General features: G+C 37.8%; 13 protein-coding genes across 15 annotated transcripts in view; 2 read left to right on the top strand and 11 right to left on the bottom strand.

Moving 5' to 3' along the window:
• Positions 1-15,860: 15,860 nt before the first annotated feature.
• Positions 15,861-17,597, top strand: LOC114821774 (subtilisin-like protease SBT3). The gene is made up of 3 exons (XM_070814713.1): positions 15,861-16,458; positions 16,543-16,842; positions 16,945-17,597. Exons 1-3 carry the CDS (start codon positions 15,861-15,863, stop codon positions 17,595-17,597), a joined length of 1,551 nt encoding a protein of 516 aa, XP_070670814.1.
• Positions 17,598-20,106: 2,509 nt separating this feature from the next.
• LOC103455954 (probable serine/threonine-protein kinase At1g01540) lies at positions 20,107-23,543 on the bottom strand. The gene is made up of 7 exons (XM_008395566.4): positions 22,603-23,543; positions 22,239-22,343; positions 21,933-22,055; positions 21,684-21,854; positions 21,478-21,607; positions 21,188-21,397; positions 20,107-20,537 (listed from the first exon to the last, which is right to left on the bottom strand). Exons 1-7 carry the CDS (start codon positions 23,292-23,294, stop codon positions 20,382-20,384), a joined length of 1,587 nt encoding a protein of 528 aa, XP_008393788.2. The 5' UTR covers positions 23,295-23,543; the 3' UTR covers positions 20,107-20,381.
• A 2,675-nt stretch (positions 23,544-26,218) lies between these two features.
• Positions 26,219-27,873, bottom strand: LOC103431300 (transcription factor bHLH95). The gene is given in 4 exon segments (XM_008369440.4): positions 26,219-26,615; positions 26,744-27,160; positions 27,560-27,789; positions 27,792-27,873. Coding segments are annotated over 4 exon segments (828 nt in total). The 3' UTR covers positions 26,219-26,516.
• A 1,900-nt stretch (positions 27,874-29,773) lies between these two features.
• Positions 29,774-32,677, bottom strand: LOC103431299 (transcription factor SPATULA-like). 2 transcript variants are annotated; one of them, XM_008369437.4, is made up of 6 exons: positions 32,040-32,677; positions 31,749-31,850; positions 31,590-31,655; positions 31,372-31,437; positions 30,190-30,504; positions 29,774-30,111 (listed from the first exon to the last, which is right to left on the bottom strand). In XM_008369437.4, exons 1-6 carry the CDS (start codon positions 32,448-32,450, stop codon positions 30,028-30,030), a joined length of 1,044 nt encoding a protein of 347 aa, XP_008367659.1. In that variant the 5' UTR covers positions 32,451-32,677; the 3' UTR covers positions 29,774-30,027. The 2 variants fall into 2 exon arrangements, with proteins under 2 accessions (XP_008367659.1, XP_008367660.1); XM_008369438.3 differs by having other exon boundaries at positions 31,749-31,847; positions 32,040-32,646.
• A 2,413-nt stretch (positions 32,678-35,090) lies between these two features.
• LOC103431298 (probable E3 ubiquitin-protein ligase RHG1A) lies at positions 35,091-40,068 on the bottom strand. 2 transcript variants are annotated; one of them, XM_070813323.1, is made up of 6 exons: positions 39,720-40,068; positions 36,678-38,504; positions 36,220-36,273; positions 35,855-35,953; positions 35,611-35,748; positions 35,091-35,530 (listed from the first exon to the last, which is right to left on the bottom strand). In XM_070813323.1, exons 2-6 carry the CDS (start codon positions 38,412-38,414, stop codon positions 35,399-35,401), a joined length of 2,160 nt encoding a protein of 719 aa, XP_070669424.1. In that variant the 5' UTR covers positions 38,415-38,504; positions 39,720-40,068; the 3' UTR covers positions 35,091-35,398. The 2 variants fall into 2 exon arrangements, with proteins under 2 accessions (XP_070669424.1, XP_028949458.2); XM_029093625.2 differs by having other exon boundaries at positions 36,220-36,270; positions 39,720-40,034.
• Positions 40,069-46,983: 6,915 nt separating this feature from the next.
• LOC103400158 (NAC domain-containing protein JA2-like) lies at positions 46,984-49,987 on the bottom strand. The gene is made up of 4 exons (XM_070813508.1): positions 49,348-49,987; positions 48,503-48,790; positions 47,402-47,794; positions 46,984-47,318 (listed from the first exon to the last, which is right to left on the bottom strand). The coding sequence occupies exons 1-3, from the start codon at positions 49,786-49,788 to the stop codon at positions 47,678-47,680; spliced, it is 846 nt and encodes a 281-aa protein (XP_070669609.1). The 5' UTR covers positions 49,789-49,987; the 3' UTR covers positions 46,984-47,318; positions 47,402-47,677.
• Positions 49,988-51,355: 1,368 nt separating this feature from the next.
• LOC103455952 (uncharacterized acetyltransferase At3g50280-like) lies at positions 51,356-53,093 on the bottom strand. The gene is made up of 2 exons (XM_070813507.1): positions 52,126-53,093; positions 51,356-51,998 (listed from the first exon to the last, which is right to left on the bottom strand). Exons 1-2 carry the CDS (start codon positions 53,025-53,027, stop codon positions 51,521-51,523), a joined length of 1,380 nt encoding a protein of 459 aa, XP_070669608.1. The 5' UTR covers positions 53,028-53,093; the 3' UTR covers positions 51,356-51,520.
• A 1,039-nt stretch (positions 53,094-54,132) lies between these two features.
• On the bottom strand, positions 54,133-56,362 carry LOC103415436 (uncharacterized acetyltransferase At3g50280-like). The gene is made up of 2 exons (XM_070813506.1): positions 55,114-56,362; positions 54,133-55,005 (listed from the first exon to the last, which is right to left on the bottom strand). Exons 1-2 carry the CDS (start codon positions 56,097-56,099, stop codon positions 54,528-54,530), a joined length of 1,464 nt encoding a protein of 487 aa, XP_070669607.1. The 5' UTR covers positions 56,100-56,362; the 3' UTR covers positions 54,133-54,527.
• Positions 56,363-56,711: 349 nt separating this feature from the next.
• Positions 56,712-60,328, bottom strand: LOC103415435 (polyadenylate-binding protein 2-like). Its single transcript, XM_008353770.4, has 9 exons — positions 59,695-60,328; positions 59,184-59,302; positions 58,421-59,077; positions 58,259-58,336; positions 58,074-58,163; positions 57,828-57,968; positions 57,557-57,733; positions 57,267-57,464; positions 56,712-57,160 (listed from the first exon to the last, which is right to left on the bottom strand). The coding sequence occupies exons 1-9, from the start codon at positions 59,954-59,956 to the stop codon at positions 56,933-56,935; spliced, it is 1,950 nt and encodes a 649-aa protein (XP_008351992.2). The 5' UTR covers positions 59,957-60,328; the 3' UTR covers positions 56,712-56,932.
• Positions 60,329-63,665: 3,337 nt separating this feature from the next.
• LOC103415434 (WUSCHEL-related homeobox 4-like) lies at positions 63,666-65,370 on the bottom strand. The gene is made up of 3 exons (XM_008353769.4): positions 65,039-65,370; positions 64,500-64,766; positions 63,666-64,275 (listed from the first exon to the last, which is right to left on the bottom strand). Exons 1-3 carry the CDS (start codon positions 65,288-65,290, stop codon positions 64,078-64,080), a joined length of 717 nt encoding a protein of 238 aa, XP_008351991.1. The 5' UTR covers positions 65,291-65,370; the 3' UTR covers positions 63,666-64,077.
• A 19,255-nt stretch (positions 65,371-84,625) lies between these two features.
• On the bottom strand, positions 84,626-85,108 carry LOC103455948 (ethylene-responsive transcription factor ERF011-like). The gene has a single exon (NM_001301117.1). It carries the CDS (start codon positions 85,106-85,108, stop codon positions 84,626-84,628), a length of 483 nt encoding a protein of 160 aa, NP_001288046.1.
• A 5,866-nt stretch (positions 85,109-90,974) lies between these two features.
• Positions 90,975-92,959, bottom strand: LOC103400157 (uncharacterized). The gene is given in 2 exon segments (XM_008338833.4): positions 90,975-91,919; positions 91,922-92,959. Coding segments are annotated over 2 exon segments (1,407 nt in total). The 5' UTR covers positions 92,793-92,959; the 3' UTR covers positions 90,975-91,383.
• Positions 92,960-101,994: 9,035 nt separating this feature from the next.
• LOC103455946 (uncharacterized) overlaps positions 101,995-104,432 on the top strand; it is a 2,908-nt gene continuing 470 nt past the window's right edge. Inside the window, exons 1-2 of the mRNA XM_008395559.4 lie at positions 101,995-103,209; positions 103,985-104,432. The exon at positions 103,985-104,432 is cut by the window's right edge and continues 470 nt beyond it. Of these exons, the coding sequence (XP_008393781.2) occupies positions 102,273-103,209; positions 103,985-104,432 (1,385 nt within the window). The 5' untranslated portion in view covers positions 101,995-102,272. The remainder of the gene's footprint in view (positions 103,210-103,984) is intronic.

The raw sequence follows: 104,432 nt of genomic DNA, 5'->3' as shown, positions 1-104,432 counted from the left end.
TGGGAGCTACAAGCTTCACGTGCTCAACTTTGGCAGAGAACTTTGGCAAAGTTATCTGTGGTACCCATGAGCTATTGTTGCGTGTGGGAAGTGGGTGATTGAACAGTAAGATTCATGTGTTTTCTACTTCCCCAGAAGTCTTTGACAGAATGCCCATAATTTCCGCAAAGCTGAGTGTGCGTGTGACAGGTGCTGACAAGGCTGGAAAAGTAGGTGCCTCTTCGATTTCTGAGATCGGCCCTCGTGGTCTCTAGGGAGCCCAGCTTTTGAGAAAGCGAGCGCCTCTTCGATTTCTGAGATCGGCCTTCGTGGTCTTTGAGCAGCCCAACTTTTGAGAAAGCAAACGGCTCTTCGATTTCTGAGATTAACCCTCGTGATCTCTAAGCAGCCCAACTTTTGAGAAAGCAAACGCCTCTTCGATTTCTGAGCAGGCGCCTCTTTGATTTCTGAAGCTCCGTCGAGTGCAGATTTTTATAGAGGCTGGCATTAAGTTCCAAAGCACACTTGAATCTCCACCAGTAGAAGCTTCATTCTTGCACTTCTAATATCTTGATTTGTCCGACCTCTTCTCTCTTCAACACCTTTGAAAATGTCTGGCCCCTCCGACCGTCGTTTTGACTTGAACCTTGTTGAAGAGGCAGCCCCGCCTTCTCCAGACAACATATGGCGCCCATCCTTCGTCTCCCCAACTGGTCCTCTTACCGTTGGGGATTCCGTGATGAAGAATGATATGACCGCTACGGTGGTGGCTAGGAACCTTCTCACTCCCAAAGATAACAGACTACTTTCCAAACGGTCTGATGAGTTAGCTGTTAAGGATTCGCTGGCTCTCAGTGTTCAGTGTGCAGGTTCTGTGTCTAATATGGCCCAACGCCTATTTGCTCGAACCCGCCAAGTTGAATCATTGGCGGCTGAAGTGATGAGTCTCAAACAGGAGATTAGAGGGCTCAAGCATGAGAATAAACAGTTGCACCGGCTCGCACATGACTATGCTACAAACATGAAGAGGAAGCTTGACCAGATGAAGGAAACTGATGGTCAGGTTTTACTTGATCATCAGAGATTTGTGGGTTTGTTCCAAAGGCATTTATTGCCTTCGTCTTCTGGGGCTGTACCGCGTAATGAAGCTCCAAATGATCAACCTCTGATGCCTCCTCCTCCTAGGGTTCTGTCCAGTACTGAGGCTCCAAATGATCCCCCTCCGGTGCCTTCTCTTTCTGGGGCTCTACCGACTGCTGAGACTTCTCCTAAGCAACCTTTGTGAAGGCTCCCTCTTGTGTGTTTATTTTGACTCATGTATATGTACATATTTGTAGCTTATCGGGGATATCAATAAATAAGCTTTCCTTCATTTCAACGTATTGTGTTAAATACACCAAAGCCTTCTTCGCTAAGTTCTTTGAATTTTCTTTTGTTGAAGCTTGTATGTTGAAGCTTTCTGAGTGGAGCATGTAGGTTGGGGTAGTGTTCCCTTAATTTCCCGAGTGAGGAAAACTTCTTGGTTGGAGACTTGGAAAATCCAAGTCACTGAGTGGGATCGGCTATATGAATCTTAGAACGCCATTGTGCTCGATCCTGTGTCATGTCCTTCGTTAGATCCAAGTACTCTAAGTCTTTTCTTAGAGTCTCTTCCAAAGTTTTCCTAGGTCTTCCTCTACCCCTTCGGCCCTGAACCTCTGTCCCATAGTCGCATCTTCTAATCGGAGCGTCAGTAGGCCTTCTTTGCACATGTCCAAACCACCGTAACCGATTTTCTCTCATCTTTCCTTCAATTTCGGCTACTCCTACTTTACCCCGGATATCCTCATTCCTAATCTTATCCTTTCTCGTGTGCCCACACATCCAACGAAGCATCCTCATCTCCGCTACACCCATTTTGTGTACGTGTTGATGTTTCACCGCCCAACATTCTGTGCCATACAGCATCGCCGGCCTTATTGCCGTCCTATAAGATTTTCCCTTGAGCTTCAGTGGCATACGGCGGTCACACAACACGCCGGATGCACTCTTCCACTTCATCCATCCAGCTTGTATTCTATGGTTGAGATCTCCATCTAATTCTCCGTTCTTTTGCAAGATAGATCCTAGGTAACGAAAACGGTCGCTCTTTGGTATTTCTTGATCTCCGATCCTCACCCCTAACTCGTTTTGGCCTCCATTTGCACTGAACTTGCACTCCATATATTCTGTCTTTGATCGGCTTAGGCGAAGACCTTTAGATTCCAACACTTCTCTCCAAAGGTTAAGCTTTGCATTTACCCCTTCCTGAGTTTCATCTATCAACACTATATCGTCTGCGAAAAGCATACACCAAGGAATATCATCTTGAATATGTCCTGTTAACTCATCCATTACCAACGCAAAAAGGTAAGGACTTAAGGATGAGCCTTGATGTAATCCTACAGTTATGGGAAAGCTTTCGGTTTGTCCTTCATGAGTTCTTACGGCAGTCTTTGCTCCTTCATACATATCCTTTATAGCTTGGATATATGCTACTCGTACTCCTTTCTTCTCTAAAATCCTCCAAAGAATGTCTCTTGGGACCCTATCATACGCTTTTTCCAAATCTATAAAGACCATGTGTAAATCCTTTTTCCCATCTCTATATCTTTCCATCAATCTTCGTAAGAGATAGATTGCCTCCATGGTTGAGCGCCCTGGCATGAACCCGAATTGGTTGTCCGAAACCCGTGTCTCTTGCCTCAATCTATGCTCAATGACTCTCTCCCAGAGCTTCATTGTATGACTCATTAGCTTAATACCCCTATAGTTCATGCAATTTTGTACGTCGCCCTTATTCTTGTAGATAGGCACCAAAGTGCTCGTTCGCCACTCATTTGGCATCTTCTTCGTTTTCAAAATCCTATTGAAAAGGTCAGTGAGCCATGTTATACCTGTCTCTCCCAAAACTTTCCACACTTCAATTGGTATATCGTCTGGGCCTATTGCTTTTCTATGCTTCATCTTCTTCAAAGCTACAACCACTTCTTCCTTCCGGATTCGACGATAAAAGGAGTAGTTTCTACACTCTTCTGAGTTACTCAACTCCCCTAAAGAAGCACTCCTTTCATGTCCTTCATTGAAAAGATTATGAAAATAACCTCTCCATCTGTCTTTAACCGCGTTCTCTGTAGCAAGAACCTTTCCATCCTCATCCTTGATGCACCTCACTTGGTTTAGGTCCCTTGTCTTCTTTTCCCTTGCTCTAGCTAGTTTATAGATATCCAACTCTCCTTCTTTGGTATCTAGTCGTTTATACATATCGTCGTAAGCCGCTAACTTAGCTTCTCTGACAGCTTTCTTCGCCTCTTGCTTCGCTTTTCTATACCTTTCACCATTTTCATCGGTCCTCTCCTTGTATAAGGCTTTACAACATTCCTTCTTAGCCTTCACCTTTGTTTGTACCTCCTCATTCCACCACCAAGATTCCTTTTGGTGTGGGGCAAAGCCCTTGGACTCTCCTAATACCTCTTTTGCTACTTTTCGGATACAACTAGCCATGGAATCCCACATTTGGCTAGCTTCCCCCTCTCTATCCCACACACATTGGGTGATTACCTTCTCTTTGAAAATGGCTTGTTTTTCTTCTTTTAGATTCCACCATCTAGTTCTTGGGCACTTCCAAGTCTTGTTCTTTTGTCTTACTCTTTTGATATGTACATCCATCACCAACAAGCGATGTTGATTAGCCACGCTCTCTCCTGGTATAACTTTGCAATCCTTACAAGTTATACGATCCCCTTTCCTCATTAGAAGAAAATCTATTTGTGTTTTTGACGACCCACTCTTGTAGGTGATCACATGTTCTTCTCTCTTCTTAAAGAAGGTGTTGGCTAAGAAGAGATCATATGCCATTGCAAAATCCAAGATAGCTTCCCCATTCTCGTTTCTCTCCCCAAAACCATGGCCACCATGAAAACCTCCATAGTTGCCTGTCTCCCTGCCCACGTGTCCATTTAAATCTCCTCCTATAAATAACTTCTCCGTCTGAGCAATTCCTTGCACCAAGTCTCCAAGATCTTCCCAAAATTTCTCCTTCGAACTCGTATCCAACCCTACTTGAGGTGCGTACGCACTAATCACATTGATAAGTTCTTGTCCTATTACAATCTTGATTGCCATGATTCTATCTCCTACCCTCTTGATATCTACAACATCTTGTACCAAGGTCTTGTCCACGATGATGCCAACACCGTTTCTCGTTCTATTTGTGCCCGAATACCCAAGTTTAAACCCTGAGTTTTCTAGATCCTTTGCCTTACTACCAACCCACTTAGTTTCTTGTAGGCACATAATATTTATCCTTCTCCTCACCATAACTTCCACTACTTCCATAGATTTTCCCGTTAAGGTTCCTATATTCCACGTTCCTAAACGCATTTTGCTCTCTTGAACTCTACCCTTCTGTCCTAGCTTCTTCACCCTCCCCCGTCTAATAGGATCAAAGTACTTCTTTTGTGTGTCCCGGGTAAAGTTGATAGGAGCATATGCTCCCAAACAACTTTGAGTGGAGTCGTTCGAAAAGAAGTTTCTATGGCCCCCTTGCTCATTTAACACTGCATCCGGGTGCCGATGGAGATACAGCGACCCTTGCTCACTTATCACTGTGCTCGGGCCACACAGCGCGCCACTTACGGGTGACGCCCTAGCTTTAGCGCGATTTTGTTCTGGATTCATTTTCATAAGGATTCGACGTGATCATGGAGTGCCGGCTGTCGAAAGCGAAGAACAAAAGGGCCGGAAAGAAAGAAACAGAAAGAAGGTCCCTCTAATAACTTTCACATTAACACCAAAACCAGCAAAACTGCATAATTTGAGGGGTCCAAAGGTTTCATCATGCCCTTGTGCATACATATGACATCCTTTAGACAATCTCCAAAGAAAATGTCAAATTATAAGAGTCAAATTCCAATTGATGGTTGATGTGGCAATCTGAAGCTTTATGTCTGTTGGTACCACACATATTGGGTCTCAGACTTTGATACATTGGGCCTCATTACCCAGCCCATATGATTATGTAAAAAGAGGAGCCCCTTATTCTATAAAAGATGACTCCTCCCCCCCCTCACAAGGGAGACTCTAGGAACCCAACAGAGGGCAATACCCTCACATACACAACAACACTTTTTTCTCTGGGGGACTCCCCCTCATCCTTGTAATCCATACATAGAGTCAGAGAAATACAATCAGTGTAGACATCGCCCAAACATTGGGATGAACCACGATACATCTTGTGTAATTTAGATTCTTGCAAATTCACGGTCAGATTTACGTTGTTCCAAGACCTCCGGTTTTGTGCATCAACATTTAGCGCCGTCTGTGGGAAACGACACGAAAAGCTATGTCTGTTCTCTTTCATTTTTTTTCATCTCACCACCGTGACACCACAATATCCACCGTGAATCCGCAAAAATCGCGCAAACCATACACACCATAGCCGTCAGATCACTTTTGGGTCCAACCGCGAGCCTGAGAGGAAGAAGTGAACCTCATCGTACTGACGCCGTAGCCTTACGTCCGACCCTGAACTCCATTAGCAAAAAAAGCAAACATGGCTGACACTAAATCCAGGGATTAGTTTTCCCCACTCTCAACAGTAAGAAGTCCATGTTGTTGTCCCCACTATCAACATGGCTAACACCAAATCTCAGGGATTAGTTTGCCGCCAAAAAGCCCATGTTGTTGTCCTTGCCTGCTGCTGCAACCTGGGAAGACCCAGCCGTGCTCAATATCAGTCGCCAGATGGAAGCCCTCGAAGGCACATAGGCCGCCTACTGCACGTCCTCTGGGATGTCAGCCATATCCTCCATCCTGCTCCAGCTCGTCAACAGCGGGGAACACATCGTAGCCTCAAGAACCGTCTATAGAGGGACCCATGCCCTCATGTCTCATTTCTTCCCTAGGGCATGCAACATAACGACAACGTTTGTGACGTCAACGACATGGACATGGGGAGGAATGCTATTGAGGTCGGGAAGACCAAGGTACTCTATTTCGAAGGCATGTCGAACCCAACTCGCACCGTTGCCAACGTACCGGAGCTCAGCCGTATCAGCGGCCACGAGAAGGAGGTCACAGTTGTGGTGGACGACAACACGTTTTCTCCCATGGTGTTGTGTGTGGACCTGCAAGCCTGGTAAACTCAATGATGGATCTACACCAAGACTCTGGTCCAGTGCAAGACACTGCTCTCCGACAACAATCCATCGGAGAAGATAAGGACTCAATCTTCTACAAATTATCTCTGTTAATATCTTATTATTATTTTATATTATTTATTCCATATTTGCCCGGTGAAGATGCCTATTACATATTTTATATTATTTCTGTTGGATAAGCACTCCATCTTCTACATGATTGCTGACACTTCATGTACAAATTATTTCTATTTATTTAAATACTTTATTATTATTTTATATTATTTATTACATGATTGCTGACACTCCACGAAAACTTTCACTATTGCTAATGGAGTAATAAAGTTGAAAGTGGAGCTTACCGGGTATCTTTGCTTAAAATGAATACCTCCCAACTTTTGCTTTAAACCTTCCCCACAAACAGCATGATATCTTTACTTTCTCTTTTGTATTTTATTTGCTGAAAGTGGATGTGAGTCGGCAGTCGAAAATATACAGGCTAGTTCGCACGATGTCTTTATATCACACACACTAGGAACAACATTACAAGCTACATAATAGATGTTCACGCGCTGCTTAATTCTTTTATAATATCATTAGTCTTTGTATCTTATTAATGGTTTATCACATGACTATTTCCCATAACAGGTGACAAGTCTGACCAAATTGGATATCAACAACTTGAATAAAAATATAATATATATATATATATGTATATATATTATTCATCGCCTAGTGACACATATTTAACCCAAGTACATGCGCAATATTTATTTATGGTCTAGAATATTGTGACTGCCTTTAAACTATGTCACTTATACAACATGTGATTTATCAAACAACTGAATAAATCATTTATTTATGATTATATATATATATATATATATATATATATATATATATATATATATATACACATATATTTAGGCAATACCTAATATATATTGTTGATTTATGCAACATGTCATTTATCACACAACATAATAAATTATTTATTTATAGAAGGCACATAGTGCAATATTTTGCCTTGACAAACTTTGTCAATTTGATTTGTTCATTATACGGTCGTACTTATATTGTCATTTATTGTTAGGAATTATTGAGCAACTAGATCCACTGATCAACATTGTTGCTGATTAAAGAAGTCTACCAACTTATAGACTGATGAGCCACGTGCTCATGGTGATCTCTTGTCTGACCGGACACCTACTTGCTCGGACATTCGCTTATTGGGACACCTATGTGCCTGGACACAACTTGATGACCCTACATATAGCCCCGACTTAAAGACCTGACATGCGGACCCGATCTGCGGATCTGACACATAGACCCAATATGCGAACCCGACAAGCAGACTCAAGTCATGTTGAGAATCAACTCATATTGAGTGCATGTCGACATAAAGTAGATACTTGCAATGAGGAATACCACGAGCCGAGCCGTCTCGCAGCGAGCATAGCCTCTAACTGAGCCGCCTCACAACGAGCATCACCTCCAGCCGAACAAACGACTCTAGCCGAGCAGCCTCGCAACGAGCATCGCCTCCAGCCGAGCAGTCTCGTAACGCGTCATACCTCTAGCCGAGTATTTCTTTATGTTGAGCATTACCTTGGGTTGAGTATTGGTTCAAGACATCTAGCCACTTCAGCCCGTACATGGATTGGATTTGAAGTCTCCAGCCAAAAGACTCTCTTGATTGAAGACTTGGGGGACTACTGTTGGTACCACACATATTGGGCCTCAGACTTTGATACATTGGGCCTCATTACCCAGCTCATATGATTATGTAAAAAAAGGAGCCCCTTATTCTATAAAAGGGGACTCCTCCCCCCTCACAAGGGAGACTCTAGGAACCCAACAGAGGGCAATACCTTCACATACACAACAACACTCTCTTTCTCTAGGGGACTCCCCCTCATCTTTGTAATCCATACATACAGTCAGAGAAATACAATCAGTGTGGACGTGGCCCAAACATTGGGGTGAACCACGATACATCTTGTGTTATTTAGATTCTTGCAGATTCACGGTCGGATTTACGTTGTTCCAAGACCTCCGGTTTTGTGCATCAACAGATCGAACACGAAGTAAAAGTGAATGAATTATGCAAGATTAATATATGGAAGCACTAGGACATCAGGTTCCTCATTCTCAATCCCATCTAATCTTGTTATTCATATTAACATCAAATTATTCCCATGTTGCTAGCAATTATCCCTTGATTCGTCAATATTTCCTGTCAAAATATACTAACCATGTTTCTAACTATCTACACATGCTATGTCTAGCCACAGACATAGATAACCGAAACCCTTTACGCTCAATGGACAATTACACGATACTACACAAATCATAACCAGTATGTCTACTCAATTATGTAATTCATGGTAATTGTTATGAGAAGCAATCTATTAAACTCAACCTGTCAATCATAATTTAGTTCTTCACACAAATAATGGCCAGTTATTTGATAACGACGACGCACAATAACAATTACTCAATTACTCAACATGGAAAATATCTGAGATTAATATATAATAACGAGAATTATATGTTCATGATAAGAGTACACCCTAGTCCTAGCAAAAGAACTTAGTTCATGATCAAACTAATAACAAACATGGATGAATTCAACGACATGGGATAAATCCTAAACTCAAACTTTGTATTTGAGTGTGTATATGCGCTGGGAAAAACTTGGAGCCTCTCCCAAAAATCCTTGCGGTGCTAGGTTCTCCACCTTTCTTGCGGCACACCTTTTAGGCTCTCCAAAAACAAAACTCTCCTTATTCTCCCCCCATCTGCCTCTTAATACGGGGATTAAAAACCTTCTCATTCTTGGAAAAGTCCAACGCCACTTTTTATGAAGCCCAAATTGGATTTAATTTGATAAAGCCCAAATTCCAGCACAACTATCACATAACAGCAGTCCACTTCGTTATTCCTGCATACTTTCTTTATAATTCTTCTTAAAAAACCACACTTATCTCCGACTATTATTTCTACAAAACTCACACAAAACACATCAAACTTACCAATTTAATATAAAATCATGACCAAATAATAAGTAAAAGAGGTATAAAAAATGCATATAATATCACCCTAACAAATACCCCCAAACCTATCTTTTGCTAGTCCTCGAGCAAAACATAAAACAAAAATAAGAAACTAACTAAAACAAGTCTAACTAAGCCCACTTTCACTGGCGAAATGATTGCACTGAGCATGTGCAACAAGCCTTTAAACCCCTAGGTGTCCCTAGTAGGAGGAGTTGTGTCTTCTGAGGGTTTACCAGTTACGCTACCCACAAACGTTTTACTGAAAACCAAAGGTGTTACAGTTATCACTTCCATCAATTAATGAAAACCAATGCATGCCAATCACACTTCCAAAACTAAAGTTATGCCCTTATAAGTCAATGCATCACAATGAAAAGTATGTAGCCAACATCCCAAGCACTCAGGCTTAAAAACATCCACACTTGGTGTGTGTACAAATTCGCCTCGACCCTAAGCCTCACTAGATATCACTCAATTTTCTTACAGAACCTAGGCTTTCTCTCTTAACAAGCATATGTGATGATTTTATGCAAAATGAATCAATATATAATCACATATGATCTACATTGAAAAACAACCATTTCTAAAAATAGATCTCATGAAAGGAATCGAATACTGAAAACATAGGTATCAACCTTCACCAAATAAGCTAGACTTCCCCATAAATCCGTTAGGTCTTTGAAACGGTTGTAACGTAAGGCTAGGTATTTGGGTTAAGAAAGAAAGGATAAGGAAAAACAAGAACTTGAGAAACACCAAGACTTTTCGTATGTAGTTAGGTTGGCACCCCTTTGAACCTTGATGTACAATTTGTGGCGTCCAGGACTCATGTTATATGAATGGTACAATTTCTCTTCTTTTTTTTTTCTTTTTTTTTTTAAATAACTACAAGAAATAATAATAAGACACATGGTACCTGGGTACACGCCACTACTTTGATGTAGAACTCAACCTTGATTTCTTTTGGTATCACCTTGGTATCTCTCAAGCTATATGGTATGGCTAATATAAGGTAGAGTGGATAAGAATTTATGTGGGTGATGAAAGAAAAGGCTAAGTGTTTGGCTTCAATGAGGTTAATGGAGCACACAAAAGGGTAGGAAATAGGCCTTTAGTAGTGGAAAACATGCATGGCCTAACATTGTTTCTATAGTTCCGTCTAACCCTTTGGCAAAAATACCCAACATATATTAATGTTCTTTAGTACCCAATGCAAACTGATGTTAATAAGATCATAAAATTTAAAGAAAGAAATTGAAAAGTGTTTAAGAGTAGAAACAAATAAACCCTCTCAAGAAAAGCATAGGCTCAACAACTCACATGGGTAGTCTCCACTATTTCTCCACATCATCCAAACATGGACAGTTTGTCCACCAAAGTAGTTGAGACATGGCAAAATGAATGGTAAAAAGAATGTGAAGCACAAACCTTCTAGGCAACCCTTTAGCAAAGGAAGAAAAATTTAGCAAGACATATACATCGCCATTAATAGATTAAAGTGATAACCTTAACAACTTATGTTTCCAAGCTCTTATTGTTTCCAACAAATTCTAACACCCAATCCCAAAATTAATTCCCACTCATCCCTTAAAATTTAAAACACAATTCATCACATAAAGATGTATAAATAAAAGCATGGAAGAAAATGAGATAAGGGAATAGAATACACCTATTTTTGGGCATCATGGAAGAAGGAATGGCTTTAAAAATAATGAATTTCGAGCCAAAGTTGTTGCCGTCATCATAGGATAAAAATCTGCAAAAATAAGCAAAACCGACTTTTAGTGACAAAAAACATTCCCAGAAACCGTCTCTAAAAGTATGAAGCCTTTTGTGACAGAGAAAATCTTTGAAGATCGTCACTAAAGCTTTATTATGACAGAAAATCTGCATAAATTTTGCAGCAATTTTACATGTTTATTTTCACTTTTTGAGCTTCTAAACCTCCCAATTCACAATGTAGGTCGAATTTCTCCCCCAAACCTATTCCAAAACATCATATTAAATATTCTAAACATGTTGGCATCATCAAATTAACTTGAAAAACATCCAACATTAATTTAGGTAGCTAAGTTGATTATGACCAAAATATGAACTCAAAGTGCAATTTTGCAATTTCTTTGGCATATAACAACAAAACCACTCCAAACACGTTTGAAATGACAAACTAAATATGGTCAAATCATCATGTGGGTGAAGAAATCAATATTATTAAAAGTAAATTGTAGCAATGGTCCCTCAACTTTAATCAAATTGAAGAAATGATCCCTCAACTAAAAATTCATTACCATTGGTCCCTCAACTTATCAAAATATGTAGCTATAGTCATTTTCATCAATTTCGTCAAAATTTTGTCACAATAAATTATGTTGGAATAACAATTTATAAAATTAGGGTCCCTCAACTCATCAAAGTGTGTAATTATGGTCTTTTTCATCAACTATGTCAAAAATTTTGTCAAAACAAGTTATGTTGGAATGACGATTGCTACAATTGGGTTAAAGTTAAGAGACAATTTCTCCAGTTGAATTAAAGTTCAGAGACCAATGGTAATGAATTTTTAGTTGAGGGACCATAGCTGCACGTTTTGATGAGTTAAGGGACCAATGGTAATAGATTTTTAGTTGAGGGACCATTGCTCCAATTGAGTTAAAATTAAGGGACCATAGCTACAATTTACTCTATTATTAAACTTGGAACATAAAAACTTTAACTGTTGACCTTATAAACAAAAATTCAAATGAATCAACCAAACTAACAAAAAAACTAGTCTCTCCCCCAAAACCTAAACTACACATTGTCCTCAACGTAAAATCACAACAAAAAGATGCACAATGAGTAGTATGGGCAAGAAAGGAAGAAAATGCAAAACTAATTAACAAGGAAATGAACGACTGAACTTGGTTGGGCTGCCTCCCAACAAGCACTTAGTTTAAAATCCTCGGCCCAACTTGGCGTTGCAATCACTCGGGAGAAGCAAGGGTCACAACATTCGTGTTTCACTCAAAATTGGCACAAAGATACGGCTTCAACCGCTGTCCATTAACTTTGAATGTAGTATCCGTTGTATGATCACGAATTTCAATTGTTCCATACGGAAAAACTTGAATAACTGTAAAAAGACCAGACCATCATGTTCGCAACTTCCAAGGGAAGAGTTTCAACCGAGAATTAAACAAAAGAACTTGTTGGCCAATATAGAACTCACAATGAAGAATGTGTTGATCATGCCACTTTTTGGTACGTTCCTTGTTGATTTTAGCATTTTCATATGCATCATTCCGAAATTCTTCCATCTCATTCAATTGAAGAGCTTTTTTTTCTCCCGCTGCATCCATCTCAAAATTAAGCTTCTTCACTGCCCAAAAAGCTTTATGCTCCAATTCCACAGGTATATGACATAATTTTCCAAACACCAATCAATACGGAGACATGCCAATTGGAGTCTTGAATGCAGTCTGATATGCCCACAACGCATCATCCAACTTTGCAGCTCAATCTTTGCGTGAAAATCCTACAGTCTTCTCTAAAATCTACTTGATCTCTCGATTGGAAATATCAACATGCCCACTAGTTTGTGGGTGATAAGGTGTAGCAACCTTATGTGTGATTCCATATTTCGCCAAGAGAGCATTAAAGTGACGATTACAAAAGTGCTTGCCTCCATCACTAATAATCAAGTTTCTAAAAAACGCTAGGCACTAGTCGGGCGGCGGGCTAGCGCCTAGCGCCTAGGCGGATTTAGGTAAATTTCTTGTATATCTTGTAAATAAGTGCATATTGACACTTACAAAAAATTATACTTGTATGAAATTCATGGATAAGATAATAAAAGAATGATAAAATGCAAAAAGAGTATCCAACAAGTCCAAAATTTAAAAACACATTAAGCATATATGCCATATAACCATAGTGAGGAGTATTGTAAGATGACACATGTACAACAAGTTCACAATTTAAAACAACATAAAATGGAAAATAGAAGGAAAATAAGGAAATTTAGTAATGTAAGATACTTATCTTTAGTAATGTATAATTTGAGGATTTTTTTCTTGGTTAATTTTGTAACATTTACTTACCCCATATATATTAATCATAGTTGGACTTTGTTTTTAATTGGAAAAACAATTGGACCAGGTTTCCCTCATTAAAAATATAATTATTTTAGTCCTAAAAAACCACACACGTGGCAAAGTCAAACAAAAATTTCTCTTCCTACATAAATTTTCACTCTTCCCGTGAGCCCATGACACAAAAACCAAAAACCGTTATCTCTCCTCTCTCTCGCTCCCTCTCTTTTTCCAGAAATCTGTAGCAAGCAGCCATAGTTTCCGATGCATATGCAGATGCCAAATGCGGGGTGCGAGATGCGATGCAGGTGTTGGAAACTTGGAGTTGCAGATGCTACGAGAGTTCGAGGCGAGAGAGTTGCAGTCTTGTAAAGCCTTCGGTGGTGGCGAGAGTTGCAGAGCACCTTGTGCGACGGCAAGAATTTCAGACCGCCTAGAGCACCGCCTAGCGCCATCTAGACCGCCAGAGCGCCAAGCGGGTGCCTAGCGGCCGCCTAAGTCCCTATCGATTTTTTAAATGATTTTCCCCAAATCGCAGCAGGCTTCCACAACCGAACGCCTAGGCGCCGCCTTGAGCGTTTTTTAGAACACTGCTAATAATGGCGCACAAGGTGCCAAGGCGAGTGAAAATATGCTTCCAGAGAAAATGAAGAACAACCTTCGCATCATTAGTGGGTAAAGCAATTGCTTCAACCCATTTTGAAACATAATCCACAGCTACCAAGATGTACTAATTGCCATAAGATGATAGAAATGGTCCCATGAAGTCAATACCCCATACATCAAAAAGTTCAACTTCTAGAATATTATTCAACGGCATTTGATGTCTACTTGAGATATTTCCAACACATTGGCAGCGATCACGTGCAGAAACAAAAGTATGGGCATCCTTAAACAATGTAGGCCACCAAAAACCAGATTGTAGTACCTTTGGCAGGAGTCTTTGTAGCACCAAAATGACCACCACATGCTAGAGAATGGCAATGTCGCAAGATTTCCTTCATCTCGTCATTAGGAACACACCGTCTTATACATTGATCTGGACAATGCTTCCACAAATACGGCTCATCCCAATAATAATGTCTGACTAACGAAATGAATCTTTTCTTCTGTTGCCAAGTCAAATCAGGAGGCATGATATCTAAATAATTGACATAATCTGCATACCAATGAGTGACTGAAGATTTAATGGTAAAGAGTTGCTCGTCAGGGAATGTTTCAGAGATGGAAACTAAGTCATTATCACCTTCATGATGCACAATTCGAGAAAGATGATCTGCCACCACATTTTCAGACCCCTTTTTATCTCGTATCTCTAAATCAAACTCTTGTAGTAACAACACCTATCGAATCAACCGAGGCTTTACATCTTTCTTGGATAATAAATACTTCAAAGTTGAATGATCGGTGTAGACAATTACCTTTGAACCAATGAGATAAGAACATAATTTGTCTAAAGCAAAGATAACGGCTAGAAGATCTTTCTCGGTAGTGGCATAATTTAGTTGTGCGTCATTGAGAGTTCGACTAGCATAATAAATCACATGTAGGAGCTTGTCTCTCTGCTGACCCAAAACTGCTCCAATAGCATAGTCACTTGCATCACACATAATCTCAAAAGGTATATCCCAATCCGGTGCAACTATCACAGGGGTTGTCGTGAGCTTCATTTTCAACACATTGAACGCCTCAATACATGATGAATCGAATACAAACTCCGCGTCTTTAAGGAGCAAGTTACACAATAGTTTTGTAATTTTTGAGAAATCCTTAATAAAATGACGATAAAAACCAACATGACCAAGGAAACTTCGAACTCCTTTGATGGAAGTGGGTGGCGGTAACTTCGAAATTGTCTCAATTTTCGCCTTGTCTACTTCGATGCCTTCGACTGAAACTTTATGACCCAAAACAATCCCTTCTTTCACCATAAAGTAGCGTCCGTGGCTGAAGTAGTAAATCTCACGTTTTCATTGGAATCTCATTGTATAAAGTTTGTTCTCGCATGATTTCGCCAGTTTCCCTTGATGTCTTATGGTTGTAGTAAACCAAATTTCTTTTATCTTCTTATTACTGAAAATAGAGAACCTCAACTTGTAGTGTGTATTCTTTAATCATTCTCTTACTATAAGGCGAGAGAAGAGAGAAACGGTCATGTCGCTACACACTCTGTGATACGGTCATGTCGCTACACACTCTGTAATAGGTAAGTTTCTGTCGGTTTTGACATTAAGACGTGTATATTGGTTTTAAGAGACTTAGGTTAGAACTCCCAAGGATAGAACCAAAAAAAAAAAAAAAAAAAACAAAAACAAAAAAAACAGAAGGAAAATGCAGGCTATCAAGTCAGACAATGATGCCTGTCCAATCTCTCTTAAGTAGCATCGACATAAACCATTAGCCTTTTGTTTTATCTATTCAAGCCTTTTGTTTTGACATAGACAATATCGACCAGAAGTTTATTCTAAACTCGATCGGACCTTGAACATAACGTTTTGCGTTTAAACAAGGAAGGTCAACATCATTCGCTAATCAACAATGGTTCTTTTAAAGCTCGAAAATCGTCTATTATTTGCAAATCGATAACTAGAAAGATGGATTTGTCCAGCATGACCACACTTCTGTTGTTAACGCTGTTGCAGATCAACAATGCAGTATCGAATGTTGAGGAAATCCAGACGTACATCATTCACATGGATCATTCCCACAAACCCGAATCGTTCTTAACGCACGAAGCTTGGCACAAGTCCACCGTAAAGTCATTGTCGTCTTCGTCTCCTGCAGAAAACGGTGATGGCAGTGAAATGTTGCTGTACTCATACAGCCATGTCATGCATGGGTTCAGTGCAAGGCTCACTCCTTCTCAGCTGTCTAGATTGGAGAAATCCCCGGCTCATGTTGCCACGTATCCCGAGTTTTTTGGCAAGATGTTCACAACTCACGGCCCTAAGTTTCTTGGACTTAGGCAGAATCTCGGTTTATGGCCTAATGCCTCATTTGGCCAAGATGTGATCATAGGTATTCTTGATTCAGGAATTTGGCCAGAAAGTGAAAGTTTCGGCGATAAGGGAATGTCAGAGGTGCCATTAAGATGGAAAGGCGTGTGCGAGAATGGAACTGCATTTACCCCGTCTCTCTGCAACAAGAAGCTCATTGGTGCTCGATCTTTCAGCAAAGGGCACAAGGCTGCAGGTATACCGATTAGCAAAGAATATGACTAGGATTCACCCAGAGACTTCTCTGGTCACGCAACACACACATCATCGACAGCTGCAGGCAACCATGTGCTCAGCGCAAGTCATTTTGGATATGCAAAAGGCACGGCAAGAGGGGTGGCACCGCACTCACATGTTGCCATGTACAAGGTCTTGTGGGTGGCATATTCAAATAAGAGTGCAGCTAGTGATGTGCTTGCCTGGATGGATCAGGCAATTTCTGATGGTATTGATATCATGTCACTGTCTCTTGGCTTCGACTTCCTTCCTTACTACAATGATATCATTGCCATCGGTTCTCTTTCAGTAGTTGAGAAGGGAATTGTTGTCCTATGCGCTGCTGGGAATGATGGTCCTTCTCGTAACTCAACCTACAATGGAGCACCCTGAATCACGACAGTAGGAGCTGGCACACTTGATCGTACTTCCACTGCAACCTTGACTCTAGACAATGGATTCACAGTTGAAGGAGAATCATACTTCCCCAAAAGCGTTTACAGTGCTGATAAACCGTTGTACTACGGGAAAGACAGCGTGAGGAAATCAACATGCGATTTTGGGGCATTAGATCAGAAAGAAGTGGCTGAAAAAGTACTCTTCTGTGATAATCCCAGGGGAGGTGGCATTGATGGACAGCTGGAAGAGGTAAGAAACGCATTCACCATTCCTGCTTTAATTCTACCAATGGCAAAAGGCTATTTAATTAAAGAGTATGCAACAAGAGCCAATACAACTCAAGTTAAAACCCTTACCTTTGTAAACACCAATCTGGGGACAAAACCGGCATCGCAAGTGGCGTTTTTGTCTTCAAGAGGACCAGACCCCATCACCCCAAGAATTCTAAAACCCGACATAATTGCTCCCGGTGTTGATGTACTCGCTGCAGTTGCACCTAACAAGAGGTTCATGGAAGTAAACAACTATAATTTGGCGTCAGACTATCAACTAATATTAGGGACATCAATGGCAGCACCTCATGTTGCAGGAGCTGTAGCTCTCCTAAAGGCTGTTCACCACGAATGGAGCCCTGCTGCCATTCGATCAGCGATCATGACCACAGCATACAACCTCGACAACACTGGAAACACCATAAAAGTCTTGCTGCCACGCCTTTAGAGTTCGGTGCAGGCCATATCAACCCGAACAGAGCCATGAATCCTGGACTCGTCTATGACATGGATGTGCAGGACTATATCGAGTTTCTATGTGGCCTTGGATACACTACCAAGCAGATGAGCGCTGTTATCCGACGAAATCAATGGAGTTGCAGGCAACAACCTACTGAGCTAAACTACCCTTCTTTTATAGCCATCTTCAACGGCACAGACAACTCTCCGAAAGCAAAAAACTTCACTAGGGTTGTGACAAATGTGGGAGATGATGCATCAAGTTAATTTGCATATTTGGAGGTTCCTAAAGGAATGAAGATTGCAGTGGAACCTAGCACTCTATCATTCACTGGAAAGAATCAAGAACAAGGTTTCACGTTGAGAGTCGAGAATGATAGCAACGCTTCGAAGGTGACGTATGGCCATCTGAAATGGATTGATCAATATAATCACATAGTGTCTAGGGCTGGAAAAAAATCCCAAAAATCCCAAACCAAACCAAAAAAATCCCGATCCCAAACCAAAAAAATCCCAAACCAAAATTCCCGAAATTTTCGGGACGTAATCCCAAACCAAACCGAAAGTTTCGGTATGGGATTCGGTATTGCATTTCATTTTTTCGGTATTCCCATACCGAACCGAAAAAAAAAAATATATATATATATATAATTTTTTAATTATAAGAGAATTATTTCAACCGTTGATTATTTTGGATTTAATCTATGCCGTTGATTTGTTTTTAGGTCAGATCACATTTCAGTTCCTCCGTTCATTCGATCCCTCAAGAATCCAATCCTACGACCAATCCTATTCCTACCAGGCCTATTATCCCTACAATCACCCCCAACAATCCGACCACCAACAACAATACCAACAATACTACAATCCCACCACCACCACCCAGGATTACGCCACCGCCCACCACCACCAATACCATCAAGAACCCATTTCGATTCATCCTCCCGGGGTCCCACTTCCGCCCCAACAGCCACAAACGGCGGATCCTGACCCGACCCATTTGCAGAATGCGTATTACCCACATGGGGTTGCGGAGGATCAGAAGCAGCAGGTGGATTCGAGCTCGGGCTATGGTGGGTTGAATCCAGCGGCCGTGGCAGCGCTTTCGCAGCTCTCGCAGCTTACTGGGAACATCGAGGCGGCCCAGCGGACTGCTCAACCCCCGGTAAGTGGTTGGTTTTCTTATTTCTGGTTTCAATTTAGCATTTTTTGTTATTAGGCACTGGGAATTCTTGTTCTTATAATAATGCGATGCCTTTTCTCTTTATCAGTCCAGTCTTATGAATTTGATGTGTATAATCTACTTGTAGTTCGGGGCATGTTTTCGCATTTAATTTGATTTGTAGAGTGTGAACTTTGTTTTAAAACATGTTATATATTTTCTCGAATGTCTTCTTTCATTTGGTGAAATTCGGGTGGGGGTGAATTTATGGAACTTTTGGCTTTCGATATGAAGGTTATATCTTGACAAAATTCGTGCTATTTAGTTTTGACTGTAACTAGATAAGCAAAAGGAGTGGAACTTGAGTCACAGAAACTGAAGGTCATGTCTTCTTGACAAAATTCGTGCTATTTAGTTTTGGCTTTCGATATGAAGGTCATGTCTTCTTATTTGATTGAATCAAGTTAAGCCCATATGGGGCTGTTACATTCAGTGGGCACGGCCCAATATTAGGTTTTTGTCCAATTGGACCAATATTAGCTTTTTTTGTCCAAAAGCCCAAAAGCCCAAAATTATTTCGGGATTCCCGATTTGTCCCGAAATTATTTCGGGATTCCCGAAAATTGGGATTCCCGAAAATTTGGTTTGGGATCGGTATTGAAATTGAGATTCCCAAAAATTTCGGTATGGGAATCGGGACAAGAGTTTCGGTATGGGATCCCATACCGAACCACCCCTAATAGTGTCAAGTCCTGTAGTGGCCGTAAATTACTAGTTTCATACAGAGAAGTACAGCAATTACTATCAGAATTTCAGTGATGATCGGAAATGGGTTTCATGATCTTTTAGTAAGTAGCTGCATTTTTCTGGTTTACGCGACACGTCAACAGAGACCACAGATTGTCAGTCCAAAAGTGAAAGAAAAGAAAATCAAAACCATCAAAGCTTTTGGTGTGTGGGGGACCTAAAAGAACAAAAGAGCCGGAAAGAAAGAAACAGAAAGAAGGTCCCTCTAATAACTTTTACATTAACACCAAAACCAGCAACACTGCGTAATTTGAGGGGTCCAAAGGAATCATCATGCCCTTGTGCATGCATATGACATCCTTAGCTGTCAAACCTGATCGAATGCTGTCGGGCCCGAATGTTTCTAAGTAAACCCTAAACCTAGCACGAAACCCACTAATGCCGTTGATTACGCCTCTTAACTGAAATGTCCTAGTAAAACCGTTGGTCCTTTTCGTTCTTTTTCAGTCAAAGGATTCAACAATGAGAACTTACAGCTTACCTAACAGAGCGGAAAGACAGTCAAGGAACAAACTTTATACAATGAGACTTTAATAAAGACGCGAGATTTACTATTTCTGAAAACTGAATTACCATAACAAAGCCGGTGGAATGAAAAACCGTGTTCTGGTTATTCAGCTTACGTTGAGAGGAGGGAACAAAATGCTAGAGAATCCACCGAAGTGCAAGCTCATATTGACATGAATGGGGCTATACAGGGAAATAAATAACAGATAATTTAACTTCATCACCTAGACAGAGGCATAGGGCCAAAACGAGGTGCGTCAATTCACCTCACACATGAAACTGGTGGCTGGTGAGAGGCTAATGCTCTTCTTCAACTTCTTGCTTTCTCCATAACAACATGTTAGTTTGGGCACTACTCTCATACCCGCTACTATCACCTGATTCAATCACACGCTTGTCCATCCTTCCAGCATCACGTGGTGAACGTCCATGTTCTCTTCCAGCCCTGCGCTCCTGAAATTATTTGCACAAAAAAAATCATAGATGAGAAACTCAAATCCATGCAGGTAGAAGTAGATCTTTGTTTTACGTGCTTTCATGTTAAAAAACAAAAAAAACAAAAAGAAAAGGGATAGAAACCTCATTTGCCATAAGAAAACTTTTATATAGAAATTGCACCAATTTGCAGACAAAAAGTTCCCCTGAAACCTACACACTTATTAGTTCGTATTAATCTAGTGTAACAGAAGTTGCTTACATGCACAGTGCAATAAGTGACTGAGAAGTTCATGAAATACGCTAGGTTAAAAGTTTTCTTATCATCCACTAATATTAGCATTTAAGATGAAACAGAATAAATTTTTGGCAATTGTGATAACAAGATCTAGGGAACTCCAATTATTTATCTCCAAGATTTGCACATTAGACAAATTGAGAATGTATTACAACACCAGATCAAGGTAAAAGACATGCATCATGTGTTAGCAAATAATGTGAAATCTAAATATCACACCAATCCTTCATGATGTAGAATGCAAGTCTATGAAGACAAATAAGGAAACACGTAGAAAGCAGTTTCAAACAAGGTGTAGCATCATAAACCAGCTAGGAAACAGACATCCAGCTGGAAAGATTAATTAGGGGAAGAAATTAATGCAACTTACATCTCGGAAAGGGAACTCATCAGCCTCAAGCATATGTACCACATGCCCCATTTTAGGCCTCTTCTGAGCATTTGGGTCCACGCAACGCAATGCAACCAAAAGAGCACGCTTCAGTGCTCTGGAAGAAGGCTTCTCTGGTAACCTAGGATCCAAAACTCCCTCAGCGTTCCGATTTGTAACCATTGCTTTAAGCCACTCAACTAGATTCACCTGAAGTATGATCACCAAGCAGTACCAGTTATTCTGGTTGGAAGACAATGTATTATCAAGTGAAGATCATGAAAACAAACCTCTCCTGGAGCGCGGCTATAGTCCACTGGGTTTCTCCCAGAAATTATCTCCATTATGAGAATTCCGAAACTATACACATCACTTCTTTCATTCAACATACCAGTACTGGCATATTCTGGAGCTACATATCTACAAAGCAAAACCAAATGTGTGATTCAAGTGTGCAAGAACAAGGTCATAACTTACGTAGAGAGGTTAAACTCACCCGAATGTTCCCATCACTCGAGTTGTCACGTAACTCCTTTCTGAGCCAAGTAGCTTTGCTAAGCCAAAGTCGGATACTTTTGAATTCCACTGCTTATCAAGTAAGATGTTGCTAGACTTAATATCACGGTGAACGACCTTTGGCTCAAGCCCCTCATGCAAGTAAGTCAACCTACAATGTTGGCAGAGTTTATGTTAAGGTAAACCATGGAGAATCGAAATAACTAAGGTAATTTAATACAAGGAATACCCTTTCGCTGTCCCGAGTATTATATTCATACGACTCTCCCACACAAGAGGACTTGTAGGCCCAACATCACCATGAAGCCATTGTTCCAAATTTCCATTGTCAACATACTCATACACAAGCATTCTACAAAAACCCTACTGCATTAGCGCAATCATAAGGAAAGGATATTATAGTTAATCCAAAAAGAAGAAATAATCACAAAGATTCTTAACGAATTAGCCATCAAGGATTCAAGAGAAGGTCATGCATTAAACCAAAGATCAAAACTCGAAAGGATACACAATATAACAAATGAAGATAAATTACCTATGAGCTCCTTCAGCACAATAACCAAGCAACCTCACTAAATTCTTATGGCGAACACGGCCAATCGCTTCAACTTCGACCTTAAACTCCTTCTCGGCTTGTCCCCTGAACCAAGCAAAGTAAAATCTTCAAGCTTCCTCATGCCGAATTCCCCAATACAAAGTTCATGCAGCAGTTGGAACAAAAATATATATTTTCCCAAAATCCATGAAAATCTAACAAATTTAACTAACTCCACAAGATAAAGCTCTCAGATTTCCCAACTGGGTTCACTTTAAACATGATTATAATCTCAAACTGACCATAATTAGTACGATATTAAGCGCATATCAAAAATTAAATTTACAAAACCGTAACTACATACTTGTTATTAAGCAGATTTTTTACAGCAACAATCGTATTATCCTCCAAAACACCGCGGTAAACAATTCCATAGCCGCCTTCACCAATCACATTCTCGTCGGCAAACCCATTAGTGGAATCCTCAAGCTCTCTGAGAGTGTACCAATGGCCCCACCCCAAATGTGAAACCTCCGGCGCGGCGATCATTCCCTGGTCCCCAGACCGAACCTCGCCGCTGCCATGAGACGACCCGCCGCCGCCTTCCTTCTCCGGGTACGAAATCCGGTGGTCCTTCCCAATCTCAATGTGAATTCTCTGCCGGCCGCCGCTCCCAGCCGGGCTTTCGTGGTGATCGTCCTGCTGAAGAAGCAGGGGTTGGGGTCTGGCGCCGGAGGAGTCAGAGTCGGCAACCGGGTCGGGGTGACTCTGGTGGTTGGTGGGTTTCGGGTCGGGTTGCGATGGGTGGTTCCGGGCCTGGTCAATTCTGATTTCTTGGATCTCTTTGGAGACGTTTGGGATGGTGGAGAAGTTGTGGGTAAAGGTCTTGGCTTTTGAGGAGGCGCTGTTGCGGCGGGAAGTGAACCAGAGAGAGATGAGGAAGAGGACGAGAACAATGGCGGCTCCGACGCAAATTCCCAAAACTACCCACAAATGCAAACCGAAAATGGAGGTCCTCTTCGAGAGCTGGTCGTTCAGAAACGAGTAGCCCGACATTGTAGACTCTAATTCCACTCCTCCTCCTTCCTCACAGAAGAAGAAGAAGAAGAAAGCAGAGAAAGAAAGAGAGGAGACAGAGAGACTGTGGGGACTGTACAAATGGGGAAATTGAGAAACTGGGGTGGTGAGCTCAGCTCAGTGTGAATGGGGGATGAGAGAGAAAGTGAGGAGAGAGAAGCACGAATCAGATGATGAGAATGCTCCACAAGCTGCTGCTGCTGCTTCTACCATATGCTTGTTTTTTATGTATTTACAAGTGTAAAATGTTATATTTTATCTTTTTTTTATTAAGAAAACTAATGATAATAACTTGAAAACTTTGTGTTTTAAAGACAAAATAAATGGTAAAGTAAATAGTACTATGATTGACTTTTTAGTGTAAAATTATGTTTTTTCGTTAAAATGAATGGTACCAAAAACTTTTCGTTAAAGTTCCATTTTTTTTTATTTCGTCCAGTGCACACTCATTTAATTTGACTATAGATACTCTGCTCCTACACCATAGCAAAAATGTGGTAATAAATGTAGCTTGACACATTAACTATGCTTAATTATGAGAAAAATGCTAGAGTCAATTGTTTTTCGACGCTTAATTGTTGTGCACGTGATCCTGTGCATTACAATCTTCTTGCCTATTTGTGCACTCAGAATTATTTTTGTCTACTAAATATTCTTTGATTATTTAGTCTAAATGTTATTAAAAAAATAAAAAATTTGATCAAAGAAGAAGAAAGGTGTGCAGAATTCACTTCTCTCGAGTTAAATCACATGATCCATTACTTTTGTTAGGCTTGTCAATTTCTTTGAATTTCATTCCTACTAGTGTACTACTCGTATGAGATACTTAACACATTGGCTATATCATTGCACAACTGATACATACAATGTTAACTTGCACGAGGGTTATAATTTTCACACACATTTTTTTTTCTTATACACACTCCTTTAGTTTTATTGCTCTTAAATTGAACTATTAAAGTAAAAACAACGGTTAAGATTAACAAGGAGTGTGCATAGGATAAAAAACAATATGTTGAAGCCATTACCGTTTGCATTATTTACGGCTAGGACCAGTGATGCTTCTAATCTCATTTGCTCCTCTAACTTTGGTCTCTCATTGTAAATGTCGGTTGCTGATTTCGCGGGTAGTGTTCTCTTAGTATAAAAGTTTAAAAGACTATTCATATCAATTTTATTTTAGTTTTTGGTCATAGTGCTACACTTAGATGCACACACTCTCTTAACTTTGTCATTAATTAATACAATTTAATTCAATTAAAATATGATTACTTGGTTGTGGGCTATTGATTTTATTTCTTCATAGGATACGATGCTCACTACTTTTCTATTCAAATTTCAAATATTCCGATTAAGTTTAAGTGTGACAGTCAGAATTAGGTTCTTTATCATTAAATCTTTTAGTTGTTTTTTTATTATTTTCTTCCGATATCGTGGAATTTTGCGTATGACTCTTGTGGGATGCTTAATGACATTTTAATTGATCCTCAGATAGATTATAATTGTGATTAGGATTAGGATTAGGATTGCTCTTGTGGGATTTTGGGAAGGGGATTATTAAGAGGTAAATGGGCCGTTTTCAGTGGGCCCACAAAGAACTGGACACTTGTGTAGGTAGACTTCAAAACCAGCGAGGCCGTTGGCTGGCGAAAGCTCTTGCTCCTTGTGTTGTGCTATAGAATCTCTCATTTTCACACCAAACTTGACCATTACGATTTTTATCACGTGACATTTTTTAATATTCATGAAGGATAGTACTGTTTGCAAACTCATTTTCATCCTCACACACGTTTGTTAATTTTTTGTAATTGATCTTCTTCAATTCATTCAATCTGATGGTCAGGAACTAAGAAGAGTGTGTAAAGAGTAAAAATGAGTGTATGAATATGACTACCCTTCATCAATTATGTTTCTCAAGTTTTAAATCAATCATTGTCGTTCTCAATGTTTGCTTTTGTGCATCAATATGATCACCAACTGTTTTAATTCGTCAAAAAACTTATTAGTGTACTAACGCAGCACAATTTAGAGACAATTTTATACGGAGAGAGGTTAGATTATATAGACTTAAAGTAAATTATTGCCACGTTCTCTTTTTACATAACAATATTTTGAACTACTTTATTTATTATAAGAAAATTTAAATTTGAACACAAAGAAACTTGACACATTCTTCTAATCAATTGGCTTACATACGCATCTACGATTAAGAGCAAGCTATTTAAATCGAGTCACAATCAAAGCGTTTGCACAAAGGGTGGTTTTATGTCATACTCCGAGATCACTGTTAACACTTGCCAATATTTTACATGCTCCAATTAAGTTTAGTTTGGACGACAATAAGAAACACACTTTTTTTGGGTCACCTTTTTATGAACAAACCCATAAAACAAAAGAGTAAAAACAAAGAAAAGCAGACATGATAATGTGACTCGACAGTGTACTAGCCATGTGAATGGGGCATATCATCTCCTCAATGTCCTCATTGCCTCAAGGCATGAAACATATCTAGTACTAGTTTTAGATACGGTAAATAATCAGGTATGACACGAAAATAACATAAACACATAAAATTACAACATAAATGTTACGTCTAGTAAATATTGGCTTCATTACAATCTGCTGACTTAATCAAGTCGCAGAAGAGTTAAAAGCACTTTCAAACCACTAAACATTTTTTATATTTTCTAATAACATAGATAAGTACACGTGCTTATGGGTTTAAAAGCACTGAAATTTTTGGTGAAATGTTTGTTGATATTTAAGGAAGCACTTGAAAGTTTAGTAAAATTTATATTGTGTTTCTAATAAAGTGATTATGAACATAAATGTTTCAGTGTAGAAACACAGTCACTCCTAAACTAATGCTCCAAAAATAGTTGTAATTGTAACGGTAAAAAATAAGCGGAAAAAATCAGCCCAACCCAATTCAATTAGCTTCCAATATAGCACATTGGGCTTACTGGCCTAGAAAGTAGAAACACCAGCAAGATTCATCCAGAATTACTGAGCTAACTCAAGGAGAACTGAAGAAGTTGCAAGCAAAGATCAAAGGAAAAGCCCAATTTTACAGGCCACCAGTGGGCACATATAGTATCCACTCCACAAAACCTTTCCTAAAAGCACTTCAACTAAAAGCTCAATTTTCCTTGCTTCTTCTAGTTCTACTTCTATGGTAATCACGCTATCAAGTACATTTAATCAACATGACAAGAGCCACAAGTTCATTTCACCTGCTGCTAGTTTGAATATGTCCTCCACTGACAATGCCTCTGGAAAATTATCACAAGCTGCACCCGCCTGACCGGCACATAACGAAAAACAAGTTAAAAACAAAAAGCATAATTAGACAGCAGATTAACTAATTAAGTGATAATTTGGCCTCCTAATGAATGCTAAGTGATCATATGTATTCTTAGTCTACTTACATGAGCATGGATCATGTACATGCAACGATATCGATCCGAGGATACGTGAGCAGATACTACATCCAGCTTATGCTTCTCTAGTATGTAAAACATAGTAGTCAAGAGCCCTGGCTTTGGTGGTGAGCAAACGCTGATCTGAGCATCGTTGCCGCTCATGTTCATGACAAAGTTTGGGGAAAACCACGTCTGGAAGGAAGGCGGAAAAAGAGAAGCCGGCAATGCCAAGTTGTTTGATGTTGGTGGACCCTGATGAAAATGATCAGCCAAAAATGCTTCCCTTGTATCACAAGTTAACTCTGTGTTTGATGCTGTCAATGCAGAAAATTTGTCAAGCCCTTGTGTTTGTGTTGTTTGGAGAGTGTGCTCAAGGGATTTGATGTATCTTATTGCCTCATCAACAATGGTGGACTTATCTGCCTGCACATCATTGGAAAATAACAGCATATATTATCTTTTAACTTTTTTCGTTCTTAATATTGTAATCCATTCGGGATTTACTACCCAAATGATTATCGAATTTTTGCTAAACTGTTTAATCGAGTACAATGACGTTATAGGATTCATAGATCCGACCTCACTCAATGAGATAAAGCTTTGTTGTTGTATATATGGTTTGTTTTAGGTTACTCTCTTTAGGCACAAATCAAAATATATAGTTTGTGCACAAATACAAGTGATAATGTCAGCGATAAACACTTGAAAAACACCAAAAGTGTAATAACAGTCGGGTGCAATAACAATCGAGTCCATGCGGATTTTCCTTAGACGCTAAATTTTCGTGAAACATATTGAAATTGTAGTTTAATTAATTTATACCTTAGCAGGAAGCTGAGGAAGCAAAGCATGAAGGTTGGAGAACATACTCCTCATCTTCTTCCTTCTCTCCCTCTCAGTCCAAGTGTGCACCCCATGATCCGATTCATCGCCCCAGCCATCACGATCACGGTCACCAACCTTGCCACTGCTTTCTTTTATCACCACCTCTTTCTGCTCCATTGTATTGGTAGGTGTGGGGCCACTGGAGCTCACCTTTTCCCGCTTTAACAACCACCACCACTACAAGTTCTTGAATTGGAATTTGAGTTTGAATTGGCAAAAGCCCAGATAGGTTTTCTATCGAAGCAGGACATGGGTAATTTTGTATGAATAAAATATATTTTTTATATAGGGATTATATAGCATACAGGGGGGGAGAGAGAGAGGGAGAGAGAGAGAGAGGGATTTGGTTAAGAGCTTCAGTGGGACGTTTTCAGAAAGAGGAGGAAGGCGACGAAAGGTGGCGGGCTTTTGAATATATGACTGGAATAGACAACAAAATACAATCATGAGACGAATGCCGTTACTTGGCGTCCAAACAAAAAGCGCGTTTTCCATCCTTCGAAATCGACTTCTCCGGACCCTCCTATATTGCCTTTACTCTCACCCTCCTTCGCCCTTTTTTATTACCGAATCACCCCATCCCTCTTAGAATATTTGATTTAACGCAAGTAGTAGTACGTAAATCTTTGGTCACTAGCTGAACAAGAGAATGAGACTCTTAACAGGAAGAGGACGTACGTAGGTACATTAGTTAGAGTTGATGTGCTCTCTTTCATAAAAAATACTGATTTAAAGCAAAATTTGTCTTCAAACCATTAATGCAGTTCTTTGTTATTGTCGAAAACGTACTGATAATATGTATGTATGATTTGTCTAAGACAATGATATCGATATATTATTTATGACGTATTGGCAACAAATGCTTGCTCCGTAACCAATAAGCTCCAATTCTAAATTTTCGTTTTTCTTTTTAAGTAACGACTCGAACTTATAACCTCTTTAAACATTAAAAGAAATATATCATTAGACGAAGCATAATAAGAGAAACAATGATCAATTACGCCACCTTCTAAATTTGTGTTTGTCATACTACTGTCATTTCTGTTTGGCCCCAAAACAACCAAGAAGTGTATCGTGGATTCATGGCATGTTGGTAAATTGAAGTGAAGTTGGAGGACGAATAGATTGCGAAATGCATTTAACGGCCGTTATGATGTTTATCAAACGAAAAGAAACTTCTGACACCGAAATGGCGGCCAAAGCATCCCATCCTTTCCATACATATGACATTGTCTCGTTGCAGACAATGAGACGGACAGAGGAAACGTTTCTTCATCCCTGTAACGCTATCGGCTGCTCATCTCTCTTGTCCTCATTTCAATGGCATTCCTGCTAATACTTCAAAGCCACTGTACATAATTGAGATTTACTTTTGACACGACAATTTTACTATGCTCCGGTATAGAGTATACACAAAAATAAATGGAGTGCTAAATTTATGAGACAAAAATTTCGGTGCATACTCTATATCAGTGGCGAAACTAGAAAATTAGTTTATCGGAGGTACAACTAAGTAGTAGAGGATGTAAGACTTAATCCTCGTTGCATCTCAACAACAATGAGCGCATTGCCAAAAAAACAAATTTTTTCAGTTTTTTCGATTAAGCATTTCATTGAGCACTTTGCCGAACCCTCCATTGTATGCTTAGTGCACATCCCCTCCTTTTAGTGCCTCTTAATTGTATTTTATATCAATATTGTTATAGTCAATAAAACAAAGAGTTAAATCATATACTATAGGGTCGGGAGCTCTCTATATAAGACGTACAATTGGGAGGAAGGTGGGTTAATGAGCTTTTTATTATTTTGAGAGAGAATGACCAACTTTAAATTTTCTCAAAAACGGTGTCATTTTGTTAAAAACGTATAGGTCTTTACATGTTCATATTCTTCATGAGGTGTCATAACCAACTCTTATATCTGCCTCTTGGTGGTCATGGACGAGAATTGAGTGACAATTACATTGAAGAGATGTCGATGTTTAGTTTCTGTTGAACTCAATGTCTTACAAAAAAAAAAAAAATTGAAGAAAGATATTTTGGGTAATTTTGTCAAATCATTTCCAACCAAAAAAATTGAGAGGGGCCACGTCTGTGCATGCTAGAAAATGTTTGTTTCTTATCATGAAGGACAGCAATTGAGAGATTAATCTAAAGCTCGAAAAAACCATGGCTTTATAAATCGAGAATACCAAGACTGGTACAAGTATTTTTATATAAATACAAGCTAAGAAGCATCAACAGTAGAAATCCGACAATCGCGTCAACCTGTTACACTTAGCAAAATATTAAACATTTATAACCTAATCAAAGTACGTATGTGAAGAAGTCAGCAGTTTCGAAGACGATGATAGTCTCTTGGTTGGTTGAAGAAAAAGGAACGGTATGAGAAAACAGGCTGCAATCTCATACATCAACGTCCGATGAAGTGCTTTTCCCTGTTCGAATGGTATCTAATTTTGTTTGTGGTTCACTGTCACTGACGAGTTCCTTCACGGAGCAAGAAAATGATCTGCATTAGTTCTCGAAATTTTTGTATGTTACTTCCATAATTCATGCTAGAGTTACCTTAGAGGAGGAGGGGACGCTGTAGGGTCTGTAGTGAGCTTGAATCGATGGTTCAAAACCAAACGTGGCTTCTGAAGTTGCTACATTTGCAACCGAGGGTATGACCATTGGCGGATTTGATATCATGCATCCAGCGGATAAATTAAAAGCAGATAGCACTGAGTTCTCGTGAGTCCCGTAAAAAGGGTTTATTCCTTCGCCAGATTTTGGAAATTTATTACTTCCTTCTTCAAATATACGAGGCAACTGCATAGGCTGCATGACTCCTGGTAAACACATCGGATGCAAACTCAATCCATTTCTCATTGTTAACATCTGAAATAACCAGAAACAAAATGTATGTCAGCTTCAAAATGAAAAACAAGGTTCCTTCAGGTAGCGGCTTCATACACAAGACACAAACTATTTAGTTGTGAGTCATATAATGTCCCCCCAAAATAATGAATATGCAGTACACCCGAAATCTTTCCATGAAAACCCAATTTGAGTTAGATGTCAATTAACAAACTTTGCCCTCCATCGCAATTTGATGATTTGTCTAGAAACCAAAATTGCACATCAGAGGACGTAGATCTCACTAAGTTTGGCTCATGACAAGAGCAATACATAATATCAGACTGTTAATTCACTTTCAATAAATGCCCAGAGACAAAGAACACAGTATAACGCTACTTCATAAAGCACATAGTAAGACCGTAAGAGAAAAGCTGGTCTAGGCCATGGAAAAACATCATATTTCATATGACATCAGATCACGGATGAACGACAACCAAGTCACTACAGCTTTCAAGAGGCTGCCAAACTGGTACGTGTTTAATAGGTTCTTCAATTAATTATACCAATGCATACCACATGGGCATGTGATACAGGCTCCCTATCTACTCCTCTCAAAATTTTGTATGAAAATTTTCGATAATCCCAACACATGTAGCAACATTTCTATAATTTGTCATTGAGTTTAGTCAGGCTTGTTAAGCACGGAAAGAATCAGATTCGCATCTAGTTGCCGCTTCAAGCAGCAAGGCTAGCACTCAATAGAATCCACATTGAACTTGGACAACAGAATATCAAGTACATAGCTAAAGTCAAGATGACTGATCTAGTGATCTTCGAAAGGATTACAAAAGCAAATGCTCGTAAGTTATCAGGATTATATTCCGAAAACAGTGAAAACCATCTCACCTGTACTTGAAGCTGGAGCTGCTTCAAATATTCAATCACTTCATCCAGCATTGACGCCTTATCCGTCTAAAAAAAGCACAAGATCAAATACCGACTGTTACTATGTAGCTAATCTCGCCTAATCCTCTTCTATTTGTTAACCAAAAAAACAAAGACTAATACAATTATTTGAAAAAGAAAGCACAAAAAGGCTGTAGAAATTTTTGGATAAAGAGTACCTTGTTAGAATTCGGAATCAGGTTCTGCAAAGCTTTCATCTTTTCATTAATCCTACTCCTCCTTCTCTGTCCACCAATCAAAATTACAACCCACAAATCAAATTCACATTGTCACATACTCGAATCGAAAACCTTTACGCACAAGGAAAAAGATCGAACCTTTTCCGACATATTATGGACCTCAGCAGCTCTGCTCCTCTTTGATGAACTCCGCGGCAGTGCCGAGTTCAGTTGCGCATCCGCCGCCTCCTCGAGACCCTTCTAATTCCACCAACAAACCCCCCAAAGATTTCAAATTTCCACGCAATTATTGTTGAACAAACTGATACAAACAGAATTAACACAACAAAAATTCTATACTTTTCGTTTTGTTAAACTGATTTATTCAATTTTTCCACCTAATTTTCTCAGCAACCAAACAGAATTCAAAAAGTGAAAAATGGGAAGTACCTCACTGTCACAGCTATAACCGCCGAGATCATTCTCAGACGAAATCCTCCTCCCGTCAGACTCCATACCTTCTTTCACCTCCTCCGTGAAGTAGCCACCGGAATCGTAGAAATCGAAAGCGGACGACGAAGCCAACACACCAGCAGAGTTTGAATTTCCCCCCGCTACTCGCTGGTCCGTGCCAGACCGGTTCACCAATTGAGCAAACCGGCGATGATCCTCATGCCTGGCCTCCGGAATCAAGACCTCGGACGGCGTCGCCGCCTGGATTGGCGGCGGCACTGACGACTGCATGTAAGTGGGTTTAAAGGGCATGCAAGAAGAGGCGGAGGAGCCATGGCCGTGGATGAGCTGGCTTAGAATGTTCGAGATTTCTTCCGAGTCCGGCGCTGTTCCGTACAGATCCGCCATAGTTAAAAATTTGAAAACTTCAGAGGACGAGAAACAATTGAAACACTTTTACAGCCGTCAGAGCCGTCGCTGCTCAGCCGGAGACGGTGAGCCTCTCTAGTTCGTTGTTAGCATGGTTCCCAATTCTCCGTCGCTGCTCTGCCTCTCTCTCTCCTCTGTGTTTCTCTCTCTTCTTGTTCCGTGCTGTGATTCTGTCATTGGCATTTTCCATAAAACTCTTTTAAAAGAAGGTTTAAAGCCGTAAAGCTTGCAATTTGATTACTCTCCCGCGCTAATTGTCAAGTGCTCCGTCAGATGTTTACGTCATCATTCGCAGAAATTTCCCCTTATTTTATAAATTTGTAGACCTTCCCATTGTTTTATGTATATTGCAGACCCCCGCCCCTAGTTTTCTGTTATTTACCACAACGGGTCATAAGCTCAAATTTGTTGAGTTGTTTCACTTTAGTTTTCAAATTTTAAAATCTCAATTTAAAAGGATGACAGTGAGGCCTAATCACAAAAATTAAAGATCACATAGATGATTCATGTCTAGTATAGTGTTAGGTGTGAATTGACTTGTATGTCGGTCAATGTCACACCAACTTATAAGTTTCTGTAATTTTCAGTACTGACAACCTTTAACGACTGTGTTATTTGTCTTAAACCACAAGAAAGCATAGTTGCACAAAGAAGGGGTATAAAGAGTCCTAAATGGATCAATTTTCTTTTAAGCCGCCTATTAGTTGTCCAAATATGTAATCAAACTATATGAATAGCTCTTCAACTCTTTCCAAGTCGATGTTATTTTAAGTATGAAGCAAGTAGGACTAAACTTGATCAGTCAGATCTGGACGTTTTCTTTAGTTTTTTCGACGATATACCCCACATCTAAACGCTATTACCTCTGTAATTGAAGCCGCTACCTTGGGGCGCAAAATATTTGAAAGACCAAAGTGAAAAGACCCAAAAAAACTAAGGGGCCAAGTTTGCAATTAAACCCTAGAGATTGTACAAAAGAGTAAATGTGCATTGTTCAACGTCTGAAAAGGTTAAAGTCAAAACACATCATGCAGTCCAAACTCCTTCACCATCTAATCCAACCAAAAACGTCACCTTTGCCTGCAACTAGAATTTAATGAGGGGACACCAAAAGGTGCAATTCCCGAGGCTCCTCCTTTTTCAGTGGCGTGTTCTTGTGCTACCTAGGGTTTTGCCCAACACGCCCTAAAAAGTGACCTAAGAGAAACTCACAAGGAAAGAGGAAGGACGAAAATTCTAGGGCTCATCCCTCGTTTCTTGTTCTGCAATTTAATCGGATCCAAAGGTTCCCAACCACGATCAAACATCAAAATGATTATATTAACCTGTGGAGTTGTGAATGATATCAAAATCTTAATTCATGAACTTGATTACAGCTTTTACTTTTTCGAAATCTTGCTCTATTGATGTGAAATTCCTACGATGAGAAAAATACGTTGATTCAAACATATGTCAATTTAATCATAGACATGCTGATCGTTGCAAAGGTACCGACAAAGCCAACAAAGTTGGGAGGGAACCAACAACTAGCTCACCGCTAAACTTCCACTACACTTTGACCACATTAGGGCAAGTTTTTTTTTTTTTTTTTTTTTTTTTTTTTTGAGAACCCATTAGGGCAAGTTTGAGATTGATTCTAGAATTCTAGTAGGGTTAAAAGTGCTTTCTCACAACTAAAAGCGCTTCTAAATGGCAAAAAAATCTTTGAATCACTTCTTGGTCGTAAAAGAACTTCATGAAGCATCTAGTAATGTCACTTCCAAATACTTCATCAAGAAGCACTTGGTTTTCTTATAAAATTGCACTTGTTTACACTGAAAGCAGGTCTAGCAAAAGCACTAATGAGCATAAGTGATTTATACCCCAATAGCACATTTGGATTGCTACTAAAAATACTTTATAGCAAAGGCACTTATGCACATAAGTGGTTCCTACAAATAATGTCAAACAAGCCCTTAGTTATTAGCAAGTGTGACCCAAAAAGATGAGCCTAGTTAACTTTTTATGCAAAAATATCAAAATGGGAGCCCATTAATGGAAGGCTAAGATCCAATGCCTGATTTGGTACTGAGGTGCTTCTGAAAAAAACTGGTATAAAAAAAAGCTAGGAACTGTTTTTGTGTTTGGTAAACATTCAGCTTCAGTTTTTTTTCACAGTTTTGAGTGAAAAAAAACCAAAAACAAGAAACTGCAAAACCCAACTTTGAAAAACCAGCTTTTTTTCACATCTGTTTTACATAAAAGTCTACCAAACACTATAATACTATTTTTTTTTTCAAAAGCACTTTTACAAAAAAGTTTACCAAACACTCTGCTGCTTTATTTCACAGCTGCTTATTCTCACAGTACAACAAAAGCAACTTTTTTTCAAAGCACAACAATACCAAACCAGCCCTAAGATATGTCTGCATTGGCATAGTTCGAACAAAAAACCTTTGAACAATCCTATGCTGCAGCACCATGGAATTGCTAAGAAAAGAAAACCTAAACAGAAACAAAATCCTAGTACTGGTTCAGTTTTCTATCAAGCCCTCAGAGAAGGAATTCGAGATCACGAAATCTCTAGGTATAACGAAAAATCTGCAGCAAAAAAGGGAATCAAACCATAACAAAAACATAAAAGCCTAAGCATAATCATTCATTGATAAAGTGAAAAGTCAGTACCGGTTTTGCTTTTCCAACTTCGAAATGTGGTGCCTCCAATAAGAGGCCTGGTTTTAAATAAAATGAAAAATAATTAAGTAATTTGCCGCTCGGCGCTTGAAGCAGTGCTTTCGACCAACTTCAACTCGACTGCCACGGAAAGGTGAAGGATTGAGGCATTGGGATTCAGTGAGCCCATATGTAGGCAGACTGAGTCCATAAGCAACCCTCTTTACCTAACTTGAAGAAAAGCTAGCCTGCAAAAACATTTGACGTCGTCGACCTCATGCTGCCAAGGCTGTAGTTTTACAGATGGGGCACAAATTCTTGTGCATCAGCCATTGTTTTATGCACTCGCTGTGGAAATCATGTCCGCATTCGAGCGTTCCAAGATCTTCTCCACCATTGTATTCCTCCTGCATATAATGGTATAAATAAATCAAGCAACGCAAAAACATGAAAATGTTACACAGATTGAGCATTATGCAGTCGTTACCTGGCATACGCAGCACGGCTCTGTATCTGCCGGAGATCTTACTGCAACATACTTCTTATGTTTCAAGCGCTTTGATATGGTTTCTTCACTTAATCCAGTGTTCACGTTTCCAATACGCTCTTCCAGAGCCAATAATTCCTGCATTAATCAGAGGTTTATGTCTCAGTAATCTCATTTATACCAAGAAGGGTGCACACTGTTATGTATCTTATGGGAAAGCGGGAGGGTTGGGCAGATCAATTACCTCATAAGACATGTTATCAACATCAAGTCGCATGTCTCTATGTCTGTCGTGAATATCAGCCACCCCAAAAAGGACCGACTGATCAAGAATCATAACATCCTGACACAAAAGTACAGCCAAATGTCAGACCACAATTCAAAAAGAAAATTCTCACATCTGTTAACAGCCTTTTGTTATGATATTCTTGTACATGAAAACAGAAACATCGAGTCCCCAAATATACAAGCAAAAGACATATATGGCTTAAACTTCCAAAACCAGAATCCTGTGTCGAGAGTAAGGCATTTGTGCTATATCAAGACAGATTCTTTTTCAAAACTGTGATTACACTGCAGTGCTTCAATATAAGCAAATAAATTTCTAACCTCGAATCGCAAGCTCTCGCCCCTACGCATGAGACCCAGTACATTGCAAATCTGCTAAAAAGAGAGAAGAAAACTTCATAAAGTTTAGATGAATATCTTTTTTCCCATATCTAGCAAAATAATATAAACTTGGTAGTATTAGAGCAACAGATAACTTCAATAACACAAATTATGATGTTAATAGTTGGAGATGACGAAAACACATAAACAGATAGAAACATAATGATCAAAAGAACTGAAAAAATTATCTTCATGGTTGACTAAAAGGAAAAGGTGAGTGCATATCCCATACCATCGTGGTCATAATTATATCAGACATCTGATGGTATCACATCAATAGGTGATTAAGCACAAATGTGGGTTCTCCTAATATTCATCAGAATGCTTTAAATAATGGGATAAAAAAAAACATTCCGAAAGAAAATCCTCACAGCCAGAGAAAGAGTTCTACAACACACCTCAGATACGAGCCTGCTACTTCCTTCACCACCTGCAGCAGCCAAAGTCCGTAATGAATACGGAAGCCCAAGTCCACCATCACCATGTCTCTCCATCCAAGATGCTGACCTTGGGTGAGACTGATGATGACCCTGGTTACCTGTACCAGATGAACTCCCAACCTCTGGTGATGACGCAGGACCCGAACGCATAGGCAAATAATTAGTGCCCTGGCTCCCAGGCTCACTACCAGTAGCAGAAAATAATGATCGACGAACATATTCAGATAATCTTCGAGGAAATTGCGGATGAGAATTGTGAGGAGGAACCCACGTAGGTGCAGCTGCTGGATTAACACCTGAACTTGTGCCAGTCCGGGATGCTGAAGCAACATTTCCAGGAATACTTGCATTTCCACCAGGTAAATTTCTAGTAGATGCACCTGCAGGATGCCGAGCCGAATTTCTCAATTCAGTTGCTGGTACAAAAATAGGATGATCCAAAATGTGTCTCGCCATGCTTCTTGAGCTCCCTTCCTCAAGTGGTGGAGGCTGTGGAGCATCTCTGTCTCCAAAAACCACAGAATTTGATAAGCTGCTGGTTCTTGAGCTAGACCCTCCACTCCATCTCAATGATTGCACATTTTGCGGCAAAGCAGGAACATGGATGACAACTGGCGGGTTCTGTGAACTCGTATTATCTAGCGCTGGTGCTGGTCTCAAGTCCATATTATGATCAACTGGAAGAAGACTTGGTGAATGATGCGAAGAGGAAATACTAGAATGCCTAGCAGCCCTCCCCGTTGAGAACCTATTAGAGGGTATAGAATTTTGCTGATTTGAAGGATTTATTCTCACACGGAAGTTCCTATGAGTGCTTTCTGAGCTTCTTCCAGCATTTGAATCAGGAAGGCTGTCAGAAGCAAGTGCTCTCCCAACTACTCCAAGTCTTGAATTCCCCTGTTCTGATGGTGTAGATATGCTTAGGCTGCCACCTGCATTATAGTGAGCGGGAACAGAAGTCCTTCCACCACTGTCTGTATGCTGAAAGTAACTGCAACTTCCACTTAGAGAAGACTGTCCTATATTTCCCTCCATAGCCTTTCTTTTACAAGATACACGACGACCCTCCAATGAACTGCCCGATCTGCCATCATTCTCTCCCATTAAAAATCCAGCAGTTCCAGAAGGTAGTATAAAGGGATTAGAACTACTAGGAGGTCGAATTTGCTCATTTTCAGAAACATTATACTTGAATGTGTTAGGACATTCCATTACTTGACTATTATCACCACCATGACCCGCAAAAGCTGCATTCAAGTTCAGATTCTGTGGAATTGCATTGGAACTGGAACTTTGTGTAAAAATAGTATTCACATTGTTGCCCAGTGAAAGGTTATTAGTTGGTTCATAGCGTCGCTCCTCTAACCTTGAAGCAGCTTCTACACAAGGATCCACTGAAGAAGACCATCCAAGTTCTGGTTTCCGCTCATCACGACTAACCTCACTCTGTGAGTTGCTAGAACTAGGTTCACCCAGGCACCATCTACTCAAGTGTTGTCGCTCCTGTCCCATAGAATTCACAAACCCAACATTCACATCACCAGGTGATTGTACATAGTCCGGAATCCTTTCAGCAGGATTCCGTGTGCTATTCCAGCAAATTTGCTGATCTAGAGCAGCATCGTTTGATGCACTTCCATGGTCAAAATCTAGCATTTCAGGCAAGGAACCGATAGTACCCCTCTGCCCTTGCATTAGGGCTAATATGAAACTCCTTGTATAAGAAATTAAAGAACTTGAAGAAATCTTCAGTATAAATAAATCGTTATTTGTACTTTGGCAGACCTGACATAACAAAGTAGAAGAAAAGTTATAAGTTTGGAGACCTTTAAAGTAAGTAATAGGTACAAAATTGCTATAAAAGTAAAGAGCAATAATTTTTTCTTCTCTTTTATAGGTAAGAGAAGCACAAATCTTCTACACCAGTCAAAGAGTTCTCGGAAATGTATGTGTTCCGTGCGTGAAAAACTTGAATGCCTAACTGAAGGAAGAAGCTAGAGTGTGAGTTGCGTCGCCAGCTAGCAATGCCTTTTTTCATGTTATTTTTTTTAACCTCTCACTTAATGTTTAACTATAAGCTCCTGCGTAGGTGCAGGAGCAAAGTGGGTGAAAGTTGAATTGAAGACTAGAATCCGCATTTTCAATGGCACTAATACACCTACTTGACCAAATGGGAAGACACACACTAAGCTTCGACTAGTGATGAGGTAATGGCAAATCACCCGTGCTATCCTGGCCTGAAAGCAGGCATCGAACACCAAGATAAAACGCTCATTATCATGTTGCAGCAGTAAAGGAGTGAATGACTGAAAGTGCAGCTATATCAGGTAAAACAAGCATCCTTAAATTCAATCACAAGCTTTCCCACATATAACCCACATACCCGGCCAAACCTACTCCCACATCTAAAGCAAAGAATGATCGAAAAACTAAACCCGCTCCTGAAATACTTCTGAGGCAATCAAATTCACATAAATTTAGGCACCCACCAGCTGAAAAAATGAAACTTTTGACCACAACAACGTCATACAATCGAAAGGTGCAACCTTTCGAACACGCAACTGACCAAACACAGAGCACATAACGAATTATCATCAGTATAATCAGAGAATGACATATCAAACCCATTTACTGGTAAAATTTCGAGATCGGTTCACCCACTGACAAGGTCAAATGCGGATGGCCGAAAACCCAGCTGATATAAAAAGTGATTCACATAATCCAACAACAGACAACAAACTAGAACAAACAGAAATCAAATGTTAACAGCACAGACGAACAGAAACCCAATAACAAGGTAAGAATCTTGGGTTTGTTCGGAAAAGGTACAACCTTTTATATTTCCAGCTGCAGAGATAAAACACAACAAGCGCAACAAGAACAAAAACAAAAATCGAACCCAGAATCCAAAAGCCGAGTCTTTTCAATCAAATCTTACCAGCAACCGATCGATTGAAAACCCAGAAAAGTAAACGAACAAAATCGAAAAACAAAACATACCCAGATGAAGAAACCGATCTATGAAAACAATCAGGAGCAGAAAATCGAAAGAACTGGCCCGGATAATCCCGGTGGGTGATGAAAAGAACCTTCTTTTCTTTATTTTTCTGGAGAAGAAAATAAATAGGTGAGAAAAACGGAAAACAAAACCCACTGAGAGCAATGGGGGTTGGGAGGAAAGGGAGAGGCTTTGGCCCTTTGGGTGGATGGAATGAAATGTGAAAGGAGAAAAGGGAGAGAAAGAACTAGAGATTAAAGAGGACAGTCATCTTTAATTTACGAAATAACCCAAAGAGAGAGAGAGAGAGAGAGAGAGAGAGTAATGGTCATACAGGGCAGTTTCCTGACAGAGAAATTGAAATAAATGGAATATTATAGAAATATAATTAAATTAAACTAAAAACTAATTAACAGCACCACCTACTAGGTGTCGTGGGGAGGAGGATTCAAATGGCTCACCAATGTTGTCCTCATTTTGCATTTTTGTTTTTTTGGGTTGAAAAATCTAAAACTTGGGTTGAAGTTTTATTATTACACATTTACTTAATTGGAATGACAAACGTTGTGAACTGAAAAAGAAGAAATAATGGAATAAGTCGTGAATTGAGAAAAAAGAAATAAAGAATATAATCAACTGTTTTCTTAATCAATCCGAATTGTTTATCTATTTTTAATCAGGAGAATTATGAATCAAAATATTATCTGCCACGTGTTCATATACGAGATTTATCATCTCTCCCTATGTGTCAATAAACACAAAGGGAAAACCATGAATCGGGGTGATACATACCCTGCATGCATATTTCTGGTAAGTAAGTTGTCTATAACTCTTAAAGTATTGTATTACGGATTGTAATTTGATAGATACTTAATTTTTAAATTTCATGTGTCATTGAAACTCTACGTAGAAATCAGAGTATTATTATTTTAATAAATAGTAACTACAAGAAAAGTTAAGCAATAAGATTGCAACTCAGTTAATTAAAAACATTTTTCTTCACACTGATGTCTCGAGTTCGAATTAGACTCTTTCAACATCATTTGTATAATAAAATACAAGAAAAAAAGTTAAGAAATTAGAACTCTTCAAATTCTTATTCTTACTCTTAAGGGAAATATGTAAATAGTTTAATTTTAGCTGGCTTATAAGAAAAGAAAGAAAATGAGAAAAAAAAAGGAGGAGGAAATGGCTCCCAAATTGCAAGCCCCACAAGTAGCTCTTTCACGCCAAGCACCTGTTGGCTGTTGCCTCCTCTCGCATCAATATTATCACATTTTCACATGTCCTGCTTTCTCTGCCGTTGCATTTTTCTTGAGGAGCCCTTTCTGACTTTGTGAACCTTTCAGCTGTGTTTGAGTTGTGAGTTGTGAGTTGTGACCCCCCACCCCCCCCACATAAAAATTTTAAAACAAATTAAAATAATTTTTATGCAAGTTTAAATTTGGATAGTTACCACATACGAATCAAGTTGATTGAAATCACTTTGGTAGAATTCAAATTTTCTGACTCACCGTGCAAGTATTATTCTTGTAACTTCGTAATTTAAATAAATAAAAATGGACAATTAGTGTGATTACACGAGGCATGGAGCATGGCACAATACAATGGAGATATTTTTTAATGTGCCTGGAGTACGGAGCGTAATACTATATGTCATTACACAAGTGGTGGAACACTTAAAAAAATACAATTTCTCACCATTTATATAATAACATATAATTTACTACATCGTGTTTCGGACACAAAAAAATTTCTCGAGGCAATGGGGTCTCATCAGTTTGATGAGTTTAGATTTTGTTCACCTCCCTAAAGATCTGGCTTTTGGTGCTTTTGTAGATGAGTACGAATTTTGACTAACTATTTGGGGACACTGTTTCCATCTCTCGCAGTTGATGGTTGGTCGAAGAAAAAACCACTTAAAAGGGGAAAACAAAAATCAATATTTTGGGTAAGAGGCAATAATAGCGCACCCAAATTGAATTTTACCAGATGGGTCATTTAATTATTTTGTCGGTTCAATTTTAGGGTTAAATGGGTAATCTGGCTGATTTGGTGCTTGATAAATTTCAAGACAATAAAGGCTGTTTTTTTTTTTTTTTTTGAAAGTGCTTAATAAACAAGCATTTCTACGATCCATAAATGATTTTAAGTTTTTGTCATACGTATAAATGATTTTAACCTTTACAGGAGTAGTCTCAAACTAATATGAGGATTTTTTTTTAATTTTTTTTAAAAATAATTTAAAGGTCTTCCACAGTGATCTAAGTGAGTTTAATTTTTATATATAAAATTGTAAATAAACTCAATTTTCTAGTATACTGTGAAACACTTGAATTTTTTGATAAAAATACGCACATGTAGAATCAGGTAATTTTTTTTTATCGTGTTTTATAAAAAATTCGTAATTAGTTCTATTCATTGATTATTAATTTGGCTTTTTGCCCTTTAAGAGACACTAGGAGGAGTCTTTATGTGTTGATGTGTGCATCGTAAAACTTTGCTAAAGAAAGAAAGAGGTGTGAAAACAAAGACCTATAATTTATAAATGTCCCAATTAAGTATCCAAGCAAGGTTCTCTCTTCTCCCCCAACTTCTTCCTTTATAAAATCCTCCTTGCCTACCGTTCATATCTCAATCGTGGGCCTCTTCTTTTTTCTTACGTTTTGTTTTCGGTCCCCCCTGTTTTTGTTTTTCTACTCTCTTCTCTCTTGCCCTTTCAAAGCTATTTCAATTTGACTAGGATTCTCTCCCCTTCTGTTTTCATCATCTTATTTCACATTCTACATTTTGTCTTTCTCCTTTTATAAAAAAATTATTATAAGATGTTAACATGACTTAATCGTAATCGTTCAAATGTGAGGGGAAGGAAAAAAAAATGAGAGAGAATCATACTCCATTTCATTTTGTTTTATGTCTTGCTCCTGCAGTTATTATATCATTTTACATGTTATAATTGATATAATTAATATGTTCCGCTTCTAGAGTATGGTAAGTAGAGTAGTAACGTCCACGTATTTCCATTGAGAATCTACCGAACAATAGCTATTTGAATTTGCTTATGTAATGAAACCCATCACTAATTATTAAATAATATATCTTAATTACTAATGAGATAAGATTTGACGATTCCTCCACCATGGAGAATATTAGAAATTTTTGGTGCTTTTGAGATGGCGAAAATTTGGACAGGCTAAAAACCCTAGCTACGGTACACGTCAAGGGGGCTTTGGCTCAGTCCAGAAGAGTATTTTTTATTAGTCCATATTAATATAATTAGGTTTCAATTATGCATCAAAATTCAAAACTAACCCTAATGACTTGTGCAATTTCACATTGCAATAAACAAAATTTGCTTCAAGTTAGTGGAATAATGTGCTGAGATTCAAGTTGTGGTTGTTGGCAAGTATGCATATATAGGACCTAATATTTTGCAATTACTCTCCCATATCTTTTTTACTCAATTTTTCTAAGAGGTGAGTATCGTACCAGATAAACTTCGATAAAATTGTCGTATTGAGTCCTATTCAGGCAGCTATCTTGTTGAATAAGACTAATTTATAAGAGATTTAATGTTTTTATGAGAAGTGACCTTATAAATAATGTGGTTGAGGTACAAAACCAAATATTTTATTTTGGACAAGATAATATTATAAATTACAAAAGAGATACGAACTTGAACGTAAAGAAACACGAACGGTATGCTAACCAACAAACCTAGCCCACAATTTGGTTTTTTGGTTATGTATTTATTGAATCAAATTTATTTAAAGGGAACAAAACCCACGATCACAAGGGTTGCAAATAACACAAATTCATCAGCTGGTGTGGGCATATGGGCCAAGGTGGGAATCGAATGTGGGATAATAATAATGATGCACATGGTAAAATCTTTTTAAATTTTCCCCAAGTTTTGCATACGAACGAACACATGAAGAGATAGGTCAACTGGTGGGAGCTGTTTTAATAAGTACTTTTTCAATAAGTGCTTTGGAGCTGAGGGAGCAAGATTGCCACATAGCAAGCAAATGAGTTTGTGATACGCAATTAAATTTTCTCAAGACAAAATCATGAAAATGGCTCCAAATTAGCACACAAAAAAGACACAGAGATTGCACATTGTAAAACCAAACCAAACCAATGGAATTAAACCAAATAATTTGGCTATGTAGAGAGAGCATGCCGGTGCTTTTTGGCGGTAGATGGGAAATTGACATATCCAAAAAATATCCTAAGAAAAATTTAAAAAAAAAAGATGAGAGGTGAATCGGCATTCCACAGAGGTCCACTTGCAAAATTTAGGGTCAGAAGTAATCACCAAAATTGACCTGTGAGGCAGTTGCCAAAAAAAAAAAAAAAAAAAAAAGACCTGTGAGGCTGATTAACAAATACAACTTCCTCCCAATAAAATGTGAATAAATCGTAAATTAATTGGTACTACCTATTTGTCAGCTTTTAGCTTGAACAACTCATGGACCGGACTCCTACCAGATCACTAATGAATGTTTTTAGCTTTTGCTTTTTGTCTTATTATCTCTATAAAAAAATTAATATAAAATGTTGTCGTGATTTAACCGTAACCGCACAAAATAGGAAGGGATGGGAAGGTGTCACATCCCGGCCCGTGCCCCCACCACATCCCGAGCTTAACTCTGCCATAGCACAATATTGTCCGTTTTGGACCCCAACCACACCCTCACAGTTTTGTTTCTAGGAACTCACACGAGAACTTCCCAGGGGGTCACCCATCTTGGGATTGCTCTCGCACGATCTCGTTTAACTTCGAAGTTCCGATAGAACCCGAAGCCAGTGAGTCCCCAAAAAGCCTCGTGCTAGGTAGATATGAGAATATACATATAAGGCTTACAAGATCCACTCCCCTGGGCGATGTGGGATGTTACAATCCACCCCCCTTAGGGGCCCGACGTCCTCGTCGACACACTTCTGACCAGGGATTGGCTCTGATACCAAATTGTCACATCTCGGCCCGTGCCCCCACCACATCTTAGGTTTGACTCCGCCGTAGCATGATATTGTCCGTTTTGGGCCTCGACCACACCCTCACAGTTTTGTTTCTGGGAACTCACACGAGAACTTCCCAGTTGGTCACCCATCTTAGGATTGCTCTCGCGTGATCTCGCTTAACTTTAGAGTTCCAATGGAACCCGAAGCCAGTGAGTCCCCAAAAAAGCCTTGTGCTAGGTAAAGATGAAAATATACATATAAGGCTTACATGATTCACTTCCTTGGGCGATGTGGGATGTTACAGAAGGGCACCCAAACAGGAAGGCAAACAGTCTGCCTCTTTTACTTAGAGCAACTCCACCGTTGCTAAGGTCCCAGGCTATTTACTATTTAATCCACTCAGTAAACAGTAACCGCCTAAAATGAACGGTAACTGCCTTTTGCATCTTCACTCCTACACTGAATAGCCATGGCAATAGTCAATAAAATATTAATATTTTTTTTATTTATAAAATAATACAAAATAATTTTATTTGTAATTAATCTCTACCGTTGTAATTTTTTTCGGATTTTTTTTAATTTTTATTCACATAATTAATCTCTACCGTTGGATTAAAAAATTTTGAATTCCAACACTCCAGATTGTGCCAAGTGGCACAACGGTAAGATTTTCAGAATTTTAAACTATTTTTTCTTTTTCTTTTTTAATTTATAAAGGTGAATAACATGAACCGTTGATCTCAAATCTAACGGCTGCAATTAAATAAGGTTTTTAATTTTTTGTTACCATTGGAAATCCAACGGTTCATAAAATGTTGCCATTGAAATCCAACGGTAACATTTTCAGAAATGTGTCGCGGGCCCCATTTCTGAAATCGTGTCGGACGACACGTGCTTGAACCGCACGTGCCTGATGCAAAACAGACAAAAAACGTGGCTGACGTCGCCTGATGTCAGCCTTGCCATCTGGCTCTTGGGCCATCCACTCTCAAGACCTCTCCCTCGGGCCTTCTCAGGTTCAATCGCCCGGATGGGTTGGACATGGTTGCTCGGGCTACTGCCCTTTTTTTTTTGGGCCTGTCGCTAGGGCTACTCCACACTGTGGAGTTGCTCTTACCAAACAACCCCTACGTTTTGATTCAATAGCAGCAATATCATATAGCTTCAAGAGAGAATTCGCTGAAATAGAGGAGTCAAGATTTATATTGATAGTCATATCGATTGGATATCAACTATTAATATGTCGATATATTATTGATATGTAATATGAAATTATTGATATGAGTGTTGACATGAACCATGTTCAATTATAATTTAGCGAAATTTAGGTGAAAAGATCTGATATGACTATAACATTTATCAATACATGCGTTAGTTTTAGAAGAGATTCGTTCAAAGTAAATAAAGAACACAATAGTATTTTTCCATAATTTCACAAAACTGTTACAGAAATTGGTCAAGAGTTGAATGGTAAAGCCAAGTAGGCATGTAGCTGGTTTGTCTTTCAAAATACACAATCCCCAATTTGTTAGGCACGTTTTTATGGGAACTTAAAACGAAAACATCTTTTTTCAGCTACTGCAGCACCGTCTCAACAGCATATGTGACACGAATTCTCACGCCTCCAAAATGGCTTAATTTTGAAAAAGCATTTTAAATATTTTTAAACTTCAAAAATATTTTCTCAAAAAACGTTTTAAGTTATTTAAAAGCAGTTTTCAATTGAGCTTTTATCGTTCATATACTTTCATTTATAAGCGCTTTTAAAAATTGAATACTTTTATTAAAACTCCAAGTGCGCTTTTAGGTCACAGAAGCGGTTTGAAAATTCTCGGCCGAACCTTTAGTTAAAAGCGTTTTTAGTGAACAGAAAACAATTATCCATATTCACAAAGAGTGTTTAAATGGCCCTAAGAAAATCAGTACAGGGATATGAATTAGTCAATAACAACCAACAGATATTTTTGTTTCTTGAACGGGGGTCTGAAACAAGATTTCATCCCAAAGCCCAAAGGAAGCCCCCAAAAACAGCAATAGCCAAGGCTGAACAAAGAAACAGGTACATGGAAACAAAAACCAAAGCCGAAAGCTAACAGCAAAGACACGAGAAACCAACCAGAAGGGTCTTACACAGACATAGAAAGGTTAAAAATACAAAGCTTCTTAGAGAACAGAAGATGAACAAGACGGACAAGCATATCAACAACGAATGAAACCTCCCGCAAAATGACGGAAGTCACGAGAACAAAGTAAGCTATATATGAATTCGAGCAATTATAGGAAATGTGACATGATTGGAGGTTATATAAACGAGCTTAATTTATGCATAGCAAATTATCAAATGAATGCCATCATTAATGTCGGAAAATCTTAAATCCCAGGAATCAGAGAGAGATAAAGGAAACACAGAATCAGAGAGCGTATTTCGCCTTGCTAAGGGAAGGCGCAAGACAACGGAAAGACCTAGCCTTTCCACAAGTTCAAAGTATCCAAATGTAAATACAAGGCAGCAGGATTTAAACCCACTGAAGCAGCTGATGGTAAAAGATTCGTTATCGGATTTACCATCATCATACATATTAGTCTTTCTTGTTCCAGTGAAGAAGCCCTTGCCCGTTTTTAGGCACAGAGCAAATCTGCATCCCCAAATGAAAGCAAAATGAATATTTCCTCGCATGGACTGAAATATAATATGTAGAACAATATATGTAACTATTACCTTTACAGGCGTTGGTGCCCGCCATTCATCTCTCTCCACTTCATAATCAACAGTATACTTCATCCGTTAATGTTTCTTAAAGGGTTTTCAGTACTTAAACCCTTCTCATCATCTGTCGCGCATTTAAACAGTGTATGAACAGTTTGTCTCAAGTGAAAATGTAGCACCTCAGTAATTTAGCCTGAAAATTAGGTCGATTCCACCTCTTTGAGATCCAGTCTTCAAGATCCCCTCTAATAAGAACGATCCAGTTCCTTTAATATTTATATTGGATGCTCAATCAATGAGATCATCCAACTCTATAAAATCACCCTCCATGATGGAAAGTAACTGCTTGGCTGCCAAATTATCAAGCAATATTGGATTACTACCACCGAGCACAGATGCTGGCACCTGCACCGAAAGAAATCCAAATAATTTAGAAGAAAGCATTATAATTTGAAACAGGATAAGATGAAGCATGTAATGTAATGAGATGTCCTTCATATATACTTAGAATAAATAGTATACTAGTATACACCAGTAACAGAAATTTCAAAAGCCGCCACCGTCTTGCAAACTTCAGACAATAATTTTGAGACACGAAGTGCATAAAATAACAAAACGGGAAATTTATAAGGATTGTGAAATGACAGTTTTGAGATTGTTAAGACTCCAACAATAGGTTTTTGCTTTTTTCATCTGTTTGGAAGCATGTGGATATTTCTGATTGCAAAGTGCAAACCTATCACAAAACAGCATCGGAAAATGTCTGATGCTAATGAAAGACACTGCTTCCCAACAGAAAACTATAATTATTAACTTCTTAAAAATATCACGGTAACGAACTTCATAACTTTCTAGGCAAAAATCTAAGAAGACTTGGATAAAAATACAAGATGTCCTTTTGGTCTGAAAAATAAGGCAGAGTACCATTGATGTAACGGAATGAAAAACGGTGTAAATTATTGAAACAGTTAGGATATATGAACAATTGATAGATGAATTCTATTGAGCAGCTATGTAAGATTCTGTCGTTATTTAAGTATAGAATATCATGTATGTGAAGGATGAAAGTAGCATAACAGTTGTAGCACAAGAATTTGTTTAAGGTGCCTTTACCTGTTCATTAGGCTGAATTCTTGATATAGAAACAGGCCCTGTCATGACTCGATCATCAAGATCTCGGTCCAGCCTCAATGGATATTTTGACATCTCGTTCTTCCTAGGCACAGAAGTGTCACCATGCTTTTCATTTTCACTGATATTGGGAGTATGAAATCCATCATGCTGAATTCCAATGTGACGAACAGTGCAAGCGCTTTCTTCAGCACAAGAACTTAAACCATGATCTGAAATTCTATTTCCACTACCAGATCTGACAAATATACGGCACACGACAAAAGCAGCCTGCACATGAACAGACATCCGACATGTTACTCTTGTGCACACACACGATTATATTTAGAACCGTGCAGTAATGACTAAAGGGTGTATCAGTTACATGCCACAAGGTACAATGCTCAATCAGATACAAAGCTAGACCACGGTTGAACATCATGAAGAATAAATTTGCAAAAGCGAGTTTCAACACCTACACTCCTACTCACGTCTCACCGTGTCCAAACAAATATTCGTCTATGCTTAATTGCTTACACAGCCTATTGGGTTCTAACGAGACATTTCTGATAACTAACGTACTTGGCAAACAAACTCAATAGACATGGAAAATTATTCGTTCAACTCAAACATTCAACAATTTAATCAAATAAATAAAAAAGGAAAATTACCCTTTCCCTAGCCAACCAGAATCATGCAATATATGACACTGATACAACAATAACAATAACCAAATTATACAAAACAAGAACAAATATAACAAGAATTCTACAAGAATTTCAAACCCTAACGCAATGCTCCTTCATCCAAACCGAAATGTTGAAAAATCGACAATGTACGAAAATTACCTTAACATGATCGACCTGAGCATACTGATAGAGAACCCAATCAGTCCTTACGGCGTCGTTTGGCGAATTCCCCAAATAAAACACAAAGCTCGACCTCCTCCCCAGAACCACCTTCCCTCCGCGGCCTACCACGTCCCTAACCCTCCCTTTCCTCCGCCAATACCCGCTCTTCGCCCTCCTCTCCTTCAAAACCCTAACCGTGTAGCAGAACCAGTGCCGCTTCCTCCCTCCGTGGCCGTACGAATAGCAAGCGCTCTCCGGCAGCTCGAAGGGATCGTGTTCGTACAAATCGAGCTCTCTGATCAAATCATAGCCGCCCGATTTCCCCGCCTCGGCGGCGTTCTTGCTGGAGAGGTAGTAGCAGAGGAGCTGCTCCTCCGAGGGGTAGAATCGGCAACCGGGAGCCAGCGAAAGCAACGACGTCGCTTTAGGATCTCCCATGCGTAAGTGGAGATCGTCAGCTTGTTTTAGGGTTTTCGGGAATTTCCGATTCGAGCTGCGGAGGTTTTCTACTGCGAAGAGGGGTTTACGAAACGGGGACTCTGGGGTTTATCAAGCAAATGAAATAGCGTGCCCCCGAAGCTTTCACGTGCCGGCCTTGGCGATCCGGTGCGGCTGAGGTGTACGTGCTCCCGCGCATTTCAGCCATTCCGATGGTGCCGTGCTTTTATTTGGATTACGTGGCTGTTGAGAATGAAACGACATGTCGTGGGGGTGGCGGTAGCGTGGTCAAAGTGGGGAGCCAACCGTTCGACATTGCAAATTCCAAATCCGAACATTTTGTAAGTTTAATTAATGGTCGCATATGTACGAGGTGTGACGTATTTTGCACGACGGGCACGTGGCGGTCAAAACTCCAGCAAGGTTGGAAAAGGACAAGAATTTCCTAAAAGTGTGTCGGCTGTCGTGGTCAGTCAACATGTCGTTTTTCTTTGACAAAAATTTGTTTGTTAATCTAAAAATTGGTAAATGACGGAATTGTCCGACGCAAGAAATGCTCTACAAATTTGGTATTCCGAAAAGAAAAGGGAAAATTTGATAGAAATTCAATTTTTGGAGCCAATCGTAGAAACAGTCAAGTTTATTAAAATGAGTTCAATTTTTTAAATTTTATTATTTTATTTCATAATTATCTCTTTAATGATCAAATTTATCATAAAAAATATTCTTCCTATTTATCTCGTCAATTATTTATTTCTATTTCGTGGTTTTTGTTCATTCTTGGTCTTCCTAGTGCTATAAACTATTTTATTTTTAATTTTTATAATCAACTCACAGGTAATTATATTTATATGCCTATATGATATATATATATATATATATATATATATATATTTTTTTTTTATATAATATCACATATTTATCTGTCTTGTTTATAGGCAATGTTCTAAAAATGCTAGGCACTAGGCGGGCTCGGGCCTAACGCCTAGACGGACTATACGGATTTAAGTAGTTAGATTTCACGTCTTGCTTATAGGTATACTACACATTCATATATGTGTTACTTGAGTAGGGTTTGCAAATGAATTTGTGTTCGTATGTTTTTCTTGTTAGGAAATATTAAGTAAATTTTAATTTCTTTAATATTTAAAAAAAATAAAACGAGGATAAAAAAAATAAAAGTGAAGAAAAGATAATAATGGACTTAACCTATTTCGACAAAAAACCTAATAATCATCTTGATTTTTGGACACAAATCTAAATGTTTCTTTATCCACTTCAATCAATCTTGACATGTCAACATGTTATTTTACTTTGACATCAAATTCTTCTTTCTCCACTTCAATTCAATCTACATACACAGTATTTGGTAGGTGGGAAGGAAGGACACAGGAAATAGAGGGGGAAGAAAAGTGGAGGGAAATATATTTTAAACAGATAATATAACTAGTATCTATCTAAACTAACACCAATTAATGATTTAATTGATCATGGATTCATGGCTGAATTCTGTAGGACTTGATAGAATTTTTAATTATTTTTTCTATATACACCTTATTCAAGCATATCCTTGAAATATTATCTATTTTATTTCTCCTAATCCACTTTTCTGTCATTTTTACTACAAAATTAAGCATATTTATGTTATTGATAAGCTCTTCTTAAGCATTGCGGACATGACATGATCTTTCATTTGCGGCATACAAATTTTGCTGATGAGCAAGACATGTGACTAATAATGTGATACAGAGACAAATTCCATAAACTCCTTGTCACATTCAAGAGCGCTCATTGCATCAGGTAGAAGACACACCTCCGTGTCTATGCTTCCTTCTTTGCGTCCTTCATACGATGATACCTTCCCACTGAACTTGTGTGCGTACCCACTTCGAAGTGCTACCGCTTTTCCCATTCCAAATTCAGTTCCATACATGTTGAATCTTGGCGAACTCCCAATTGTCACACTCGATGGTTCAAAAACACTCACTTGGTACACAACGGGAGACTCCAGCCACGCATTAGTATGCTCTCGTATCACCTTGTCATTGTGGTTAACCACCGCCTCGTGCAACTTCCACGCTGCCCATCCAAGCCCATGTTCAAGCAGCTCACCTGCTGGAACCATTTTTGAACTAATGGGGTAAATTGAGTTCCCGAAATAGTCTCCAGACAGTGGCGGGTCTAATCTCGCTCTGTTATTCGCAGCCAACCTGTAATCATGGTATTCAATATTGATGTTACTGAAGATATCGAAATATCATATAAAAAAAATTGATTGTAATGTACTAAATGAAAGACTAAGTTTCGAGGATAATTATCGATATTAATAGACCATGCCTGCAGCTGGTTCCTTGATCAGGTGGTTGACAACGCGCTCGAGTAATGGAGCGCCAGAGAAGGGCAGATAAAGCCTGGAAGGAAGAGATTTTGGTGGTGTCAGACTCCGCATTGGCCTTTGCTTTGAGTTTGGCTATGGATTCTGCGGTGAAGTGAAACATTCTCTCCCTGAGTGGGGGAGCTTCAAATCTGCCAATGAACTCATCTGAGTGTTTGAAAGGGAGGCTGATAATTGGACCATGACCATCTGGAAACCAGCGCTTGAGGACAGGTGGGCGTGAGATAGTGGCTACAAAATTACTATGACCTCCTTGTGCTTGTGCTTGAAAAATTTCAGACCAAATGTTGAAGAAATGCCAGAACGAGGTTCCATCACCAAGGCAGTGATTCATGGAAAGTCCTATGAAGATGCCATCCACAAGTTCCGTGACCTGAATCGTCACCAAAGACATGAAATGTCCATCATGGTTGACTGCCCTGTCATGATCAAAAAATGATTGGACCACCAACGGGACATCAGTTGGCGAAAGAATGTCAGAGATTGACATGTCCAAAGTTGCATACATGAATTTGGCTCCAGGGCTGTTGTTGCAATCTACATACACCAAATACAAAGCCGGGTCCTCAGATTTTGTGGTCACCAAGCGACCTGCGAGTGGGTAGAAATGAACAAGCGCAATGGAAAGAGACTGCTTGAGCCTTTCCAACAGAGAATTGGTGAAGTTTTTCTGATCTAATATTGCTTCTGGTGGTTTCGTAAAGAGAAGGCCCCTTTGGATATAGTGTACAGAAAGCAACGCCAGATCATTTGGTGTCAAGTAGAACGGCTTCTTTGACTCTTCAGAAGCATGGTGTGGGTAGATAAACCACTCTGAAATTTGTTTGACATTTTTGGAGCTCATTTTCTGAAAGAATTTACTCAGTATCGTTTCGATTTGAACAATGTGGCTAAAAAGTTTTGATTTCTTGAGAGTTCCTCTTTCCTTAGCTGGTCTGTTTTTATGTGGAATTGCAGGCGGCAGCTTTGGAGTTTATGATGTAAAATCATTTTGTGAATGACAATGAATAATGCCGAGAATAATTAAGGGAATATTGACTTGGCAATCAAGTTAATGAAATCTCTAGGGCTCTCGGTGCCTTAAAGAAATATACATATTGGAGTCCTAATTACATGCAATCAATTAAGGGCATTTATTAAGTAAATACAAGGAATAAGAGTTGTTTATACCATATTTAGGGCCTCGTATTTAGATATCGTACAAATATTCGGGGGACTTAAATGTAATTATGTGATAAAGGAAGGGGCAAATATGTAATAAGTGATGAGTCCTTATTCTATAAAAGGACCGCTCACCCTCACAATTAGAGGAGGTCAATTCCTAAGGCTCCTCACCCCCTCAAGCTCTCACTCTCAGATTCATTAGAGAAGCTCAATATCAGTGTGGATATAGCCCAAACTTTGGGGTGAACCACGATACATCTTGTGTTATTTACATTTCATGCAGATTCATGGTCGGATTTACGTTGTTCCAAGATCTCTGGTTTTGTGCATCAACAAGAGTCATGATGGGACTATAATTGATGAGATATGATTTGGGTTGATATCCTTTCCGATAATAGGGAGGAATTGATTGAAACCCTAGCTATATAACCTAGGAGCCATCCTTGCTTCCATACCGACTGAAACTCACGAAAACTATAAGCCTATTTCGATAGTAGAGTTCATTGAGAGGTATTGGAAGTAGAAGACTACTTCTACTTTGTTTGCAAGGATCAATGGCTTCACCTTCATAATCATGTCTTCCGTATTCTACAAATAAGTTTAATATAATTAGTCGATCCTTATGTTATATTGATTTGATTTATTTGTGATCCAAATGTTTTGTTGTTGTGATTTCAGAATATATCTTACGTATGATTGTTTGGTGCAACTGTTAATTTGTCTCCTTAGTGTATGGAAAGATCAGAGGACTCAGTCAAAGTTAATTTTTATAATACAAGCGATACTGTGGAAGGGGAAAACGAACACTTGAGCCCGGGTGCAACGCATATTATTCAATTTGGTTGAAGAAAACAGATGCATTCTCAAACTTCAAGGTACCAACTACCAACTACCATCTAACATATTGACTAACATTGACAGTAGTTATCATTATCTCCAAACTTCATTGCGAAAATTGTTTTATTCAAATCTTCTGAAATAAGCACTTATTCATGAAATATTATTTTTCTATTACGTTTAATTTGCAGCATAGTTCGAGACTTGGGAGTAACTTCTCCACAAATGGGGGTAAGGCTAGCCGACATTCACCTCTTCCAGAACCTGCGTAAAGCGGGAGCCTTGTGCACTTGTGCACTGGGTACGAACTTATACAAATTTTGCAGACGAACAAGGCATGTAACTAATACTGCGATACGGATGCGGCTTCCATGAACTCCTTGTCACATTCAAGAGCACTCATTGCATCAGGTGGAAGGCACACCTCCAAGTCTATGCTTCTTTCTTCGCGTCCTTCATACGCTGACACTTTCCCACTAAACTTGTGTGCGTATCCGCTTCGAAGCGCTAGCGCTTTTCCCATTCCAAATTCGTTTCCATACATGTTGAATCTTGGTGAACTCCCCATCATCACGCTTAGTGGATCAAAATAACTTACCAGGTACACAGAGGGAGACTTCAGCCACGCATCAACTTGCCCTCGTATCACCTTGTCATCGTGGTTAACCACTGCCTCGTGCAACTTCCATGCTGCCCATCCAATCCCATGCTCCAGCAACTCACCTGCTGCAACAGTTTCTGATTTAACGGGGTAAATTGAGTTCCCAAAGTAGTCTCCAGACAACGGTGGGTCTATTCTTCCTCTGTTATTCGCAGCCAACCTGTATAAGGTATTGAATATCCATGTTAGTCATGGTTATCAAGCAATATGTGGACATTTTAAATGAAAGATGAAGTTTTGAGGATATGCCCAAGATATTAGACCGTGCCTGCAGCTGGTTCCTTGATCTGGTGCCAGACAACGCGCGCGAGTAATGGTGCGCCAGAGAAGGGCAGATAAGGACTGGAAGGAAGAGATTTTGGTGGTGTCAGACTCCGCGTTGGCCTTCGCTTTGAGTTTGGCTATGGATTCTGATGAGAAGTGAAACATTCTCTCCCTGAGTGGGGGAGCTTCAAATCTGCCAATGAATTCGTCAGAGTGTTTGAAGGGCAGGTTGATGATTGGGCCATGACCATCCGGAAACCAGCGCTTGAGGACAGGTGGGCGCGAGATGTTGGCTACAAAATGATCATGACCTTCTTGCGCTTGTGCTTGAAAGATTTCAGACCAAACGTTGAAGAAAAGCCAGAACGAGGTTCCATCACCAAGGCTGTGATTCATGGAAAGCCCTATGAAAATACCATCCACAAGTTCCGTGACCTGAATCGACAGCAAAGACATGGTGTGGCCGTCATGGTTGACTGCCCTGTCATGATCAAAAAACGATTGGACCACCAACGGGACATCAGTCGGTGAAAGAATGTCAGATACGGACATCTCCAGAGTTGCATATATGAATTTGGCTCCAGGGCTGTTGTTGCAATCCACATAGACCACATAAGAGGCTGGGTCCTCGGATTTCTCGGTCACGAAGCGACCTGCAAGCGGGTAGAAATGAACGAGCGCAACGGAAAGAGACTGCTTGAGCCTTTCCAACAGAGAATCGATGAAGTTTTTCGGATCCCGTTTTGCTTCTGGTGGTTTGGGAAAGAGAAGCCCCTTCTGGATATAGTGTACCGAGAGCATGGCAAGATCACCAGGTGCCAAGTAGAAGGGCTGCTTTGACTCTTGAGGAGCATGGTGTGGCTGGACAAAGCACTCTGAAATTTGTTTTACGTGCTCGGAATCCATTTCCTGAATAAAATTCGCTCCCGGTATTGTTTTGATTTGCACAATGTGACTAGGCAGCTTTGATTTCTTGATCGATACTTCCATCTGTTGCTTTAGCTGATCTGGTTTTTATATGCAATTGCAGGTTGCTGCCCCTGGATTTTGGATTTATTAGTGTTTAGTCCAAGTGCTGACATTACCCATTACGTAGAGATTACAGGACTGAGTCACGAGCTAAATATTAAGTCCTGTGACGCAAGTATTTTTTTTTTTTTTTTATACAAGTGATTTTTTTTATTAGTACATCGATATATTTTTACATTAAAAAAAAGTATAATTAAGTTACATAATGAAAAACTTAATTTGTTATTAAATTTTTCATCCACGAAATTTGAATCTAAAACCCCATATTATCAGCATATATTATTTCCTCTTCCTTCCCCCGACCCCCTTATTCGGGAGAAGGTGGGTTAGACCTTTCGCGTAAGACTTTTTGAAGGGGGAAGGTGGGTTAGACTTTTCGCGTAAGACTTTTTGACTAATAAATGTAACGCAATTTCCTCTTCTTTTCCTTTTTACCAACCGAATAAGGCAAGGTGGGGAGGAGTCGCAATTTCCTCTTCCTTTCATGGTTTACCAACTGATGTTTAGGATGAATCGGATAACAATTTCAAACACCACAAGAAATATAAAATGTCAAGTAATTAAACAAAACTATGACCAAGCCAAATGTCTAAACTCATTAACCAAAACCATGAAGCAAGCCAGGTAAATGTATATCAATACAGCCCAATCAAACAAAAAATTGCGGGAAAAATGAAGAAATCAAGTCTATGTTTCCAATTTCCAAAACACTACGATAACTCAAAACATCAAACGCAAACTTCTACCAAAGTCTTTCCGCATTGTGAGAAAAACATCACCAGATGCCGTTCTTCTCATTCAAGAGACAATGAAGACAGTTGGTCGGCGCTGCTGTTAGCCTGCTGTTGGGCAACATTCCTCAGAACATCCATGGCCTCTGCGACCTTCGCCTTTAGAGCCTCTGGTGACTCGAGCAAATGCAAAACTTCAGTCTGGTCCATCTCCAAAAGCATGCCTGTCACCTTGGCTGCCGACTCATGCTCCAGCTGGTCAACGAGGGGATATAAGGCTTCACCAAGCATCTGCCCAGAAATAAGAGATAAATCAATAAGCAAAGCTCAGCAAGATCAATCCTAATGCATGTCACTTTTTATAGTTTAAAAGGAGCTAAAAAGAAAAAGGGCTTACCGTCCTTTGCTGTTCAGTTGAGGCATTTGCAAGGGCAGTGGCCAAAGCTGGAACACCCTGCCCACCTGCAGCATCACGCATAGGAATGGCACCCATGTCATATGGGACTGGAAGCATACCACTGCCGACTCCAGAAAATGGAACTTCCTGCATGTTGCGACCAGGTGGATAGCGGTACACACGTCCCCTAGGCAGCATCTGAAACACAAAGGAAAATAGGAACATCAGAAACATGAGCAAACAAAATCAGATCTCAGCATAAGTATAGAAGTTGCATCTTTTCAACTAACATGCTGCTGCATCATTGGCACAGGCTGTTGGTTTGGCTGCACTGGACCTGCACCACGTCGGCCTCCTGGGCGTTGGCCCTGCTGACCCTGCTGGACCATTGGAACAAAGAAGTTTGGCATTGGTCCACCACCAGGCCTTAATCCAGGCACAAGCTGCTGTTGGTAACCAAATCCAGCCTGCACAGTTTAAAAAAGAAAAAAGGTTGAGAAAGAATAATCAAACATGAACCACAATCAACGAAAATCAACATAGAAAATGGACAATCATTACTTGTGGAGGAATTATCGCTGGAGGTGCTTGCCCGTACATAAATTGTTGCCCTAGACCCGGAGCACCAGGAGGGTACATTGGCATACCACGTGGAGCCACTGAAGGTGCCATAGCAACTGGCCTCATTTGCGAAAACTGAGCCTGAAAAAAACATATGTATTAATCTAATGGTGAAAACAACAAATGAAAAAAAAAAAAACAAAAAAGCTCCATCAAACTTCAGGGAACACTCCAAGTTGGTCATACCTGTAGCCTTGCTCTTCTTTCTTCTTTCCTTTGCGCAAGTGCAACATACAGAGGCTTGCTAACAACCATTTTGCCATTCATCTCAGCAAGCTGGAAGTACAGAATTAAGGTAAATCACATGTAATTCACATAACAGGTTTTCTGGTTTTATTCTTTTATACAAACTCAAGAGTTAAACAACATACAGCTCGAGAAGCTTCTTCAGCAGTTGAAAAGGCAACGAAACCAGAACCTCTGCTGTTTCCATCAGGATCACGCATAACCTGTGAAATCAAAGAATAACATGTTAATTCAGATCCCTGCCAGCATAGGTAAAACTAACAAATCAAAGAAGCACGTTCACCAACCTTGCATGAACTAACTGTACCGTACTCCGAGAATAATTCCTTGAGTTTTTCATCACTGATGCTGTCATCCAAGTTCTTGATATACAAATTGACACCCTGAAACTTATCGCTGGCTTCCTTCATGCTCTGCTCAAATCTCTCCTTCAATTCAAGCTCTCTTTCGTACTTCTTCTGAGCTTTCCCAACATACCACTCCTTCTCATCGATCTTCTTTCCATTCAAAGCTTCAACAGCTTTAGCAGCAGCTTCTGGATCCTCAAAGTTGACAAAACCAAAACACCTTGATTTGCCTTCCCCATCCCTCATCACTACAACACTGGTAATTTGTCCATGTTCGCCAAAAATGTTCCTCAACTCATCCTCTGTTGTAGATTCAGATACATTCTTGACGTAGACATTGTTAAATTTTGTCTTATTCCAATTTCCGTCTCTCTCCTGCTTGCGGAGAAATTGTCCTACAAATACTGGCTTATCATTAAGCAGCATCCCATTTAACTTATCTATTGCACTCTGAGCAGCTTCCTCACTATCAAATTGCACAAAACCATAGCCCTTTGACTGGCCAGTGGCATCAGTGGCTATCTTGCAAGAAAGAATATTTCCAAACGAAGAAAATGTCTCATGCAATGCTTTGTGGTCAATTGCCTTGTCCAGATTCTGCATTCACCCAAAAGAATTAGCATAAGGCCGAAACCCATAAAGCAACACCATACTTCATGGAAAGGAGAGGAATCTCAGTGAAGTACATCAAGAAAATAGCTACCTTGATAAATATGTTTCCGGTTCCACTCTTTCTAATACTAGGGTCCCGGTGCGAATACATAATCCTGATTGATTTGTTATTCAGTGGAGTGAAGTTCAGAACTTCCAGTGCCCTCGCAGCTGCATGGTTAAAAACGATAAAATCAAATTGCAGCACATGTTGCGTAAAGTTCTGTTCGCGAAAAATTCAATACGCAAATAAACCCAATGTCACCATCAAAAATAGACAACTTCCAAAGTATTAACCCATCCTAAATGTGCGTCTAGTCAACCTGATTTGGCAAATTAGCATAAAACCTGGACATCGAAATCTCGTATTCAATGTAAATTCTCAAATCGCAAACTCAATAATCCATTTCGACTAATCCCCAATAGTAATCCAATCAAAATTTTTAATTTCCTCAAACATTCATATTAAAAACGCAAACTTTAAATACAACATGCTCCCAACAATTACCAAAAAATTAAATAATTTTAAGAACAATAAAAGTGAAATTAATCAGAAGACTGACCATCCTGAGGACCGCTATAGTTGACGTAACCATAGCCGAGAGATCGGCGAGTGCTCAAGTCCCTGCAGACCCTAACCGACACGACCTGACCGACCTGGTTGAACAGATCGTACAGCTGCGAGTCGGTAACATTCTGGTCAAGATCCCCAACGTACAGCGACGTCGAAACGAACTGCTGGGGGGCACCGCCGGCGTTCGCCGCCACGCTGTTCGGGCCGCTCACAGGAGGCTGCTGGTGGTGCTGAACTTGAATCTGAGCCATGTCACACCAAAATCACAAAACCCTCACTTCAAAATTTCCTTTTTTTTTTGCAAACTCAAAGGACCGAAATTAAAATTTTGCAAAAACCTAAGGACCGGAAATGAAACTGCGACCGAATTTTTGGTTTTTCTGAGATTTTTTGGGGATAAATCGTCCGGAATCCGAACCGGCACGACGGACGGAAAATGAAATAAATTTTTTTTTTTTGGGTTTTTGATGTGGAGGAGGGCAGAGTAAAAAACTGCACCGCACCGGCTGGGGAGTCAACTGCTTCACTTATATAGGGTGCGTCGGTGAGGGCGTGGCCTTTCGAAAACCCTAGTTTGCCTTTGGAGACTAAATACGGGCCGTCGGATCGGATTTTCGTGTCTTGATTAACGGCTACAACGGTCAGCGGACTTTGTACAGTGACTCAGTGTCGGGGCATGTGACGCACCAGGCCCACGAAGTTTCTTATGTCATGACTGGTTTGGGTATGAAGTGCTTGTTCTTCTAGGCCCATAATATATGAGATAGAAGCCCAAATATTACAAACTTACAAACCTGTGTTGGAGTTCGGCTTGATAGACCTCTTTTGGTTGGTGTATGAATTGGGTCCTAACCCTACGCATTCTTCATGAAGACTGGGTTGGACTCGAACAAATAACGAGAGGTAATAAGAATATGTAGTTTTCGCATGGAATTCAAACTCAAGACTTTAAAACTTAATCCAGCGCATGAGAATTAGATTAAGGATACCAAACATGCGCAAAAATGTATTAATTTATTAACCAACCTTATGAATCGTCAAACATCGAATGCTGAAATTATTATTCGAACTAGGAGAGGAATTATCATATTTAAACTAGGAGCATTCAAAAATTCAGTAGGGTTGTCGCACTAGGACAATTGATACAAAGGATAGGGATCATAGAAAGTGAGAAAGAATAGAGGGAAATGGTTTTTTTTTGTGTGGGCAATGGTCAATTGAGTGCAATTGAAATACGTATGTTATTAAAATTGTTCCATTCAGTTTTGTCGAAGAATGTAAAGTTTAACTTCAAAATCGAATATAACAGAATACAACTTATATTGAGTGGTTTAATAATTATTTGTATTGAATTCTTTTGTGATAAAATCTTACCGACCTCATATGATTTTGCAACGAGCTTAAGTGATGGATTGTTCCGACATTTCTCATCTACGCCCTACATTTCGAGTTCAAATCCTCTCCTCTTCTCTTAGAATAATTTAGGTACAAATATCCCCTCGTATAAAAATATAATAGACGGTTGGAACGGCTCATTGAATCATTTATGAGTTGTAAAATGCGACACTTGGTACGTGTATATCAGACACATGCATGAAGATGAATCATGCAACCAGCACGATAAATTCATCAATAATCGGTGCATGACAAGTCAAATTATGCGGTCGTGATGGGACTGAATCACCGCAGTAATACTACATAACCTCATTCATATTTCCAATCAGAAGTTTCTTTGAATATAAATAATATTTTGCCCAGATTTTTTTTTTTTTGGGTAAATATTTTGCCCAGATGGACACAGTTTTTGGGATATTCTCTCTTTTGATGCGCAAACAAAAGTTGATTGGCATAGTCAACTATGAGATACTGATATGATTGCCATATATATGCGTGGCCCATCAAAATCTATTATCTCATCTGCGTGGTTGCATGAAACAAATTCATGCAATAATGTTACAGTATTGTGTTGGAGATAAGCTACTTAATTAGCACTAATACACACACACACACACATATCACATATATATTCAAAAGCCGTTGCATGCATGCGTGCATAAGACAAACTCTTTGTTTGGTTATATATGGTGATCATAAAGATCCATTTAATAACAAAGTTGTTATAATTCAACATTTTTTTTCTTATTTAATTTGCAAATTACCATTTTGAAAGTTCTATTCACCATATTTTTACACTTTTGCTCTTTTCTTGTCACATATTTATGTATTATAGAGTATCATTCTTACCATTACGAATAACATCGATTTCAAATTCTTAAGAAATTCTTAAGAAATTCTAAGTATCTGTCTATTTTAAGAGTTTGTCAAATATGAACCGGAGTGTAGTATGCATCGAGATACTGGTCGGATCCTTAGCCATTGGATATTTGGTTGCAAACTCAGTTGTTCATCATTCACTTGATCCATACTATTAGATGGTCCATTCCAAAATTCTTGCTATTTCAAATCGCATATGATATGTCATTCTTCCCTTTTATTGTAGCTAATCGCTTGCCTACAGTTATGAAAATCCCACTCCTACCTAGTTCCACTAGCTGCTAGGGGTGGGCACTTGGAATCGAAAACCGAAACCGAAACACGAATCGAAGGATTTGGTTTTGCAATTTTGAAATGGTTGCAGTTTCGAAACCGAACTGCGGCAAAGAAAACGGTTTAGTTTCGGTTTTGGGTTTTCAAAATCGCACCGAAACTGAAAACGAAACCGCATCATATATTGAATGTTATGTTTTAATTAGTTCAACTACAGTAGTCATCCAATTTTGCACCACTATTCGAGTCCATACATGATACATTAGTTTGTCTCTCTTTTTCCCAAAACTCATCTGCATCTCTCTCTCAAAAGTCATCTTCATCTCTTCCACAGTCGACATCAGTGCCCTCGGTGCTTGCATCTCTGCGAACTGGCTGCTTACATCTCTGCGACTTTACTGCTTGCATCCCCAGATCCCCTTCATCTGCAAGCCCTGAACTCTGCAAATCAAAAGCTATGCAAAACAGACTTGGCAAATCATTCACCTGCTCTTCGTTCCAGCTAATATGATAAGAACTTAGAACTTGTATTAGTTAGTTTAGTTAATAATTTGTAATTAAATTAATTTTAGAGTTAGGGTTCGTTTGAACCAAAGATTCAAAAGGGGAATTGGGTTAGGGTTTATAATTAATTTTAGGGATAGGGTTTGTGAATCAAAAGGGAAGTTCTAAATTATTAATTTCTTTAGGAACCACCCTCCACTGTTTTCACCTGCTTCTCTTTGGATTTTGTTTTCTTTATTTACTCACATCCTCACACTTGTTCGTATTTTACTATATTGCCTTGATTTGTTTGAAACTTTGAAGTTTGAACTTTAGTTGTAGTAAAGTACTGTGATTGGTGATCAAGTTGAATTTTAGTAGATGTGATACGTAAGGATTTAAACTCATTGATGCACTGGATGTTGTCTCAATTTTAGTAGTTGTCATTTGTTGCAGTTTTGGTACAGGTTTGTTGTTGTTGTTCTGCAACTTTGCTGCAGTTTTTCTGTAGTTTTTCTGCATTTTTATGCTTTTTTTTGCTGCATTTTTCATGCAGTTTTGCTGTTTTTTTTTTGCAGTTTTGCCGCTACTTTTTGCTGCATTATTGTTGCTGTTTTTGCTGCATGTTCATTAATTAATATATGAGGAAAATAAGACCGTCTTATGTGTAAATATGTGTATATTTTAAGTTGTATATTTTTTTCTCAAAAACCGAACCAAAACCTTTTGAAATTGCACCGAACCGCACCACAAAAAGTTTCAATTTCCGTTGCTGTTTCACTCAAAACGGCACCTAACCACACCGCGCCAACCCCTACTAGCTGCAGTGTCTTTAAAAAGAAAAGAAATACGGAAGGCAATGATGAAAAACTAATAATAATGCACGTCTCTTAATAATCAATGATAATGATATGGCAACTTTTATGAAAGTCATATAAGTGGTGGATCGCATTAATATACTTTTTTGACATTGGCGCTAGAAGGCATTTCTCTTTCCCAATTTGAATTGCAAAGATCCAGATGAAAGGAGACGTTACGACTTACTACTAGGGAAGAAGGAGAAGTAGGTACGTGGACTTCAGTGTCCAATCTTAAGCAGGATTCCCGCTTTTAACCTAAAAAAGCTTCGATTCAACGTTTTAGGTTGCTCTAGTCAAAATAGTGACATCCAGCACCACCATCACAGATAGAGATAGCTTGGAATAAAAGTGCTTTTGGTTCAAAAGGTAGAAGTTGAAGCATGGCATTCAGTACAAATTAAGAGACAATTGCTTGCCTTTCTTCTTTCCCGAAATAAGAAAAGAAGGAAAGCAAATGCCAGTGTCAAATTAAGCAGATCTCATCATCTTCTTCCTTCTGGATGTAATGGAAAGAGCTCCAGAGTTCTACCTCCCTCAACGGCGTCGTCGTTGTCGAGCTTACATACTACACTACTTGTACTACTACTATGATCACCTTCTACCAAGCAATCAAATTCCCAGCTCCTACACTTTCTCTTGTACGGATTATCTTCCTCTCTTTCCACCACTACTTCTCCCAGCTGCAAAAACAAAACATATAAAATACGTAAGTTGGATGAATATTCAAAGTAAAAATATATAGTACAAACAATAACCACCCCTTTTTTGTTACAAAGGAAGGTTTTAGACCTTGTATATATCTCTAGCCTACTCCTACCCATCCCCCTTTCCACACTTATTACCGAGCTAACCCCAGAGGCTGAACTAATAAAATTCATTTTATGACTAAATAGGGGTTACTTACGGTGGTAATTACAGGAGTCGGTGTTCTTGGAGAGTGGCTGAGGCCAAGGCTGCTGCGTTTTTGCTTCTGCCTCTCGCGTGCCTTGTGATTCTGGAACCAGTAAAACACATTCTTGCCTTCGATCTTGCCGTACTTGCCAAGTTGAGCCGTGATTTTCTCTATTTGTTGTGCATTAGGAGTGCGCATTCCTTCTCTATACAACATTTCTAGTATCCCTATCTGTTCTTGCGTAGGGTTCCAGCGTGTCCCTCCTGGGTGCGTCTCTACCTGCACCATCACAATTTTTCAGCACACTCATTTTATTCTCCTTACCTTAAGGTCGTATATTAAGTATGCAGATGTTCTATTGTCAGACTGCTTATATTGCCTTATGAATCTTGATGGTTTATTAAACTGAATATGAACAAAATTTACGGTCTAAATTCACAGTCTAAGCACCTGTTTGTCAAACTAGTTATGTTCAGGTAACGTAGGTGTTGAGGGCATGCAAGCAATGTATGATTGCATGATAAATTTAGAATTAATGATATTTTTAGTACCTGAGGGTGAGGGGAATCTTTCTTCTCCTGAAGCTGGTTAGAAGATCCAAGTTTTCTGGGGCCACTGTCAGGTCTGATGAAACTCTTGAGATCGAAAGGAGCGAGGGTGGTAGTAGTGTCGGAGGCGGCGGCCGTGTTGGCCAGTCTGGGAGCAAGAGGGCGTAAGCGTTTGGTGCAGCCAAGCGTGAGGGAGGGTTCGTGTTCCCAGAGTCCACGTGCGAACTGATGCACCTTCATGCTGCTCATTCCCATATGTGGTGAGTGGAGTACTGAATGACAGAGCCTTGGAGCCAGATAGCATGTAATTATATAGGAGGGCCGAAAACGAGTATCATGATCAGTGTTATTAAAGTGACAAAGTGGGAAATGAGGTGGTGTTTGGAACAACCAAGACCAAATGATGAGGTGCGGTTGACTTGAGATTTTCCACACTAAAAATATGAAAAGATAAAGCAAGAAAAAAGAGAATGTTGTGTGTGTGAGAGAGAGAAAGAGAGAGAGATGTATGCAGGAGACTTGTTAGTATGTGATGGTAAATATGGAGAAATTTAATTTTCATAGTAATAAATTATTTGTTTCGTGCTGAAACACGATTAGGTAATATAATTAATTTGCTAATCGTAATATAAGCGAATACTAAAATATAAACCTATTATCACCATATTCTAACATGCACAATATAGTTAAAAAAAAAAAAACTGTTGTGTTCTAGTAGTGCACAATAGTTTTTCATTATTTTAATAGTGCATAATAATTTTCTTTTGTAATTACGAGTTTATAGGTTTGTTGTTATGTTACTGTTAGTATCACACAATAATTTTCTGCAGTAACAAACGTGTGGGTGTGTGAGTGTGTATGTGCGTTCGGGTTGGCCCGTCAGATCTGGTCATTTTTTTCTTGCTTTCATGATAAGGTGTCCATGCTTTTCGGTGTCCTTCTTTGGCTTTGGCTCTCTCTCCAGCTTTTCCGCAAAAAAGCTAGCCAGGAGGACAGATCTAATCAGAGGGAGGGAGAATAATAGGATTCCTCCAATCCCAAAACTTGAATATGGGAACTACTCTTTGCCCCTTGCCCTTTTTCTTTTTCAAGATACGAATCAAATAAATATATACTTGTGATTTGTGAATGCCGTCGTAGTCTTTAGTTTCACTCTTTTAGTCGTATACAACGTTGTAAAAACTCACACAATTCGACCTACCAAATCTATCTGAATGCATGCCAAGCCAAATAGGTGTGCCATGACATTTCCCTAAATATTGTATCCTTTTTGGCTCCTTCTTTTGGGGATTGTTCGTAGTTCCAATTTCCCAAATAGTATTATATAAAACCTCACAAGTCCCACTTTCTGCCCAAATTTAATTTAACATTTGTTTGCCAATATCTTGACAGCAGCACCAAAGCCATTGAGAAACATTATATACAGTGTCATCTCTAAACTTTTGAGAGTACAGTGCTATGGCACCACCTGTATTTCTCAGAGCCGTCCTAATTACGTACATTTCTTAGATGTATATATGTATATAAGTACGTATGTTACACGTGTTGCATGAATGGGTGAAATAAAATTCCCAGCCCAGCATAGAATGATGAGTTTTTGGGTAATCTATATAATAACTGCGAGCAATCACGGACAGTTAATTTTTGGAGAGTAATTGAGCATAACACGTGTGATGGGTTTTGCAGATATATACTTGATTCAGCTAGGAACAAACATTGCAGTCAATATGAATCATCACAATCACCTGCGTGTGCTTTTGATATGAAGTTCATTTCATGTTGCATGAGGGCCCAAAAAGTATGGAGTTGTTGTTCTAGCAGTTTCATGCATGAATGGATGCTCTTCAGACATAATTTGCAGTACTTTATCATGTAAATTTAGAACAGCACGCGTGGAAGTAATTTTTTTTTGCCAGAAAGATTAATATGTATCTCACTGGAAAAGCATAGCAACTGCAGGCAGGGGATTTTATATTTAACCAACTCTCTTCTCAAACCCTTAAAAAATACTATTTTTAAGTAGATGATTATTGAAGTGAGTAAGAAGCCCCAGGCATATCTGAATTCCATATGAATTACAGACCAAGATATTGTTGCCAAGGAATTAAGCCCCAGGTATATCAACACTCCAAATGTGAATGCGGCTATATATATAATTGAAATTAAAGCCAGGCATGACTAATATACAAATAAATAAGGGTTCATATGTCAAGATTTGTCTGCCTGATGCGACTCACTTTCCTTCTCTTCCGTCAATTTATTTATCACTGATTTAAATGATCTGAAAGTGTGAATCCCACTTTGAAAAATTAAGGGCCTTATGAACAGTGTACTATTTCTTATATTATTAATTGGTTTTATAGTATAGGATAGTGCTAGTGAGTGTGAGACATCAATTTTCAAAAGCTCCAATATTATCAGTGTAGATTTAAAGCGAACATAAAATGCATTAAAATTAGTGAAAATGATCCATATAGAAAATGTTCCAAAGACTGAAAAGTTAGGATTAGAGAAGTAATAACTATTATTAGTAATTCATATGAACACGTTGTGAACGTGTTTTCCATGCCAACATATAATTTTCTACAACTTTCGCAGCCACATAATCTTCTATAAATTAACCCAGAATATAATATCACAAAGATGTTCATGTTGATGGATGGAAATGGTGAACATATATGCGACAATAGCAAAAATAAGATCTAATTATATTTTACACCTTTTAGGTTTAGGGTGATTTACAAATTAAGCTATGAGATTTAAAATTTTCACATTACTCAGAGGTTATAAAATTGTATAAATTTATGTCTTGGTCTAAAGAATTAATTGAATCTTCATTAAATTGATAACAAAATAAGCATGAAATCCGTAATTGGGTGGACACGTAAGCCACATTGTACTAACTTGACTAAAAAAACTCATCAATCAAATAAAGAATTAGTCGCTCAAATAGACATAAATTTGAATTGATACAATTACAAAACCTTATAGTGCAATTTGAGAAAACTGAACCCTCATCATAACCCATTTTATGGGTTTTTATCACAAATAGTTGTTGAAATTGACCTACCCATCAAGATGGTCATTGAAATTGAAGTTCAATCGATGTAGTCCTTAAAAATAGGTATCGCAAATCAATATGGTCATTCTGTTACTATTCTGTTAAAAAATTTGTTGTGTGTTGATATGACACATAACTGGATTCCATAAGTCCAATTAAATATTGCCATATAGATTAAAATATTTAAATAAAAAACAAATTTTATTTTCATATAATTAAAAACTTGAAAAAAAAAAAAACAAGGACCATAGCACGACACCACAGCTGCCATTCCCGCGATAGAGGCAAAGCTCCAATTTATCGAACCCAGATGAGGAAGCCATAGTAGATAGCTTGGAACGCCGTAACCCAAATTCAATTCCTACTCGGATGGTGAATTCGCCGAGTTTTCAGACCTGGATAATGAAGGAAAGTGGTGAAACCAGGCCGAAAATCCTGACGAGCTTTTCGGATTGTTCAAGCGGAATCGAATTTGAATTTATTCCGATTTTTGTTTTTGTTCTCGGATTCAATCTCAATGGAGGTGTTGATGGAGCTCTGCGGCCTGATTGCGTAGCACCCGACGCAATTCACCGAGAAGCCATTACCACGTCTGCATATTGCTTAGCGGAAGAAGATGAAAGATCATTTTTTTTCTTCAAGTTTTTAATTATATGGAAATGATATTTGTTTTTTATTTAAATATTTTAATCCATATGGTAATATTTAATTGGACTTACGGGAACTAGTTTTGTACCATATCAATATATAACAAATTTTTTAACGAAATAATCACATTGATTTGCGATATTCATTTTCAGAACTACATTGATTGATTTTCAATTTTAAATATCATCTTAATAGGATGGGTCAATTTCAGATACCATTTATGATATAAAAAAAAAGGTAAATATCAGTTTATTACTCTTAAGTTTCGTGGTTTTCAACATTTAGTACATAAAGTTTTTTTCGTCTTAGAGTCATACCTAAAGTGTTAATTTTGGGACAATCTCATACATCTTAGTCAAACTGTTAATTTTGCCGTTAACTGATGACATGGCGCTTATGTGGATACTAACTGGACGCACGTGTCATTAAGGGTCACGTGGAAATTAAAAATTCAAAAAAAAATATTTACATAAAAGTTATAAAAAAATTATATATATAAAAAAATAAAAAGCAAAACACATATCGTCTTCCCCAAATCCCCCCGTGCCCAGCCTCCCACCCCCATCACCCACAACCACTTTCCTCCCCATTGCGCCTCCATCCCACCTTATCCCATCCCCCATCATCCCTCCTAAAAATCCCATCGTCGCCACCCGAGCCCACCTCCTTCTCCCATCCCAAAACTCTAGTTGTCGCCCTCATCCTCCAACTCCACCACCCCATGTGGTACACTTCTCTCTAGATCCCCCCTCAACTCCTCTATCGCCGCCTTTGACCTCATGAACTCCCACATCAGAACCCCCAACCTCTCTTCTGATATGCTTGATCTTCATCGCCTGCAACCTTTTACTGCAGCCTTACATTCGATACCATGAACGATTCGATGGAGACCCTTTCGTCGAATTTGAGTGACAACAGCTGGATTCTCGTCTCCATTAGCCCCCTGTTTTGTTAAGTTGGGAGGAAAGTGGGGGATGGGAGAAGGTGGGATGGAGGCGCAGTGGGGAGGGAAGTGGTTGCGGGTGATGGGGGTGAAAGGGTAGGCACGGGGAGATTTGGGGAAGACAATATGGGTTTTGTTTTGTTTTGTTTTTTTTTAACTTTTCTTTAAATAATTATTTTTTGAATTTTTAATTTCCATGTGGACCCTTTAATGACACGTGGCGTCCAGTCATTGTCCACATAAGCGCCACGTCATCAGTTAACGGCATAGTTAACAGTTTGACGTATGAGATTGTCCCAAAATTAACACTTTAGGTATGACTCTGGAATGAAAAAAACTTCATATACCAAATATTAAAAGTCACGAAACTTGAGGTAGTAAACTGATATTTACCCTTAAAAAAAAAAAACCCTTTATGAAAATGAAAGTGACTTACCCTGGGAAATTTCATATACGTGCATGGTGAAAAATGAAAAATCCAATCTGAATCTTAAAAAACTCAAAAAGTAGAAGATCGTTTTAGAAAGGCGACTCCAATTTAATTATTGTATTGAACAGATGTCATTCTCTTTGACGTATATGTGTGCGATAATTAATACACCGTTGTAGAAAATGTTTAAGATTATGAGCTTGACTCCACGTAGTCCCATTTCTGAATGTTAGAGTTTAAATCTTCTGCATTTATTTTTGTGTAATTTTTTTTATAACTTTCATAAATTTAATTTTTATTAATTATTTTATTATAAACTTAAAATATGTCTATCAATGATAGAGACCATAAAAAAACTACATACAAAATAAATATAAAAGTTTTGAATCCTATTAGCTTCCTTCAATCACGACAAAATAAAAATTTCGTCAAAAAACATAAATCTGCTCCGACATGGTACATAGGTAGGTTTCCATCATTCTGTACCTAACCCAAATAAGGCGTTCTATGATTCAAGTGAACCAAATTTTTTACTGTTTTTAAGGTTTTCTTTTGCTTAGTTAATTACATATATGAATGCAAGTGACCAACAACGACCACTCAAACCCATTTTACCTACACATAATTTGCGGTAACTCAACTACGAATTAACCCAATTATTAATTTATTATGCATACTTCCCTCTAAATTTGTCGAGCTAAAAATTGGAATTATTTGTGGGCCGTACCCTTGACGAAGTAGAGAAATTAGTTTATGTTTCCCACAATATAAACGACATTGGTCTAACATGACTATCTACATAGAAAAACCTAGCTGCTAGCTAGTGTTAAGGAGTAAGATTATCTCTCCCTTTCGAGAAAAACAACGAAAAATTAATTCATTGTTGACTCGTATTTTAATTTGGTTTTTTTTTTTCCAAAAATATATTTTGTTAGATTAGAAGTTAGATTAGTCACTGACGGGGTTTGAACCCACACCCTCATGCAAAGGCTCAACAGATTTCCATTACTGTGGTAAAATGCCACTTGCATATTTTAATTTGGTATTGAAGTAGGCGAAAATCCTACTTCTTCTTCCATTTTTATCTCCATGTAGCTTTTCTTATATTTTAACTGTCTTCGTCTCTTAGTATACAATCGTTCTTTCTCTTTACCTTAGAGAGTCTTTGCGGTTGTGATTGTCATCTCATTTCGTCAAGCTTTTATAGCGCGGTTATAGCTTACTACTCAAACTTGAATCTTTGAGAGCTGACGGTTGCTCAAACTTGAGGCGTTGATTTTTGTGTTTCTTGTGATTTTGTTGGAGGCGACTCATAAGTCATAACAGTATTTCTTTGCTGATGATTGTAAGATCATCAACAGATGGTGCCTTTGCAATAGTTATACAACTTGTAAAATTTAGTCTGCGTGAGTGTTATGTCATTCGATCAAAGGTAAAGTTAGAAATTATATAGGTGTGGGCTGATTTATTCTTCTTGTACTATGAAGTGAAATTTAGGTTTATGGGGTAGACTAAATTTCTGTTTTGTGCAATATTAGTAATTTGTTTTTCACAAAATGCTTATTTTAACACCAAGTTTTTCATCTTTTTAAACTTGAGGTGCGTTAGAGCACGGGCATCTACTAGCTGGCTTCGCCCTGGCATTCGATGCTAAGAAATTATATCGTATTTATGACATTGATAAGTTTGTAATTAGGAAAATGCTAGGAATAATAAATTTGTAGATTATTTTTTGTAGATCACATGATTTGATAGTTGATGATTGGGCGCTTTTTATGAAGAAAAAAAATCCACAAAAGATAGTCTAAAAATTTAGACTCTCTAGCCGTACCCTTGTCATTATAATGTGGTATTTGTTGTAGCGTACATGATCTAGTGATTACCTTTGGACATGTCAACCATATGTCTTCTAGATCATTCTTAATAAGTTTTCATTTGATCTTAAACAAATTAAAAACTATGTCAAAAGTTTATTTCTATAACTTACTAAAAATGATCAAGGCCCGGCCAATAATTTGAATCATGGTAACTAATATTTTCCGACATCCCAATTCATAAAAATGTATGATCATGATCAGCTGGATCGAGTGATGAGGACTGAGGAGGAAGATTGAGATGATTGATATGAAGAGGGTACTTTGTCGGTCAAAGAAAAAGAGGACATGCAAATTGTGATGGAGGTTGGGTCGCATGATAGGAGTGGGAACCCACGCAGTGGAAGAAGCGGTGGGAATCCATCATTAGCCAAGACAATGCTATCATTTGCACGTGTCGATGGACCACATTCACGTCCCTCAATTTCTTGTTATTTCACTCTCCCTCCCCTTACACAAAAACCAAACTGTAGCTTTAAACCCTATATACTCTTTCCTCCACTTTGATTGTCGTCACACGCACTCGCACAAAATACATAATTGTGATCGAGTTGCGCTAACAACAGTGGTTTGTGTGGAAATTGTCAGCTGTTGATGTTAACAAGTATACAATGTATTAACAACATAACAATAGTTTGTGTGAATAACTATTAGCAGTTGATGTTAATCAGATCAACGATTATCAATCACTTGTAATCGGCATACGTATGTTATTAACAATCACTTATAATTGGTTGTCAATAAGTGAGTGGTTGTCAACTATTGATTAAGTAAGTATACTTTACAACAATAGATAACAATCACCTATGATCGACAGTTGATAGGTGATTGGTTATCAGTTGTTAATTACGAAAGTATACAATGCATCAACTAATAAAAATTACTTGTAGTTTGACATTAACAGGTTAGTGATTGTCAGTTGTTAATTAAGTATACATTTTGTTGATAAAGTATACATTACGTCAACGATTAACAACACTTGTGATTGGGCGTCGATGGAATGTGTAATTAGTTTGCCATGGTTTGGTACCCTCTCACTTTATTTTCTTATTTATATCTTTGTTACCATCAAATTGTATGTATGCTTGTAGAGTGATAGATAAAGGTCATCCTCATCTACCTTTTTGGCTAATGACCTGAGATTTTCTGTAGTCCTCATCTTGGTTGGAAGCCTTTTTAACTTGGAAATTGATGGAAAGGATATATAGCTTATCGGTCGAATTGCAAAATGTCACTGATCCTTCACTCCCTCTATTATACCAAATGTTAAAGTGAATTGGGGGAAGCCATCATTGTTTGGATTGAAATATATTCCCAACTAAATTTAGATGGGGCATCTTTATAGACTGAGCTCATGACTTTATGTTGTACAGTTTCATTCCTCTTTCCTTTTCATCTTCCTTTTATTTTTCTTTTTTCAATTTAATTTTTCTTCCTTCAAGAAAGAAAGAAGGTAGCGGCGTAATTTTTCAACATATTCAGAACACGATCACATAACGTTATTATTTCGGTCTAATTACAACACATAAATTTATTCTTTAATATTAATGTACTCTAAAAGTGAGATATGTTAACTTAATCGTTTTTCTATATCATAATAGGTGAAATAATACATAACGTGACTTGTGTTTATGGCATCTATATAAATTCAAAAGTTGAGAGGGGGTGAATGAAGGAGAAAATGGTCGTGTACATGTAAGGGAAAGTGGGTGCAAAATGTGTAGGGAAAGTGATGGAGTAAATGGATGACAGTCCAAACGTGAATTGATGGCACTGAAAGATCCTCACTATACAAACTTTTCTTTCTTTTTTCTTCTTATATTCTTCTTCCCACTTCCTTTTTCTTTTTCCTCCATTGTGTTTTTAACCTTTTAACCTCTTCTTCTTTCTCTGCTGCCTTTGCGGTGGTGGTGTTTTGTACAAACTCAAAGAGTTAATATTACAGCTAGCTCTCTCTCTTGTAAAAGTCTAAAACGTACGTCCCTTTCTTCCTTTCATATTTTCTTGTCATCTTCTTCTCCTTGGTGACTACTATTCTTGCATTGTCACAGTATTTTCTAACGCGTTTGAAATCAATGTCCACTTAGACGTCATCCAAATGCCACGTGCCCCTCTTTGATAAGTTGAACGGATTTCACATGTGAGCACTGCAGGCTAAACTAGGGCAAAAGTGAAATTAGGGTTTTGTTTGTATCATATCAACCTACCATGTATGTTGTGTATTATATATCTAATTTCACTTTGCGCGGGATGCTGCGAGCCATTGACAAGTGAGATTTATTGTGGAATCTGTAAAGGAATGATATATATGTCGTTACGCGTCCACACATAATTAATGCTAATATACCCCTTTTATGTTTGACATAGAAAAATTAGTATTATTATCGAAAAGAGATATGATCATACGAAAGAACCTTTGTTCATAGTCTATTTTTGATCTGAAGGTCCACAATTTAGTAATTAAAAATATTTATTTCTATATATGCAAGAGGTCTCAGTTTTCCGGATAAAAATTATTTATTCTATGTGATCCTTTATTATACTATAGTTCATATTTCATACTATTCGCATCCTATAACTCATAGTGAATAAGGGAGGAGGGTAATTAAATCGTATAAGTTTTTGTGGCGTAGCACAATTTTACAGAAATGAATGGAGATTAATTCACTTTTACGGAACTAAATACAGATTTATTCAAATGAATTTTTTATGCAATGATATATTTATACTAAGTGGTGTTAGAATTCTTCTAAAGAGGTACAATGAACCAACCATTAAAAAAATTGGCAAGTGGCCCTTTATCATAGTGGGGGAAATGAGTTGAGCCTTTGCATGACGGCGTAGGTTTGAACCCCGTTGGTGGCTAATCTAACATCTAATCTAACAAAATCTATCGTTTGACAAAAAAAAAACATTATAAAATTTGGTATCCCTTACAAGTTGTTGGTAAAAGTTTCTTCCTTAATATTATGTGGTTATGGCCACTTAGTACTACGATCTAGTGGTATTTCTCTTCACTTGTAAGTGAGAGGTCTTAGGTTCGATTATCGCCAAAGACGAATTTGAACCACATTATTGCTAGCTCATTATGAGGTTAGATCCGGGATCATCCTCTTAATGTAGATAATATTGTTTGTTAAAAAAAAACGGTGGTTATATTTTGATTTTTAGGGGATCCCTTGATATTTTGATGAAGTTTTTGTGACAAAAAAAAAAATTTAATAAAAAGGAGTTCAACTGGGCCTCAAATACAGTCATTGGGTCGTGGGCCATGCCCAAATCACTACATGGGTTTGTTTGTTTAACTCCTCGGCTTAGCTTTTGAAAGCCACTTTTCGATTTACACCCGATTGCATGGTTGAGCTTAGAGGTGGTTTGGGAGTGAGGTGCTTAAAAAAAAAAAACACCCATGAAAAAAAGTTGTGAGGGTTTTAGGTGTTTGGTAAACTGAAAAAAAAAAGGCTTATTTTGGAAGCTGCTGCAAGAATAAGCTGAAATCAAAGGAAAAAACTGAAGCTGCTATTTGCAGCTTTGGAAAACTGGTTTTTTTTCAAAGCACACAAAGCTACAGTGCTCTTTTAATGAAAATACCCACTATCATACTGCTTTTTTTTTTTTTTTTCCGAAAGCACTTTTACAAAAAAGTTTACCAAACACTCTGCTGATTTATTTCACAGCCACTTATTCTCATAGCACAGCCGCTTATTCTCACAGCAGCTTTTTTTCAAAGCACAACAATACCAAACCAGCCTTTAATCGATCGGGTCATTATTTCAGGTTTCAATTCATGATTTTTGTTTATTTGTTCCAACAAAAGCTGAATTTACAAAATTGCATCTTCATTTTTTTTTTGTCATTTCAATTCAATAATTATCTATATCATTCAACATGTTAATTAGAGCGATACGATGCTCGCCCTAGTCAACCAAGTTGGAATTCTATCCGTAATGTTATAGTAGAATTTTTTTTTTTAACAAATAATATTATCCAAACTAACGGGTGGAAGAGTAGGTTAAGCCTCACAATTGGTTAGTAATAATATGGTTCAAATTCATTTTTAGCAAGAATCGAACCTAAAACCTCTCACTTACAAGTAAAGAGGAATATCACTTGACTGTAGTACTAAGTGGCTAACTATATATTATAGTAGAAATAGAGTTGCGTGATCGTTGACATATGTGGTTATATCAGGGTGTATGATATTCAAATTTCAAGGTTGGGTAGTATTTAGTAAGAAATATTGACAAAGAGGTAAAGATTAATGTAGAAGTCTACTATTGCTTTTACGTACATACACCGCCACTAATACATGGCACATGCATTGTTTCTGCATTTACTTTTGGGAATTGAATCTTGTGTAGTAAGATGAAACAAATACATGAAATAGCAACTGCAGAAGTAAAATAAATATATCTATAAACTAGTGTTTAGATCTTATCATATCGAGTTATTTTCTCATAATAAGTGTAGGTGGTTGGAAGTAATCGTTAAATTTCATCAATATATGCAACAAAAGTAGTTAAGAGTGTAAATTGATCATTTTCAGCTTGTTCAACTATGTGGCAGACTTAACAGTCTCACATTATCTCTCGTCACTTAATAAGAATCGACCATTTGTTAGATGATGAACACTCATTTTTACCTAAAACTTTTTACTATATTTTAGGATCTAATATTTTTTTAAAGTTTTTGACCGTTAGATCATTGAAATGTAAATTAACTAAGAACCAACAATTAAATTATTTAAAATATAAAATACTTCAAAGCAGCATTTTCGTGAGTTAAAGATGTCAGTTATCTGTAAATTGAAAGTATTTGTCCGCTAGGTTGACAAGATGCCAGTTTGTATTGTTGTTCTACACATACAACAAAGTGTCGAGCCTTGGTGCTCTGTCTTATCCTAGTATTCCTTGATTTACCATCCAGACATACGTTTGAGTGGCAAACAACAGTTCAGATTTCATCTAAAATAATAATTATAAATGATATTCTGATTCTAACTTTTTAACTGCTATTTAATATTTTTAACAGTAAGTTTAGAATTTTTAACTGCTCACATGGTGAAAGCCATCTGTATGAAGTATGACTTCTTCAACATGTTTATACCTCATAAGTAATAAAAAATAAAGATAAAAAAATAAAAAAACTAATGAAAAATGTTTGAAAACTTTGCGTTTTAACGATAATGACAAAATAAGGGGTAAAGTGAATAGTACAAGAATTAACTTTTTAGTGTAAAAATGTGATTTTTCGTTAAAATAAACAGTACCGAAAGCTTTTCATTAAAGTTCAAAAAAAAAAAAAAAAAAAAAAGGTCGTCCTCAATCCTTATACTTGACAGTGTGTATATGTTGATTGCCTTGAATGACAAGGAGAGGTTGATGGTTACTGATATATAATATATATATATATATATATATATATATATATATATATATATATATGCTGATTCTTCTTTGGAGTTCTAGTGTTGATGCTTTGGCACTTAGTATCTATCCCTCTCTTGGGGGTCATTTTCTGTATTTTAGATATTGCTCAACTGCTACACAACTGCTACCACTAACTTGCATTATTGTCATTAGTTAGTTTTGATAAATAACTATCCATCCAACACTATTTTCCTCCTTTTGCACTCTCTTTTATCTCTTTTTTTTTTCATTTAATTTAAAATAAAAAATAAATATGAGGTTTTTAGATGAGGAAGACACTATCTGACTGCAATATTTTATAGGGGTGTGCTATCCACACACCCCTTATTAATTTCTTTCCGTTGATCTTCTTCAATTCATCTGATCCGACGGTCGAAAACTAAAAAGGTGTGGGAGAAGTAAAAAGGGGTGTGTGGATATCACACCCCTATTTTATATAGGAACATCATACATACACACCTTTTTAGCCTCATACAAACTAGTTCTAGGCTTTTACACATTCATGTATCCCATGCGTATATAAAAAAAAAAGAACGATGCGTGAAAAACTAAAAATGGGTGTGAAAATCACTTCTCTTTGTATAAACGATCGGAAATTACATCTTTCTTTAATACATTTAGTAATTAGTACACTTATCTCACTCTTGTCCGTCTCAAAATGTTTCTTTAAAAAACACTAGGGTAAAAGCACACACTTTGTGTGTGAACAATTTCATTTTTATTTTTTTTTTGATTAAGGAGTGTGATTAGTTTTTAAATTTTTTGAAAAGAATATGAGACAATGATGATGGGATCTCTTAATAAGGATGTTTGTACCATACTTGACCAACCCTAAAACTACTAAGCACCGGTCAACATTATACTGCCAATGACCCACAAGAGTCTCCTTCCAACCAGGAGGCCAATCACAACGCGACACATGTCAACATTAGAGGCTAATCATAATGCGACACGTGTCGACATCAGAGGCCAATCACAGCACAACACGTGTCAATGTCAGAATGAAACTAGAAACTCTCTTCTATAAATAGAGATCATTCTCTCACAATATTTCCTAATGTCATTTGTAATAAATCATTCACTTGTACTCACTAAAGGAGAGCTTGAACCTATGTATTTGTGTAAACCCTTCACAATTAATGAGAACTCATCTACTTCGTGGATGTAGCCAATCTCGGTGAACCACGTACGTCTTGTGTTTGCTTCCCTGTCTCTATCCATTTACATATTTATCCACACTAGTGACCGGAGCAATCTAGCGAAGGTCACAAACTTGACACTTTCTGTTGTACCAAAGTCCTCACTGATTTTGTGCATCAACAAAGGGCATATTTTTTCATTTTCTTTTTCGTTTTTGATTAAGGAGTGTGATTAGTTTTTAAAATAAAAAAAAAAAAGTATGAGACAATGATGATGAGATCTCTTAATAAGGGCATATTTTTCTTAATATTACATAATTACCATTTTGCACTTTTTATGTAAATATTGTGGATAAAAATGAGGGTAAAATAGGAAAAATGGGGATATGATTGTCATTTTGTCAAAAGGTACAAAATTACTATTTTGCCATCCTCATGTCAACATTGTGTATTCAAAAGTGAGGGGCAAAATTGGAAGAAAATAGGGTAAAAAGTTGACAAGCCCTCTTCTCTTAATAATATAGATATAGATTTCTGCTTAATTATAGCATTTCTAAGTGTTTTTGTTGCCCACATAAACACTTTTAAATATTATTTAAAAAACTCGTATTATCTCTAAATAATTTTAATTGTTATAAAAGTACTTCCAAATTCATCAGGACACGAGGTTGTGATCGATATTTCGTTTGAGCTTTGGAGAGGTCTGTTCATTTGTAGACCACACGTCCCTCTTAGCTTTTGTTGGTGGAGAAGCACTACATGGTTTTGCCACATAGCTGTATTACTCTATCCGCAAAAGATTCTCTTCATATCTTTCGGATTCAATTAGGTCTGGTTTTTTACTTGTGAATGAAGATGACAACGTGGCTACAATAAGGGACACCCTGGTATAAGAAACTTTATCAAAAAAATTCTTCATGTCTTCAGTTAAAATGCAGAAAATCCAGATAGTAGAGATATATTTTGCTCACAAGAATGATTTGTATAGAACGAATTCACAGCAACACGGTGTTCTAAACCATGTAGGTTGCTCTCGTTTGTAACAGAGGAAGACTTCATTCTCTCATCACTTAAAATGTGGATAAATTTGAACACAATGCTGTTGTTTTGGGAGAGAAGCAAACTATAAAGTGTGTTCTTATTTTAGAAATTAATTAATGTGGGTTTTATGGATAAAAAAATGCATGTTATCCGTAAAGAAGAGTCTGTCCGCTACATAATACACATACACGAAAAGGGATCCTCTTCGAATCACTTCTACCAAATCCACTAATCCGGGTCCTTGAAATTTGATCCAATGGCTAAAGTTATTTTAACTTTTAAAGGGGTCCCTATTTTTAGCCATTAAATCAAATTTCAATGGCTTGGATTGATGGATTTGGTGGAACGGATCTGGATAGGATCCTTTTCCCCCGTACGCGCCACCGAAATGCTTTCTTTTCTGTAAAGTCAAGCTATACGCTGAGGCATTTCTAATGAAGAAGGATAAGATGTCATAAAAGACATGGGCATTTAATCAAGTTTAAGCAGAAGTTGCAGAAGATCTTGCCATGCATTTTCTCAATAGGGATACTGGCCTTTTTTTTTTTTTTTTTTTTTTTTTTAAAGAAAACAGTAGGGTATGAGTGAAATTCTATTGATATCGAAAATATGGTACATTTAGTCAAGGAGACATAAATCTAACTCCTCATAATACAAGGAAAAAGGATAAAAAAAATAAATACATGAAAAGAAGGGGGGAGAATCAATTGCTTGGTTTCCCACAGGCAGAAAAGGACTTGGCCTGGGGACATATCTAGAAACAAGTAAAAGAGGGGGACATGAAACCTAACCCCTCTAAAGATGGACCTAAAGGTCTAAACCTTAAAACAGAACAAGCAACATCACAAAGTTAAAAAATAAAAAAATAATTAAAAAAAGGATAGTAAGACACACATGTATGCCGAGATGTACATTAATTTCAAAAGCGGAAACTAGGAAAGCCAACATAGTTTGAAAAACAAAACAACACGAACTGTCATCGGAGGGAAATCAAGCCATACCAAAGTTGGAGAAGACAAGCCCATATAATTGGCTTGTCTTGAATCCTTGATTAATTGGTTGTTTAAAACTTAATATACATCTATAATGAATAACCACTTTAATGCCGGAATACCATTAATTCTTATGAGATATTTGACAAATTATGTTACCCTATAGTTCATTTTGTATATGCATTTCCGATTAACACTTGGGCAACATAACACGAGCATCTCTTATCACTAAACGATGGTACTTGAAGCGCAAACTGCTATTAATTATCATGTTATTCCTTAAGAACTTAGTATTTGTTTTTGTCATATCTTTTGACTTAGACATCATACCGCAATACGCAAATAAATAACTACCCAAAAGCATCTGTGATTAATAAAATTGGTGAACTTTGATTCCCTAATAAAAAAGAATATGCTAACCTAAAAACAAATAAAGAAAGTTGAAGCATGGATATTTCTTGGAAGTCATAAGGTATTTTCATTACTAAGTACAATTTAATCATTTGGCTAAAAGACAATTAAAGCAGATTTGTAGTGTTGCATTAACAAATTAAGATGATGAACGATTGGCCCTGCAAGATCCATAAACATCGCAGATTAAATTTAATTCTAATAAGAAATGAAAAACAAAGAGAAAGTCAAAATTTGATTGGAGACAGTTAGGAGCAGCCGCAGATTTTGGCAAACAAATTAAGAAGAGAAAAGGAAATCATCTTTTTTTTTTTTAACAGAGACGATATAATTTCATTACCATAACCAAACACTTACAAAGATATCATATGGGTACATGTACTCCAGTGATCAATTTCTTGATCTGAAGGTAATAAAAACAAATTACAAATAATTTTTTAAAACCCCTATACGGCGATCCTACAAATAACACACCACTAGAACAAACAAGTAGTCCCGAGAAAGAAATGTCCCATGAGTGACATAACAAGTTCCGAGACCTTCACCAAAACCCATGTGAAATAGGCAGGTTACAAAATCGCAGAAGCAACACAAATTATAAAGGTGCAGCAGCAAGTTGGCAGTAGGCGTGGGGAGCATAGGCAGAGGCACGTTCAGAAATGTCGGGAGGTGTGCGAGGCCAGCAGAAGTCGAGACGGACTCAGAGAAGTAGGGCGGAAAGGAATCCAGCCAGAGCCATCGCAGTCGTCGATAACTCCACCACAAACCAAAACCCAACATGAAAGTAACAAGAGCCGCCAGCGATACCTGTGATTGGAGTTGGTCACAGTAATGGCAAGAAAAAGCAGCAACGACATGGATGGAAGAGGGGAAACCAAGACCACCCACGCCACTAAACCGTCGTCCCTACCACCACCACAAACCCAAAGAGGACACAACGATATTTCCAAGGGTAGAGCCCTCGGATGTCCAAACAACCGATATAAAACAGCTTGCAAATATGCAACCCACTATGACGGTGCCCAGGAAGCCACCACCGGGAAACTTTAAGTGCAAACCCCACTCAGGAGCTACATGAACATCACCATCCAAGCCAGAAGAGCAAAACAACCGAAAAGCAAGGCAAAACCATAAAACAAACCAAAACCCACCCAAAATCCCAGATCTAAGGCCTAAACAAGAGCCTATGCAATAATAAATTGGGAAAGTGAGTCGAAGGCTCATTACGACACCAAGAGAAACATGTTGCGCACAGAAGAGTGCGGGGGAAAAGTTATGGTAAGACCAAGGAAAATGGAAGGAAGAGATAACAACGAGAGGAGGGGGTCGGGGTGCGGATGGAAGGGAAATGAGTGGGTTGCAGCAAGGGAGGGGAGTGGAAACAAGAGGTAGAAAGACTATGAGGGGGAGCTAGAGAGAGGTGGGAGGGGCTGCCGCCGGCCCAAGCCTAAGCAAGGGACCGGTGGCTGGAGGTTTTCAAGGTTAGGGTTGTCACCAAGGTAGAGAAAGGAAAAACTTTTAACTCAGTTTTTGGTCCTCAATGCAGATCATATGGTAAAGAAAACTTGAATGCGTACCCAACCACATTATTTGTCGGACACCACTTACCATGAAATCTCCAATATTTGGATTTTAATTGATATTACATTTAATTTGGTGTGAAAATTTTTCTAATCAAATAGTTGTACAAATTTTTTGCTCTCCATAGTCATACACCAAGGTTTGATTAAACAATAACAATAATTAGGGGTGGAAAAAAATACCAAAAAACTGAAATTGAGTTGATCCATACCAATAATGAAATGCTAAACCGAAACATTCGGTACATGTAATAACACACTTTTGTTTGTTCGGTAAGATTGAACTGAACCAAATTAAATATTGTATTTGAATTTAATTATATATATATAAGATTATAAATTGTTATAACTGTTAGATTGATTGAGATTTAATCTCAAGCTTTGATTTGAACTCAACTCTCTCTCGACCTCACCTCATTCATTTCTGTCTCGACTCCTTTCCCCACCTCTATCTCTTGAAAATCTCTCCTCCTCCCTTAATTCTCTGTCGCAAGAATCTCAACTCCGGCCACACCATTCACCAACTCTCTATTTCGAAACTCCTCTCCGACTCTCTATCTCTTAACTTATGTCATGTTTCACTCTGACTACTACACTACACAAGGTAAGAAATTTCACCTTGATTCATCAAATCTAATTTGGGTTTCGATTTGAGATTCCGAAACGGGGATTAGGTGTAAAAATTTTGATTTTGATTTTGGATTAAAATTAAGGATTTTGATTTTGATTTCGTTTTGGGATTCTGATTAAAATTAAAGTGAAGGGGGTTTTGATTTCGATTTCGGATTCTACAATAGGAATTAGGGTTTTAATTTTGATTTTGAATTAAAATTAGGGAACTCTGATTTCGATTTGGGATTCTGATTTTGATTAAAATTAGGGATTTCTGATTCCAAAATTTCGATTTAGACTAAAAAACGAGATAAAATTAGAAGCCCAACAAATTTGGCTTGAAGGCGCATTACTGATCTCGAACCAAAAATCGAAACTATTTCGGTATTAACAAATTTCGGGAAAATTGAAAATATCGGCTTGGTTTCAAATTTTACCCTTTTCCCGAACCGTTCAGTTCTATTTTTTGACCACCCCTTTTGGTTCGGTTTTCGAACTGAAATCACCCTGATGATAATACAAATCTAATCAGTCCTACCACTAAAACAAAAGCAAAAGAAGTAAAATAAATAGATATTTTTTCCCTTTTCTAAAAGGATCACCGCCCACCGTCCATCTCAACATATCAACCTCCATTAAACAAAGCATGTCGTAAACTTCCATTATCGTACGGAGTCTACTCGTCTTATGACAGTGACAACCTCTCTGATTGAAGGACCATCTTCGATTTCTCCTTCCATCATACTTTACACCACAAACACGTCATCACATACCCGTCCTTGGTGCCCCAACTCTTCCTTATCTCCTTATCTTCTTCTATTTGTTTGGCAATTCCATGGTCGGAAAAAATGACCGGAAGTAAAACATAACAAATATTTCTTTAATTTAACTTCTGTTTCGTTGCACTGACTTGTAGTACATAACATTGATATTATCGATATATGGATCGATAGGATAGTTACGGTGAAAAACTTCTCAACTGAGAAACCCTAGTGCCCAGCAAACAACATGCAAAACCGATGACCCTTCTAGGCTTAGCCACCGTATCCACACCCAACAAAAATCTTCCCTAAACACAAGTAAGATTAGCAACCAAAAAATTGAGGCATATATGAATCGATTCAATTCCACAAAAAGTAAATATCATTTGGGTAGAAATGAAACAGTAACACCACGTAATACTGCAATTCCGTCACAAAGGCCATAAAATTCAAAGACTATAATTTCAAGAAAAGAAACATTACTGATCGCCCTTCAGTTGGTTTGTTGTTACAATTTAGAAACTACATCAAATTACCAATCGAAACGGAATTCTTGTGATTCCATTTCCTGATCGGACCCAATAACACCTTCTCTGTATTTTCACTTTATTGCACACCTAAATACCTACTCATAACAATAAACAGCTGGTGATCGGTCGGCCTTCTCAATTAACTTTCATCGGAGTTTTCTGGGTCGGGGTACTCATTTAAGTCGGGCTTCAAAGAGCCACCCCGGCTCAACGTTGTTTTGGACTGCGACGTCGGCGATGAGCGGAGAGCGGTTTGAACAGCGTCAACCTTAGCCCCGACCTCCGTAGCCTTCTTCCGTATCGAAGCCGCCGACATGTCGTGGAGCTGCTGGCCGTCGTCTTGGAATACAAGTTCCGGGAAGTTGAGGCGGGCAGAAGGGCCTCGAAGATAGAAAACGGCGGTGTCGTAAGCTCGGGCGGCAGCCATGGGGGTCGTGTAGGAGCCGAGCCAAATTCGAGAGCGCTTGTTGGGTTCTCGAATCTCCGCCACCCACTTCCCCCACTTCCTCATCCGTATTCCTCTGTATTGCTTTTCTTGGCGGTGATCAGGATGCTTACGCTTCTCCATGCTCGTGGACGTTGAGGAAGAAGACGACGAAGAGCAGCAGTAATCGCCTTCCATGGCAAGAAACTAAACTATCTAAAATATGAAAATATATATAAATCCGACCCCTTTGATTTTCTGATGTCGTTGTGATTATTTCAAAAGCTATATCTCCTAAAAATACAAAAAATAAAAATAAAATCCAAATGAAAAAAAATATCAGAAGAAAAAGTTGGAATTCAGAGAGTTAAGATTGTATAATATTTCAGGGGGAATTTATACAAACAGATAGAGGGGGTTAATTTTCTCATTTGGCTGCTAGTCTGTCGTCAGGGCACGGCCGCCACGTTGATGCATCTTGAAGATAAATCCAAAAATGGCCGACATATTCCATGAACTCCTTCCCCCACGCTTCTCTCTTCTGCGCCCTCTGTCTCTCGCTAAACACTGCGTTTCATGCTTTTATCTTCATCTTTCTTCTTCTTTTAGGGTGTCTGAAAAGGCATTTTGTAGTTTATTTAACGAATGTGGGACCGACATAAGCAGTTTTAATGGGTATGTGAAAGCCGACGTGGGTGGATGTTTGCACTTCCACGCAATCCACTTAGTAGTACTAAAAAATCTAAAAAAAATCAAATGAAATTGTTGCTGAGATTTGTTTGTTAAGTAACCGGATCCCCTCATGAGCTTAGGAGACTGAGCTTTCTGAGCAAATGATTTGGACTGTTAAAATTTGATCCAACGGTTGTAATTATTATAACTTTTAGAGGAGTCCCTTGTTTGTAACTGTTAGATCAAATTTTAACGGCCCAGATCATTTACTCAGGAGACTCAATTTCCTAAGCTCAAGAGGGGATCCGGTTCCGTTTGTTAAAATAGAGAAATTATGAGTTCTACCGGAATGTCGTATTTGATGTTACTAATTCAAGAGTAATAATATAAAACACATCAATGATGGTATGTTTTGAATTTAAGCTCTGGATGTAACCAATACTCAAAAGTATTCATAACGAATCAAATGGTTTTGCAAAAGTTTCCTTTTCAGTTGTTGCGATGTATCTGAGTTTGAGCACTCTTTGTAAGGAGAATGATGTTGTTCATTGTTTAGCAAAGTTTGCGTTTCGTTTAAATATGAATCGAGAATGTTTTGAGGTGTCACTTGTGAATGTGTAATCGTCAAATTTATCATGTTAGAATCGTGCATGAGGCATGACTTTTTACAGATCATGTGTTACTACTATAAACTAAAGTTATTAGCTTGAATCCGGTTCAATCCATAAATAAGTGCAATCCCATCCCTAATGAAACAACTCGACTGATCTAATCCACTTAAAAATTCATGCAAAAGCTGGTATTTCTACTTTTTAATAGAGTTGTTAGTTCGGCAGCTCCTATAAAAAAATTCATAATTCAATTTAAGATCGAATCAATGTGGAATTGAGCGTATCGTTTTTGGCTCGCATAACACGTAAGTGATGAAAAATAGTTTATACACCAAGACAATTTATTGCTTACACTCAAGGTATAAAATATCGATGATATCGGTAGTCCAAAAACACAGAAATTTCGATGGAAATATCGGGATATTATCGATATCGATAAAAATTGAATAAAAACCACGGAAATTGTAAGAAAAACTTTGAAATTTTTATTGAAACTTTGTAGGATGTTTATTTAGTCAATTATCTATTAGTTTATCACAAAAAATTGGAAGGAAATGCATTGCATGATAGATATAGCTGATTTGAGTTGATTATATAGCGAGCTGGCAAACATTGTGAGTGTAGAAAATATGTAGTAATTAATGAAAGAAGTTTAAACACACCATAATCATTTATATATAATGAATTAGTATAATATTTTACACTTTATACATTGCATGGTAAGATACATGAGTGACTTAGTAAGGTCTAAAATATCGATGATATTGGAAATATCGGTAGTCCAAAAAAATATCGGTAGTCCAAAAACACGGAAATTTCGATGGAAATACCGGGATATTATGGATATTTTAGACCAAGTTACACTTGGTTTGGTATTGCTGTGCTTTGAAGAAAAAAAAACTGCTTTTGTTGTGATGTGAGAATAAACTAATTTTTTGCTGCTTCACGTTTTAGCTTTTTTCATCCAAAACTGTGAAAATAAGTTATTTTTAAGTATTTACCAAACACTTTTTTGAGCTCAACTTTTTTTTATAACCAATACTTTAGTACCAAATCAGTACTTAAACTTGGTGAAAAATGACTTCTTACGTGTCAAAATCCATACATTTTTATTATTAGAACATGAATCGTCACAGTCGTTTTTTATGTTGCCACTTGCAAAGTCATAAATATATAGGGAATTGAGGACCATCAAAATTATGAAAGAAGTCGGTGATGGATGTGGACGGATGGCAACCTCAACTTGTGGAATTGTGGAAAATAGGGAAATTAATAAAGCGATACTATAAAATAAAGTTCGGTTCAAATTATTTCCAACGACCATGCCACTTGGTTTTGCCATACACTCATTCATGTGTCGAATGTATTACGTTTCTTGTATTATTATTCATAAATATAATTTGATTAATGTCCTAAATACTGCCTCCACAAAATTGTTTTATAATATTATCCTCCTTTTGTATTTGGGTATTGGAGAGCTTCCTGTCCAGGGGCTGGAATAGGATTATCTTCCGATTCCTTTCACCTAATATTTCTTATCAAACAATTCAGGTTTTTAAAACTTGATCTAATGGCTAAAAACACGGGTCAATTTTAAAAGTTATAATAACTTTAGCCATTAGATTAAATTTCAAATATTTAGATTGTTTGATGAGAATGATTAAGTAGAAGAGATCTCTCTTATCCCTTTCCCCAGGGGCTACCTGAACCCAACGATTTTTGGCACGTGTAGGGTTTTGAGAGGTTTGTGGAATAATTATTTGAGGTGGTCAAATTGCATTTTGACTTCAAAGTACAAACCCTTGAAAACTTATGTACAAAACCTACCGTGCACCGCCTTAATACAGAAACAATACAATAATCCAACCGCGGTGGAATGAGTTACTTTGTAGGCGCACACCATCTGTAGAACATATATTTTTCTTAATCGTTTAATATTTAAATGTACGTAGATTTACGGACATTATCAAATCACCGATATCAATTATTATAAGATTAAGTACTTACATTTTTTTTAATCTTTTAGTGTCATTTTAAATTGATCTTAATATTTTTAAACATTTCAAGCAAGTAATTAACGTATTGGAAATGTCACATCCATTAGGCTCCAATTAATTTTTAAAATATAAATTATATTCAAAACCGAACAAATGATTATATCATGGTCAACAATAATATTAGTTGCCTTGAAATCAAATTTCAAACGGGTTTGAATTGAATCAAAAATGTACTCAAATTGAAATTACATCAGGATTGTCAATTTCGTAATAAATAAGAGAGTAAAGGATTCAGATAGGGCTTCAATGAACTTGTTTCTGCTCATGAGATTTCCCCATTCACCGATTCTCGATTCGTAAAGCTTATGATTCTTCTTGTGAACGGTGAAGATTGGAGTAGCAACCTCACGACAGTCCATACCATTTCAGAAACCTCTGTGACCTTCTTCTTGATGTTGTCATCTTGAGTTGTAGGGTGGTGGAGTTGGTGGCTTTGTCTTGAGTTTAGATGTAGCGGCCTGATGGGGGTGATGGTGACCATTAACTGGCGGAGGCTATGCTTCTATGACCTTCTACTGATGTTGGAGATAAAGTAAGTCCTAGTTAATTTAACAGATTTTTAACTGAGCTTAATGAATATGACATTTTCAACATGTTGCATACTTGTTTAGAATAATTAAAAAAATTGAGACGAATTTATAATAACATTATAAGTTTAGGAGATTTTAGATACTGAATCTATATTATATTATTATAGGGAAATTTTGAAAGAGATTCAATTTTATAGCCCATCTTTTAAAATATGTCTAATTTTTAGTCCAATTGGACCCATATCAAAAGACCCCATTATTATATGAATGCATATGCAACTAAGGGTCGCGTTGCATAAAGTCGCTTGTTCATAACAATTTAACAAATTCATTGCATCCATCCTCCTTTTTTATGGCGGTTGGAAAAAGCACAAAATGAAACGTGAAGTTGACGATAATAAAATGGCATGTGACATATAATTGTGCCCATTTTACGTCTTTTAAAGTGCCGACTTCCCGTTCCAGGTAAGTAGGTCGATTATTGTCCCATCCTTTGAATTTTTAAGCTACAGAGTCGACAACCTGTTTTTGGCACTGTGCAAAACAAAATTTATTAGGCGACGTGAATGACTTTCTCTACTTCATTTTCTATTTTTTATTTTTATTATATAAGTGGGATGTGGTGGCTCACCAAGCTGGCCTACTTGCTAGATTTCCAGTTGGCAGCCAAAATAAAAATTAAAAAAATGGAAATTACCCACCAAAACCAACGAAAATGTGCAAAATTATTAATACAAAAATAATAAAAAACTATTAACGTTGTCCTTGGGTTTTTTTTTTCAGGTTGTCTCTGCCTGGATGTCGGTTTGTGTCCTTGCAGGGATAAAATAATATCATCATGATCATCTCATGATTATTGAGAACGAATCAAATCAAATGGGTCTATTTCTCAATCTTTCTAACTTGTTCTTACGAAACCAAGGTCGAAAAAGATTAAGAGTCATTCACAACAATCGACGAAGGATTCCTTAAAAAGTTAATAGGATGAATTGGGACGGTATTTTGTAAATACGTAATTATCTTGAATATATTAACTATTTCTTTATTTTCCGATCACCTAGAAGGGACAAAAGAAACATCTTGTTTTTTCTTCAACAATTACTGATCGGTAGTGGACCTCTTAGTAGGATTTTGAAACCAGATGAAGTTATGACCATGTGTCAGAGAAAAAAAAACAAATGGATCTTGTAGGATTCCCAAGAATTTTTTCAATTTCTTCCGGACTGTTGCTGATTATTTTAAGTATCATATAATGATTCTTAACTCACCAACTAATTAAGAATACAGAATTAAGCCAAAGAGAGTTGTCGACAAACCTGGAAAGCATTACGTGTATAATTGAGTGATTACAAGAGTAGTTAAATGATTAGAGACTAAACAAGCGATAGGGAAACTGAGCTGTTTAATTTGTATATGGTATCTAAATCTTAATTAGGTGTTGTTCGAAAGTAAAATGCTGATCAACAATTTGATATGATGTCGGCCGGGTCAAACCTGGAAGCTTAATGCCGAAAACCTCCAGTGCTCCGCCAGGCTGGTTAGGGTTTCTGCTATCTCCAAGCCAGGATGGTAGAATTCCATGACATTTTTTTGGCACGCCACACAAGTTATATTGGATGGACAGCTTAACATTAAACTTTGGATTAAAAACATTTCACATATGATATGTAGAAATGTCATTTGGCTGCGCTATAAAGGTTCTCCTAACAAGGAAAACAAGTAAAAAGTCAAATTATTTATCCGTAGGGTTCGTTTAGTGTCTAGGATTAGATTGGATGGTTCGTTTAGGCAGTAAGCTGCATCAGAAAAACACAATGCTTCTCAGATTGTTATGCTTGCTTATCGAACAAGCAATTTTATCTCACAAACCATCATTTGACAGAAATCACATAAGTCACCATGAAAGAACTGGCAAACAGAACAAAGAAAACTATATTGCAAACAAGATTATCGCCGGTGAGGTCTTTGACTCCGAGACCCTCGATGGGGCAGCTCTAAAGAGCCTCGTGTAGTTGGAAACACGATGTTCAGATCAACTGTGAAACAGACCCTTGGTGAAATTGTGAGCCTAATTTGATTGCAAAAGAGAAGGTTATAACTGCATCATCTCTAATTACTCAAAAAATGACATTTTAAAGAATAAGCAGGAGGCAAAAGTTAAAACAACAGATGAGATGCAATGTCATACTCAGCATTGATAGACTATTCTGGTGGAATTTAGTTGGTTGATTACTAATTACACTTAGATCAAACAATCGTATCGAATTCAAACTAATTCAAGGGACGTGTAATAACACGAAAGAAATTTGGAACCTTCAAATTGTGTACAATGAAGAACAAATATCTGATCATACAAATCCTGTGAATTCTTAAGCCAAGAAACCATCTGAACACTTTACATTGTGAAATTGCGCCCTTCCTCGACTTTATGTATTCCTATACACCCCAATGCTGCATTGTTCAACGTAAATCAGGATTCTGATTCTCCTCAACTCAGTTCTTCCTCGATTCAATTCCCCCTCAATTCAATTCTTCCAATTTCGAATACAGATTAGCAATCGAACCACTAGTTCAATCACCAAAACTATCTAAGCTTTGCCATATCAAAAAAACCCATCTTCCTCGTCTGAATCCTCATTCTCACTATCAAACTGATATTCCTCACTATCCGAATCGCCTTCCACCCGCTCTCCTCCTTCCAATTCCCCTTCCGAAAACACAGAAATCCTCAGTCCACTAGACTGAGAGCTTCTCACAAGTTCATCCATCACATTGTCCAATTCAACCCCACCATCAAAACCAAAATCCGAAAACAACTCATCACCATTATCTTCCTCCCCATCAAAGAACTCACTTCTCCTTCTGGGCACTAAATCCTTCTCCGAAACCTCCCCATTTTCGACACCAATCCACGGCACCCAAACATCAGCATGCCTTCCCAAAGCTCTATCCATGTCTCCAACTACCACAGTCCCCAACTTGGCCGCCCTAGCCTTCCTCAACATATCGGAAAAATCCGAATCGTCCGAAACCAAGAACAACCAATCAATCCCTCGGCTCATAGAATGCTGCATTTGCCTCTTCAACGCCCAATCCGCCGCCTGCGGCTTATCCTCCACCGTCTTCACAAAAACCCCGCCCTCCGCAACTCCCATGCCAACCCGTACCCAACTTTCGGCTTGATAATAGACCTCGCAGCCTCATTGTACTTGTGATTACCAGAAACAAACCGCTCCTTAAAACGCTGCCGTTTCTTCCCCTTCAGAGACCTCATCCGATTCAGCTTCTTCTGCCTCTCCCTCTCGTGCAGTTACTTGAAATGCTTCTTCAAATCCAAATTCGACTTGCATTTCCGCCCGCAGACGCCGCAGATGTACGGCTCCGGCGGCGTTACCACACCATTGCGCTCCAAAATATCCAGTTGCTTCCGCTCGCGGCGCTCTTCGATAACCCACTGCGGCAAATGAACGAACGCGTGGCGGTTGGCGTAGGCCGACGCGTCCACGACCTCGCCGAAGCGCTGGGCTAGCTGTTTCAGCGCCATCGCCGCCTGGTACGGCGGCCCGCGAGGGGGTTTGTTGTCCAGGTCCCACAAGATCACGACTTTCTTCTGCTTCGGCATGTATATGCCCTGCTTGTTTTGCACCATGTCGATTTCGGAGCTTGCGGATGACTTGATGACGGCGCAGCGGCAATTCGTAGTGGTTGAGGTGACGGCGGTGGTGGTGATGGGTTGGGGTTGAAAAGCGCGTTTTGAATGGAAGAAGGGGGAGTGGGAGGAATGGAGGGAAATTGGAGGGAAGGGTTTATAGGGAAAGGTGCAGAGGAGCTTAGCTTCATGGTTCATTAATGGAGGCAACTCTGTCAGTGTGTGAGACTGCAAGTGAGTGAGTGAGTGTGCCTCCTCCTTCGTTGCCGGGATTTTTTTGAATGCTTTCTGTGATGAATTCGTCTGGGGGATAGAATGCTTCGGAAAGTTAAGATGATCCATTTCGGATGAATGGGGCATCATCCAAATTGATCAGCTGAAACTCAAGAACCGGCCTTTCTTAATGAACAGATTTAGCATGAAAAAAATGAAGCCTGCATGGCTGTCAATGGGCTTTTTTTTTCAGTTGCTGGTGTTGGGCCTTTGCCGGATTTTTTTTTCCGCTGACCACAAGCGATATTACTTCCCTAACCGACGGTACTATCAAGAGCGGGAGGATTTGAACCAAAAATATATTAGCTTGAAGGGAGACCATTTTCACCACAGAAATCCACCACTTGGAAGCTTTATTTATTTATTTTATATTTATACGAGAGAGTGAGGCGTCAAACGAATTACTTACTTACACTGTAAAAGTTCATTTGGTTCACATGATTGGATTGGAATGGAAAACTTTCAAATTTCAAGGTATATTGAAGGTGAAAGTGGATCAGAATGAGATTATATAAGAAAGAAATCCATCCCTTCTAATCGCACCATTTTAAGGAGGATTATAATGGATAAGTTTTATTCATGAGTAATTCATCTTCTATCCTCTTGGTGGTCATAATTTTATAATTTTTCCTCTTGGAGTTCATAATTTTGTAATTTTTCCGTTCAACATACCTTTAATTTAATAAGTTATTTATTCCAATTGAATCATATGTAAAAAAACGAGCGCGAATCTCTTGTACAAAGAGAGGTTGTGGTATCCCATGATTTTTGGTTATTTTATGAAACAATGAAATTTAAAAAGTTAGAGATTTAGAAATTAGAGAAGAACATGACTTAATTTAAATTGTAAAGTTAAAAGAATGCGAGTATGGTCTAGAAATGGGCAAACTAACTAAACAAAATGCAAACAAAACGGGGTTAGGCTTAGGCTCCAACCAGTCAAACCAAATCAAACCAAACCACCTAATAATGGTTCGGTTTAGTTTGATCTAGCTCATGATTTTACTTAAAACATACTAAACCCAAGTGCTAGATAGTATTAATTTAACTGTGATTTGTGTGTTACATTGATCCATATTGAACCATATCTACCCCTACTTCATTTATTTGTAAAACATCACAACGAGTAGTGATTATGTGGTGATGCACATTTGACGTCTAAGACTTTCGTGGCATGCAAGACCTTTTTTTTTTCTTCCCAAATCCTAGATTATCCTCCTAAGAAACCCTAGCCAATCATAGCTAGTGGCTAACTTTGTCTACAAGAAGAGAGACAAATGAAATGGATGAGCTCTTACTTATATGGTTTTGCTTGGAAATGTTGTGCAATAAAAAGGCTTCACTATTTGCAGGTCATTATCCTTAATGGTGGCTTTCATTCTTCTCTTTTGCTCTCTTATCGCTATGCACTTTCTCTTTTCCTTTTTCAAAAGTTCTTTTGCCATTTGCAAGTTCATAGGTAGACAGACAGGGTTGCTTCCTACTTTCTATGGACCATATCCAATTTGACTCAACAGGATCCTTTCCGGATTCTTTTGGTGAGGATTATGGAAATTCTTGAATCGTGTCCGTTTATCATACATTACGCAGTTTTAAATAAAAATATTTAAAATAATTTTTGATCGCACGATATACGATGAACATACATGATTTATGAATTCCCAGAATCTCACAAAGAGAATCCGGCGAGAATCCGGACTCCAATTTGACACCTAGTCCATAAAACAATCTTTTCATTGCTCATTTTTTACTTTGTAGATGTTGTTGTAGTCACATTGATTAAAAGCACGTTAGAAAGTGCTTTTGAAATGTTTCTTTAGTAAAATTGCAAGTGACTCCTGGAAAAACAAAAAAGCACATAACTAGTGCTACTTGCAGAAAACACTTGAAGTGCTTTCGAATTCAAAAAATAATTTCATCAAAAACACTTTCAGTCATTTCAAAAATACTTTCAAATGAATCATAAAACAGATGTGCTCCTTTCTATGCATAATCGAATTAGAATCCCTCCCTCCTCACTTCATGTAAGATATCGATTATATAAATAAAAAAAAGTTCAATTTATGAGATTTATTATAAGCATGGAAGTGGCCTCACACCATAAAAAGAAAACTATAAGCATGAGAGTGCCCTAAGACCAATTCAGTATGCATTGGTTGAGTGAGTCCTCGGAGATTGTGGATTAGTACTATCCACGCACTGTGCTTAGCATAAACAAAAGTTAATCATCGTATTAAGGATCCATTAACGGTCAATTTAATCTTTGATTATGTCCTCCTTGATTCATGGCAGTTCCGTCAGAATTATTTTTAATCCTTTATTCTTTGAACCTCAGCCATTACGGACCCCGGAAAAGCAAGTCAATTATATAACATAATTGAGATGATTAGGCACAGGTTGATAACTAATAATTTATGTCACTAATTTAAATTATTATGGTGAATGATAAGGAATTAAGTGAACAACTTTGGTGGGTGTTCTGTAGTTGAGTAGCTACCAGTTCGGTTTGCATAAAGATACCTGAAATAATGAATAATAAGTCTCCATTACGTATTCTGCAGATCATTTGTTTTTGTTCTTGTTTTTGGTTAGTAGAGAGAAAGTTTTTGTCTTAAGCAAATAAAATTAGGTTTATAAGTTTTAAGGATTTGATTAGACGCCTATGCGAGTGTGAGATTTCATATATATATATATATATATAGGCTAAATAGTCAAAATAGTCCATGAGATTTGCATAACTCATCAATTTGGTCTCTAACATTTCAAATCGATAAAAGTGGTCCCTGAGATTGTCCATCATCCATCATTTTGGTCATTCCGTTAAAAACTCCGTTAAGTGTCCCAGAAGTTTGAGCAAATTTCAAAGCTTCGTAACTCAATCGTTTTTTAACTAAATTCGACCCATAATATATCAAAATGAAGATAGGAAAGTGTAGAATAAGATTATACCTGTTTGGAAGCCCAATGGATGCTAGAGATGGCTGTAAAATAGACTCAAAGTTGACTGGTCCGAAGGAAAACTAGAAAACTCGTCGGAAATTGGGTAGACTTTAAACGTTCATAACTTCTTCAATACTCAATGAAATCAAGTGATTCAAAAATGATAATCATATTTCTCGACGAGAGGAAGCAAATGGTACCTTTTTAGATGGCTAAATCACCGTGGTTTGGCCGAAAAACAGATCGAAAGTGACTAACTCGAGACTAAGACAGCCACTTTCGAGCCGTTTTCCAGCCAAACCACGTCGAGTTAGCCGTCAAAAAAGATACCGTTCTCTTCATCTCATCGAGAAGTATGATTTTCGTTTTTGAATAACTTAATTTCGTTGAGTATTGAAGACGTTATGAACATTTAAAGTTTACCCAGTTTCCTGCGAGTTTTCAGTTTTACTTCGGACTAGTCAATTTTGAGACTATTTTACGGCTATCTCCGGCACTCATTGGGCTTCCAAATAAGTATAATCTTATTCTACACTTTCCTATCTTCGTTTTGAAACGATTGAGTTACGAAGTTTTGAAAATTGTCCAAACTTCCGGCCAAGAGCTTTGGAACACCTAACGGAGTTTTTAAAGGAATGACCAAAATGATGGATGGTAGATAATCTTAGGGACCACTTTTATCGATTTGAAATGTTATGGACCAAAGTGATGAGTTATGCAAATTTCATAGACCATTTTGGCTATTTAGCCTATATATATATATATATATATATATATATATATATATATATTAACGATTGAGAGTCACTCACTCGTTCAAATAGGTTTTTTAAGCCATTAAAATTTTGCATGTTTATGACTTCCACTTTTATTGCACCAATTTGATTAGTTATTTATGTGAGTGTATAACTTCACACACATAAAACAGTTGACAGTCATTTAATTACGTGTAAACGACGTCTCACATAATTATAAAAATAAATATTGATATGATTTTTCAAATGCCCTTAATGACAAGATTTCAAACCCTAAATAGAATGAGGTATCACTAGTAGGCGGCTGGATGTGCCATAGAGAGAAGGAAAGGAAAGAGGGAGGTCAATATATTAAATACAATTATACAAATGAGTACAATGTAGAAAGAACAAAAAGGAGGAGGTCAATGTATATTAAATACAATTATACAAATTAGTGCAACGCATGTTGAATATTGAATCCATTACTTATTATATGAGGGTGTATTTTATCATACCATCCTCAAGTGATGATATTGTTTACCATCTTATTTAGTATTATTAGATAGCTTTAAATTTGATATTTGTGTCTATTCACTATAGAAATTTTAAAATTTAAACTCGTCCAACGATAATAAATAAAGTAATGAACATAATCATCACTTAACGGTGGTGATAAAAAATATTCTCATTCTACTGTTGTATCCTGTATGCATGCTTGACCAAAAACACAACAGATCTAGTAGGAGGTGTCCCCTCTTTTTAGTGTAGCCTTGCCAACCTTTTGGAAAAGCCAAAAATAACCATAACTTGAGACAAATAAGATATTTTATGTGGACTTTTCCTTTTTGTTTTTTTTAACAAACGTTATTATCAACATTAAGAAAATTGGTGACTTAGTCTTAGAGCAACTCCACCTTTGGAGCCCTCCTCCCAGACAATCCACTATTCAATCCACCATGTGAACAGTAATTGCATTTTGTATCTCCACCCTTGTACTTGAATAACCCTGACAATAGGCAATAAAATATTTATTATTATTTTTTTTTACAAAATAATACTAAATAATTTTTTTTGTAATTTCGGATAAGATATTTTAAATCGTTCTCGTTGCGCCACGTGTCATTTACCCAAAACGACTATTGTTGGTCATAGATTTCGATAAGATTTTTATCCAATGTCATCGTGCCACGTGTCGTTATCTTTTCAGAATCTTTAAGAATAGATTTCGATCAGGTTTTAAATCGTTCTCGTTGCGCTACGTGTCATTATCCGAAAAGATAATTATTGGTGATGGATTTCGATAAGATTTTTATCTAATGTCATCGTGCCACGTGTTGTTATCTCTTCATAATATTTTAGGACAGATTTCGATCAGATTTTTAACGAATGACGGCATGCCACGTGGCACTATTTATACCCTAATCATTTCAAAATCCTTCATATAATAATCCATCATCCATCCTTTTAAATCTCACACCAATTTTCTCAATATCTCTATCAGTATTCATAGTTTCTGCTTCCTTCTTCACCAAATCAAAATATGTATCATTATTCATAGTTTCTACTTTCAATGTCTTATTCTTCAAGCATGATGTGGGAAATCGATCAAGAAGATGAAGAATTGTTTAACCAATCTGAAGGAATATTCAATCTCCATATAGCCCAAAATGAGAAGGAAGAGGATGAGGAGCAGAGCAATCTAGCGAAGGTCATAAACTTAACACTTTCTGTTGTACCAAAGTCCTCACTAATTTTGTACATCAACAAGATTTTATTTATTTTTTTTACCGTTGAGATCGAATGAACCGTGGGAAGCCACGTGGCTTCCCAACGGTAACATTGAAGTCTGAAAAGGCTTATGTTTTTTCTGAAAAATTGTCGGGCAACGCGCCCCCACGCTCCAGTGGGGTGCACACGCCTGACAGAAAAAAAAATTTAAAAAGGCCTAGAGCTCGGGCTCTCGGGCTGTCAACTCTTCACATGCCCGGAGCTCGGGCCTCCACCTTCGCTCGGGCTCCTTCATGCTGGAGCAAATCTAGAGGGCCTCGGGCCCTTTTCTCTCGCCTATCCCCCGAGCAATCCACAAGGGTAGAGTTGCTCTTACAATAAATTAACAATAATATGGTTCAAATCCGTCTTTGTCAAGAATCGAAGATAAGACCTCTCACTTACAATTAAACCGTAGTACTACGCGGTAACTTTTCCTTCTAATTAAATTACAATAGTAGCTTATGAATGAACTATATGTTTACATTTTAAAATTAATATTTAATTTGATGGTGGAAAATTAAAGATAACGTGTGAAAAGTAAATGTTCCTTCTATCTAGCTAGTATATCTCCTAAAATGAAAAGGAAATAGTAATGTTATTCTTACCATAATTTTATAGGGGTATTTTGATATGGGTCTAAAGTAATTAAAAATTGGACCTATTTCAAAATTCAAAAGTCACTAAAAATTGGACATATTTCAAAAGTCAAAAGTCACTAAAAATTGGACCTATTTCAAAAGTAGGCCTATACAATTGGACATATTTCAAATTTTCCCAATTTTATACCACATTTTTTTATCATCTTAGGTGGCAAATGAGTTGGTCAAGCTACATCATTTAATTTCAATCTTTTTTATTAATTAAAACACTTAAATAATGTGGAAGAAGGAAACTCCTCGTATACCACAATCATCATTTAATTAACAATCTTTTTATTAATTATTGATTAACATTTTGAAATTAAATGCTAATTAATTTAGATGATGTGGTTGTCTATATCAGATGTCACCTAAAGTGGTATACAATTGTGATACAAAAATATGGTAAGAATACCATTATTGCAAGGGAATTAATTAGTGGGATTTGGTTCCTAATTAGGCAGATACTATTTTATCGGACCATGAAAAAGAATTTATGAAAATTAAGAACCACCATATTTTCCAGTCCCATGAGTAAGAGAAAAACAAGACTTGAAAGTTTGATTTTTCAAAGAGGATCTTTTTTTCTTTACCATATTCCTCCATCTTAGGGATTCTGTCTCGCCTTATCCCCCACACCACATGGATAATTACCCTTTAGATTTTGGTTTAAGACTTTTGAAGGTTTGAAGGTGGCTTAACTTTTGATCATCGGGATAAAGCATATTTTGTAGCTCTGCTAAGCATAAAGGTCGTAAAATCAAATTAACTGCCATTCGAAAAATAACCACCTAACTGCTACATATTTCTACAGTTTCATTCTTTTTCAGCTTTACCAGCCTCAGACCATCAGGTACCCAAAAACTCAATTTACCCTCTCATTATCCAAATACAGTAAAACTTTTCTAAAGTAATACTTTACAAAGAATAACATCTCTAAAGTCATAAAAAAATTCAGTCCCCAACTTAGGACCATCTTAAGAAAACACACATTCACATAGTATTAGTTATCGACGAGTACAAAAATATGCAATATCACAAATAAAAGTTTAGGATGAACTAAAATATTTCTCTAAAGTTGTTTGCGACAATACTTTAGTTTTTATATTTGATATCACATCTTTAAGCTTGCAGGTACATAATACTTCATCAACATGGACACCCTCTTGTTGAAGCCACAATGTTTATAATCTCTCAAGCATGTTTATAGCTTCTTGGCACGAAAATTTTGATATTTTCATAATTGTCATCCTCAAGATTTCTAATTAGTAAATACAACATTCATTAAGGATAAATAAGTCAATAAATTTAGTAAATACAACATTCATTAAGAACATCTCCAACCCTTGGGGATAAAGCTTAAAAATTTAAGCCATAAAATTTCAATCCATAACCCAGACAATGCTTTTCTCCTCCAACCCTTGAACCATCTCCAACCCATGGAATAAAACTTAAAATATAAGCTTTAAAACCCTCACAAACCATCTCTAACCATTGGGCTAAAATAAACTTTTGGGAGAAAAATATATCATTGGGCAAGATTCCCCTCAGAATTTTAAGTTTGGCTTAAATTATTCTGGATCCACAAAACTGTCATATTTCTAACTATTTTTTGTTTTTTACTTATAATCTAATGTCTATGATCAAATGAGATCAAATCTAATGGTAACAAAAAAAAAGATTTGATGGTCCAAAATTAAATATAACGTCTAAAATAATTTAAGAAAATTATTTAAATCAAATTTAACTTAAGAATTTATAAATACCTATGTATTTGTATGATTTTTAATTACTTATCGAAATTTAAATATTTTTATATTAAAATGTTCATAAAAATAAATTAGGATAATCTACATAAGTTTTATTTAAAAAAAAAAAGTTACTGAAAAAAAATTAGGCTAAAACCATTATTTAATAATCTCGGCCTAAAATTTTATGCTATAAAGGTTGGAAGAGAAAAACAGTTTTTGAGTTATGGCTTAAAATTGTCTGGCTTAAATTTTTAAGCTTTATCCCAAAAGGTTGGAGATGATCTTATGGCTTAAACTTTTAGCACAAGATTATTAAATAATGATTTTAGCCTTTTTTTTCGGTAACTTTTTTGAAAATAAAATTTATGCAGACTATCCTAGTTTATTTTATGAATATTTTAATTTAAAAATATTTAAATTCGGATAAATAATTAAAAATCATACAAATACATAGGTATTTATAATTTTTTAAGTTAAATTTGATTTAAATCATTTTCTTAAATTATTTTAGACGTAAGATTTAATTTTGGACTATCAAATCTTTTTTTACCATTAGACTTGATCTCATTTGATCATAACCGTTAGATTATAAGTAAAAACAAAAAAAAAGTTTGAAATATGACATTTTGATGGGTCAAAAATAATTTAAGCCAATCTTAAATTCTGAAGGGAATCTAGCCCAGAAATATATTTTCTTCATGGTCTAAGGGGGTAGGGGAGTGAGCTAAACCTTACAATAGGCTTGTCATAATAATGTGGTTCAACTTTGCTTTTGAAAAAAATTGAACCTAAAACCTCTTACTTACAAATAAAGAGGAATACCACTAGACCGTATTACTAAGTGACAATATAATAACATTTTTAAAGTTATAAAACTAGTTTGGTCTGAACTTATGACTTTATAGAAGTTTTACTGCACCAAACAAGAAAAAGAAAACACAAGTACCCAATTACCCATACATTTACATTTGAGTAAATTGTAGCAATGGTCCTTTAACTCTAACTCAATTGGAGCAATGGTCTCTCAACAAAAAATCAATTACCATTGGTCCCTCAACTCATCAAAACGTGCAATTATGGTCTTTCAACTAAAAATTCATTATCGTTGGTCCCTCAACTTTAATCCAACAGGAGAAATGGTTCATAAACTTTAACTCAATTGGAGCAATGGTCCCTCAAACTTTAATCCAATTGTAACAATTGTCATTCCAACATAATTCATTTTGACAAAATTTTGATGAAGTTAACGAAAATGACCATAGCTATACATTTTGATTAGTTAAGGAACCAATGATAATAAATTTTTAGTTGAAGAATCATTACTACAATTTACTCTTTACATTTTCATATTCGATCTTCTCTCAAAATATGTTCTCTCATGTGTCTCAACCTCTAAGAAAAACAAAAAAACAAAAACACAATAAATACAACCAACGCGTTTTTTAAATGACGAAGGGCTGTCGGTTCACACACCAAACTAATGAATAAAAAATAAAAGTCTCTGCCTTTGAAAAAACGTTTAGCCCATCTCTCAGGACTCGTACCACACAATCACACATGCGATGCCCACATTACTTTCTTCTGTTTCTTCTCCTCCTTCTCCCTGCCTTTCTTGAACCATTCTTAGTCCACGCCCTCTCCCTTCCGCGCTCCTCCGCTTAATTCTTCAAACCTCTCCTCCCTAATCAAAAACACAAAAATTCTCGTTAGCCCATTTGAGAGAAGATTGAAAACATGTTCGGTTGGAAGCATGCCGCGGCGGTTGCAGTCTGCGTAGGGGTTGCTGCGGTCGTTGTTGTGATGGTTTTATGGCGATGGAATTGTTACAAGAAGCGTAAACAAAATGCTGGCAGCGGTGGCACGATGACAACGGCGGCAGCGACGACGGTTGTTAGGACAGAGAGTTTGCAAGATGGGATTCCAAAGCTTCATCGCCACCAACAACCAAGCAAAAGCATGTCGACCGGAAACAACTATTACGGCCGTGGGGTTTCCGGGAAGCCGCTGTTCAGCTGGGGCAATAATCCGACGTTCGTCACCGACGCCGTCGAGAATGGGTGGTCACGATTCGGCTTCACAAATTATCAGTCTTCTGGTTCGACAAGGTCGAGACTTTTGGGGATGTGCGCGGCCGGCGATCAGAGAGTTAGGGATGCACAGCCGGAGATAAGCTGGGAAGTATGTCAGGGATCAGCAGATTTCATGCAGAAAGTTCGACTCAATCCGGGGTCGAAAAAAGTGTCAAATTCATTAGGCACTGCTGCTTCTGCTGCCTCTGTGATAAAAACTGCGCTGCCTCTGCCAGGCCCTGCTCTCGGAAACAATTCCTTCCCGCAAGAAGCTTATTTCGAGATCACGATTTTGAGTCCGCGCGGCGGTGATGAAATGAGTCAGTCGATTGTCAAGGAAGGAGAGAAGATTAAATTGATTCAGAAGAGCTACGAAGAGAATCCGAGTTCAGATTCTTTGGTTCATGTAAGTAGTAGTAGTCAGAGTATTAGAAGAATTGAGGAGTTGAAGCTCAGTGTTAAGGATGATATTCATCATGGTAAAAATGAAGCTGTGTTGCTATCTGTTGGACTCTCCGTCGGCGGCGCTCTTCCGCTCAAACTTCCCGGGAGTTATCCGGGAAGCATCGGATTCGGCTCCAATGGCTCTGTCCATCTCGATGGTAATTCTTGAATTTCTCTCTTCTTTTTCACTAATTTTACTGTATTCTTGCATTATGCATTGTCCTAGCTAGGTCAAAAGGTATGAGTATGCAAATTATCGAGGTAGCGATTTTAACATTCATGTTTTATCTGCTGCATTCCAAACTGAATACTTTACGATTTTTTATGCACGCTAGTGAGGTCCGAAAAAGACCGAGAGGACTGTTGAAATCACGAGGTTTCTAGTTTTGTGTTATTTTTTGGCACAAAAAGAAAGAAAGGGAAAAAGTGGCAAACCAACAATAAATCAAATATCTCACCTAAAGAATCTGTGACAGCAGTGTCTCATGAATTGTAAATTTGGAAATTAATGTCAGTATGGACCCATTACATGCTGCCATATCCTTGTTCTATCTGAAGTAGGTTTAGAGTGGTTGCTAAAACTTAATAAATAAAAAAACTTGGCTTTTTACGTGTAAGGAGTCGCTCATCACAGTAAACAAATTAAAATGTTGAGTATGTATGTAAGGTCTCTTTTTTTTTTTAATGAAATATCCTTGTTTTAATGAAATATCTTTGTATGTATATCAGACTAATTAACAGTAAAAAGGTGACAGCTTCCTTACGTGTAATGAGCCAAACAATTATTAAAACAAAGAATAGATTATTAAGTATTTGGTGTTTGTTACAACACTATACCTTCCTACACCCACAATTTCTGCAGTTTACTTCAAAATTTTAAATTTTTTAGAACATTGTGTGATTCATTTTTTTAACTTGGATTTATTTTTTCAGGGATGAAACTTGTGTTTGAATCTGAAAAAGCAACATGGGGAAAAAGAGACAGAGTGATTGGATGTGGTTTTGATCCCAAACAAAAGAAGGTATACTTCACTGTGGAATCAGAGCTGGTGCACGTGATCCACTGCCAATCAGAGGAATTCAGCACTCCTCTGTATCCAACCCTAGCAGCAAACACTGACATTACAGTCCTGGTCAACCTTGGTCAAAGTGCCTTCAAGTATGCCCCCGCCAATGCTCAGAGGACAGCTAACCCTTGCTTTGGGGGCCCTCTTGTGAGATCCTCCGCTGCTGCATTCTATGAAGATAGCATGGAGCTCTTCTCCATGGATAGAATTGACTCCCAGTGGCTCAACAGGTGCACAACCAAGGGCAACCAAAACCCTAACCATGAACTGGAGTTTGATGAGGAATCTGAAGCTGATTTGTTTGAGATTGTCTT

Source organism: Malus domestica, chromosome 15 (assembly GCF_042453785.1).
Source record: "Malus domestica chromosome 15, GDT2T_hap1".
In the NCBI taxonomy this organism is placed as follows: domain Eukaryota; kingdom Viridiplantae; phylum Streptophyta; class Magnoliopsida; order Rosales; family Rosaceae; genus Malus; species Malus domestica.
This window is presented reverse-complemented; position numbering and strand designations above follow the sequence as displayed.

Bases quoted from the DNA above. Each gene is read 5' to 3' on its own strand.
- LOC114821774 (XM_070814713.1), top strand. From the start codon at position 15,861: ATGGATTTGTCCAGCATGACCACACTTCTGTTGTTAACGCTGTTGCAG. The intron at 16,459-16,542 runs GTATACCGATTA...CGACAGCTGCAG, and splicing joins CAAAGGGCACAAGGCTGCAG to GCAACCATGTGCTCAGCGCA. The intron at 16,843-16,944 runs GTAACTCAACCT...ATGGATTCACAG, and splicing joins TGGGAATGATGGTCCTTCTC to TTGAAGGAGAATCATACTTC.
- LOC103455954 (XM_008395566.4), bottom strand. From the start codon at position 23,294: ATGTCGGGCTACTCGTTTCTGAACGACCAGCTCTCGAAGAGGACCTCC. The intron at 21,855-21,932 runs GTATTCCTTGTA...CCAACATTGTAG, and splicing joins ATACTCGGGACAGCGAAAGG to GTTGACTTACTTGCATGAGG. The intron at 21,398-21,477 runs GTTTGTTTTCAT...ATCATACTTCAG, and splicing joins ATAGCCGCGCTCCAGGAGAG to GTGAATCTAGTTGAGTGGCT.
- LOC103431299 (XM_008369437.4), bottom strand. From the start codon at position 32,450: ATGGCGGATCTGTACGGAACAGCGCCGGACTCGGAAGAAATCTCGAAC. The intron at 31,438-31,589 runs GTACTCTTTATC...TGCTTTTTTTAG, and splicing joins TGATTCCGAATTCTAACAAG to ACGGATAAGGCGTCAATGCT. The intron at 30,112-30,189 runs GTAACTCTAGCA...TGCTCCGTGAAG, and splicing joins GCGTCCCCTCCTCCTCTAAG to GAACTCGTCAGTGACAGTGA.
- LOC103431298 (XM_070813323.1), bottom strand. From the start codon at position 38,414: ATGCAAGGGCAGAGGGGTACTATCGGTTCCTTGCCTGAAATGCTAGAT. The intron at 35,954-36,219 runs GTTAGAAATTTA...CTTTTGTGTCAG, and splicing joins GCGAGAGCTTGCGATTCGAG to GATGTTATGATTCTTGATCA. The intron at 35,531-35,610 runs GTAACGACTGCA...CATTATATGCAG, and splicing joins AGCCGTGCTGCGTATGCCAG to GAGGAATACAATGGTGGAGA.
- LOC103400158 (XM_070813508.1), bottom strand. From the start codon at position 49,788: ATGGGAGATCCTAAAGCGACGTCGTTGCTTTCGCTGGCTCCCGGTTGC. The intron at 48,791-49,347 runs GTAATTTTCGTA...GTTCATGTGCAG, and splicing joins CTCAGGTCGATCATGTTAAG to GCTGCTTTTGTCGTGTGCCG. The intron at 47,795-48,502 runs GTAAAGGCACCT...CTTTCGGTGCAG, and splicing joins GAATTCAGCCTAATGAACAG to GTGCCAGCATCTGTGCTCGG.
- LOC103455952 (XM_070813507.1), bottom strand. From the start codon at position 53,027: ATGAGCTCCAAAAATGTCAAACAAATTTCAGAGTGGTTTATCTACCCA. The intron at 51,999-52,125 runs GCATGGTCTATT...CCATGATTACAG, and splicing joins GATCAAGGAACCAGCTGCAG to GTTGGCTGCGAATAACAGAG.
- LOC103415436 (XM_070813506.1), bottom strand. From the start codon at position 56,099: ATGGAAGTATCGATCAAGAAATCAAAGCTGCCTAGTCACATTGTGCAA. The intron at 55,006-55,113 runs GCACGGTCTAAT...TACCTTATACAG, and splicing joins GATCAAGGAACCAGCTGCAG to GTTGGCTGCGAATAACAGAG.
- LOC103415435 (XM_008353770.4), bottom strand. From the start codon at position 59,956: ATGGCTCAGATTCAAGTTCAGCACCACCAGCAGCCTCCTGTGAGCGGC. The intron at 57,969-58,073 runs GTATGACCAACT...TGTTTTTTTCAG, and splicing joins AAAGAAGAGCAAGGCTACAG to GCTCAGTTTTCGCAAATGAG. The intron at 57,734-57,827 runs GTAATGATTGTC...TAAACTGTGCAG, and splicing joins CAGCGATAATTCCTCCACAA to GCTGGATTTGGTTACCAACA.
- LOC103415434 (XM_008353769.4), bottom strand. From the start codon at position 65,290: ATGGGAATGAGCAGCATGAAGGTGCATCAGTTCGCACGTGGACTCTGG. The intron at 64,767-65,038 runs GTACTAAAAATA...GTGATGGTGCAG, and splicing joins AAGATTCCCCTCACCCTCAG to GTAGAGACGCACCCAGGAGG. The intron at 64,276-64,499 runs GTAAGTAACCCC...TTGTTTTTGCAG, and splicing joins CGACTCCTGTAATTACCACC to CTGGGAGAAGTAGTGGTGGA.
- LOC103455948 (NM_001301117.1), bottom strand. From the start codon at position 85,108: ATGGAAGGCGATTACTGCTGCTCTTCGTCGTCTTCTTCCTCAACGTCC.